Here is a 136,150-nt window from a genome sequence, read left to right on the forward strand (position 1 = left end):
CCCCCCCCCCCCCGCCCCGCTGTGGACCTGGCTTCAGCGTGCTAAAACATGTCACCGGTAAGCCTGGTGTCTGTCTCTCCTGGTGGTTGCATGGCTTCTCTACCCAGCTCCAAAGGAAAGCGCCTGGTTCTGTGTGGGCTGTAGGGCCTTCAGCCTCTCACTAAAGCGAGGTCCTCCAAATCCCCAAGCTGCTCGCCCCCGCCTGGGTTCTGGAGTTTCGGGCTTATGGTTCCAGACTGCTACCTAGGCCGCGCGCCCGACTTAGGGCACCGCCTGTCGGTTCCTCCGCGAGGTTAGCTACTGAGACAAGGAGTCGGTTTCCCAGAGCGGCCCGAGGGTGTCTCCGGCTGGGACGCGGGGTGAGGGCGTCACTTCCGGTCGGTAGCGGTCGGTGCGCTGGGTGGGGCTAGTGCGGCCCGGCCGGGAGGCGGCTCGTCTGCGGCGCTGAGGTGAGTATGGGCCGGGCGAGGGCGGTGGTGACCGCGAGGGCTCCCGGGCGCGGGCCGCCGGCCGTTCCCTGTAACCACAGAGATGCCCCGGCCCCCGCCCCGCGGTCGACAGTATCTCCCGCCCCGGCGTCCCTCGGGCCGGCCCCGTTCCCACTCTCGGAGCCCTCTCGAAATGCCCCGTTCCCCGCCTCGGGGTTTCCCGATGGGCCGCAAGCCCCGACCCGTGCCGTCCCCCAGCCGGGCGTCTGCTGTCCGCCGCTCTGGCCGGGCTGTTCCTTGCCGGGCCCCCGCCCCGCGCCGCCCCGCCCGAGGGTCCTCCTCCGCGGTATGATGGCTCGGGGGAACCCTGGGGTCTCTTCCCAGGTCGTCCCAAGGGGCTGCTTCTGGGGCCCTCCTGGCCCGCTGACTCGAGGCCCTTTCCCTTCCCGGCTCCTCTCCGCCGCGCGGACGGTCACCAGCTCTCCAGACTCACCGCAGCCCGCAGCGTGACCCGGGCCTTGCCCTCGCTTCTGGGTGCAGGTTGTACTCCCCGCCCTTCCGCGCCGCCGCGCCGCCCGGTTTCCCTCCGCACCCGGTCTCTGGCTTGGAGCGCTCGGTGCCCGGCAACGCCTGTGTCAGTCGTGCCCCCGCCCCGCGCGCCTCGCAGCTCCCGTGCTTCCTTTTGCCTTTAGCAGTTCCCGAAGGGCCGGTCCCACGGCGCCTGCCTCCCACCCTTTTTCGCTTCTGGGGCTCCACGGCCTTTCAGAGGCCAGACGTCTGTTTCTCTTCTCTAGAGGCCTTTATTCACGTCTGACACTGAAGACTTTTTAAATAAAAAGTGCACCTGTTTCTGTGCTTTGAAAGTACATTAAACACACACACACACACACACACCAACTTTTAAAAGGAACTTTGGGGGCGCCTCGGTGCCTCAGTGGGTTAAAGCCTCTGCCTTAGGCTTGGGTCATGATCCCAGGGTCCTGGGATCCAGTCCCAAATCCGGCCGCCTGCTCTGTGGGGCGCCTGCTTCCCCCCTCTACCGTCCTGTGGTCTCTGGCTGTCTATGTGTCTCGCAAATAAATCTTTAAAAAACCAAAACGGAATAAAAACGTGTGTGTGTGTGTGTGTGTGTGTGTGTTAAGTAATCTCTGTGGCCAGTGTCTGGCTGGAATTTACCATCACGAGGTCCAGAGTGACAGGATGTACCAACTGAGCTAGCCAGCCTCCCCACCCCACGTCTTTTTTTGTAATGTAGGTTCCATGCGAAAGTGGGACTTGCGCTCACCGCCAGAAGATCGAGACTCCTATATTTTACTGACTGAACCAGCCAGGCACCCCTCCCCCCCTTTTTTTTTAAAGAAAGCTGTTGAAGTGGAATTGCTCTTAGATGCAGGGTCCCCAGTCCCATTTGGTTCCCTAAAAAACCCTTACTTTTTTCTTTTTAAGATTTTATTTATTTATTCATTTGACAGAGAGAGACAGCTAGAGGGAACACAAGCAGGGGGGTGGGAGAGGGAGAAGCAGGCTTCCCGCTGAGCAGAGAGCCCAACTCGGGGCTCAATCCCAGGACCCTGAGATCACAACCTGAGCCAAAGGCAGAGGCTTAACCCACTGAGCCACCCACGTGCCCTTTTCAGATTTTTTAAAAAAGATTTTATTTATTAGAGGGGTGCCTGGGTGGTTCACTCGTGAAGCGTCTGTCTTCGGCTCAGGTCATGATCCTGGGGTCCTGGGATTGAGCCCTGCCTCCTTCTCCCTCTACCACTCCCCCTGCTTGTGTTCCCTCTCTTGCTGTATCTCTGTTAGATAAATAAATCTTTAAAAAAAATTAAAGATTTTTATTTGAGAGAGAGCACAAGCGGGGGTGGGGCAGAGGGAGAAGCAACCTCCCCTCACTGAGCAGGGATTCCTGTGTGGGACTCAATCCTAGGACCCCAGGATCATGACCTGAGCTGAAGGCAGTCATTTAACTGACTGAGCCACCCAGGCTCCCCTTTTCCAGATGTTTATTGGACTCTGATTTTTAAAAAAAAATTTTAAAGATTTTATTTACTTCTCAGGGAGCACAAGCAGGGGGAGTGACAGGCAGAGTGAGAAGAAGCCTCCCCACTGAGCAAGGAGCCTGATGTGGGCCTCGATCCTAGGACCCCAGGATCATGACCTGAGCTGAAGGCACACGGTTAACTGACTGAGTCACGCAGGTGTCCCTCATTATCTATGATTTCCCAAGTTGTCATGTGTTCATTTTTTTAAATAAATGGTCTTTTTTTTGTACTTTAAAACATTTTGTAGGTCTTTTTTTAAGTATTAAGTATGTTTGCAAGTATCTTTGATTCTACAGCTTGTTTTTTTAATGTGTCTTGTACAGAAATTTTTGGAGTAAAACAAGTGTTCCTTGATGTACTGTATTTTGCATGTTATTTTCTTACAATAGCCATACGTTTTGTTTTAAACATTTAGGTCTTCAGTGTTTTTAAAATATATTTTTGTGCCATCGAAGGCAGCAGTTGGATTTTACTTTCCTGTGGAAAATCCGTTGTGTCGGTACCATTTTGGTTAGCGCGCCGTTATGTCATTGATACGCGCACCAGTCTGTTCCTTGTTTTCTGTACTATGTTCAAAGCTCGCTTTTATTACCGTAGTCTTACAGTAAGTCTTGGTATGTGGTAGGGCATGCGTCTGCCTAACTTCAGTTCTCTTCTGGCCTGGCCTTAGTTAATCTTGGATCATTATTATGATATTGAGTCATTTTGGTCAGATTTCATGTTTATGTCCTGTTGCAATTTTGGTTATACAGAATTAATAGATTTACTTGGGGAGAACTGACATTTTGATGACATTGAGTCCTTCTTTTTATTACCACTCTCTATTTCTCCATAGCTCTTTTAGACATCCTTCAATAAAGTTCTACTGTTTTGCCCCCAGGGTCTTGGACCGCACTCTGACAACTGTTGCTGCTTGTATGGTATGTAGAATTATGTCCCCTTTTTTGTTCTTAATAGTATTTCTTTTTCCATTTCTTTTCTGCCTCCCTCCATTGGACTTGCCAGATGTTTGTGTGTCTTATTAGCAGTGTTGAGATTATGTTTTGTTTCTTTAAATCAAGTATTCTTTATTTTCTTTCATCTTTTCTTGAATTACTTTTATTAGTCTGTGTCTAATTTCTTTATTTTTTTTAGGATTTTATTTATTTGAGAAGGAGAATTGGAGAGAGAGAGAGAGCATGTGGGGGAGGGTAAGAGGGAGAAGTAGACATCCTGCTCAGCGGGGATCCCAATGGGAGACTTGATCCTGGGACTCTAGGATTATGACCTGAGCCGAAGGCAGTCGCTTAACCAGCTGAGCCACCCAGGCACCCCTGTATCTAATTTCTTTTTTTTCTTTTTAAAGATATTATTTATTTGAGAAAAAGCACATATGTGCGGGGAGAAGGGCAGAGGGAGAGGGAGAAGCAGACTCCCCGCTGAGCAGGGAGCCCGATGTGGGGCTCAAACTCAGGACTCTGGGATCGTGACCTGACCGGAAGGCAGATGCTTACCTCACTGAGCCCCCCAAGGCCCCTGAGGTGGTCCTTTTTAATCATATATTTCCAGCATAACACCAGTGGTCAGAGAATGTTTTGCCAAATGGTATCTCTTTGGAATTGTTGCCTGGTGTGTGGTGTTTTTTAATAGTTTTGAAGATATATCTTGGAATCTCTCTGTTTCAAGCAACTATTCCGTACTCGTTCCACTTGTGTCTGAGGGGGGCGCGCTGGGATCCGTCATTCCAGGGGGCTTTGCCGGTTGCTCTCTGCTCCTCCCATTAGCATCGGCTTTCCGTGTTCCAAGTGTCTTGGTGGACATACACTTGTCTGCAGTGACAGCTTCTGGGTGGGTTTCCCTTTTACTAATATGTGTTATTCATTTTCTTTTAAGATTTTATTTATTTATTTGACAGACAGAGATTACAAGCAGGCAAAGAGGCAGGCAGAGAGCGAGGTGTAGGCAGGTTCCCCGCTGAGCAGAGAGCCCGATGCGGGGCTCGATCCCAGGACCCCGAGATCATGACCTGAGCCGAAGGCAGAGGCTTAACCCCCTGAGCCCCCAGGCGCTTGTCTTATATTCAGCCTTTCTGTGTTACTTTGTTTTAGGTTATGCAGGTGCGTTTTGTGTGTATCTATTAGAGACTCTTGTGCTTCTAGTAGGTGAGTTTAATTCTATTTCTAACCATTATTCAGCCACTGAACTTGCTCCTACTAAGGTATTTCTTACCATCTATACTTTGATTTTGTTCTGTACCTTCTGTGATTTATTTTTTTAAACTTCTGTTTGTCCTTAACACTTAACAAGTTGACTTTATTCTTGCATATAAAGTGAATGAGTATTGCCATTTTCCTCCTGAATGAGACTGCTTGGTGTGTCAGAAAGGTTGAGGGGAACAGATGACCTGAGGAGTTACCCCTGCAGGTGTCCCTGCGGTGGGGGAGGGTCGGGCAGGGCAGCCCCAGGCAGGGAGCAGAGTCTGCCTAGGAGACCAGCTGCAGCCTGATGGGGATGAGTGTGGCCCTGAAGCTGCCCACAGGAGGGGCAGGCTGGGCCACCATGTGTTCCTCTCTCTTCCTTCAGCACCAGTGTGACTCACACTGGGAAGCCCAGGGTACCAGGTGATGGCGGCTTTGCACCTGTCTGCCCTGCCCCAGGTGAGCATCGAGTTTCCCTGAAATCTCCACAGAGGGTTTCCCTGCCTGCTCTGTCTTCGCGGACACTGTCAGGCATCTTGGTCTCGGGTACTGAGCAGAGGATGGGTGACCCTGGGACCCCCTCCGCCAGCCTTCGGAGTTACTGGCTTAGTGACCAGGGACTCAGGTCACTCCCCTGGCCTGTACTGGGGGATCATGCCTGTAGTCACCCCTGTGCTGCTATTCCTGGCATACTTCTGCTGTTCCAGCCTGGGCCTACACCTGGGCCTGCAGCAGCCCCTGTCATTCCAGGCTGAGATGACCTTTGAGGACGTGGCCGTGCTATTCTCCCGGGAGGAGTGGGGTCGTCTGGGCCCTGCTCAGAGGGGCCTCTATAGGGACGTGATGCTGGAGACCTACAGGAATCTGGTCTCCCTGGGTAAGTCCCCTCACTAGGCTGCTGGTCAGGGAACAGCCCTGGGCACTGATGATTCAGCAGGGGCTGGGCTGGGGACTTCTTCCTCTGGTCCTAGGCAGACCTGGTTTGTGCAGACGAGAGGCCAAGTGGGGCTGGGTCAGTGCTTCTCTCCTCTGAGCGCCCAGATAAGACTTGCCTCCCTGCCCCAGGCCCAAGACAGACTCCTCCATAGAGGGACTGCATATCTCCAGGTGGAAAGAGTCACCGGGCTCTTGTTCCCGGTACTTGGATCTCAGATCTCGTCTTCATGACCATCCCCAGTCCTCTAGAGTGTCCAGACTTCCCGTCACCCCACTTTGCCTGTGCTTCTCCTTGCCGCCCCAGTTGCAGATGAGACACACTCCGTACAGCCCTGCATGCTCAGCACCAACTCTAGGCCCCGTTTTCTTCCCAGGAGCTGGGCCTGCAGGTCCCAAGCCTGGGGTGATCACACAGTTGGAACGAGGGGATGAGCCGTGGGTCCTGGATGCACAGGGCGCCGAGGGGAAAGAGCGACTGAGAGTCAGTGTCTCAGGTGCGTGAGGGGGGCCGCTTCCCCAGCAGTGGCTGAACAAGCATTTGTTGGGATCCAAGGTACGTGCTGAGTGAGTTAGGTATTTAGAACTAGGTGCATCAGGGCAGCGTGGTGACCCTGGGAATGGCGTGTGCTGAAGTCCAGGTCCCCTCTGTCAGCTTGGGTGCCTCAGTGTGGAGATTCTTGAGTTGAGTCTTCTAGGAAGGTGAGAGGGGGCCTTGCTGGTTAGAGGAGAAGAGGGACCCCGTGGAGCCCTGCCCTTCAGAGCTCATGCCCTGTGAGGAGGGTCCCATGGGACCACAGTGATGCAGACCATTACTTCATTCTCCTTTTCTAAATTATCCACTTGGCAATTATAAACTGTTACAAGGAAGAGAGACTGTCTCCTCACGCACATGCCGGTGTGTTCTCTGGTGTGTCCGCTGTCCCCTCCCTGGTGCTCTGTTCCACACCCATAGACGAAGGCTGCTTCTTGACAGGAGTGCAGCGATCCCGTGTGTACTGCTGTTGTCTCCTTCTTCACTCAGTGAGTGTCCGTGTTTATACACGAGTCTCAGTCGCTACTTTGGCTGGAAGTGCCAGTGGGAAGGGTGCTCTCTGGTCATTGCTGTGGACAACTCTGATAAGCTTTATTTTGCACGACTTGATGATGTCCTAGGAAGCAACCACTGGCTGAAGAACTCTTATTTCTCTTTTGTAAATTTGTTTAATCAAATATCGATTCTTAGAGAACCAGGATAAATCCTGTTTATAACTCGGTGAATTTTTGTAAAAACCATCTTCCAAATCAAAATCCAGAACAATTCTATTTGCCTGGGAGTCCACTGGACCTCCCTCTGTCATTTCCCATTGCTCCTTACAGGGTCCTTCTCTCTGACATCGGGAGGCCACTCTGCCCCTTAGCTCTGTGTCTGGTGTCATTCGGGGCGTCTGAAGTTGTGAGGGCTCCCATGTTGTACAGAGTATGTTCTGTTTCATCGCTATACAGTGTTCTATCATATGATTGTACCACAGTTATTTTCCATTCTTGTTAGTATTTGGTTGTCCCCATTTTGGGATAGTTGTACATGTTTCTCTTTCTCACAGAGAATGCACTTCTGGTGGTACATTTCCGCAGGTGGAGTTGATGTGTGGCTGTCTGGTCAGGAAGTAAGAAATGGAGGCTTGAGGGTATAAGGAAGCATTCTGTATGGCATCTTGAGTTTAAGGGGCTGGTGATTAACAGGGTTGCCTCTCAGGCCTCTGACAAAAGCCCAAAGAATGGGTTCAGCCTGCTAGGGAGAGCTGAGGGTCTTGGTGTGTCCCTTGTCCGTGGTTGGCACAATGTTGGTCCTCTGCTGTTCTGAGGAAACAGCTGGTTTTCCTTCCATGGACTCTGGGTGGATTAGCTGTTGTTAGTGGCTTCATGCTCACTTCTTTGTCTGTCACATGTCCTCCATGACTTTCAGGGCCCCTCTGGTCTCCGTGGTGGTGCAGAGCTTCCATCTTCTGTCCTTTTCTCCTGAGGACCAGTATCCTACAGTCCCACTTAAGCAGAAGGCAGACAGACTTGGTCAGCTCTGGGTTGAAGTACTTGGACCGCTGCAAGATTGCAGCCTTGGGCAGAGTCTGTAAGCCTCTGAGCTACAGGCTGTCATCTCTGCAAGGTGTTGTGACTTTGGAGGTGACGGAATTGGTACTGAACAGGTAGTCCGCAGCATCTTCGTTTTTTTCCTTCTCAAGTCCGAACAGGTGGTCCTAAGATGTTTTGTTCATTGTTCCAGGTCCTGGGACCAGGACTGGATGCAAAGAGTTGTCTTCAGGGGAGATGCTTGATGGGGAAGAGTTGGATCAACTCCAGAAGGCTGTTCCCCAAGGACCTGATCCTGGAGAGACCCAGGCATGTGTCTGGGAGCCAGAGGAGAGCCTGGACAAGCTAGTAGAGCAGAGAGGCCTGAGGCCAGTCACACTGGCCAACGAGGAGAACATCCGGGAGTCTGGGGGAGTCCTCGGGTTTTGGTCAAACCCCTTCTCTGATCAGAGACCTCACAAATGTGATATATGTGAACAAAGTTTTGAACAGAGATCATACCTCAATAACCATAAACGTGTACACAGGTCAAAAAAGACAAATATAGTCCATGATTCTGGGGAATTCTTCAGTGCAAATTTAGTTGTTAGAGACGATCAGAAAGTTCCTCTTGGGAAAAAATTGCATTATTGTGGTTACTGTGGGAAAGCCTTCAGGTACAGTGCTAACCTTGTCAAACACCAGCGGCTTCATAGTGAAGAGAAGCCCTACAAGTGTGACGAGTGTGGGAAAGCTTTCAGTCAGAGCTGCGAGTTCATCAATCACCGAAGGATGCACTCTGGGGAGATCCCCTACCGATGCGGTGAGTGTGGGAAGACATTCAACCAGAGGCCCAACCTCATGAAACATCAGAGGATTCACACTGGGGAAAAGCCCTATAAGTGTGGTGATTGTGGGAAACACTTCAGCGCTTATTCTTCCCTTATTTATCACCAGAGAATCCACACTGGAGAGAAACCCTATAAGTGTAATGACTGTGGGAAAGCCTTCAGTGACGGCTCGATCCTTATCCGACATCGTCGGACCCACACCGGGGAGAAGCCATTTGAATGTAAAGAATGTGGCAAAGGTTTTACTCAAAGTTCTAACCTTATCCAACATCAAAGAATTCACACTGGGGAGAAACCCTATAAATGCAACGAATGTGAGAAAGCCTTCATCCAAAAAACCAAACTTGTCGAACATCAGAGAAGCCACACCGGCGAGAAGCCCTACGAATGTAATGACTGTGGCAAAGTGTTCAGCCAGAGCACACACCTTATCCAGCACCAGAGGATCCACACAGGAGAGAAGCCGTACAAGTGCAGTGAGTGTGGGAAGGCCTTCCACAACAGTTCCAGACTCATCCACCACCAAAGGTCGCACCACGGAGAGAAGCCATACAAATGCAGTGATTGCAAGAAGGCCTTTAGCCAGGGTACTTACCTTGTCCAGCACCGGAGGATCCACACGGGCGAGAAGCCCTACAAGTGCAGCAAGTGTGGGAAGGCCTTCCGGCACAGTTCCAACATGTGCCAGCACCAGAGGATCCACCTCCGCGAGGACTTCACACGCTGACTGCGGAGGAGGGCCCATGAGTTCTGCCGAGCGCGGCCACCGTACAACCCGACCCTTTATTTATTGTCCACACAGTGTTGTTACAGATGAGGGACGTTTCTAATTAAAAACAAACAAACAGTTTTCTTAAACCAAAAGCAGTGCATGTTCATTTTGGAGAAATTGAGAGAGGTAAGGAAAACATAGTTCTCCCCCACGTAGAGAGAGGATCTGCCACTGGTGATTTGGTATACGCTTCCTTTCACACATTGTTGAGAGCACACAGGCTCTCACCTTCGCTACTTCCTTAATCCTGGAGAACTCACACTGGGAAGAATTCTACACATTGACATATTTTTACATATTATAAGTTTAAAAGCTTAACAGTCATACTTTTCTGTGTCTTTATAATACGGTTGATAATTGCCATTTTTATTGTAAAATATATACAACATAAAATTTACTGTTTAACCATTTTTAGGTATGTAGTTCAGTGGCATTAAATACATTCACAGTGTTGTATAACCGTCACCACTGTCTTATTTGCAACAGAAAGTCTGTACCCACTAAACAATAACTCTCCTTTTCCCCTTTTTCTCACAGCCGCTGACAATCTCTGTTCTATTTTCTGTCTGTGAATTTGCCTATTTCTCGTAAGTGGAATAATACATTATCTCCCCTTTATAGCCGGCTTCTGTAACTTTGCACAATGTCCTTGAGGTTCATCCATTTTGTAGCCTGTATCAGGATGTCGTTCTTTTTTATGGCCGAAAAAAAATGACCTTGTTTGTAGACACCATGTTTTTTTGTTTTGTTTTGTCATGTTTTGTTTATCCACTCATCTGTTGATGGACACTTGGGTGTTTCTGCCTTTTGGCTGTTGTACTTACTGCTACTGTGAGTGGGTGTACAAGTATCTTTTTGGATCCTTTTTGGGGTCCAGGGAGAGAGTGCATGAGCAGTGCTTGGGGGGCTGGGGCAGAGGAAGGAGGAGAGAGAATCTTAAGCAGGCTCCACATCCAGTGCAGAGCCTGATGTGGGGCTCAATCTCACGACCCCAAGATCATGATCTGAGCTGAATTCAAGAGTTGCTTAACCAGCTGAGCCAGCAAGGCACCCCTTGGATCCTTTCAGTACTGCTGGGTCTAATTCTGGGAGTGAAATTGCTGGGTCAGGGTAACTCTTCATTTAACTTTTTGAGGAACGGGCAGACTTCCACAGTAGCTCTACAATTTTACATTCCCACCAGTGATGGATAGAGGGTTCTAATTTCCCTACATTCTTGCCAACACTTGTTATTTTCCTTTTTTAAAAAATATCTATTCTAATGCGTGTAAAGTGGTATATTGTGGTGGTTTTGGTTTGCATTTTCCCTGATAACTAATGATGCTGAGCATCTTTTCAGGCTTTTATAGACATTTGTATATCTTCTTTGGAGAAATGTCTGTCCAATTCTTTGGCCCATTTTTGAATTGGGTTCTTTTTTTTTTTTTTTTTTTTTTTTTAAGTGTTGAGGTGTAGAAGTTCTTTGTATATTTTGCATAGTAATCCCTTATCAGATATATGATTTTTGGATATTTACTCTCATTCTGTGAATTCTGTCTACTCTCTTGTTTATGTCCTTTGATGCACAAAAATTTTTCATTTTTATGAAGTTGAGTTTATTTTTTCTTTTGTTGCCTCTGCTTTGGGCATCATAACCAAGAGATCATTGCTAAATCTAAGGTTAGGAAGATTTGTCCCTATGTTTTTTCCTGAGTTTTATAGCTTTAGGTCTTAGGTTTTGGTCGTTGATCCATTTTAAGCTAATTTTTGTGTATTGTTATGAGGGTCGAACTTCTTTTGCATCCAATTTTCCCTACAACATTTTTTGAAAAGACTGTTTTCTCCATTGAATAGTATAGGCACACCTCAGAGACACTGTGTGTTCAGTTCCAGATCACTGTGATAAGCAGATATCTCAGTGAAGCAAGTCATTAATTTCTGGATTCTCTGTTCATAAAGAAGTTACATTTACAATACAGTATATTAAGTGTGCAGTAGCATTATGTCTAAGAAAACTGTACAAACCTTAATGTAAACACTTCATTTTTTTGAAGATTTTATTTATTTGAGAGAGAGAAAGTGCAAAAGCAGGGGGAGGGGCAGAGGGAGAAGCAGGGTCCCCGCTGAGCAGGGAGCCCGAAGTGGGGCTTGATCCCTGGGATCATGACCTGAGCCAAAGGCAGCTGATTAATCGACTGAGCCACCCTCTCACCCCCTAAACATTTTATTTCTAAAAAATGCTACCCATCGTCTAAGCTTTCAACAAGTCATAATCACTGATCACACAGACCTTTAGCAAATATAATAATGAAAAAGTTTGATATATTGAGAGAATTACCAAAATGTGACAGACACAAAGTGAGTAAGTGCTGTTGGGAAAATAGTGCCAATAGACTTGCTCAACATAGGGTCACCACACGTCTTCAGTTTGTAAGAGACACAGTAAAGCAAAGCACAATAAAAGGAGGTATGCCTGTATTGGCCCAGGCTGCCAAAAACATACAGACTGGGCGGCATAAAAAACAAATATATCAGAATAAATCTGTCTCTCATAGTTATGGAAACCAAGTCCAAGATCAAGGGTTAGGCTGATTCAGCCTTAGTGAGGGTTCTCTTAGCAGAAATACAGTTGCCATCTCACTGTGTCCTCACATGGTAGAGAAGATCTCAGACATCTTTTCCTTGCACAAGGGCACCAGCCCTATCAGATGAGGCCCTGCCTCTATGAGCTCAGTGAAACTTTATCACCTGTTAACAGTCCCTATCTCCAAATACAGGCACACTGGGTTAGACTTTCAACATAATGAATGGTGGGGTATGTGGGGGTGGGAAACAGTTCATAAATGGTCTTTGCACCTTTTTGTAAAAAGGTGCATATATAGATATCTATCTATCTATATATCAATCTATATATATATATAGATTGATATATAGATAGATATCTATATCTATATATGCAATAATATATATATATATACCATATATATAGGGGTTTCTTTCTGGGTTCTGTTCTATTCAACACCATGCTGTCATTTACTGTAGTTTTATAGGAAGTGTAGGAATCAGGGAGGGAGTCCTCCAACTTTGTTCTTTTTCAAGATTATTTTGGCTATTTGGGTTCCCTGTCTGGGATTCCATATGAATTTTAAGATGGTATTTTTCTATTTCTGCAAAATCACAGCTTTTGTTAGGGATTGCATTGGATCTGTAGATCAGTTAGGGTGGTGTTGTCATATTAATCCTGTCAAGTCTTCCGAAAGCATGGGACGTATTTTCATTTGTTTACATGTTCTTTTTTTGTTGTTTAATAGTGATCATTTCTGGTTTTCAGTGTACAAGTTCTTTGCCTCTTTGATTAAATTTATTCCTAAGTATTATATTTATTGTAATGCTATTGAGAATGGAATTGTTTTCTTAGTCTCTTTTTTTTGGATTATTTTTTATTTTAATTTTTAAAAAGATTTTATTTATTTATTTTAAAGATTTTATTTATTTATTTGACAGAGAGAAATGGCGAGATAGGGAACACAAGCAGGGGGAGCAGGAAAGGGAGAAGCCGGCTCCCTGCTCTGCGATCGATGGGGGGCTCAATCCCAGGATGCTGGGATCATGACCCGAGCCAAAGGCAGACATTTAACCCACTGAGCCACCCAATGCCCTGGATTGTTCATTATCAATGTGTAGAAATGCAACTAATTTTTATGTCTTGATTTTGTATATTGCTAGTTTGCTGAATTCATTTGTTTCTAAGATTTTGTTTTTTGTTTTGTTTTTGGTGTGTGCAGTCTTCAGGGTCTCCTAGTAGAATATCATGTCATCTGTGAACAGAGATAGTTTACTTCTTTTCCAGCTTGGGTGCCTTGTACTTATTTTCTTTGCCTAATTGCTCTGGCTAGAACTTCGAGTACTTTGTTGAATAGACGTAGCAAAAATGAGCATCGTTTACTTTTTCCTGATCTTAAAGCCTTCAGTCTTTACCATTATCTATTACATTAGGTTTTTCTATATAATTTTCATTATGCTGAGGAAATTTCCCTTTATTTCTGGTTTATGGAGTGCTTTTATCAAGAGACTGAAGTTGTTTTGTTTTTAAAGATTTTATTTATTTATTTGACAGAAAGACAAGCAGGGGGAGCAACAGGCAAAGGGAGAGGGGGACGCAAGCTTCCCGACAAGCGGGGAGCCCAACATGGGGCTTGATCCCAGCACCCTGGGATCACGACCTGATCCAAGGGCAGATGCTTAACTGACTGAGCCACCCAGATGCCCCTTAATGTATGCTTTTAAAGATGTAGGTTTCCTTTTTTGCACTGCTTTCACAACATCCTATAAGCTTTGGTATGTTGTTTTTGTTTCCATTTGTCATTCAGTATTTTCTACATTCCCTTTAATTTCTTCTTTGGCCCATTTATTTTTTAAGAACTTGGTTTAATTTTCCAGTTTTTCTCTGTAATTGATTTCTAGTTTTATTCTATGTGAATGGAAAAGATAATTTATGATTTTAATCTTTTAAAATATATTACAAGGGCACCTGAGTGGCTCAGTTGGCTAAGCGTCTCTGCCTTTGTATTTTTTATTTTTTAAGATTTTATTTATTTGAGAGTGAGAGGGAGTACAAGTGGAGAGGGGCAGAGGGAGAGGCAGGCTCCCCACTGAGCGGGGAGTCTGATATGGAGCTCGATCCCAGGACCCTGGGATCAGGACTTGAGCTGAAGGCAGATGCTTAACTGACTGAGCTACTCAGGTGCCACAAGTGTCTGACTCTTGGTTTTGGCTCAGGTCATGATCTCAGGGTCATGAGATTAAGCCCCACACTGGGCTCCACACTGGGCATGGAGCCTGCTTGAGATTCTCTCCCTCCCCCTCCCTCTGCCCTTTCCCTCCTGCTTGCTCTCTCTAAAAAATAAAATAGAATAAAATAAAATACATTATTACTTGCTTTTAGACTATATAGTATGATCTGGAAAATGCTCCGTGTGCATTTGAGAAGAGTGTGTGTTCTGCTGTTGGGCGGAATGTTCTATAGATACCCATTAGGCCTAATTGGTTTTAATGTCCTTCAGGTCCTCTTTCCTTATTGATTTCCTGTCTGGCTCTATCTATTATTTCAAGCAGAGTATTGAAGCCTCCTATCCTTATCGTAGAACTTTTTCTTCCCCTTTCAAATCTATCATCTTTGCTTTATTTTGGGACTCTATTGTTGGTGTGTATGTGTTTATATTTTCTTGCTATATTGAAGCTTTATCAATCTATAATTTCCTTCTTTCTCTCTAACCTTGTTTTGTTTCAGCTTGTCTCTTGTGTCATAATATTAGAGCCACTTCAACTCTCTTGTAGTTACTATGCATGAAAAACATTTTTTCATCCTTTCAGTCTCTTTGTTCCTTATATCTGAGGTGAGTCTCATACTGCATGGAGTTGGATCCTGATTATTTAAAATCCAACCTGTCAGTCTCTACCTTTAATAGGATAGCTTAATCCATTTATATTTTATATGATTACTGATGAAAGATTTACTTCTGTCTGTAAGGGCCTGCCCCTCCCAGAGGAACTTGCTTGTGGACCCCGGATGTAGGGGCGGGGCAGGCCGGGTGGAGACGTCCAATCAGTGGGGCGTGCGTATATCCAGTGGGGTGAATTGGGATTCAATTGGCCACCTGTGTGTGGGTGGGGCTCAACCACCCCCATAAAGGTTGGTCTGCGAGGCTGTGGGGAGCAGAAGAAGGCAGAAGAAGGAAGAAGAAGGAGAGTTGGTGGGAGCAGAAGGAGAGTCGTCGGAGAGAGAAGGAGAGCTGTTAGAGCTGTAGAAGCTGTAAGAGCTCTTGTCAGAGCTGTAAGAGCTGCCAGCGGCCCCGATGCCAGCAGCCCCGCCACCTGAACCACGGCCCTTGGCAGCGGCGCCACCACAGAGGAGGGGCCCCGAGCCGCAAGCAGCCTCGCCGCCCTGTGCCGCAGCCCCACCACAAGGGGCCTCACTGCCCTGAGTGGCCCCGCCGCCCAGAATCGTGGCTCGGGGTGAGGGGCCTTGCTGGAGCGGCGTCATTCCGGGGAGCGGCCTCGTCGTCCAGCGGCCTCATCCAGAGCGGCCTCTTCTGGGGTGCGGCCTCGTGGGTGAGCGGCCTCGTCTGGAGCGGTGGCCTCTTCTGGGGAGCAGCCCCCACTTGTCAGAGTTGCGTCATGGGGAGCAGAGTCTGTGTCATCGGGGTTGTCCTCCTTGTCATCGTTGCTGTCATCGCCTCTTTGTCGTCCAGAGCGGCCTCATCCGGAGCGGCCTTCTTGGGAGTGACCTTGTCGGGGTCATTGTCGTCGTCTCTTTGTAAGAAATGGCCCCTACCAGTCAGTTTGATTTTTGATGCTTGGCGTGAAATAAAGCTTTGTTTGATTTTCACTTTATATCAGTCTCGTTCCTTTGATCACGGACCCTAACACTGTCCTCTGTCTTAAGTCTTTTTTTGTTGTTGTTGTTCCTCAATTTCTCTGTTACTGCTTATTTTTTCTAATTGTGTATGTGTGTTTTGTAGTATACCATTCTAATTCCTTTCTTTTCTGTACATCTGTATATTTTTAGTTATTTTCCTTGTGGTTACTGTGGGGATTATATTAACATCTTAAGCTTATAACAACCTAATTTGAACAATACAGATGTAATTTTAATAGTATAAATATCCTGCTATTGTCACAGAGCACACCTTTATCTGTTTTATGTCTGCTAACACAGACCTATGATTATTGTTTTATGCATTTGAATATTAAATCATTTAGGGAGAATTACAAACCCTAACAAAAGTAAAGTAATACTACCTATTTAGTTACTTTTATTAGTGTTCTTTATTTTTGAATTATTTTTGGCTTTGAATCACTTTCATAACGTCCTTTCATTTCAGCTCGGGGGACTCCTTTCAGCATTTTCGTAGAGCAGGTCTGCTGATAATGGACTCTGTCAGCTTTTCTTTATATGAAAAGGTCTCACTTTGATTCTTGAAGGGTAGTTTTGCTGGATATTGAATTCTTGGTTGAAAATGTTTTTCCTTTCAAACTTATCAATGCGCCATCCTGCTACCTCGTGGCTTCCATGGTTTGTGAAAAGAAATCAGCCGCTAGTCCCGCTGAGGCCCCTTTGTGCATGTGGAATTGTTTCTCTGCTGCTGCTTTCATTTTTATTGTCGTTGGGTTTTGACAGTTTGACTACGATCTCACTGTGAATCTCTCTTTGTTCGTCCTGTTGGGAGTTTAGTGAGTTTCCCGGACAGGCGTATTCACGTCTCTTCAGATTTCAGATACTGGATAATTTCACTTGCCCTATCTCCAAGTTCATTAATCCTTTCTTCTGCTTGTTCAAATCTTTGAGCTGCTATAGTGAGTGTTTTTCATTTTAGTTATTGTACTTCCAGCTCCAGAATTTCTGTTTGGTTCCCTTTTTTTTTTTTTTTTAAAGATTTTATTTATTTATTTATTTGTCAGAGAGAGAGAGAGAGAGAGCACAGGCAGGCAGAGGCAGAGGGAGAAGCAGGCTCCCCGCCAAGCAAGGAGCCCGATGTGGGACTCGATCCCAGGATGCTGGGATCATGACCTGAGCCGAAGGCAGCTGCTTAACCAACTGAGCCACCCAGGCGTCCCGGTTCCCTTTTTTTTTTTTTTTATAAGTTTTGTCTCTTTATTAATATTTTCATTTTGTTTATATGTCATTTTCTTGATTTCCTTTAGTTTTTTGTCTGTGGCTTCTTTTTGGTTATTCAATATATTTAAGGCCATTAATGTAACAACTTTGACTAATAACTCCTGTGTCTCCAGGAATGGTTTCTTTTCCCTTTCCTTCTCCCCTTCCTTCCTTCCTTCCTTCCTTCCTTCCTTCGTTCCTTCCTTCCTTCTTCCTTCCTCCCTTTCAATTTTATTCATTTATTTGGTAGACAGAGAGAGCACAGCCAGGGGGAGCAGCAGGCAGAGGAAGAGGGAGAAGCAGACTCTTTGCTGAGCAGGGATCCTGATGCCGGGCTGGATCCTAGGACCCTCAAATCATAACCTGAGCCAAAGTCAGATTTTTAGACAGTTGAGCCACCCGGGCACCCCTCCAGGAATGGTCTCCATCAAGTTATTTTTACCCTGCTAATGGGCCATACTTTCCAATTTCTTTGTATATTTTGTAATATTTTTTGTTGAGAACTAGATGTTTTGAGTGTTATGTGTGGTGATTCTGGAATTCTAATTCTCCTACTCCTCAGAGATTGCTGAATCTTACTTGTCAATGGTTGGAGCCATCTGTGACTTTTTTCGGTTTTTCTAAGTTTGTATTCTTCAATGTGTGTGGTCTTTGAAGTTTGTGTTCCACTGTGTGGTCATCCAGCATCCTGAAGAAGATTTCGTTGAGTGTCTCCCAAAAAGAGAAGAAACAAGTATCTCTTTAATCCTCTGCCCCTCCCCAGAAACTATCAGTAGCTAAAATGATGGCAGATGAACCTGTGCTAGCATCACAGTGATCAAAAGTGGCAATGAACTGTCAAAACAGGCAAGCCTGATACATAGAGGACAAGGCCTGTATGCGACCTGGCTGCAGCAATGCCAGGAATGTAGGCTGCTGTCCACATGCTGCATGCCATGGGGTAGGGGATGGGCATGTAGGGGTGGAGCTAGACATGGAAGTTTGCTGAAATTTACTACCTTCTTCATCAAACTCACTCCTGGAAGCTGCAAGTAAGTGTTTGACTAGTTACAGTTCCCAAATAGTTCCCTCAGACAGCTCCTCCTGGCCAAGTAGCTGTTTGGCTGGAGGGATGGGTTCCTGCATGACATTACTCCATGACAACTGCCTTTGTGACAGCAACACAATTCTATCTAAGCCTATAAAATGGACATATGTTACAGTGACTAAATTTCAGGTCTTATTCTTTTTATTTATTTATATATTTTTAAAAAGTATTTATTTATTTATTTTGACAGATCACAAGTAGGCAGAGAGGCAGGCAGAGAGAGAGAGAGAGAGAGAGAGAGAAAGGAGGCAGCAGGCTCCCTGCCGAGCAGAGAGCCAGATGCGGGACTTGATCCCAGGACCCTGGGATCATGACCTGAGCCGAAGGCAGAGGTTTTAACCCACTGAGTCACCCAGGTGCCCTGGTGTCTTATTCTTTTTAAATGATGTCTTTAGAATATATTCTTAGGACCAGGATAATTTTTTTAAAAAAGGTTTTATTCAGGGGCGCCTGGGTGGCTCAGTGGGTTAAGCCTCTGCCTTTGGCTCAGGTCATGATCTCAGGGTCCTGGGATCGAGTCCCGCATTGGGCTCTCTGCTCGGCGGGGAGCCTGCTTCCTCCTCTCTCTCTCTCTCTCTCTCCCTGCTTGGTCTCTCTCTGTTAAATAAATAAATAAATAGAAATCTTAAAAAAAAAAGGTTTTATTCATTTGAAAGAGACAGAGCATAAGCAGAGGGAGAGGGAGAAGCAGTCTTCCCACTGAGCAGGGAGCTCAACATGGGGCTCGATCCCAGGGCCCGGGATCATGACCTGAGCTGAAGACCGACGCTTAACCAACTGAGCCATCCAGGTCCCCCAGGAACAGGAAAAAGTTTTTAAAGGACATTGATGTAAATGCTTTCCAGAGTGGTTGTACCCAGTATTGTACCCAAGAGATGATGTCACCAGCAATGAATCATTGGAAACATTCACCTTCCATGTCAGGATGCAAAGTTGAGTGGAGCACAGTCTGAGTCCCGCACAACCTCCCTGTACTGAGTCTTGTAATTTTCACCTCTGCTTGCTAATTAAAGGGGCATGACTCTGGCTGGTATTGCATTCGACTGGTTACTCGGGAAACTTGCATTTCTCTGTGTTGGTTTTAATGGGCGCCATCTTTCATATGCTCAGCCTTATCACTCACTGCTAATGGCCCTGATACTTTCTCGTTGGGCTGTTAGGGACTGCTGCTCTGGGGGTCCCTTCCTTCTATTGGCATGGGTGTCCCTACAGCCAGTGGCACTCCCAAGGGATTGTGGCCTTGAAAAGAGCCCTAAAGCCCCAGGTGAGAGGGCTAAGGGGCAGGGAGGTGTGGTGGGCAGTGCAGTCTGAAGAAGCATATGTAATGGAAATAACTGGGAAAAAATACGCTGGTGGTTTTCATGGTGCAAAACTAGAGAACATGGTTTTACAAGTTTTCTTGGCTGTTTGGTTTCGGCTAAAGAGGGCTGGCACCATCCATTGGTGACACATTTTACCAGGGGACAAGTGTCAAGCCCATCTAAGGATTGGGGTTCTCAACTGGACAGTCCGGGTGTCTGGTGGGTTAACTCCTTGCTGCTGTCCTCTTGCCGCCTCAGCTGAGCTGTCAGCCTGTGGTGACAGAGGGCCTTTGGGAGCCATGTCATCTCAGCCCACAGGAGACTGTTAGGAATTGTTAATAGTTGTGGGCAGTAACCAGTCAGGAGATGAACTACTGGTGTCAGAGGATCAGACAGCTGAGGCCTGTTAGGGCAGCCTTGAGTCAGCACCTTGAGTCAGCACCTCTGGGTAAAATATGACACAGCTTACCCCAAACCTCATGGTAAGGCCAGGTAAGGTCGTGCTCAGTGTGTGGTACCCATGCCCACATCTTTGTGGCTGCACAGTACACACCCCTGAAGCAGAGGGACCCAGGCAGAGCATCCAATCCGAGCCAGAGCGTCCCAGAGCTGGATCTCTCCATAAGGGCTGTCCCACTCCTGTCCTTAGGGGCTGGGCCAGTCTTCACATGCCCCCTGGGGTTGGTGTCCTCTAGGCTGTCCTAGAGTCCCTGCTGGAGGAGCTGTGTGGGCTTTCACGATGAGGAGGGAGTGGGTCCTTGCTCAGGGCCAACTCTGCCCTGCCTAGCCTGTTGCCTGCATGGGTTGTGTGACCATGGGCTGAGCTTCTTCAAGATCCCTTGGGGCTGGGGAACATTTCTATCTCCTTGTGGTGAGTGAGCAGCTGCCCTGGCCTGTTGTTCTCTGTATGGCTCCTGCCTCCCATGACAGCTGCACCTGTTCAGAGTTGTACTAACTTCCAGCACACAGACCACACGGTGAATGCTGGGCTGGTCTTCCTGTACGTTTCACTTCATTTTCCCAGCAGCTCTGGGATGTCAATGGTGATATTCTCATCTGTAGATCGGAAGCTGAGGCTGAGGAAGGTGATTGCACCAAGCTCATGGAGCAGTTGGAGGTGGGCCAAGAGAAGAGACACACTCTTCTCCACTTGTGCGAAAAGGATTATCCTGACTCCAGGGGAGGGATGGCCTTTGTCCCAGGTTCTGGGCAGCCGGAATGTCCTGCTGACAGTCTTTGTTTACTCAGCTGGAGCCGGGAGCTCTGCGGGAACAGCAGGGCAGGGGCTTTTGGCCGTGTGGGATCTACTGAGCCTGTGGAGAGGCTGGAGACTGGGTCAGTTATGAGGGTGGCCATCTGTGTCCGTGTCACCAAACCCCAAGAACTCTGAGGCTTCCCTTGTTGGCAGTACTCTGTGCACATGTCACATGTCAGAGGCAGGGCAGTAATGCCGTCCTTGACTCTACAGAAGGCCCCCGTTTTTTACTTTTCCTGGATTCTGCCCCCATGCAATCCCTTGTCTGATTTCATCTGTGGTATCCCTGTAATACACTGTAACCAGGTGTCTATCAGGTTTCAAGCAAGTTCGAGGAGTCCTAGCAGCAGATTACTGAACTTGGGATCCCCAAATTTGTGACTGGTGTCAGAGGGGAGGACAGTCTTGGGGCCCCTATGCCTCACCTGCTTTCTCAGCTCAGGGACTTTGATGCATGAAACCATGTGTTCCCCAAACTCACCCAGGCGGGGCAGCACTACTCCCACCCCCATCCCACAATCTTCTTCGGCCCTAGAGTAAGCCCGTCTCCTGCAAAGGACCCTCGTGGGCCTGTCCTCTGGGAGTGCTCATGCCTCCCTCAGGGCCATCTCTGGTCTGCCTGGCACCTCGGTCTGGGTCTTGCTGCACAGGTGTCTTTCTCCAGAGAAGCGATGGCTCCTCACATGTCCCGTACTTGACGCAGCTGGGCTGGACTGTACTACCAGCGACACCCGAAAGCACCTTCGTAGCTCTGTGTGTTGCTGGGTAACCTTTACTAATAGATCAGGAGGTGGAATGTTCTTGTCTGAAAGGGGCACACTTCAGCCTTTTCCAGGCTCTCCTCATTGGACTTCCCTTTACTGGGAACTGCCAGCGCATGTCCTCTGGCCACTGCTTTGTCGTAGATCCTTACGGCAGTTATTGATCTCCCTTCACCCACGAATAGGTGTTCTAGTCATTCCTTTTTTATTGGACAATGTCAGATCATACATAGTACACGGAAATAAAACTCTGGGTACTTTCTAACTTACAGAAAATTTGAGAACTAAGTGTCAAATTCTTGGTAGCAGTAAGGAAAAATAAGAGAAGGATGAAAATGCATAAGATGTAGACTTCTAAATAAAAATGAAAAGGTCCAAAATAAGCATGGAATGTTGCTGACCAGTCAGAGGTGGGCAGTAACGGCTGAGAAGGCTGTTAACAGGGTGAAGGGAGGGGCGCCTAGTGGCTCAGTGGGTTAAAGCCTCTGCCTTCGGCTCGGGTCATGATCCCCGGGTCCTGGGATCGAGTCCCGCATCGGGCTCTCTGCTCGGCGGGGAGCCTGCTTCCCCCCCACCCGGCCTCTGCCTGCCTCTGCCTGCTTGTGATTTCTGTCAAATAAATAAATAAAATCTTTAAAACAAACAAACAACAACCAAAAAACCAGGGTGAAGCGATCCCAAAGGTCATTTTAGTGCCTGATGCCACATCCAAAAACGCAGACTGCCCATATGTTCCAGCAGTTTCTGTGCTACGTCCTGATCCTTGGAGGGGCGAGTGACAAAAATGCATGGCCCAGGGATCCTCCCCAGGGAGAAGGGCACTGAGGCTCACCTCCCAGCTCCACAGACACCTGAGCCCGTGCACTCACCAACGAATGGGTCAGGGACAGGTCAGCAGGAAGAAAAGGCAGAGTGGTAGTAGGTACACTTCTTTTGAGAAGGTTGAAAAGCGAACTATGCATTTTGCAGATTTCCCTGGAAACCCTGTATTTGGTGCATTTAGCAATCCAGAATGACTTGTACCGTATCACGTACGTTGTCCTGCGGCACATGCGGCATTTTTCCAAACAAGTATTTCTGTACATTGTGTTTACCTGAACTCTTACTCTCGTCTTGACTAGACCGTGGCTACTTACTGTACCTCTCCGCAGGGTTAAGAATTGTGCCCCAAGCAGTGGTGGGCTCTGAGGGGCAGCCGCTGAGCCAGATGCCAGCTACAGACTCCGCCGGCCGGGGGTGGCAGCTTGCCCGAGGGCCAGTGACTTCGGCTACTATCTACACCTAACACCTGAGGACCTGAGGGATTTAGCCCCTCTGCCTCGCACCAGCCTGAACAGCATCTCCTTGGAGGTTCAGCCGTCGCGGAAGGAGCGTCTCAGCAAGTTCATCTTCTCTCTAGCATCTCCTTAGTGATCCCAAGTCCTGTCTGCTTGTTGCTTTAGCGCCTGTTGTCCCAGCTGCTCTGCTCTACACATCGGTGATGTCGACTCCTTTCAGGAGGAGCCCGTCTCCTCTCTGCAGTACACCTGCTGCCTCAGCTTCCAGAGTTTCACCTGTGACAATGGCTCCTCCCACCTGCTTCACAGATTTGGGAGAACGAATGTCTATGTGTGTCAGTGTACCTCTGCGGACCTAAGGGTCACAGTCCTTCATTTCTCCCGAGAAGCTGTTTTCAAGAGAGAGGAAAAAACTTAAAAATTATGAATAAACTAGAGATGTCTGGGTGGCTCAGTCCTTAGGCATCTGACTTTGGCTCGGGTCATGATCCCCGGGTCCCAGGATCATGCCCCGAATCGGGCTCCCTGCTCAGCGGGGAGCCTGTTTCTCCCTGTCCCCTTGCTTGTGTTCCCTCTCTCGCTGCCTCTGTCAGATAAATAAAATGTTTTTTAAAAATTGTGAAGGGGTGTCTGGGTGGCTCAGTGGGTTAAAGCCTCTGCTTTCGGCTCAGGTCATGATCCCAGGGTCCTGGGATCGAGCCCCGTATCAGGCTCTCTGCTCAGCGGGGAGCCTGCTTCTCCCCCTCTCTCTGCCTGCCTCTCTGCCTGTTTGTGATCTCTGTCAGATAAATAAAATCTTTTAAAAAATTATGAAAAAAAATTATGAATAAGGGCGCCTGGGTGGCTCAGTGGGTTAAGCTTCTGCTTTCGGCTCAGGTCATGATCTCAGGGTCCTGGGATCAAGCCCTGCATCGGGCTCTCTGCTCAGCGGGGAGCCTGCTTCCTCCTCTCTCTCTCTGCCTGCCTCTCTGCCTACTCGTGATCTCTGTCAAATAAATAAATAAAATCCTTAAAAAATTATGAATAAACAGATTCATTACAGTATATGAAAATGGATACTAGACACTTTTGCAATCAGGAGTAAAAAATAAAAAACCCTCAAATATAGGAATGGAAATTTCAGATAATAAAAAAGCAATTTGAATTTGATAATTTTAGGTTTTAAAAATATGTACCAAAGAACTGTCTTTTGAGTAACACAGTGGCTATGAGGTCTGGGCTCTGAGAGCAGAGCTCCCCTCCAACCCACACAGGGTCTGGAGGCCCCAGACATCCCAGATCTCCGGGGCATAAGGTCTGTAAGTCATAAGGCTAGGTTTTGAGGCAAAGATCCATTTCTGAGTCGAATTTTCACTTAGGACATTCCTTCTGATCTGGAATAAAGTTGACGCCAGCTGAAGCGTTTTCTGAGTTCACATCATTTCTCCCTAATTCACCCTTAGGCTGTTTCCTTTGTTCACACAAAACAAGTGGCTGCACACACGTAGGGTTTCCAGCCGCATTACACGGTGATGCCTGACAGCCATCTCTTCACCCAGCAGCACTGCAGTGGCCCAACAATAGTGCAAATATCCCAAACTTACGTGCAGTAGTTAGAGCAACTGTTGTCTCTAGAAAAGGCATGTCCTGCTGGAAGCGCGAACTTTACTCAGAGGCGGGAACGTGCTGCTGCGGCCCGAGCCTCAAGCTCGCCTGCCAGCGCGTGCACGGGCCACGTCGCCCCGGCCCGCACCCACGAGGGCCGCGACAGGCTCCCTTCGGCCCCTCCGCCCGCCGCGCCCCGGGCCGCTCCTCGGGGCTCCCCGGGGTGGAGCCGCCGGCAGCCCGTCCCGCGCGGGGGCCCGGGGGCTCAGAGCTTCGCGTGCACCTTCTGGTGCTGGATCAGGTGGCCGTGCTGGTTGAAGGCGCGGCCGCACTCGGCGCACTCGTAGGGCCGCTCGCCCGTGTGGATGCGCTGGTGCTGGATGAGCACCGAGTACTGGCTGAAGGCCTTGCCGCAGCGGCTGCACTCGTAGGGCCGCTCGCCCGTGTGCGTCCGCAGGTGCACGATCAGCGTGGCCTTGAGGCTGAAGGCCTTGCCGCACTGCGCGCAGCGGAACGGCCGCTCGCCCGTGTGGATGCGCTCGTGCTGCACCAGCGAGCGCCGCGCGCTGAACGCGTGCCCGCACTCGCCGCACACGTACGGCTTCTCGCCCGTGTGCACGCGCTGGTGCTGCGTCAGGTGCGAGTGCTGCACGAAGGCCTTGCCGCACGCGTAGCAGCCGTACGGCTTCTCCTCCGTGTGGATGCGCTCGTGGTTCATGAGCGTCGAGCGGTGGCTGAAGGCCTTGCCGCACTCGCCGCACTCGTACGGCTTCTCGCCCGTGTGCACGTTGTGGTGCTGGATGAGCACCGAGCGGTCGCTGAAGGCGCGGCCGCACTCGCTGCACGTGTAGGGCTTCTCGCCCGTGTGCACGCGCTGGTGCTGCAGGAGCGTGCGCTTGACGCTGAAGGCGCGGCCGCACTGCGCGCACTCGTGCGGCTTCTCGCCCGTGTGCACGCGCTGGTGGCTGCGCAGCACCGTGCTGTGGTTGAAGGCCTTGCCGCACAGCGGGCACACGTACGGCCGCTCTCCCGTGTGGATGCGCTGGTGCTGGATGAGGTGCGAGAGCTGCGTGAACGCCTTCCTGCACTCCAGACACTCGTGCGGCTTCTCGCCCGTGTGGATCTTGTGGTGTTGCGCCAGGTCCGAGCTCACGCGGAAGGCCTTCCCGCACTCGTTGCACTCGTAGGGCTTCTCGCCCGTGTGGATTCTCCGGTGCTTGCTGAGGACCGAGCTCTGGCTGAAGGCCTTGCCGCACACGCCGCACACGTAGGGCTTCTCCCCGGTGTGGGTTCGCTGGTGCTGCAGCAGATGGGAGCTGCGGCCGAAGCATTTCCCGCACTCGGTGCACTTGTAGGGCCTCTCCCCGCCGGGGACACCCTGCTGCGGGGGGGCAGGCACACTCCGCTTGGGGACCTGCGCTCCAGGCGGGCCGCCGGGGCTTGGGCTCACAGGGCAGCTCTGCTCGGCTCTGTAAGGTCTGTGATCAGGCTGGCCTGAGGGTGCTCCCCCCAGAACCGAGGATCCTTCCTCTGAAAGAAACGGCTTCAGACTCCAATCCCTCTTCGGGTTCTCTCCCTTGTTCTCATGCTCTGAAACAACAAACCCAAAGTAAAAGTTAACTGCCCACCTACTCAAAACAGCAGAGCACGTGTCCCTAGAGGTGGCCCCCAGGCTGTGGTCCCTGAATGCACACGGCCCGTGAGCTGCCGTCGGGGAGAAAACTCACAACTGTGTCCAGTAACTAAAAACGCGCCCAGGCGACAGGGCAGTTGGAGATAGGTGTGAAAGGACGAGGCACACAGTGGCAGGTGATAGGCCATTACTGCCCGAGTCCCACTCTCCCTGTGGTCTCTGTTTTCTAAGATTTTCTGTATTTGAGAGAGAACAAGCGGGGAGAGGGACAGAGGCAGACTCCCTGCTGAGCAGGGAGCCCGATGCGGAACCCGTGACTTCCGCGGGAGGCAAATGCTTAACCCACCGAGCCACTCAGGAGCCCCACCCTGGAGTCTTGACGTACAGAGCTTCCAGAAGCCATCATCAAACCGCAACCCCACCTGGGACCGCAGGCTCTTGTTGGGCAGACAGTGACACGAGGGCAGGTAGAGCTGGTAGACGTGCGTGTCCAACACACACAGGGCCCTAGGACTCATGCGTGGGGAAGTGTGACCTCCTCTCTGCAGAGAATGCACCGGAAAGCCCGAGGAGAGACACAATGGGAGTCTTGCCACATCCAGGCTGGAATGTGGCCTGCAGAGCAGCAGTGAGCACTGCAGAGAAGGCTCCGGTAGATGTTTTTAGTGCCAGGTTGGGGACTCTCTGCGGTGTGAGTGGGGGAGGACAGGGTGGCTTCCAAAATTTTCCCCCCCTTGGGGAGGTCTACGCCCAGTATGGATCTTGAACTCATGACCCTGAGATCAAAACCTGTGTACTCTAACGTCTGAGCCAGCCAGGCACCCCTGAGAACAAGTGTTTCACATCTTGGAGACCAAGCCATTGAGATGACAAGATGCCAGTCAGGGAAGGACCAAGTCTTCACAAGTGACCTTAGGGCTGTTGTGGGAGGACGAGACTGTGCTCATGGAGTGGTCCTTACCAAGGACCCCAAACAGGTGGCGCCGATACCATGTCAGGGCCAGAAGCAAGAGACTGACTGCAGGCCTGCGGCCAGGCCTCCTGTGGGCCCTCCAGTGACCAATCTTCGCCCTGCAGCCTAGGAGGCCACCTCCAAACACCCAGCCGCCACCCCCAGCTTCCCAAAGACCTTGACCAGAACAGCATTAAAAACGGGTGCACTCGAGGGTCATTCCGGAATGAGAAGCCTCTGGGCAGAGGACGGCTGAGAATTCTCGCAGACGCACTCAGGGTCTACACCAGGTGTCGAGGGGCCTGCAGCCCTGAGGGCAATGTAGACGCTGACCCAGCCATCTCGAGACCACGAGCTAAGACGGTGCCCAAATGGGCACAGGTGTGGGACTCCAGCTCCCCCTTCTTCGCTCCCCCCTTCTCTCCAGAACTTACTTCCCTGGTTCACGGGGCAAGACCTGGGTGTTCCCAGCTCAGAGAGCCATATGTGCTCTGCTCCCTCATGCTCAGAGGCCGTTCCCAGGATGGGGGCCCGTGGTGGTCCTTCACCTCCATCTGGTGGCGAGTACGTCTCGTTCTGTGGTTCTTTATTAGAAAGCGGAACAGCACCCAGTTGTTTTCCAACTGTGTCCTATCTAGACTAGGATACTGTCAAGTTCCCCACACCTTGCTGGTAACAGCATACTGAGATACAAGCTTCACTAATTAGTTCATGACTTGGTCCGGGAAGACAAATGCTACATAATGGGCCGTAATGCAGTTCTAGCTGGGGCTCAGAGAAAGATTTGGGCCAAGGTGGTCAATAAACAAAATATGCTTGTTTTGATCTGTGTTGCCTTTTGGCAGCTCGATTACCTTGGTGGGGGTGGGGGGCGGGGCGGGGGGGAAGACCTACCAAATGCTAATGCTTCTTGCAGAAGTTGGTGGCAGCCAGATGGAAGCAGACCCTCAGCAGAGGGTCATCTGAGAAGAGGCAGGAGTGGGAAGTTGGGAGACTCCCCTGAGTGAGGGGCTCCTATAGAGGCTGGAGTCCCACTCCAGGCTTGACGAACGGGCTCTCCGTACCCACCCCGAGATTCAGCTGCACTCTAGACACGGACACCGACCCCTCCACCTCCCAGTGCTCTCCAGGCTCAGGTGGGGGCTCTGCTAACCTTGCTATCTAGACGGCCCTCACATCCATGTCAGGAGTCCAACAGAGAACTTGGCTCCTTCCTCCCAGAATAAGCTCCAACTTCTCCTGGCTGGTGGGCTTCAGGATCCACATCTCTTTTTTGATTCCTTATCTTTCTCTTTCCCCATCAGTGTTCAAACCCCTAGTTCCTACCGTCAGACCAGCATGTGACAGCTTACCGTTTTTGGGTTTTTTTTTTTAAATCTTTTAATTTTTGAGAGAGAGAGGGAGAGAGAGGACAAGGAGCAAAGGGAGAGGGAGAGAGAGTCACAAGCAGACTCCATGCTGAGCCCAGAGCCTGATGCAGGGCTCGATCCCAAGACCCATGAGATTGTGACCTGAGCTGAAACCAAGAGTCAGATGCTTAACTGACTGCGGCCCCCAGGCGCCCTGGGACAGCTTACTGTCCCATGTCCATCTTGCCCAGCCCTGCCTGCTCATCAGTGACAGGGGAGGACTCCTCACCATGACCAACAGAAGCGCACAGTCTGACACAGAAAGTCAAGTGGATACACTGGCCAATCCAGTTACATTTCCCATGTCCCTTTTACTGTTAATATCACTACTATTATACAGTATGTAAAGCAATGTTACTATACTACTTATTATTAATTACATATTAACTGGAATGCCCCAGGAGGAAGAAAACCGGAAAGAGTATCACTACCTCCCTAACAGCAAGAAAAAGTAAGGTAATCTATAAAATCGTAACTTTCTCGAATCTATCACAGAGCTGAGGTCATGATGGCAACCAAGTGACCTGAACCTAAGGAGAGACAGGTGCCTGCACGGGAAGACACCTGCACTGAGGTGCCCGGATGGGAGGTAAGAGCAAGATGGAAGACAGGCCGCCACCCAAGCAAGGAAGAAGCCCTGGGCTAAAACAGTGAACTTCCAAAGAACCGCAGATGCAGGGCTCCTGACTATGGGCTTCTCCCCTGGGGGCAGGTCCAGAGGATGCCTCCTGCGGACCCACCTGAACCCTTCTCCTCCGCAAAGCAAACACTGCCATGTCCCTGCGCGACAGAAAACAAGCTTCTCATTTTCGGGCACAGATAAAAATTCCAATGGCTGGTAAGGGTAATACTCCTACTCCTGAGGGAGAGGCAGGAAATGATCAAGAGCCCAGCAGGGAGAAGTCCGCTTCAACTAAGGGAAGGGCTGTGACCCAGGGACACAACAGTGGCGCACCCTCTCGTTTGCCCCAGCCCCTGGCCCGAAGGCAAGCCGCGAGCAACCAGCCACTGCGTACTACTGCTTGGGTGGGGGCGAGAGCACGGAAGAAAACCCTCTCTCGTGGGCACACCTGGGAGACGGAGAGTCTCCCAGGAATCTCAGTGGTGTGCTGAAGGCCACTCTGGGAAGAACAGAGCCCAGCCCGAGCCCTGACTAGACTCAGGCTGTCACACTATCAGCCCAGCAGGTCAGGTTCTGTTTGCAGACAGACGACTCACCTCTATCTCTACTGTCCTAATTGATAGCTGACACTTGATAAAAAGTTAGGAGACACCCAAGAGAAAGAAGACACACACACAGAATCAGAGACCAAGTGATCAACGGAACTAGAATTAGAGATGACCTGTATGTTGGAACGATGTGAATGATCAGATGGGGGGTTTCAGCAGACAGACACTGTAAGAGTCCAGCTGGAAATGCTCGATGTAGAAAAACACAGCCACACAAGAACGCCTCTACTGTGCTCATCAGTGGACCCACCCCAGTGAGCTTGAAAATGGGCCAACAGAAATTATCCAGGAAGAAACAGAGGGCTGTTTTAATGGATTAAATGTTGTGTCCCCCACCCCCAATTTACATGTTGAAGCCCTAAGACCCCATGTGATATTTGGTTGGGCCTTTGGGGAGGTGATCAGGGCTATACAAGGTCACAAGGATGGGACCCCCATGATGGGGTTAGTGCCCAAAAAGAGAGACCAGGGAGCTTACTCACTTCCCACCTCCCCCGCCCCAGGCATGCACAGGCCCAGAAAGGGGCCATGTGAGCACCAAAAAGCTGCTGTCTGCCAGTCAGGAAGAAAGCCCTCAGCCAAACCCAACTGCGGTTTTGTCTCAGACTTCCAGCCCTCAGAGCTGTGAGAATAAAATTTCTGATGTTTAGTCACTGTCAATGGCCTTTTGTTACGGCGGCCTGAGCAGACCCATCCAGTGCATGGTTCTAAGTCTTATGCTACTGTGAAATGGCGTTAACATCGTCTGAAGGTACTGGGTGGCTAGAGACGTGTACTGTAAGCCCTAGAGCAGCCACTAAACATCGCGGTTCATGACCTCTTCCTTCTCCTTTAAAAAAAATTGTTACTTTTCATGATTCTATTTGATCTTTCTTGGCTTCTTAGTTGTAATACTTCTTTTGATTATGATGTAGTTCAGTGTAATTTTATCGTGTAGAGGCGCAGAGTCTCTTAGATCTGTGAGTTTATACTTTTCATCAAATTTGGAAAAATTTCAACAATCATTTCTTAGAATATTTTCTCTAAGCCCCTATCCCTGCTTTGCTGGCTTCAACTATACATTAGGCCATTTCAGACTGTCCCCCAGCTCACTGATACCCTGTAGTCTTTTTTTTTCTTCTGTTTCAGGACTTCCTAAATGACTTTGTTTTCACTAATCTTTTTTTTTTTAAAGATTTTATTTATTTGTCAGAGAGAGAGTGAGTGAGCACGGAAAGGGGGAGGGGAGAGGGAGAAGCAGATTCCCCAGTGAGCAGGGAGCCTGATGCGGGACTCGATCCCAGGATTCTGGGACCCTGACCTGACCTGAACACAGCCAACAGACTGAGCCACCCAGCTGTTCCTCACTCATCTTTTATTATGCAATGTCTAATCTGCCACTGATTTTACCCATTGAACTCTTCATCTCAGACACTGTTTTCATCTTTAGAAATCAGAAATGGGTCTTTCACAGATCTTCCATGCTCCTACTTAATATGCTCAGTATTCCCTCTAGACCTTGAACACATGGAATAAATTCTTATTTTAATATCCTTGTCTTCTATCACTGATGTCATTTTTGGTCAGTTTAATAGGACTGTTTTTTTCTTCTAATTATGGTTGTGTGTGTGTGTGTGTTTTTTAGATTTTATTTATTTGACAGAGAGAGATCACAAGTAGGCAGAGGCAGGCAGAGAGAGAGGGGAGGAAGCAGGCTCCCCGCTGAGCAGAGAGCCCAACGTGGGGCTCGATCCCAGGACCCTGAGACCATGACCCGAGCCGAAGGCAGAGGCTTTAACCCACTGAACCACCCAGGAGCCCATGGTTGTGTTTTCTTCCTTCTTTGGATGTCTGGTAACTTTTTATTTGATATCAGATGTTACAAATTTTACCTTGTTTGATGCTGGATATATTTTTTAAACGATTTTATTTATTTGGCAGAGAAGAGAAAGAGAGAGCACAAGCAGGAGTGGCAGAGGGAGAGGGAGCAGGCTCCCTGCTGAGCAGAGAGCCCAATATGGGGCTCTATCCCAGGACCCTGAGATCAGGACCTGAGCCAAGAGCAGACACTTAATGACTGAGCCACACAGGTGCCCTGGGGCTGGATATATATATATATATTTCTTTTTTTGGACAGAGAGAGAGAGATCACAAGCAGGCATTGAGAGGGGGGCAAGGGAAGCAGGCTCCCCACCAAGCAGAGAGCCCGACGTGGGGCTCGATCCCAGGACCCTGAGACCATGACCCAAGCCGAAGGCAGAGGCTCAACCCACTGAGCCACCCAGGCGCCCCTATCTCTTGAGCTTAGGGAGCCTGGGTGGGGCTGTTGGTTAAGCGTCTGACTCTTGGTTTTGGCTCAGGTCATGATCTCTGGGTCGTGAGATCGAGTCCCATGTTGGGCTCTCTGCTCAGTACGGAGTCTGAGTTTCTCTCTCCCTGCTCTTCCTCTAATAATTATTTTTTAAAAAGATTTTATTTATTTACTTCACAGAGAGACAGAACACAAGCAGGGGAGCAGCAGAGGGAGAGGGAGAAGCAGGCTTCCTGCTGAGCAGAGAGCCCAATGTAGGGCTCAATCCCAGGACCCTGGGATCATGACCTGAGCTGAAGGCAGACGCTTAGCAACTGAGCCACCCAGGCACCCCTAAAGTAAATAAATATTAAACAAAAAAAAAAAAAAAAAAAAAAAGGAAAGAAAAAAAGATTCTAGAGCTCAAGTATCCTTGGTTAAGTTACTTCAAAGTAGCACGTCCGGTCCTTGCCTTTCACCTTTGTCGGATCAGACCAGAGTAGTGCTCAGGGCACTTTCCCCCACTAGTTAGCTCTCTGATAACCCTGCGAGCTACAGGTTTCCCGCTCTCGCTGCTGGGAGCAGACAGCATTCCCAGCCTTGTGTGAGCGCTGGACACTCTAAGTACTAGCCTAGAGCACAGAGTTCTCTGCTCAGCGTATCACAAGGCTGAAATAAAGTGTTAGTCTGAATTCTTGTGTGGAGGCTCAGGCAATAAATGTACCTCAAAGCTCATTCTTACTGTTGTCAAAATTTAGCCCCTTGTAGCTATGGGACTAAGGTGGCTGTTTCTTTGCCACTCTCGGCTTCTAACTGCTAACTGCATTCCCTGCCATGTGGCCGTTTCACCTTCAAGGCAGCAATGATGCATCAAATCCTTCCCATTCCTGAATCTGACTTCTGTCTCTGACCTCCGGACCCATATTTAAAGGGCTTTCCATTACTTAAAAGCAAAAGCTTAATGTAACATAATCATAGGAGTAAAAGCCACGTTCACAATCCTGGGGATTATGCAGGTAGGGCACGGACACCATGGGCAGGGATCTGGGAGGCTCTGTGTGCCAAGAAAGAGAGGTCTGGTCTCTCTTCCCTTCTTATGAAGACATTAACCCTAACAAATCAAGGCCCTAGCCGTGTGATCTCACTCAACCTTAAGTACTTTTTTTTTTTTCTCAAGATTTTATTTTTTTACCTGACAGAGAGAGATCACAAGTAGGCAGAGAGGCAGGCAGAGAGAGAGAGAGGAGGAAGCAGGCTCCCCGCCGAGCAGAGAGCCCGATGCGGAGCTCGATCCCAGGACCCCGAGATCATGACCTGAGCTGAAGGCAGAGGCTTTAACCCACTGAGCCACTCGGGCGCCCCAACCTTAATTACTTCTATCAAGGGTTTGTCACCAATACATTCACACTGGGGTTTAGAGCTCCAACAGATGAATGGGAGAGGGGCACAAACGTTCATTCCATTATGAAGACCATCTTAAATCCTGACTACTGTAGCTGCTGCTCCTTCTAAAGAGGAGGCTCTTTCCTGGCACTGGACTGTTTCCTTGCTAGTGCTAATACTCGAGGGGTCTTCCTACAGATCTCCAGAGTTCTCTTTGTCAGATGGATGCTTCTGTGGGACTCCTAGCCTCCCTGGTGTCTCTGGTCTCCTGGCTATGTGTTCTCAAGTCTGGGAGACCACTGGGCTCTCCCAGTCTTCCTCTCCCCACACTGTGATCTCCAGGCTTTAAGCTGAGAGCAGTAGTAGGGATCAACCCTTTGTTTCTGGTCTCTCGGAGGTTAATTTCCTTCACTGACTGACATCCACTGAGAGAAAGACGCCCAACACCTTAAGAGCTGTGGTTTCACTGATCTTGTTGTTTTTAGGTTGTTTCAATTGAGGGGGTAACTCCCATCTCTGTTTACTCCCATTTTGGCTGAAGTAGAAGCCTTTGTATTTTGTTTTTTTAAATAGCTTTATCTTAGGAATTTGTATCTCTAACCAATAACTTAATTAGGCATATTTATGAGATTTTTATAATTTCATAGTACCTGGTCTTCTTCAATTTGCTTTCCTCTCCCAACACTATGTTCCTGATTCATCACATTGTTCCAAAGTAGTTTTTAAACCATTTTCACTATGATTTTTTTTTTTTATTAAAACACCAAAGTTTATTCATCTATCTATTTTACTGCTGGTGGACATTTGGGTCACTCCCAATTTTGCATGCCTCTATGAAGACTCTCATGTATGTTTCCCGGTGCTAACACACGAAAAGCCTCGCTGTGCATACCAGAGTGGAGCACTGACATAGGGACCTATATTTTCACCTTCATTAGAGAATGCCAAACGGGTTTCTAAAGGGAGTGTGCACAACATTTACACCCTCATTAGCTGCCTTACGGCTTCAACCAAACTCAACAGTCCCATTTTCCCCCCCATTTTTTTCATTCTGAAGGTGTAACATGGTGAATCAGAATGGTTTTGATTTCCATTTTATTGATGAATAATGAAGCCGAGCATGTTCTCACATTTACTGGCCCTTTGGCTTTCTCCTCTATCAGAACCTGTTCAAGTTGTGTGCCCACTTTTATTACGGATTATTTCTGTATTTTTTATTCTCTTCAGAACAATTATTGGGTGTATATAGTTATATATACTATATATGTATATATATACACTACTATATAACTATATATATACAGTTATATATACTAATACACACTATTATACTAATAGATTCTTCATTTAAAAAATCTGAGTTTACTGTCCTCTATCTGATAACATTTTTTATACATCTTATTTTTATTTTTAATTTATTGTTATTTATTTATTTAAAAGATTTTACTTATTTGACAAAGAGAGAGAGACACACAGTGAGAGAGGGAACACAAGCAGGGGGAGTGGGAGAGGGAGAAGCAGGCCTCCTGTGGAGCAGGGAGCCTAATGTGGGGTTTGATCCCAGGACCCTGGGATCATGACCTGAACTGAAGGCAGAGGTTAATGACTGAGCCACCCAAGCACCCCAATATACATCTTACTTTTAAAAGGTTATACTATGTGTTTTTTAAACAGGGAAACACACTTTAGTTGCTTTTTGACTTCTAAAGCCTCATCATCATAGCATAGAGCTAGTAAGCCAAAGAAACAATTGCCCATTTGCACTGAAAAGTACTGTTTCTACTGTTTGAAGTTTCCTGAATAGGTGGTTTCTTCCCTGACGCCAAAGTAACAAGATGACCTTAAAAAGTTAAAAAATAACTGTACGGGAGGTCACTCACTCAATGTTCCGCGTCCTCACCCCCGCGCATGACCGAACTTTCCTGCTCACAGACAGACTCAGGCTGCTGTCAGTGCCAGGCCGCCCTGTGGCCGCGTGGTGCGGGAGCCTCAGCAGAGCCCTCACGTCCAGAATGGCGGCTTCAGATTCAAGCACAGACTAGGGAAGAGTGTGTCACATGTGACAAGACAAAGGGAGAAAAACACTTCCACCGAAACAGATTTTTAATTCAGAAAACCCCTCCCCAAAGTTGGAACATACTCTGGTGAACGGTGAGCATGAATACCTGCGGGACTGTGTGGGTCAGAACGATGAGACACACACCTACCCCATGGACAGGGCGAACGGTCTTGTCGCATACGAGCTGTCGCGTGGTCATGCCTGTAGCTGTCTGCAAAAGGAAAAGGGAGCTGAAGGGAAACAAAACACTTCTCGAGAGTAGGACTCCCCATCTGCCGTCACAACGTAAGTGCAATTCATTGCGTTAAGCCTCTGCCAGAAGGGGCTGGACGTTACTCCTGCTGTCACCTGTCAGTGCCACGGCCACTGGGAACTGACTGACCCCAAGGGAAGGAGGGCCAGCTCATTTCACTCACCTGACCGGCCACTCCCCAGGCCCCGAGTCTCCTCAGCCCCTTGCCCGTCCAGGACCCATGGCTCTTCGCCTCGCTCCAGCTGAGAGATCACATTGGGCTTTGATCCTGGAAGTCCTGCCCATGGGAGGGAAGGCCTTTTGTCAACACAGTATCTGTGAACACCCGCACCCCACCCCACCCGAGTGACCTGCAGGCAGGACAGACAGGACTGCCATTCCTCTAGAGCCCCCACCACAGGGCCCCCACCCCTGGCCGAGCACACAGACACAGAAGAGACCTGGTGAGGGGCCATACCTAGCGATACCACGTTCCCGTAGGTCTCCATCATCACGTGTCGGTAGAGGCCCCGCTGAGCAGGGCCCAGGCGGTCCCATTCCTCCTGGGAGAGGAGCACGGCCACATCCTCAAAGGTCACCTTGGCCTGGAATGACAGGGGCTGCTGCAGGTTGGACTAAGTCTCCACATATGAGATGGAGTGGATGCAAGTGGAGATGCCCTTGGTAGGGGAAACACATGTGAACAGCTTGGCGGGGGAAGGGTGGGGGATGGGGGCGTATAACAGGAAGAGGCCACAGGATTCAGATGCAGTGACACTTAGGTGACCACCTGGAGCCCTGGGCATAGGAGGGCTGTGAGGGAACCCGGAGGTGCTGCTCAGGCCTCGAGGGCAGCTCACCTGGGGTGCTGCTGGCGGCGGCAGGAGCCTGGCCGCTGCCATGGCTGGACCGCCTGAGATTTCCGAGGAAGATGGAAGTCAGAGGAGCCTGTGGGGCTGAGGAAGAGGGAGTACATGAGGGGCCCAGCCTTGCCTTCACAGACCCTAGTTCTGGGAGTCCACCCCCCCCCCCCCCCCCCCACCAATTCTTACTCCACAATTCAGGAACAATGGTCCCTGGACTCTGTGAGCCCAGGAACAATCCCGCCTCAGATGCCTGGGGACACCTGTGTACCCCAAGGCTCTAGCCAGAAGGTTTTGTTCTCCAGACCCTGGGGTCCTCATGGTCAGCTGGGGAGCTAACAAGGACTCGGCGCCATCTGCTCAGGCCCACAGTCCACACAGAAGGGCTGATGCCAGGCCAGGCTGCCTCCAGAGATAATCTCCAGGGAAGACAGGCTGAGAACTCGTGGTGTTGCTTGAGGCCCGTACTCTTGGGGCAGCCCACCCCAGGTCCTTCGGGATTCACTTGACTGTGATTCCTGTGGCTTGTCGGTGCCTCAGGCTGCCCTGGTTGTGCCCTGGCTCTGCAGTGAGGCTGGCGCCGTCAGCCTGGTGGTGTCTCCACCAGGGACTGGCATTGGAGGCGTGACACATGGTTGATTCTGGTAGGTGAAGTCCAGAGTCACCCAGGGATTTGGTCTAAGCACTGTGGGGAGGCCTATGGGTGGGCAGGTTCTGGGGACGTAAAAGGACTAGTTTAGCTGAGGTGTCTGTCATATTCAAATTACTGGAAAAAATGGGGAGGGAGCGACCAAGAGCTCTCCTACTGGGGGGATGGGGCTCACATTATTTGGAGTGTCAAAGGGAGTCTCCAAGAGGGACACGGCCACCACGATCACCGTGACAAACAGGATGCCTCACACTGTGGGCTGCTTAAAGGGACGACTTGGGGGCAGGAAGTCAGGAAGCATCACAACCCATTTTCTTCACAGAATATAAAATGTATGTGTATGTTTGCACGGACAACTTCTGGGAATATACACACGGAATTCCCAACCGCAGCGGCCTCGAGGGACAGGAGAGGAGACTCGGGCGGAGAGAGGCTGGCCTCTCTCCATCTCTCTGTTCACCGAGAATGCCCATTCTCACCAAATCTGTGTGTCTGTGTCAATGCAACACAACTCTAATTAGGATCCCAATAGGGGTCTTAAAAGAGTGACACTAACCTTAAATTTATATGAACAGTAAATGCTGGAGAACAGGTAAGAATAAAATCTGAAAGAATGGGGGGGGGGGACTCACCAGGTCTCAGAACAACGATGAGAAAGTCACTGCCACCACCTGCTCTGCCCCCTGCCCTCTTGATGGTGGTTCCGACACCCACACCCTCTCAAGCGGCCCACAAACCTGCCACTGTTCATGGTCATTCATCTTCCCCAAGGCGTTGTCCGGCTGCCTCCCCATGAGTAGTCTCCACCCTCCACCCCCACCAAGGCGGCTCTGGTCAGGGGCTTCCATCACCTCCATGTGGCCAGCTCCTCGCCCACTGTTGGCAGCTGTGAGAGTCAGTCACCCGTCCTCCCGCAACTCAGTCCCCACCAGGTGTCCTGGACACTGCTCCCTCAATCCTCACCTGCATGAGACTCTGACCTTTCTGGATAATCCAGCCCTGGTCCCCTGGGACCCAGGTACAAGTAGGCCCCACTGCAACTGGGCCAGGATTCAACAAGAAACACCCATGGGAACACCATTCAGGACCTCCCCAGTGAGTGCTGGAGACAGGTACAGCTGACCCGAGGAGGCACTTGGCTTCTTTTTTTTTTTAAAGACTTATTTATTTGAGAAAGAGAGAGGGAGAGCACGCACAAGCAGGGGGAAGGAAGGAGCAAAAGAATCTTCAAGGAGACTCCCCACTGGGTGTGAAGCCCAACACAAGGCCTGATCTCATGACCTGAGTCAACACCAAGAGTCAGAAACTCAACAGAATGAGCCGTCCGAGCGCTCCTCCCCCCCCCCCCCTCCACAACCCCCTCCAACCTCCAAGCACAGCCAGAACGCGGCCCTGCTGCAGCAGGGCTGTTCCCCTGTGCACCCCCAACCCCACTGTGGGAACCGTGGCTGTTGCTGGCTTGAACCCCGCCTGGGCTTCCCTTCTGCTAGGGAGGCTCCTGACCTTTGGCTGGTTCTTGGCACATAATCCTCTCATCGAGGGCCTTCCTGACCCCCCAACCTTGAAGGCCTGTCTCCCAGTCCTGATTCTCCCTTTGTGTCCCAGAGCAGCCAGCAACCCAATGTTTGCTGATTAAGTGAATGAAATAAGAGCTATGAGCCCATACTTCACACTCTTTCTCAGGAAAGCCACTTGGCAGTATGTAGACGAATTGGATAGACCATTTCAGAGTGGGCACTCCCCTGGAATGGACACAGGCCCAAGGATGGTGCCACTGCCAAGCCACAGTCCTTCCACACACAGGTCACACACCCCCTGAGAAAGAGTTAAGCTGGGGGAGACAGCCAGTAGATATATGAGACCATGGGATGCAGAAAGTATGTCCATAATGTCCTCTTTCAGAAAGAATGCCTCCAGGGTCAAGAAGCGTGAGTGCTTTGTCCGCACCTATGAAACAGGGAGCCCACACCCCTCCTCTGCAGGCCTCAAGAGGCAGCAGGCTGCGAAGTCAGATGCTGCTGGGCTCATTCAGTTAGATTAACTCAAAAAACCAGGCTGTCAGTATGAGCGAGGCATGGAGGCGGGTGTACAAGGCAAAGGGCAAGATTCCCAGGGGTGGGTGGGGGGGAAGGGGACAGTCCTAGAAAAGCACTGAAACAAAGGCTCTCTACCCAGGATGATGTTCACACGTTACCAAGCCCAAGCATACACACCAGTATACTTGTTACTTTGGTTGAAGGTTTGTGTCCTTCCAATATGCATATGGTGAAATCCTAATGCCCAGCGGGGTAGTGTTAGGAGGTGAGGCCACTGGGAAATGCTTAGGTCATGAGGCTGGAGCCCTCACAATGGCATCAGTACAAGAACCTCACAGAGCTTCCTCACTCCTTTGGCTATGTAGGGACGCAACAAGAAGTCTGCAACCCGAAAAGGTCCTCCCCGACCACGGAGGCACCCTGCAGCCTGCAGAACTTGAGAACCGTCTGTTTTATAGGTTACCTAGTCTATGGTATTTTACTGGAGCAGCCCAAAGGAACTAAGACATATTCCTGTATTCCGATAAAGAAAAAGAACAAATACAAGAAGTGGTACTGACTAGTGTTGAACAAGTCTGTGATTGCACACAAAGATGTGCAAAACACTGTGGGTCCCAAAGCGGACAGCCGTTGGGCAGGTGAACAGAGCCATCCAGGGCCCAGAACTGGCACTTCCTGAGCCGCCCTCTCCTCCACCCCGACCCCCGTGATTCCGATGCCCACCTCCAGGCTTTGCTCTATGAAAAAACACAGGAGTTGTTCGTTTGTTTTTTAAACAAGGGGATGGAGGGGTGGGGGGCGGGGTGGGGAGAATCTTGGGCAGGCTCCACACTCAGCACGGAGCCCTCGATCTCACAACCCTGAGGTCATGACCTGAGGCAAAATCAAGAGTCAGAAACTTAACGGATGGAGCCACCCAGGCGCCCCAACGCAGGAGCTGAGACAGGAAGGGAGATTAGGTGGGCATGCCCAGTTCTGTTCAGATGGCCATGCCACCCCCAACACGGGGCCAAGTGCAAACCGCACCCCCTGGGGGGACCTGCACCAGGCCCAACCATCCATCAGCCAGTCATTCCTCAGATGCAGGAATTTCATTTTTGGAAATCTCAGGGAGCAGGGAGTAATGCAAACAAAACCAGAACAGATCACTGTTCTCAGCAGCACTGGACGCTTCACGGGAAAGAAGCCACACTGCAGAGAGAGATTCTGTGCCAAGCAGGCCCTGGCTCTCCTGATGGCGGAGCAGCCAGCAACTAAGGAAGGGACCGCGGAGGCGCAAAGAGTTTAGAACTTCATGTTTTATTATTTATGATTACTTTGTTTTGTAAGCTAAGTTTTAGGAACTTGTTGCCCTTACTGAATTCCTCCTGGGCTTGATGGAGAAGAACAAGCATGCCTATCTTCCAAAGACCTTGCCCACAGTGACAGGCCAGGCCAGGCACACCCCCAGTCCCTGGTCTGGGCTGGGCAGCTCCGAAGATCTTCCTCCTCTGTCCTCACTGTCCTCACCTACGGGCTTTCTTGCTGGAGTGAGTCCCGTGCCCTCCACCGGGGAAGCATCTTCAGGAGGGGCCTCTCTGAGCCACGTGTGAACGCAGAGCAGAACCCTGCAATCTTCCACAGCCAACGATCACGCGCCCAGACCCATAGCTTCCTACACACCAGCAAGACCTGGTCAGAAAATACATAGGATCACAAATGACACAAGAAACAAGCTTAAAATAAACTTATCTATAGAAATGAGATATAAATTCTCACTGTACCCACAAAACCGAGGTGCCCCGAGAGCCAAGTGGGCCTGGATGAAAAGGGGTGACACAGGAACCGGGCCGAGCAGGGCCAAATCCGTATATGCAAATGGAGAACAGACGAGGCAATTCAAACTGCTGAGGAAACAGCGTTCAGTAAATGGGGCTAGGACGAGCTAAATGCTTTAGGAAAAGTAGAATTGGGCCTGTGCATGAAGGTCAGCAGATCTCCCAGAAAGTAGAGGAAGGCAAAGAGATTAAAAAAAAAAAAAAAAAAAAACCCTAGAAAAAAATTAGATCTCATATCAAATACTACACATCTAATGAATCCCGGGCAAGCTAATGAATGAAAAGCAGAAATTTTACATCACGTTTTATAGAAAGAACTTGAATGCAAATACGTATTTCAGGTGGGAAGGGCCTTTTAAGCAAAATACCAAAAGCAGAAATATGGGGGCAGAGACTTCCAGATCTGCTGCATGAAAATCAAGACCTCATGCACATCAAAGCCACCAAATTCCAGAATGGACCCAAAATCACACACGAATTTAATGCACGACAAAGGTGGTTTTCCAAATCAATGGAAAGATGAATTATTCAATAGGTGGTGTTGGAAACAGCACAGAGAAAAAAACGACTCTGGATTCCTCTCACCCTGCACCAAAATAAATTCCAGATGGGTCCAACATTGCACAAGTACCGGAGAAAAACAAGGGTTTGTTTTAAAAATAATCTTGGCAAGGGGAAAGCCCTTTAAAACAACAAAGCTCAAAAGCCTTCGGAGTTAAATACTTTAACATTAAAAAGCTGAAATCGGGGGCGCCTGGGTGGCTCAGTGGGTTAAAGCCTCTGCCTTCGGCTCACGTCATGATCTCAGGGTCCTGGCATTGCATCGGGCTCTCCGCTCAGCAGGGAGCCTGCTTCCCTTCCCTCTCTGCCTGCTTCTCTGTCAAATAAAGATATAAAAAAATCAAAAAAAAAAAAAAAAAAAAAAAAAAGCTGAAATCTCTTCAAAAACCCCAGCCAGAACAAAACGCAGTAGCTGGAGTCAAACGTCAGTTTGCGGCGCACACAGAGCAGAGCAGGGACCGGCCGATCCCGGGGGCCACGAAGACACAAGAAGTTTCAACCCCACCCAGTCCCGGGGACGGAAACTCAAACACTCCGCGACGACGGTGCGGGGCGCGCGACCCAAGGCGCACCCTCCCCGCAGCCGCGGACGGCGGGTGCCACAGCCGGGTGGACCCGCAGCCCCGCTCACCGACGTTCTCCCGCAAGCTCGCGCTTCCCCAGACGCGCATCGTTTTGCATCACGACGTGGAGAACCGATGACCCACCGGGGAAGCACCAGCGAAGAGGCCGGAAGAGGCTGGTCTCGGCCACTCCGGAGTCACAGGGAAGCCAAGCGCGCGGACGAGAGACGGAGAATCACCGAGTGCTTTTGGGCCCAGAGACCCCGACGCCGCTCGGACGTGGAGCGACGACCGACCGCGAGGTGCGGAGGCGCTGCGGGAGCCGCGGGGCGGGCTTCTTACCTGGCCCTGGACTCCGGGAGCCCCGCGACACGCGGTCACGGACCGCCCTCCCCGCCCACGGGCTCGAGTCCTCCCCGCCGAATCCCTGCAGCTCCCGCGGGGCCCGCGGGGGAGGGGCCCGGGAGCGTGGCGGGGGGGGGCGGGGGAGTCTGAAGAGTCCCGCGGCCTGCGGGGGGAGCTCGGGGCGCGGCGAGGGCCCCGGGGCTCAGGTCGGGGCCCGGAAGCGTGGGGGGGGGCGGTGCTCGGGGCGCGGCCGGGGCCCAGGGGCTCGGGTGGGGGCCGCAGGGAAGGGCCCGTAAGCGTGGGGGGCCGGTGCTCGGGGCGCGGCGGGGGCCGAGGGCTGGGGGTCAGGGGAGGCCCGGGTGCGAGGCGCAGGCGGGCACTGGGGTGTGGCGGAAGGCGGGGGGCTGGGTCGCTCAGCGGGGTCCGCGGAGGCAGAGGAGGCCGCTGCGCGTCCGCCGGCGAAGGAACCGGCGCCCGCAGGGAATACCCTGTCCGCGAGGACGACCCGGCTCCGGCCTCCGCCAGTGCCCGCGCGAATCCGCCACTCACCTTCCACGCCGCAGCCTCACGCGCGAAGGGACGGGCGCCCGCAACGCACCCAGACAAAGGGGACGCCCCGCCTCGTCTGCGCATCCGCCAATCCCGGGGGGCCCCGCCTCCTAAGTCCCCGCCCACACCCCCGGGCCACCAATCCTGGCGTGCGACAGCCCCCAGCGCGGCCCTCGGCCCCGCCTTCCCCGCCGGCGCCATTTTCCTGACGGACAGCACTGCGGCGCGCTCCAGAGCCACCGAGAGCGGAGACCTCCTGCGCGCCTAGAGAGGCCACACGGCGCCCGGGCCTTGCGCGCACCGCACTGCCGGCGGTCCTGCAGCGGCTTGCCTTGCGTCGCTGCTGCTGTGGGTTTCAGGTGTCTGTCCCCACCGGTCCCCCGACCGCCTCAAGCGGGTGGCATTTCCCCCTCTGAAAGTGCCTTCTCGTTGCTGTGGCCTGGGACCCGGCTAGGGCCTGGCGGCGGTCGCGTGTGGCACTGAGGGCCCGCTCCGCCGCCTGCACTGGCGGTGACGGCCTTTCGCGGGGCGGGGTTGGAAGCCCGCGCCCGGGAGGGCGGTGAGCGGTCCCGCGAGGGCCACCCCGGAGAGGAGCCTCAGGCGGCCCGGACTGGGACGCCCGAGGGGCGCGGACGGGAGGGAGAGTGGGCCATGTCGCCTCTCCTGATGCGCGAACCCCGGGATTGGGCGCCCGGTGACCTCAGGCACACAGGGTGCGGGGGACGCCCCTAGCTTACTGCTGCTTTTTAGCTGCTTAGGATGGACGCTTCCGGCGGTACACGACGCTAGAGAAGGTAGTTTAGCACGTGTCCGTCCAACCGCTGAAGCCCTTACTGACCAGTCGCTTCGCCTGTGTCCCACGGAGCAGGTCGTTTTGAACTTCCAGGGCTGTCTGAGAGAGAAGGGCCCTTGAGAACGTAGCTGCAAAAGCACGATCACACCTAAATGTTCCATTATGCTTCACTGCCATCAAGTAGCCAGTGTCCAGAGCCTTCTGTCCGTCATGCTGTTTCTTACTTTTAATCAGTTCGTGTGAGTCGTGATTCAAACTGATGAGGGAGCTGAGGACAGGCCGAAGCGGACACCCCACAAACTGCCCGCCACCTTGGGATGTTCTCCCGGCTGCCCTGAAGGAAAAGCAGATGGCTAACTTGGAGAGATCACAGCCCGGCAAGGCTTAGTGACCTGCAAGCACAAAGCCTTTCTACCAACAGCCTAGTTTCCAGATACAATCAAATGTCCTTATAATCTACAGCCCCTTGACAGATACTTGAAGCAGGCAGTGTCAGGTTCCTCCAGGACGCTCCCAACTGCCTTACTGTTCACGCCTCCCTAGAGGGGAAAACACTCTTAACTTGACAATGGCTAGGACTCTGGTATCCTGTGAGTCTTCTTTAACATACAAAAATCCTTTTGAAACCTCCCTTTTCCATACCTCCCCCAAATTCCCAAGTATGTAATCAGCCACACCTCACAAACCCAGAGCGCATTTTTCTGCCCACAAGTCCTAGAACTACCCTTTTGCACCAGAGACGTCTCAAGCGTTCTTTCTTGGCCTTGGCTCTGGACTTCACCCCACCAAACTTCACCTATATTCCAAACCCCATCAAAACTAGGACATGGGGTGTTAGGAGAAGGCAGTTGGGGGAAATTGGAAGGGGAGGTGAACCACTAGAGACTATGGACTCTGAAAAACAATCTGAAGGGTTTGAAGAGGTGAGGGGGGTGGGAGGTTGGGGGAACCAGGTGGTGGGTATTAGAGAGGGCACGGACTGCATGGAGCACTGCGTGTGGTACAAAAACAATGAATACTGTTATGCTGAAAATAAATTTAAAAAAAAGATAAAAAAAACCCAAAAAACTAGCAATGCATTTGGTTGACAGACTTACATTTTCTTTTATTTTTTTAAACTAGAGTCTTATTTATTTTAATATTTTAAATTTACTGTAGTTAGCATATGTTATATTGGTTTCAGGTGTATGTAGAGTATGGTCTATGGTCGTGAACATTCCTATGCTAGGTATGGTAGCGAGCCAACAATTCTTACCTTACTCAGTCCTCAAGATACTCGTGCTCTCAATCCCCTTCACCTGTTTCACCAAACCCCCTCCCACCTACCAGTTTGTTTGCTGTAGTCAGTCAGCCTTTTGATTTGGCTTTTCTTTTTTTTTTCTTTGTTTTGTTTCTTAAATTTCACATGCGTGAAATCACATAGTACCTTCTCTGATTGACCTATCCCACTGTCCAGATCCATCCATGTTGTTGCACATGGCAAGATTTCATTCTTCTTTATGGTTGAATAGTATCCCATTGTAAATATTCTTTGTCAGTAGGTGGACACTTGGATGGCTTCCATATTTTAGCTATTATAAAAAGTGCTGCAATGAGCATAAGGGTTGAATATTGTAATCAGCTTCCTTCCGCTTTTTTTTTTTTAAAACCTCTTTGAAATTTATCAAATTCTGGTCATGCATCCTGTGGAGTTTCTCATTTTTGGGATTTTTGCCTTTGCATTCTTGTGGTGTCTTTCTGTCACTAGGAGTTCCTGTTAACTTAGAGGTGGAGACTAATTAGATTTTGCATTGGCACACAACACTTCCTAAGTGTGCATTATGCATTTCCTCTAACAGTTCTGCCTGCCTGTGTTTCATGAGGAGTTTGCAAGATGGCAGCATTCTGGTATTGGTAACCCGGCTGCATTTGTGGAAACAGTTCCAGAAAGACAAACTTAACCATGGTTGATGAAGTTTTGGAATATAAGTGAGGTTCAGTGGGGTGAGGTCTGGAGCTGATGACCAAGAAAGAATTCTTGAGATATCTTTGGTGCAAAATGGTGGTTTATTAAAGCATGGGGACAGGACCTGTGGGCAGGAAGAGCTGCTGCCCTAGGGTTGTGAGGGGTGGCTGACTATATACTATGGGGTTGGGGGAGGTAAGAAAAAGGGAGTTTCAAAAGAACTTTTATACACTAAAGAGGACCTACAAGATACCAGAGGCCTTGCAGCCTTGCCCATTGTCAGGCTAAGGTTGTTTTTCCCCTCTAGCAAGGTATTAACATAGGATGGGAGATTCCTGCAAGAAGGTCATGTGCATGCCCCCCAAACTACCAGTTGTTTGGGATCCATACAGGACAGCAAGTTGAATGCTTAATTATTGCCTTTATTTATTAGCTTTCAGAGTAATAAACTGGTTTTCTGTCATTCTTCAGAGGTGACCAAGTAGGTATGTTTCTTTCTATTATCATTTCAACTCAAAGACTTTAACATATTTGATGTATTTTAATCCATTACAGTTTTTAAAATTAAGAATCATTCCATCTTTGGGCCGTGGAAACCTCTTTAAGTTTACCCTGAGTCTTTTTAATGCATTGTAATCATTGATCACTTACTTGATTCCTAATAAGAAAAGATATTCCAAGTTCATCTCCCATCTCAAGAAACCCTAGTCCATCCCAGTGGGAAATGGCATTTGGAGCACACAACTGGGACTCTAGGAGTGCTTGTTGCCATCAGGTTGGTCATTATGTCTATGTCTTTTCAGAGGACAAAGCTAGGAAAAAAAAATATTAATGTAAAAAACATCATGAATTCACACTGATATTTCAAATTCAAATTTAGGGCCAGGTGGTTATTAACTTCTTTATAGTTGCATCTCTTTTTCTCTTGTGTTAAAAATCTTGGATCCTGAGGCGACTGGGTGGCTCAGTCAGTTAAACGGCTTCAGCTTAGGTCATGATCCCAGGGTCCTGGGATCGAGCCCCACATCCAGCTCCCTGCATGGCGGGAAGCCTGCTTCTCCCTCTCCCACTTCCCCTGCTGTGTTCCTTCTCTCATTGTGTCTCTCTGTCAAATAAATAAATAAAATCTTTTAAAAAAAAATCTTGGATCCTGATGAAACCAGAGAGGGAGAAAAACCATAAGACAGTCCTTTATTTATTTTTTTTGTAAAGATTTATTTATTTATTTGACAGGGAGAGAGAGAGAGATCACAAGTAGGCAGAGAGGCAGTCAGAGAGAGGGGGGAAGTAGGCTCCCTGCGGAGCAGAGAGCCCGATGCAGGGCTCGATCCCAGGACCCTGAGACCATGACCTGAGCTGAAGGCAGAAGCTTAACCCACTGAGCCACCCAGGTACCCCAAGAGAGTCCTTTAAAAAAAAAAAAAAATATATATATATATATAATTTATTTATTTGACAGAGAGAGAGAGAGCACAAGGAGAAGCAGACTCCTCACGGAGCAAGTGGGGCGTGATCCCAGCACTCTGGGACCATGACCTGAGGTAAAGGCAGATGCTTAACAACTGAGCCACGCAGGTGCCCCAAGAGAGTCTTAATCATAGGAAATGAACTGGGGTTGCTGGAGGGATGGGGTAACTGGGTGATGGACATTAAGGAAGGCATGTGATATAATGAGCACTGGGAATTGTGTAAGACTGATGAATCACAGGCCTGTACCTCTGAAACCAATAATATATTATAAGTTAATTAATTGAATTTAAATAAAAATGTTTAATAAAAATCTTGGATCCTGATTTTCTTAGCACAACCATTAACTTTATTATTTATATATAATTGTGTCAGAATAACAATGCCATTTTTACTAACAGTATGATTATTGAAAACAGTCTAACATTCTTCTGTGGTCTTTCTTTGGGGGGCTGTACCTCCTTTAGGGTATCGCTCTGCTTTAGAGGAAAGTACTTTGTTTCTGTGGAGTCGAGACTCTGTATTGGTTCCTTCCCTCCGTTTTGCTTTTGCTCTTTAGGGTGAACTTTTTCGTTTGTTTTTTTTTTAAGATTTTATTTTTAAGCAATCTCTATACCCAACTTGGGGCTCAAACCCACAATTCAGAGATCATACGATCCACTGACGGAGCCAGCCAGATGCCCCAGTTTTCAGGTTTTCATGTAACTTTGTTTTAGGATTACTACAAAAGAAAGTCCGTCCAGAGAAGTCCAGCGCCTCTCCCTGTCCCCACCAGCCTTTTACCTTCCTCTCCCTGTTGGCAACCATTTATTTAAAAAATGAACAGTAGCATCCTGTGCCTACTGTTCTGCATTTTGGCTTTTTTCACTTAACAGTATGCTGGAGACCTCTCACTAGCAGTGTCTAGGAATACTCCTTACTCCTTTTTGCAGGGGTGTACTCACTCCCCTCTAGTGTGTGGATTTGACAAGTTGCAATTACTGGACATGTGGGTTGTTTCCCATCTTTTGCTATGAAAAATAGTGCTACAGGGCACCTGGCTGGCTCAGTCAGTGAAGCGTCTATCTTTGGCTCAGGTCATGATCCTGCAGTCCTGGGCTCAAGTTCAGCATGGGGGGCGGGGGAAGGCCCTCTCAGCAGGGAGCCTACTTCTCCCTCTGACCCTCCCCCATCAAGTGTTCTCTCTCTCAAATAAATAAATAAATGAATAAGATCTTTAAAAAATAGTGCTACAGTGAATATTTTTGTGCAGGTCTCCACATAGTTTTGCCAGTTCAATTTTGAGATAGATTCCTACAAATTGTCTGGTGAGAGAGCATTTGTTTTGTTTTGTTTTAAATATTTTATTTATTATTTGAGAGAGAGAGAGAGTGTATGTGCGCCCAAGCAGGGGGGAGTGGCAGAGGGAGGGGGAGAAGTAGAGTCTCCACTGAGCTAGGAGCCTGCTGTGGGGCTCAGTCCAGGACGCAGGGATCATGACCTGAGCCGAAGGCAGAGCTTAACTGACTGAGGCCCCCAGGCGCCCCTTCAGTAGGCATTTGTAATTCATTTTTGATGGGTGTTGCCTATTTCCCTCCCATAGGGTTGCACCATCTTGCATTCCCACTGGTGATGTTTCCTTACAAACTCGTACACAAATATCTTGTTAAATATTTGGAATTTTGCCAATCTGAGAAGAAATGGCATTTCAGTGTGGTTTCCTTTTGCATCTTTGTGGGTGAAGTCAAGCGTCTTTTCATATATTTAAGCACCATTTTCACTTATTTGTCTGTGATTTGCTTCTTTTCCTAGTTGGTGGTCTCTTCTCTCTGGTTTTAGAAGTTCTATTATGTTAACCCTTTGTGATATACACTGCAGATATATATTTTATTTTATTTTTTATTTTTTTTTAAATATTTTATTTATTTATTTGGCAGAGAGAGAGAGAGAGGGAGCTATCACAAGCAGGCAGAGAGGCAGGCAGAGAAAGAGGGGAAGCCGGCTCCCTGATGAGCAGAGAGCCCAATGCAGGGCTTGATCCCAGGACCCCAAGATCATGACCTGAGCCAAAGGCAGAGGCTTAACCCACTGAGCCACCCAGGTGCCCCTCAATTGTTTAAGATTTAAAAATTACAAAGTAAGCCCTGTATAGTCTCTTTTGATGCAAATGTACAAGTTATGATAAGCAGTTGGATTACAGAGAAATGGTTACAAAGAATAGACTTAGGACTTCTGGGTGGCTCATAGGTTAATTGTCTACCTTTGGCTCCTGTCATGATCCTAGGGTACTGGGATCGAGCCCTGCATTGGACTCCTTGCTAAGCAGGGCGTCTATTTCTCCCTCTCCCTCTGCCTTATGCCCCCTTTAAAAAAAAAAGATTTATTTATTTGAGAGAGAGAGAACACACACACACAAGTCACAGAGGGGCAGATAGAGAGAATATCCCAGTAGACTTCCACTAAGCATGGAGCTGTGTGTGGGCCTTGATTCCATGACCCATGAGATCAGGACCTGAGCTGAAACCAGTCACTCAACCGACTGAGCCACCCAGGTGCCCCACATTTTTCTAATGCTTAATGATAGAGGGTTATTTCTTGTGTTTATTTGCCATATATTCTTTGGTTAAGTGTCCATTCAAATCTTAAGCCCATTTTCATTTGGGTCATTTGTCTTCTAATTGAGTTATAGGACTTCTTTGTAGGATGGGATACAGGTCATTTGTTGGATATATGTTTTGTAAATATTTTCCCTCAGGTTGTGCTTTGCCTTTTCATTTTATTTCATTTTGGGGAGCAAAAATTTAAAGTTTTGATGAAGTTCTATTCACTGATTTCATTCCTTGAAATGTCATACTCTTCTGTATCCTATTTAATAAATCTTGGCCAAAGTCAAGGTCACTAAGGTTTTTACTGTGTTCTTCTAGAAGTTTCTACTTTACATTTTGGTTGATGATATATATATATTTCAGTTCTTCCTACTCCCCCTTTTTTAGTTGGCTGATGATATCTTTTAACTTTTATATATGGTATGGTGTAAGGGTTTAGGTTCATTTTGTTGGTATAAGGTTATTCAATAATAGTCCAAGCATTGTTTGTTGAAAATAAAGCCCTAATTTTTTAAAAATTTATTTTTTACATTTCTTTTCAGTGTTCCAGAATTCATTGTTTATGCACTACAACCAGTGCTCCATGTAATACATGCCTCCTTAATACCCATCACCAGGCTCACCCAACCTCCTACCCCCCTCCCCTCCAAAACTCAGTTTGTTTCTCAGAGTCCACAGTCTCTCATGGTTTGTCTTCTCCTCCAATTTCCCCCAATTCCCTTCTCCTCTCCACCTCCCCATGTCCTCTGTGTTATTCCTTATGCTCCACAAATAAGCAAAACCATATGATAATTGACTCTCTCTGCTTGACTTATTTCACTCAGCATCATCTCTTCCAGTCCCGTCCATGTTGATACAAAAGTTGGGTATTCATCCTTTCTGATGGAGGCATAATTCTCCATAGTATATATGGACCATATTTTCTTTATCCATTCATCCCTTGAAGGGCATGTTGGTTCTTTCCACAGTTTGGCGACTGTGGCCATTGCTGCTATGAACATTGAGGTACATATGGCCCTTCTTTTCACTCCATCTGTATCTTTGGGGTAAATACCCAGTAGTGCAATTGCAGGGTCATAGGGTAGCTCTATATTTAATTTCTTAAGGAATCTCCACACAGTTTTCCAAAGTGGCTGCACCAACTTGCATTCCCACAAACAGTGTAAGAGGGTTCCCCTTTGTCCACATCCTCTCCAACACACGTTGTTTACTGTCTTGTTAATTTTGGCCATTCTAACTGGTATAAGGTGGTATCTCAATGTGGTTTTGATTTGAATCTCCCTGATGGCTACTGATGATGACCATTTTTTCATGTGTCTGTTAGCCATTTGTATGTCTTCTTTGGAGAAGTGTCTGTTCATATCTTCTGCCCATTTTTTGATGTGATTATCTGTTTTGTGAGTGTTGAGTTTGAGGAGTTCTTTATAGATCTTGGATATCAGCCCTTTGTCTGTATTGTCATTTGTGAATATCTTCTCCCATTCCATGGGCTGCCTCTTTGTTTTGTTGACTATTTCCTTTGCTGTGCAGAAATAAAGCCCTAATTTTAAAATAATCTTTTATACATTAACTTTATAAATGCTATCTGTAATATGAGTTGTAAATATTTCCCCCAGTTTGTCTTTTTACTTTGATTGTGTTTAATCATGCAAATATTGATATCTGTGTAGTCAAATTTATCACTGTTTTCTCTTATTGTTTCTTGATTCTGAGTCCTAGTACAATTTCCCTAACTTCTAGGTTCTACAGGAATTCATGTTTTCATCTACTACTTGTTTGGTTTTGTTTTTTTACATTTGAATCTCTTCATTTAGAATTTATTTTGCTATATGATATGAAGAATGGATCTACTTTTTTCCCCAAATGGCTATCTGGTTATCCCAATCCACATATTTTGAAGTTTATCCTTTCCCCCATAGTCTTTTTTTTTTTAGATTTTATTAATTTATTTGATAGAAAGTGTGAGAGAGCGAGAGAGTGCACAAGCAGGAGGGAGAGGGAGAAGTAGACTCGCTGCTGAGCAGGGAACCTGATGTGGGACTCAGTCCCAGAACTTCTGGGACCATGACCTGATCTGAAGGCAGACACTTAACCAACTAAGCCACCTAGGTGGCCCTCCCTCATAGTCTAGATTAGATGATTGGAGATGCCACCCTTTTCTTATATCAGATTTCCATATGGGAGTGGTCTTCTCAACTGATGTTCTAACACGTGGAAAGGCTGGGAGCCTAGCCCATGGGCAGAGAAGACATGCAGAATAAGCCACATGGGGTACCTGGGAGCCAGGCTGCCCTCATCCCTTCACGTTACTTCCAGGGAAGCCCAGTAGCCAGTAATGACTGTCTGGTTCTTGCCTGCCAAGCCCCAGGAGAATGGTCCAGTTAAGAATTTGCTGCTGTCAGGGCACCTGGGTGGCTCAGTGGGTAAATGCCTCTGCCTTCGGCTCGGGTCATGATCTCAGGGTCTTGGGATCGAGCCCCGTGTCGGGCTCTCTGCTCGGTGGAGAGCCTGCTTCCTCCTCTCTCTCTTTCTCTCTCTGCCTGCCTCTCTGTCTACATGTGATCTCTGTCTGTCAAATAAATAAATAAAATCTTAAAAAAAAAAAAAAGAATTTGCTGCTGTCATAGCTGCACTGGCATGGCCTGCATTGTACTCAGCCATCAGGGTCCTATTCTCCCTTCAGACCCAGGAGTTCCCTCCAAGCCATGGAGGCTTTAGGATTGGCACATATCCTGGCCCTGCTCTGCACATACCATGCTCCAGAGTTTCCCAGATTCACCTTATGTGGAGGAGTGCCTGTGGACATTGGGGGAAACTCTTTCTTCCCCCTCAGCAGTCTTTGACCCCAGAAGTTTCAGGACCTACTTTCGGGCATGAACCGTGGGGTTGTATGAGGGAGATGTCCTAGGACTCTACCAAGCAACACGAATCTTTTGGCACAGTTTGTACCAGGCCAGCTACCAGCTCTTAGGGCTGCTTCTCTGTTGTCCTTAAAGGAACTGGGGTTGTTGGTTGAAGATAGGAATAATGTCTGGGAGTGTAAATAAAGAGCAAGGAGAACATCCTCCCAATCTCCAGTTCCAGTGGTACATGGGGGAGGCAGGTTTCAGATGACCTGTGTGATCGGGGGCAACCAGGTTTTAGTTTAGGAAGTTGAGCGAACCCCTGGTTGGCTCAGTCAGTTAGGCGTCTGTCTTCAGCTCAGGTCACGATTCCAGGGTCCTGGGATCCAGTCCCTCATGAGACTCCCTGCTCAGTGGGGAGTCTGCTTCTTACTCTCCTGCCTCTCCCCTTGCTTGTGTGCTCTCTCTCAAATAAGTAAACAAATTCTTTAAAAAACCCAGGAAATTGAAGGGAACTTTCAGAGAAGTCACAACACAGATGAATTTGTTGATGTCCATAAACCAAAGAGCTGACTGGAAGGTATGGGGGCCAAAGAGTGCTTAATGTTTTTGTATTTTTTTTTTTCTTTCTTTCTTTCTGAAGGCATGGAAAGTTTTGTTACTTACCTAATGGAAGTCTCTGAGGAGAGTAGGGAAGGCCTCTCAGTGGTCTGAAATGGCTTGAGAGGAGAGCCCAGAAAGGGCTACTGATTTAAGGGCTTTATGTGGTCAGTGGGTATGGTGGGTGGGAGGATTGCCAAGCATAGGCGAAGTCTTGTGTGGTTTGAATCTTGTGCTGGTGTCAAAGGAGAGAGCACCCAGCCTTCTTATCAGCTTGTCCAGATGTGGGCATGGAGAATAAGGGGGATGAGGTTCCAAAGCTATCAGCAAGCATCATAAAATGGAACCAGACCACTCATTATAACTCACCTATGGTATTTGATGACTGAAACACACCATATTTAATTGAATTAGTGCTTGTTTAAATAAGCTATCCAGCACTCTTGCAACCTGCAGCAGGAAGCTAGCAAGGAAGATGAAAATCCCACCGAATCCTTCTTCTAGAGCTCAGCATTGTGTTTCTGAGAAATGACAAGAGTGCCTCAGCTACTAGAAGGGGCTGAGGGGGTCCTGGTGAGACCCTTGTACTGTGGTTTATGTATGGGTAGGAAGAACTATGACCTTGATTGGTATTTTGGGGACATTTACCTGTGAGGCAAGAGATTCTGAGAGTTCTTTGCCCTAAAGGGGGCAACTCTTAGGCAATGGCACAACAGTTCGTAAAGATGTGCAGATGGGGCCATTCATTAGCCAGACCATCCAGGGCTAAGATAATTGCCTGGAATGTGGCCAATTGTGCTGATGTTTGGATCTGGTTCTTTATTAGGGATGTCCTGATTAAGAAATGAGGAACAGAAGCTCCCCACTGAGCCCCATCACCTGTGATGATTGGCAGTGCTGCTTGTATAGTCTGTGAATCCCCACTGCTTTTCACTTAGTTCATCCCAAGAGGCTCCCCAGGTAGTCAAAGGGTCCGAGGAGGGCTGCCTTCCAATATCCTGGCATCTGGTAGGGACTGGGGACAGGGAGGCTGCCCCTTCTGCAGGCAGAATATACCAGAGAGCCCAGGTTTGGCTTTATACTGTACCAAGGTGGCCTTAGCAGTTGGAAGGCCTTCCAATAGCAGTGGTTGCTTTACAGGCTTAATTTGGGTTTGAATTAATCTCTTGGCTGTGCTGGGGGTGTTATTCCTTAGAACCCAGAGGATCATGATCCTTGTGATGGTGGCAGTATTCAAGGGTTCTAGTGACCATCTGCTCTCTGGAGTGTGGGCCTGACTTAGCATGTCACCTAATGCCTCCTTGCAAATGTGCTCCTTCTGAGTGGCCACCTAATGGACACAGATCTCACATAGGGTATGGTCTCTCCCCTGAGCTAGAATCAGCTGCAGCCTTGGTCTCAAGTGTACAGGTAGGTCTGGGATCAGACACACAACTCCAGGCCACTTTAAGCAGGGCTCCGATCCCACACATCAAGTAGTTATCACGTGATTTAAGACAGCTACATGTGTAACAAAGTCTCTGTTTGCAGTGCAGCATGCAGCACGTGTGGCATGGCTGAGTGCACACTGGTTTGCAGATGATGGCCAGGATAGTGAACCAAAGCAAGAGTGGGTAGAACCCTGGGGTGCCATTGTCTAGACATCCTGCTCACAGTGCCAACTCCAATCCTTACCATTCATTACCTGCAGGGGGATGCCCCACCACCCCAATTTGGTTCAGAGGTCAAGACTAACAATGCCACACATGCCACAGAGGCATGAGGTTTATTACTTGGATACCTGAGGTCAGCAGGGGAGGGATCCCAGGGCAGATCCAAATGGCTTGAGGGGCAATGGAAGGGCACTGGCCTGGAATTTTGCTTGTGGCTGGAAATGAGGTAGCAACACACCCATCACACCCCCTATCTGGCAGGGTTTGAATGGTTTGAAATCTGCTGGCACCAAGGCTTCTGAGACTTTGTTCCCCAAGAACATTTCCAAGGACATCATGAAAGTCAAAAGAAATTGGGAGTTGACAATTTGCTTTCCAGACATTCTCTTTGGAAACATGATATTCTAAAATTAAAATTCCTCAGGCTGCAGAGAGCAGGCCCCTAAAATTTTGGTCAATTTTGCCCAGTCACTGGGTAGGGAAAAGGGTCCCATGGAGTTTGACACTCACTCCTCCTTCCTGTGTCTAGACTCTGGCCTCCCACAGCTATGCCTCAGCCCCAGGGGATGTGCCAACAGTGTGGAGGCCAGGAAAAGGGGCAAAAGTTGTGGAGGGAGCAACACAGAGGACATGCTTGCCACTAGAGCCTCTTCACACAGCAATGACCTTGTTAAAAATGTCGCCAAAAGCCTGCAGCATTTCCCATTTCACCCAGCATAAAAGCCAAAGTCCTTGTCATGGCCATAAGGCCTTTCGTGATATGGCCCATTACCTCCCACCTCATCTGCTTTTCCCTCTGCTCACCCAGCTCCCAGCCATACTGACCTGTTTCGATTCTTGAACACTCTAGGCCTGCTTCTGCTCAGGGCCTCTGTACAGGCATGATGAGGAAAACTCTTGTTTTTCCGTTACTGCCCATTTTACTGTATGCTAACCCTACGCACACCCAGAGTGTGGACACTGGGATTGCAACTTGAGTTTAGTTAGTGATCTCCACCCTAAGCACCTTCATGACCTGGGATTGTGGACTGCACTTCTCCTGGGTCATTGTGCCCCCTTGCTTCTGGGATCTGTGTGTTATTAAATCTTGCAAATTTAATTTCTTCATGTGAGTGTACTGAAATTGTGTCTTCAATGAAAAAGACCCCAGGGTTTTCATTTCCCCAAAGTGGGAGCTTGGATGCTGAGGGAGCTACCTGGTGACCTGTGTGGGTGGCTTGTGTCTCCTCCTTCAGCAGGTCACATCTGCGAATTCCTAATTTACCACCCAATTCTGGCTTCCCAACAAAATCAGCTATTCTTGCTGTCACACCCCACCCACCATCTTCACTGGCCCTTCTCTCATTTGCTTCAAGTTATCACTCAAAGGACATCTTGGTCAGCTATTTAAAGCAGAACCCCTCAAAACACCCAGACCCCATTTCCTGCTTTCCTTTTGCCTCATGATAATCATAATCATCCAGGCATTTTCTCTACCCACTGGAATGTGAAGTCTTCAAGGACAGGCATTTTTCTGTCTGGTTTCCTATATCCCCAGCAAACGGCATGTAGTAAGCATCCCCCACGTATTTACTGGAAAAAAAGATGGAATCCAGGCTGGACAAGGGGGGAAAGTGAAGCCAGAGAGGGTTGCCTGAGCATGAGGAAGCATGAGGATGAACAGATGGAGGTCTCCATGGGGTGGAAAGATGAGCAAGTGACTTGGCGGGTTAGCAGAGGAACAGTGTCAGTAAAACTGCAAATGTGGCATTTCTTGTCTAGGGTGTTTCCTTAGGAAGGTGGGGCTGAAGTGGAGGGGAGGAGATGAGCAGTGATGCAGAGAAGGGTAGGCAGCCCACTGTAGCCCAAGCCTGACCTGTGCACCCTTGAACCAACTCTCCCACACTTCCCTCTTCAAATCTCTCCCTCATTTGCAACTGATGGCTCTGCTTCTACTTTCTTGAAAGCACAAAAGCCAGGCCCTTACCTTCCTACCCTAACTGCAAACCTGACTACATCTGCCTGTTATGCCTTTCCTCCTGCAAAAACACAGGAGGTGCCTCTCTGTCCACCTACCCTTGGATACCCCCAAGTTGGGATGGGCTTGCTGGCATCAAGGTCCTCTCTGGTGGCAGATGTGTTGCTTCTGGGACAACTCCCACTGCTCACTGAGAAGGGCACAGCTCTGGGGACTGTGGAGAGGTCAGTCCCCACCTACTGGGGCAGTCACAGGTGGTCCATAACTGGAGATGAGTGGGCGTGGGAGAAAAATGAGCCTGGGAGCTTGTGAGAACAGGAGGGACACGGAGAGGGCAGGCCTCTGTGGGGCCAATGGCCAGGATCATAAGGCATAGGGCCAGAGGGTGGGAAACATCTGCTTGCATAACTGCTCAGCAGCCCTGAGTTTGACTGTAAGAAAGCATGACCTCAGATCCTGCACAAAGGAAAGGCAGAAGGAATCTTGCATCTAGTGACTGCACAGGAGGGACAAGAAAGGGTGAGGAACTTGTAATGACTGCACACCACTTCTGGGGGAGGATGACTGTAATCAGACCAGAGAAACTCTTGACCTGATTTTATGTAAGCAGAATATCAATTATAACCATAGACAAAGAGTTCACTCTAATTACCAAAGAAAAGCATTCGTATGGTTATTTCAAACCAAATGTCAGTTTACTTTTTTGGTTCTGTTTGATTATAGTAATAAACTCTATTTGTGAATATGAAGCTTCTATCATCTTTCCTCTCCTAACAATTGTGGCAGTCTGATAACAAAATGTACAAGCAAAACAAACAAGAAACAAGAGGTCACAGGAAGCAGGAGTGCTGGCAGGGGAAGGAGGGTCTGGGCTTTGTGGACAGTGGGATGTGGGGGTAGAGGATAGCAAGTGCACCTGGCTTCAAGTCTGGGGGGAGGGTGAAGCTGGGACATGGGCAGAGGAGTTGGGAATGGAGCTGTTTCACTCCCTGGTGTGGATCAGCTGGTGTTTGACCAACTTGGACCGCTGGCTGAATGCTTTCCCACAAGCAGAGCAGTCATAGGGCTTCACACCAGTGTGGATCCTCTGGTGCTGGATGAGGACTGAACGCTGACTGAAGGCCTTCCCACACTCACTGCACTTATACGGCCTTTCACCAGTGTGGATTATCTGATGCTGAATAAGGTGTGAACTCTGGCTGAAGCCCTTACCACATTCGACACACGTGTATGGCTTCTCTCCAGTGTGAACTTTCTGGTGGTGTATAAGGTTTGAGCTTCGGTTGAAGGCTTTACCACACTGGTTACATTCATGGGGTTTCAATCCATTATGGATTCTCTGATGCTGAATCAGAGTTGAACTCTGGCTGAAGGTTTTTCCACATTCGGTACATTCGTAGGGTTTCTCTCCGGTGTGAACTCGCTGGTGAAGGATGAGGTTGGAGCTCCGACCAAATGTTTTTCCACATTCGCGACACTCATAGGGCTTGTCACCCGTGTGTACGCCCTGATGCTGAATGAGGGCTGAGCTGTGACTGAAGGCCTTCCCACAGATGCTACATTCATATGGCTTCTCCCCTGTGTGGATTATCTGGTGCTTTCTGAGCACCGAGCTGTAACTAAAGGCTTTTCCACACACATTACATACATGAGGCTTTTCTCCAGTGTGAATTCTCCGATGCTGAATGAGGCTCGAACTCTGACTGAAGGCCTTCCCGCAGTCACTGCACTTATAAGGTTTCTCTCCAGTGTGAACCCTGTGATGCTTAATGAGGTTGGAAACCCGGCTGAATGGTTTGCCACACTCATTACACTCATAAGGTCTCTCTCCAGTGTGAACCCTCTGATGCTTCCTCAGGTGTGAGCTCTGGCTGAATGCTTTCCCACACTCATTACACTGAAAAGGTTTCTCACCTGTGTGAATCCTGTGGTGCTTGATGAGATTTGAGCTCCGCCTAAAGGCCTTCCCACATTCGTTGCACACATACGGCTTCTCTCCAGAATGAATTCTTTGATGTTGGAGGAGGTTTGAGCTCCGCCGAAAAGCCTTCCCACATTCACTGCATTCATAGGGCTTCTCACTCATGTGAGACTTCTGGTGCTTTTTAAGGCTTGAGTTCTGGCTGAAGCCTCTTCCACAATCATTGCATACATAAGGCTTCTCTCCGCTGTGGTTAATCTGATGCCTAATGAGGTGTGAGTGCACACTGAAGGTTTTCCTGCACTCACTGCACTGGTAGGGTTTTTCACTCACATGAGACCTTTGATGATTTTTAAGAAGTGAGTTCTGGCTGAAGGATTTTCCACATTCACTGCATACGAAGGATTTCTGTCCAGTATGGGTTATCTGATGCTGAATAAGATCAGGGTTTCCCCTGAAGGTTTTCCCACAATCACTGCAAATGAGTGGGCTTTCGGCTATGTGAAGGCCCTCATGGCTACTTAAGTCCATACTGTGCTGGAAGCTGTGGCCACACATGTCATACAGATGTGGCCTCTCTTCTGTAGGAATTCCCTGAGACACTGTTGGGTTTGGGCTCAGACTGAGGCTTCTTACAAAGTCATCACAGCCCAGCTCTTTTTCTAAGGGGCTCCTAAGGAGCACTGCCACTGGTGTGAAGCCTCCCTCCTGGTAGAGTGACTGCACCTGTCTCTCACTGTCAGGAATTCCCCAATCTCCCTCCAGTACATCATCACAGAATTCTCCAAGCTCAGGTGCCTGGGAAAAATCACTGGTATAGTTTTCTGATATTTCTGCTTGTGATTCCAAATCCTCAGAAACTTCTTTCTTCTGAAGAAATTCTTTGCCCTTAGTGCTGGTGTCCCAATCTGAAATGACAAACAAAGTCACTTGGAAGGGAACAGGAAAATACAGATGACACATCAGGGAACCTGTGACCCACTGGGAGTGGCAGTCCCAAATCTCTCAAGGGGACAAGAAAGGGGGCTGGGAGGGCTCTGAGGGGATGAGGCAGCAGGGCCCTTCAAGCTACAAGACTGACGCTCACCCCCATGACCCACATCTCAGGAAATCACCTGCAGCTCCCTACTGCTTTAAGTACAACTCCAAATGCCCCTCAACGGCTCCTCCCTCTCCCACTGCAGGTCATCAGCAAGTCTACACCTTATGCTATACTGTTAGTCATCGTAACTCTTTTGTCTTTCCCACAGTGTTTCTTGGGGAAAATACCGATTTTTTTTTTAGCACCAACTAACGGCATTCAGACTTTGCTTCAGGAGTCACCAGTAGGGATAGGTGGGCTCTCTGCTGGCAGGTGCAGAAAGGGACTGTTCCTTTCAGAGAAGCAGGGTACTTCTGATTGCATGGCAGTGGGGACTTGCCTAAAACACCAGATTCTGTCCTGTTCAACAGAGGCGGCTTCAGAGACTGTGCACTGTCCTACCAAAGCAATCCTTACCCGCTAAACCCTGCAATTCTGACAGGTGGTAGCTGGACAACTTTGTGCCCTGGTACAATGGTAAAGCTGCCGTGCCCATCATTCTGGAGGCAGAAATGTGCACAAGGTTCCTCAGCCATCAGAAGGGCTCTGTAACCTCCCCCTCTTCTCTCCTCACATCTGAAGAACAAGGAAACCCTCACTCCCCTGGATCACCCAGCTGAACGCAGATCTTCAGTCTCTGTTTCAATCAAACACCCGGACCACTCTGTGGCTGTCTTTTTCTGCCTGGATTTGACTAGCTTACCTGGCCTTCCACCCTCCCCTGCTGCCCACAGACAGCCCCGTGACATCAGAGCACTCCAACATTCTCCCAGGCCCTTTCTGAGCTCACCTTCACCGCTGCTCCTGTTCTCAGAGCAGGATGGACACATTCACCTTAGGGTCTGCCCTGCTTGGAGCACTTCCTGGATGGTTCTCATGCTCCGTCACTTTTTTTTTTTTTAAAGATTTGTTTATTTTAGAGAGAAAGAGAGAGAATGAGCATGAGGGAGGGGGAGAGGGAGAAACTTAAGCAGACTCTGCATGGAGCTGGATCATGATCTGAGCCACAATTAAGAGTCAGATGCTTAACTGACTGTACTACCCTTCTTCACTTCTGCCTGATGTCCGTTCACACACAACTCACTGGAGACAATCTCTGATCATTGCCCCTCCATTGCTCCTCCCGTACTTCTGTATAGCCCTGATTGCTCCCGGACAGGGCCCCATATCCCAGGACTGGAGCAACCCCTCATCTGGCCAGTCAGTGGTGCTGAGTAGGTGGGTGGACACCCTTCCCCATACTTTGTTGGGCTCACTGCCCTCTGAATGGGCCCTCAGTTCAGGCTGACACTGTCTCACCCCATCTGGAAGTTCTAGGATCTAACAGCATTCTGTGTCCTTGCCTCATCTGGACACTTCTATTCCCTCTGGAGCCACCAGAATGACCTCAATGCACACCTGGCCTGGTTACACACTCAGCCTGTCTGCCTGCCATGCCCACACATCTGGAAGCCCCTGCACACTCCTTGCCCCCTGCATGGAGTTTGTGTCAGACTCTCTCCTATGAACTCAGCCACACAGGTGCTGTGCTTTACCCTTCTGCTGACCCTCAGACATGCCCATCATCACGTGCTGCACACGGGCTGACCATGTTCTTCTGAGTCTCAGAGCTCCCCAGGTCAGAAGCCCTGGACCTGGGGGTGTCTAGGAAATGTCCACATAAGGCTAGGCTCCTAGGAGTAATGGGGGGAGGGCTCACTGAGGGCTGCAGGGACAGGGAGGTTGCTAAGGGAAACAACAGTCTGCACAGGTTGGCCCAAAGCCCACTATGCCCCCCATAGCCCGCAGCAACTGACCCAGGGAGCCTCCCACCCGCCTCTGGCTGGATATGGAGTAGGGGCCAGAAGGGAACAACACATAAGAGTCAATGGAGCGTTCCCATAATTGGTCACATTATGGGATTGTTCAGAATGTATGGTATTGGTTATATGGTCTGCTTTGTTACAACCCTGGAAAAACCTCAAACCATTCTTTGCTTGCAGGCCGTTAAACAAAAAACCAACAAAACCCCCCAACCAATCCCTGGCTAGCTGAATCTGGCCTGTGGACCACAGTCTGCTGACCCTAAGATCACTAGTGTGGCTCAGGAGATGGTGGCAATGACTGGTTTTCGGCCCCACGCCACTGCTGACCTGGAACCTTTTTATTGAGACAGGAGTAAAAGAGTCCTGTGGGTGAGGATGGTGAGAGGTCACTTTAGATTTATTAAATCTGATGTAGTTCTCTGCAACTTTAGAACTGTTGGAACAATGATGAAAGTTTCTCTTTTCAAAGGAAATGTAAAACTGGAAATGTGGTTTCCCTTCTCTCTCTCTCTCTCTCTCTCTCACACACACACACACACAAAGTTGGGTTTAAGGGGAGGTGCCTGGCTGGCTTGGTCAGTGGAGCATGTGACTCTTGATCTTGGGGTTGTAGATTTGGGCCCCATGTTGCCCATGTTGGTGCAGAGATTACTTAAAAATAAAATCTTTTAAAAGAGCAAAAACTGGGTTTAAGGGCAAAGAAAGATTTGAAAACAAATGGAGTTTCTTGCACCATCCTTACTGCCCCCATGACTGATCCCCACTGCAGAAAAGAGAGGATTCTGAGTCCATCTAGAACACAACAAATCCCTTAGTATTTCCTGAGAGAAAGCAGTCATTACAGACCTTTATGATTAATGGCTTCTGTGTTTGTGGAAAACAGTTTAGGTAAGAACCCAGGTCAAAGCTGCTCAAGTGAGTGCCACGCGGGCCTGTGGTGCACTGGCTGCTGCAGATGGCACAGCAGTCATCCGACCTGGCACCTAACCCAGCCACCCGCAGCACAGACTCCCAAGTGTCAGCACAAACTCAGGTGGAAGCCCCACTAGTCTTCTGTCTCCTGAGTGGGTTTTCTTTTCACTTACTTTATTTACAGAGGCAAGATTTGTAAACATAAGATTGTTTAAAACATTTAAGTGGCATTTACTACATTCATAATGTTGTGCCATGACACCTCTATCTAGTTCCAAAACAGTGCCATCACTGCAAACTAGAGCCTCTTCACCCATCAGTTTGCATCTCTCCTCCTGGACTCTTGGCAATCCGCACTCTGCATTTATCTATTCCTGATATCTCATATAAACGGAATCCTATCACATGGAACTTTTAGGTGTGGTTCTTTCACTTTCACTAATATTTTTCCAAGTTCAGCCACACTGTAGCATCTATCACTGCTTCATGCCCCCCCTTTTTTGGTCTGAGTAATATTCCATTGTACGGATATACTGTATTTTCCACTAATGGACATCTAGGCTGTTTTCTTTGGGGCACTGTGAATAGTGCTTCTATGATCACGATGTATAGGTCCATGTTTGAGTATCTGTCTTCAACTCTTCATGTATTTATCTAGCATTGCTGGGTCCTATGGCAATGGTATGTTTAAACTTTTGAGGAACTGCCAAATTTTATTACACAGTAGCTGGACCACTTCACATTCCCACCAGCAATGTATGAGAGTTTCAATTTGTCTACACCCTTGAAAACACTTGTTATATATTGAAGCATTACAGCCACTTTAGTGGGTGTGAAGTGGTTATCTCCTTGTGGTTTTGATTTGCATTTCTCAAATGACTAATGAATTTAAGCATCTTTTTATGTACTTGTTGGCCATTTGCATATTTTCTTTCAAAAAGCATTTATTTAAGTCCTTTGGCCATCTTAAATTGGGTTGCCTTTTTATTGTTGGGTTTTAAGAGTTCTTTATATATTCTGAATGCTAGACTCTTACCAGAAATACAATTTGCTAAGATTTTTTCCCATTCTGTAGGATGTCTTTTTACTTTCTTGATAAAGTCCTTTGATACCCAAAAGTTTTTAACTGTGATAAAGTCCATCTTACCTATTTTTTCCTCTTATTCCTAATGCTTGTGGTGTCAGAACTAAGAATCCACTGCCAAACCCAATGTTATGAAAATTTATCCCTCTTTTAAGAGTTTTATGATTTTAGCTCTTTATTTAGGTTGTTGGGCCATTCTGAATTATTTTTTGTATATGGTGTGAAGTAGGGGTCCCACTTTATTCTTTTGCATGTGGATATCCACTTGTCCCGGCATCACCTGTTGAAAAATTATCTTTTCCTGCTGAATAGTCTTGACTTCAATTTGCAGATCAATTTGTCACAGATGTCTGGGTTTATTTCTAGACTCTCAATTCTATTCCATTGATCTGTATGTATAGCTTTATGTCAGTACCAAATTGTTTTGATTATTAAAACTTTGTAGTAATTTCTGAAACTGGTGATATGAGTTCTCTTGTTTTACCTTTTCAAGCTTGTTTTAACTGTTTGGGGCTTTTTGTAATTCTGTATCAATCTGAGGGCTTTTCAATTCCTGCAAAAATAGCTGTTGGAATTTTGATATGGTTTGTATTGAATTTGCAGATTGCTCTAGATAGCACAGACATTGTAACCCAATTAAGTTCAGTCCATGGACTCAATGTCTTTCTAACTATTTATGTATTTGTTAATTTCTTTTATCAAGGCTTTGTAATTCTCAGGAAACAAGTATTTCACTTCCTTGGTTAAATTTATTTGTAGGTTTTTTCTTTTTAAAAAGATTTTATTTATTTGAGAGAGAATGAGAGGGGAGATGGGGGTGGGACAAAGGTAAAGGGAGAAGCAGACATCCTGCTGATGAGGGAGCCTGACTTGGGGCTTGGTCCTAGGACCCTGAGATCATGACCGAAGGCAGACGCCTAACCAACTGAGCCACCCAGGTGCCCCTATTTTTCCTTTTGATGCTATTTAAATGAAGTTTTCTTAATTTCCTTTTCAGATTGGTCATTGTGATATATAGAAACAATTGATTTTGTGTCTTGACTTGTACCCTGAAACTTGGCTGAATTCATTTATTACCTCTTATACCTTTTTAGTGGATTCTATGGGATATTCTATATATGGGATCATGTCTTGTGCAAACAGAGATAATTTTCCATCTTCCTTCTCACTTTCAATGTCTTATTTCTTCTTCTTTCCTGAGTGCTCTGGTTAAACTTCCAGTACAATGTTGGACAGCAGTGGTAAGACGGGCATACTTTCCTCATCACTAGAGGAAAAGACTTTAATCTTTCACTATTGTGTATAATGCTAGCTGTGGGTTCTTCATGAATGCCCTTTATCATGTTAAGGAGGTTCCCTTGAGTTTTCCGTGTTTTTCTTTCTCTCTTTTTTTAAATCACAAAGGGTGTTTGTCAAATACTTTTCTGCATCAATTGCGGTGATTATCATTTTCCTCCTTCCATTATGTGGTAAATGACACAGGTTGGTTGATATGTTGAACTACCTTTGTATTCCTGGGTTACATCCATGGGGTACAATACTTCGTCCTTTTTTTTTTTTTTTTTTTTAAGATTTATTCATTTGACAGACAGAGATCACAAGTAGGCAGAGAGGCAGGCAGAGAAAGAGAGGGAAGCAGACTCCCCACTGAGCAGAGAACCCGACGCCGGGCTCGATACTAGGACCTTGAGAACATGACCTGAGCCTAAAGCAGAGGCTTAACCCACTGAGCCACCCAGGTGCCCCATAATACTTCATTCTTGAGTCACTTTGGTAATTTTTTTGTTTGTCTTTAGGAATTTCTCTTTCATGTAGCTTATCTAATCTGTCAGTACACAACTGTTAACAGTCTTCTCTTATACTCCTAAAGATAGGTAGTAATGTCCACTTCTCATTTTTGTTATTTGTGTCTTCAAAGGTTTGTCAATTTTTAAAAAATATTTTATTTGACAGAGAGAGAGAGAGAAAGAGAGATCACAAGTAGGCAGAGAGGCAGGCAGAGGGAGAGGGGGAAGCAGGCTCCCCCCTGAGCAGAGAGCCCAATGCAGGGCTCGATCCCAGGATCCCAAGATCATGACCTGAGCTGAAGGCAGAGGCTTAACCCACTGAGCCACCCAGGTGCCCCACTTTTTTTTTTTTTTTTTAAGATTTTATTTATTTAACAGAGAGAGACACAGCAAGAGAGGGAACACAATCAGGGAGAGTGGGAGAGGGAGAAGCAAGCTTCCCGCTGAGCAGGGAGCCCGATGTGGGGCTTGATCCCAGGACCCTGGGATCCTGACCTGAGCTGAAGGCAGAAGCCTAACAACTGAGCCACCTGAGCACCCCAGATCTTTCTTCCTTTTTAATGTATCCATTACAGCTATAAATTTACCTTCTGGCACTGCCCTCGTTGCGTATTTTGTCATTTGTCTGCAGGTGTTTTCTAATTATCCTTGTAATTTTTTCCTGACTCACGGATTAAGAATATATTGTTTTATTTCTACGTATTTGCAAAATTTTCAATTTTCCTGCTGTTATTGATTAGAGATAATAAGTTACATGATTTCAGCTGTTTTTATTATGAAGATTTGTTTTGTGGCTTAACATAAGGTCTATTTTGGAGAATGACTAGGTACACCTGAAAAGACTATGTGCTTCTTTGAGGAAGTGTATGTATGTACACACCTATGAGGTCTAATTGATTATTTACTGTTGTTCAAGTTCTCAATTTCATTACTGATCTTCTGTTGAGATGTTCTATCCGTTTTTAGAAGTGAGGTACTGAAGTCTCCAAGTATTACTGTATAACTATTTACTCCTCCCTTCAAATGTATATGTGTTCCATATATTTTGGGGTTCTCTTTTGGCATGTAGATGTTTGTAACTTATATCCTCTTGCTGAATTCTTTTACCCACATATAATGTACTTCTTTTCTCGTTACAGTTTTTAACCTCGTTTATTTTTTCTGGTGTTACAGTATAGTCACCCCAGCTCTTTTGGTTACTATTTATTTGCAGGTGGTATCTTTTATCACCTTTTACTTTAAACTTATTTGTGTCTTTGGATCTAAAGTAAGCCTCTGGAGACAGTATATAGTCGGATTGTGCTTTTTTACCCACTATGTTAATGTCTGCCTTTGGAGAGTTTAAACCTTTTATAATTAATTATTGGTAAGGAAGGATTTACTTCATTTTGCTACTAGTTTTTGGTATCTTTTACCTTTTTTGTCCCTCATTTACGTTAGTAATGTCTTCTTTTATGTTATTCTTTTGTAGTGTACCATCTTAATTTTCTTCTTTCTTCCTTTCATGGATATTTTAAAGATATTTTCTTAAAATATAAACGGGATTACAATTAACATCCTAATACCCTAAAACAATGTAATCTCATCCCTCCCATCTCATCTATTTTAGTTTTTATTCCCTCAGCTTTACTGAAATAGAATTGACATACATCATCGTGTAAGTTTAAGGTGTACAATGTAATGATTTGTACACTGATACATGTACACTGTGAAATGATTACCATCATAAGGTTAGTTAACACATTCATCACCTTATATAGTCTTTTCTTTTTTTTTTTTTTCAGTAATGTCTACACCCAACATGGAGCTCAACTCATGACCCCAAGACCAAGAATGGTATGTTCTACCAACTCAATCAGCGAGGTACCCCCTTCTTTTGATGGTAAGAACTTTTAAGTTCTACTTTCTCAGCAATTTTCAAACATATAGTATAGTATTGTTAACTCCAGTTACCACGCTATACATTAGAACCGCAGAATGAAACCACCGAGTTTGAACTGATAACAACTTAGCCAAGACAGCATAAAAAAACTCTGCTCTCACACACCTCTGTTCTCCACTTCATGTTGTCACAAATGTATCTTCATATGTTGTTTGTGACATAATTTTTAATTATTTTTATGAATTTGTCTTTTAAATCATTTAGGAAATAAAAAGCAGAGTTATAAACCAAAAACACAGTATTACTAGCTTTCACAGTTAACAATGCAGTTACCGTTACTAGGGATTTTTATTCGTTTATATGACTTTCAGTTCCTACCTAGTGTCCCTTCATCTTAACCTGTAGGACTTCCTTTAGCATTTCTAATAGGGCAGTAAAAATGGTAATAAATGTAAATAATGGTAATAAATGTCCTTAGGGGCACCTGGATCAGTCAGTTAATCATCTTCCTTTGCCTAAGGTCATGATCTCAGGCTCCCTGTTCAGCAGGGAGTCTGCTTCTCCCTCTCCCTCTGCCCCCACCCCGCTTGTGTACATGTTCTCCCTCTCTCTCAAATAAACAAAATCTTAAAAAAAGAAAAAAATCCTGAACTTTTATTTATCTCAAAATACCTGGGAATATCATTTTGATGGGTAATTTTGCCAGATAAAGAATTCTTGGCTGACAGTTTTTACTCTCTCAGCACTTTGTCATCCCACTGCCTTCTGGACTCTATGGGTTCTGATGAGAAACTGGCTGCTAATCAGGACCCTTATATGAGATGGGTTGCTTCTTTTTGTTTTCAAGAGTCTGTCTTTGACAATTTGATTATAATGAGTCTTGAGTGAATCTCTTTGAATTTATCCTAGTTGGAGTTGAGCTTTTTGTGTAGGGTATAGATTCATGTCTTTCATCAAATTTAAGATGTTTGGGCCATTGTTTCTTCAAATATTCTTTCTACCTCTTTCTTTCTCTCTCTTCTGTGTATCTTGGTTAGAGTGATGCTATCCCACAGGTCTGTTAAACCCTGTTCACTTTTCTTTAACCTTTATTCTTCCTGCTTCCGAGACAGAATAATTTCAATTGTTCTATCTTCAAATATGCCTGCTCAAAGCTGCTGTTGAATCCCTCTAGTGAATTCATTTCAATTATTACACCTTTCAACTCTAGAATTTGCGTATCGTTCTTTAAAAAAAAAAAAGATTTTATTAACTGAGAAAGAGAGAAAGCACAAGTTGGGGGTGAGGAAGGGAGAGGGAAAAAGACACCCCCCCCCCCCCCCCCCTGAGCAGGGAGCCTGATGTGGCACTCGATCCCAGGACTCCAAGATCATGGCCCGAGCTGAAGGCAGACGGTTAGTCAACTGAACCACCCGGGAGCCCTTGTTCTAGTTCAAATCTGTAATTATATAGTATAAATTATATAATTGTTTAAGTTTAAAATCTCTTAATATTCTCATTTTGTTTGTACAATGTTTTCCTGGTTTCTTTTAGCTCTTTGAGCACATTTAAGAAAGTTGGTTTACAGTCTATCAAATATCTGTGCTTTTTCAGGGACACTTTCTGCCAATTAATTTTTTCCCTTTGAATGGGCCAGCCCTTATTTTCCTTTTTCTTTGTATTCTTGGTAATTTTTTGTTAAAAACTGGACATTTAAATATTTATTGTGGTAACTCTGTAAATCAGTCTCTCCTCCTCCAGGCTTTGCTGTTATTAATTGTTGAATGCTACAATCATTTGTTCATTTAGTGAGTTTCCAATTAAGTTTTGCAAACTAAAGCTACTCTGTCACATGTAGTTACTGAGGTCTCTTTCTTTAGCTCGTATTCAGCTTGTGCTTTGACAGAGACTTCCCTGAATACTAACAGTAAAAGAAAAGTAATACACCTCTCCCAGTGTATGTGCTGGGGTACTCCTTTAACACTATATGTACCTACTGTAGCTTCCTGCTTTTACTGGCTTAGAGATGAGCCAGACAGGAAGCTATGATCTTCAGAGGTCTTTTCCGAGCATATATCCTGTCTGGGGCATGTATGCAGTTTTCTAAATCCCTTGATATACAAGGATGCTTTTGAATGTCCTCACTTCCCCAGCTTTCCGTCCTAGGCTTTAGGTGGCTGACTGTACTATTAACTGATGTCCCAGGTAGTTGTGGGGTTTTAGTTCCCCTACAATGTTTTTGAACCCAGGGCTTTTGCGCTCTAAGTTCTGAGTATGGCAAAACAGACAAGCACTTTGCATCAATCCTTTATCCAATCCCACACAGGTCAGGACAACGATAATTTTTGAGTAAGAACGTCTTTGCTGCCTTTGGAACCAGGGGCCATGACCCCACACTGGGAATAGAGGCCGCTCCCTTTAACTGCTATTGAGCCAGGGAGTGTTTGGGGCAAGAGCAGGTGAAAATGCCACACAGCTTTCCTGCCATTTTTAAGTGGCCTTTTCCTGATTTACCATTTACCTGGTTGTTGTAAACCTCTTTTCTAGATTTAGATTCTTGACAAAGTTGGTGCTGGTACTTTCTGCTTGATTTTTGTTTTGTTTTCTTTTGATGTTTATGTGGAGGACTGGGTATTTGGAGCTATGTGCTCCACCATTTCGTTCCACAGTGGCTTTTTAAATATGAGTTACCATCAGCCTGGTGGTTTTTTTTTTGTTTTTTTTTCATTTTTAATGGAATAGGGCCAGTCCTCCCTCACCATTCTCAGCCCAGCATACTGTTAACCATTTGGTTCACATTCTGCCTCTGCCTGGGGGCAGTCAGCAGGCCTCTCTCTCATAGCCCCTTCTTAGGACTTCACCATGTCTCTCACCTCCTAACACTCTCCTGCTCCAACATACCCAGCTTGCCTTGTACCACCTCTGCCTGCTGGGGGAGGTCATCAAGAGGACGTGACCACTGGATGACTCCTGAGCTGGATGCAGGTGAATGGAGGCTCCTCATCCTTTTCCCTTTCCTTGAACGTACATTCTGCTTGCCTTCCCTGCTCCCAGAAGCTGCCCAAGGACACAGCGCCGAGACAGTGATGTGATGCTGTGACCCTCTAGACAGCATGTGTGACAAACCCTGGGTTAAGGCCACATACCAACTTTTACGATGTGGCAGGTGGGTGCTGGGATCTATCACAGCTGCCTACGACGAGCCTCTTCAATAAGTTCCCCTGCTTATTAAACTGTCACGTACCAGCCTGGGTGGCCTGCCTTGTTCTTCAGTCTGTCTTTCCCTTCCATATATAGAGGCCAGTTTAAGTTACACCTGGGAAGTCCATGAGGTTTGCAAACCAACACTGCCATCAGCCCAACCTTCCCTGGACACAGAGTCTGACTGGGGTACACAGAGTCTGTGTGTATACAGACACAGAGTCTGCCCAGATGTCCTGAGGATGACCATAGGTCCCACGTAGTGAAGACTGTCCCCTTGTAAAATAGCCCCCATCAAATCCCAGTAAGGAAAACTAACAGTGAGTCACTATCCTAATCACTGCTGAGGGGTTCACAGAAAAGGCAGGCTAGTTGGGGGATCTTCAGGAAAGGCCTCTCTACAGTTGCAAACTGGATGGGACTGGCAAGGCAGTGTGAATGCAGCCAGAAGCGAGTAGGATCAAGGCCTGAATTAGGGCTGTATCCTAAATGCAGGGGACTACCACCAGCCTGGTAGTTGGGCTGCAGGGCTCAGCTGACAACCATCGTATCACACCCCTCTATGCCAGGTGGGGGAACATAGTGTCTTGCCCACACACTAAGAGAGCCTGGAGCCAGGCCAAATTCCTCTCTGATCTCTAGCCTTGGCCCTCAAGTCCATGGGACACCCCATCCCTAATGATGACATGGATGCCTCCTGGGGGTAAACAGAGGGTGACATGGCCAAAGTCCCTCCAGAATGAGGGCAACCAGTGGGGAACTTGCTCCCAGTACCTGGCTGCTGATGGTGAGGGGGGGTGGTTCCTGGCTCAGTGTAGCCAAAGCAGTGGGGATCACAGAGTGCCGATCCAGCGTGGGTCACAACAGGTGCGTCACTCACACAGGTCTGGGCTGCAGGGATCCAAGGGGATGGTCCAAGAACTGAGGGCTCCATTTCTGCCTTTTCAGATCGAGCTCTGAGGCTGGGCATGGCTGGGACCTGGAGACCAGCAAGGATACAGGTGAGTGTACAGAAGAGCTCGCTCTGGGGAGCCATACTCCCACCAGGCAGGGGTCTCTTCCATCCCCATAGCCTCAGACCTGATGCAGACCTGGTGCTAGGTCTCAGGGAAGGGGGAAGATGCTGACCTCAGGGCAGGGTGAGAACAGTGTCCTATGGGCACCCCTAGAAGGGCACCAGGCTGCCAGGATAGGAGAACAGCCCCATAGAGCCTGCACCCGCGGTGGGCCCACCCCTCATTCCTGACGTTCCTGAAGGTGGACCATCAGGTCCATTCAAGGCAGAGCAGCAACTCCAGGAGTTGGGCAGCAGGGGCAGCCTTGCTTCAGATGGGCACGTGACATCACCACTGTGTCCAGTTGTGCCCTCCTGGCAGCATCACAGTGAGGTCCCCACCATCCTAAGCTGTCTTCCCACTGCATCAGTGGCTCCCTCCCAGGCTCCTCCTCATCTCTCTCTTCACGTTGGTACACCAGGGCTCACTCTGAACCTACACCAGCTTCCTCAGTTAAGGAAGGCATCAATACCCTTGTCCTGTGAAGATTCCCAGGGCTCATTTCCTGGGCTCCTTGCCAGCTCTAAATGCTCCTTCTGAGGGGATACATGATACTGATACATGACAGCATCCCCATAAGAAGTAAATTAGTGATTTCCCCCACCCCTCCCACTGCCTTGCCTCTGCAAATGCCCTGCTCAGTGGCCCACCCCTATTGTGGCAATACCCTGTGGCTCCTTACTCACACTGCACCACTGACAGGTTCTCATCACCCTTCCGTCTTGCCAGGGTGGAGAAGACAAGTAAGGAAATGCTGGCAGAAGTGCACAGTGGACACTGCCTGCCTACTGGGTAACATGTAGTATAAGCCCAGACAGTTGTTCTGTTTTTTGTAATGCAAGTGCCTGAATTAAGCTCTGATGCTGAAGCACCTGCTGCAAACAGGCATCCATTTCAAAGACGGAATAAGTGCCAGCCACTGGCCTAGAAAAAGAGCCAGGCCGCCTCCCCTGACTGAGCCTCCTTTGTTTCTGAAATCTTGGTTGATTCTGATTACTGGCCACTTGATATTTTTCTCCTCCTGTGCTTTAAATTTCCACTCTTACGTTTTATTTTATTTTTTACAAGTATCTTACTTATTCATTTGAGAGAACAGAGCGTAAGTGCATCAGTGTGGGGGAGGGGCAGAGGGAGAGGGAGAAGCAAACTCACCACTGAGTGGGGAGCTTGACTTAGGGCTCAATCCCAGGACCCTGAGATCATGAACTGGGTCTGAAGTCAGATATTTAAGCAACTGCTAGGTGCCCCTCCACTCTCAGGTTTTAAATTCATCAATAAAGAAGGAGCCTACGAAACCCCAGGTCTCCGCCCTTGACCTCAATAAAAGCAGAAATCCAGGCCAGTGCACCTCTCTCTCCTTACCAGCAACCTCACTGTGTGGGCCCAGGTGTGTTAATTTGCAGGTCCTGTAAGTACTAAACCTTTATTTTTTGGAAAATTTCCTAATGGTTGTTGCTGAAGGGCATTTTGCAATCATAGTAAGAACCACACGCGTTAGTCCAACCAAATCATGGGTCTCTGACAGGCTGAGACCATCTGGAAACAGGCCGCAAGGAAGGAGCGGCACCCTGGGGCAGGCAGGCATTTAACCAGGCCCAGGGAAGGGGGCTTAGGCAATGCCTGGTTAAAAAGGTAGGACGTGAGGCAAAGGTACTCAGAGGCAGGGTCACTGGGGTACAGACTATCAGAGGCCACGGATGCCTGACAGTGAGGCACCGCCACGTTTCTGTATTAGGACAGACACAGGTGCTCAGAGGAACAGTACAGACAAGAGTCACAGCAGGGAGAGCACGGACTTAAGGTGCCGACCACGTAGCAGCGGAACGGAGCAGATGTTGCTTCTGTGGGGGGGACCGTCACTCTCCCTCTCCCAAGGGGAGTCTGTCATTTACAGTATTCATTCACTTTATTTTAAAATTCGTGAAATTATTACCCCTGTCACTGAATGGGGTGACATGGCTCAAAATTCAAAGGCAAAAAAGGACTTAAGGTGAAACACTCCCAGCCAGCTTCTCTGCTCCCCTTCCCAGTTGCTGACGTAGCCTTCCAGAACAATCTACGCTCGTTTTACATCTTGTTTTTCTCACCAGGTGTATGCGGGATCTTGCCCAGGGAGGGCACAGGCTGAAGCTGCGGGATACAGAATGCCCGCCAACACCCCTGTGCACATCCCGATCCCTGGAACCCTGGGTACGGTCCGCTGCCCAGCAAAGAGCCTTGCCGAGGGGATGATCTCACTACCCGAGCCCTTGGCGACTCCGGGACGCAAGGTCCCTGCGCAAGGGCTGGGGCCGCAGGGACTCAGGACAGTCAGCACGGAAGCGTGCACTTCAGTACGACGACCTCAAAGACCGGACTCTGCCAGCGGGCCTGGGAGCAAATTCTTGGGCTAAGAGCTCACCAGGGCGCTCAGCAGACGACCGGCAGCCCCAGCCCGCCGCCGGCACCGGAGAAATACTACGCATGGCTCATCTCTCAGCTCCACTAGCAGGGGGAAGAATGAATCCCTCCCCGGCCCGCGAGCCTCGTAGCCACCTGGACGTGACTGGGCCACCCGGGGCCTCCAGGCAGGGCGCCGGGCGCCGAGCGGCAAGCTCGCTTCTCACGCAGCCCGGTACAATCTGCCGTTCGCACCCAAGTCCCGGGGCCCCGCCTCCACCCCAACCGCCGGCGCCAGACAGCACTCACCGCGCACCTGCCCCGCCGCCCCGCGGTCCCGCGGCCGGGCTCCAGGGCGAGTCAGGCTCCGCCGTCCCGGGCACTCTCCCGACGGAGGCCCTCGCGCCCGCTCCGGAGGCGCCCTCCGAGGCCCCCTACCCCGCCCAGGCCGAGCAGCCCCCGCCCCTCTGCCCAGGACGTCCTGTCTAGACCGCCGAAGGCCGGCACCCGCCACGGGGGCATCGGCTTCCTGCCGCAGCGCCGTACGCAACGTGGAGGCTTCACCTCCGCGAACTCCTCCCCTCCAGGGGATCGCTCCGCGCCGCGCGCAACGCCCAGGACCACCGCGGCTCTCCCCCGACACGGGCCCCGGAAATCCCTCCCCCGACTTCCGGACCAGCGTCGCCGCTCTAGGCGGCGGAGGCCCGGCGACTTCGTGCTCTAGCGCCGCTCTAGCGGCGGCCTGAGCGCGTTGCGGCCTGGGCGCGAAAAGGCGGGCGTGAGAAGTGGCGGAGAACGAGGTCGGCCGCTGTGGTGGGACGTTGAGGCCGAGTTCCTGGAATCGGAGCCCACGGCAGCTTGGTGAAGTCAGGAGGGCACACGGGGGAGAACGGAGCCCCCAGTCAGTAAGTGATTCGGCGGACAGATGGACAAACTCAGGTTCCCTCCCAGATAACACGCGTTTCGTGGGCTGCTCACCGCGCGTGTGCGAAGCGGGTCCCGCACTTGGACGCGAAGGACACGAGCGTCTGGGGCGCCTGCGGAGCCTGCGGGGCTCAGTGGCTCAGGCCTCTGCCCGCCTCTCTGCCTGCTTGTGATGTGTGTCTGTCAAATAAATCAAAAATCTTAAAATAAAGATTCTCTTTAAAAAAAAGAATAAGAATGTTTTAAGATGCATTTGACAGGAAGATTATCAAAGTTAGAAATATGTAACAAAAATTGGCAAAAACCCCTTAAGTATTGGAATTTATGAATTGCTGTCTACATAACCTTTTAATAAAAACCGATAGTAGCTGGAAGATGACAGACTTAAAAGCAATGGAGAGCAAAACCCTTCATGCTCACACCTATGGAGCCCCGTAAAGAGCGTGAAATATATAAAATTCACTGAATATTTTTCAGAGAAAAATATATATTGTATTCATAAAATAAAGGAAAATTTCAACTTTTACCGTTTGCGGGCCCTGCATGGGCTCTCAGGGCAGCTGTCCTTTAACATTGATCAGAGTCATCAGAATGTCAAAGCATGGGCTCAGTTTCTGCTCCAAACACATTAGGTGTCTGTGAGCAAGGGGCAGGCGGGGCTGGGTCGGGAGAAATAGGTAGGGGCTGTGTGATCAGCCTTACCCAAAATCCCAGAAATGCTGAGGCATAAAGACAGCAGAGGGGAGGGATGTAATCAGACCACCTGGTTTGTCCTAATCATCGGAGAAGAGCTATTCAAAGAAGTTGTCATGGTGCTATCATGGTGACATCAAGAAGATTTAAACTCCCTGGCCAATTTTCTATAAAAGACCATAAAAACCCCCAGTGACAACCCGTTCGGGACCCCTCTCACTCTAGAGAGCTTGCTTTCTGTTCTCACCTTCACTTAATACACTGTGACTTCACCCCTCTGTGCAGGATTCATCCTTGACTCCTTGAGACAAGAACCCTGCAACCCCATAATACCTGCTTCATTCATAAATAAGGTAAAAGGGAGCATTCCAGACATAAAGAGAAGAGTAAAACAAAACCAAAAATCTCCCTGGTTCCCTTGAGGTTAAGATCCTACAGCTCTGCATGTACTAAAAGCTTAAGATAACACTATAACTCTCTGAAATGTCTTCTAAATTGTAAGTTCTTATGTAAAAAAAAAAAGTATATAACCCTGCACCAAATGTTCCTCTCCCATCCAGCACTCTTTGTTGTTTTTTGTTGTCATTTCATTTCTATTTTTTTATTTTTTAAGAATTTTATTTATTTGAAAGAGAGAGAGATTAAGAGAGAGAGAGCATGAGCAGGGTCAGAGGGTCAGAGGGAGAAGCAGACTCCCTGCCAAGCAGGGAGCCTGATGCAGGGTCCCAGGACTCCAGGATCATGATCTGAGCCGAAGGCAGTCGCCCAACCAGCTAAGCTGCCCAGGTGCCCCTGTTGTCATTGTTTTAAGTAGACCCCATGCCCCGTGTGGAAGAGAGTGTTCTCTTCTTTTTGAGTATTTTGTATTGGGGTGGCTGTCCGAACTTGGACTCAAACAAAACTCTCTTTAAGAGACTCTAAAAGTTGTATTAGTATTGCATCAATAGCATAAATATATTACCTTAAATACTTTTTCATTATTGAAGAAGACAAAAGGCTGATCTTCAGAAGTTAAGAAAAGGAAAAATACATTTCTTTGTACCAGCAATAATCAATAATATAATGTAAGAAAAAATGAAATGTACTCCATGACAGCAACAAAAACTAAAAAAACACTGGGTAATTAATTAAGAGCACTCAAGACTTCTGTGGAGAAGACTCTGAAACTCTAGTAAAGGACACAGAAGATGATCTTAGTAAATGGACAGATATTTCTTGCTTTTGAATTAGGCAACTTAATGTTTCTTTTTTAAAAAATATTTTATTTATTTATTTGACAGAAACACACTGAGAGAGGGAATACAAGCTAAATTTCCACCTCTATAAGGGACAGAGAGAAAGGACGGTAAGGGACAGACAGCAGGCTGTGTGCGTCTACGGTGAAAGAAAATAACACAAACCATGAAGCAACATGAGAAAATATTGGAGGGAAACATCTTTATAGATGCCCAACACAAGCTCTTATGAAAACACATTAAAAACCCACCATAATGTGCCCAAGGGAAAGAACATTTGTATAGAATATGGTAGATCACTTGTCCCATGTTCTGTCCAGCGTTCTTCTCAAATGGGCCTCAAGTTCTTGTTGGGAGCTGGAGGTGTAGGTTGGGTCAGGAAGTTGGTATCTTGTGGCCATAGGGAGTTTCTCAGTTCAGCAGCTGACTGTCTTGTATAGTGTCAGCGCAGTTATCTTTGTGCTTTTGTGTGTGTGTGACTGTTCAGATTGACTGAAAGATTATGTTTTTCATCAACCTTGTAATAAAAATATTTTATTCTAGACCAATTCATGAGATAGTGGCATTTTTACTATAATAAATTGATTAGAGGTCTGCCTGTTAGCACATAATAAACATCTAATCAATTTATTGAGAATAAATTATCTAATAAACTTAGAAAGAAAAGAAAGGGGGAAAAACTGAAACTAAGAATGGACCATAAAAACTTCTATAAATTGTTTTTCACATGACAAACTACATGCTGAAGCCTGAAATTTTATTTTATTTTATTTTTTAAATTTATTTTTAAAAAATATTTATTTATTTGACAGAGAGAGGGAGAGAGATCATAAGTAGGCAGACAGGCAGGCAGAGAGAGGGGAGAAGCAGGTTTCCCACTGAGCAGAGAGCCCGATGCAGGCCCGATCCCAGGACCCTGGGATCATGACCTGAGTGGAAGGTAGACGCTTAACCTACTGAGCCACCCAGGCGCCCATGAAGCCTGAAATTTTTAAAAAAATATTTATTTATTTGAGAGAGGGAGATAGCAAGAGAAAACACAAGCAGGGGTGGGGGAGAGGGAGAAGCAGACTCCCCACTGAGCAGGGAGCCCAATATGGGCCAATCCCAGGACCCTGGGACTACGACTTGAGCCAAAAGAAGATGCTTAACAGACCAAGCCACCCAGGTGCCCCTGAAGTCTGAAAATTTCTGTTAATGGTTGATTGCAACAACCAAAACAAAAAGCCATAAAACCAGATAAAAACAAAAATGAGGAAGAAATCAAGGAGAGTATAGCTAAAACTTGTTATGGATTGAATGTTTGTGTCCCTGCCCTCTAGATTCACATTTTGAAGCCCTCAACTTCAATGTGATAGTATTTGGAGGTGGGACCTATGGGAGGTGATTTGGGTTAGATGAGGTCATGAGGATGGGATCCTTATGATGGGATTAGTGCCTAAGAAGAGGAAGAGAGACCACAGTGCATTCTCTCTCTCTCTTTCTCTCTCTCCCTCCCTCTATCCCTTTCCCCCTCTCTCTCCCCCAGTCTCTTCCCTCCCTGCCACCCATGTGAAGACAATGAAGGTTGTCAGACTGCAAGCCAGGAAGAAAGCCCTTACCAGGGAACCAAATTAGCCAGCACCTTGACCTTGAACTTTCCAGCATCCAGACTGTGGGAAATAAATTCTGTTTTTTAAGCCAATCAGTCAATGGTGTCAAGTTATGGCAATTCAAGCTGACCAATAATGATTCTGGTACTGAATAGTGGGGTGATGAGTAACAAAAACCTAAAAATGTGGAATTGGGTTTAAAACTTGACAGTGAAAAGAGTTTTGCTAGAAATGTGGATGTTGAGGGTGGTTCTGGTGAGAACTCAGAAAGAAAATGGGAGAGATATAGAGAAAGATGCCATCTTCTTGGAGAATATATAAATAATCATGAATAGAATGTGAGTAGAAATATGAATGGTAGAGGCCATTTTGATGAGGCCTCACATGGAAACAAGGAACATGTTATTGGAAACTGGAGGAAGGGTGATTCTGGTTATAAAGTGGCAAAGAACTTGGCTAAATTGTGTTCATGATCTAGTCTTTGTGGAAGGTGGACTTGCGAACAATTAAATTGGATGTTTATTTAGCTGAGGAGATTTCTAAGCAAACTGTTGAAAGAGTGGCTTGATTCCTCCTGACGTCTTATAATAAAATGCAAAAAGAGAGAGATGAATTGAAGGAGGCATTGTTAAGCCAAAGGGAACCAGAACATAAAAAAATTGGAAAATTCCCAGCCTGTCCATACTGCACACAATTAGAAAGTGTGTTCAAAGGAGAACACCAGGAATGTGACTTGATAAAGAGATTATGAGCGGCGCATGGGTGGCTCAGTGGGTTAAAGCCTCTGCCTTTGGCTAAGGTCATGATCCCAGGGTCCTGGGATCGAGCCCCACATCGGACTCTCTGCTCAGTGGGGAGTCTGCTTCCTCCTCTCTCTCTCTGCCTGACTCTCTGCCTACTTGTGATCTCTGTCAAATAAATAAATAAAATCTTTAAAAAAGAGAGATTATGAGACACAAGCAAAAACATTGCCAATTTGCTTTGGATGGGGCAGAGATTGGACAAAATGAAGGAAGGCTGTCAGACTTCTAAGATTCTACAGGACTGAACCACAGAGCTATTTGGCTACAAATGTGCACTATTCTGCGAGACAAGGGAAGAATGAGCCTAAAGGTGGTACGGAGATCATCATGGCTGCCTTCTCAATTTTAAAGGGGGTGCTCATTGCCTCAGTTTCAGCCCTAACAGTGTCTGCCTGGAGCCTTGGAAAGTGCTCTGCAGAGCTTTCTGGAGCTTTCAGGATGCCACTCTGCTTGGCAGAGCCACAGAAGGGAGACTGCTGCCCTGGTGGATCTGGAAGGCAGAGCCTAAACCCCTAAGTGGTTTTTCTTGAGCTTTAGATCTAATGATATTTTTCCTGCTAGGTTTTCAATTTGCTTGGAACTTATCACCCCCTTCTTCCTTTCAATTCTCCTTTTTGGAATGGGAATGTCTATTCTATGCCTTTCCCACCATTGTCTTTTGGAAGTACATAGCTTATGTGGTTCTATAGGTTTCAGCTGTAGAAGAATTTTGCCTCAGAATAAGTCATATCTCAGGTCTTACTTGTTTCTGACACAGATGATATTTAGATGAGACTTTGGAATTAGTCTTCAGAGTTGATACTGGAATGAGTTAAGACTTTTGGGACTGTAGGGATGGAATGACTGTATTTTGCATGGAAGAAGGACAAGAATTTTGGCGGGCCACGGAGGGAATGCTATGGATTGAATGTTTGTGTCCCCTAAGTTCATATGTTGAAGCTCTGGCCCATGTGTGATAGTATTTGGAAGTGGGAACTTTGGAAGATGATTTGGTTACATGAGGTCATGAGAATGGGACTCCCATGATAGGACTAGTAATCTTATAAGAAGAAGAGGAGTATGCTCTGCTCTCTCTCTCTCTCTCTCTCTATCTCTATCTCCTCTCTCTCTCTGTCATGTGAGGACATGGTGAGAAGGCAGACATCTTCAAGTCAGGAAGAGGCCCTTAATCAAGAATCTGATCATGATGGCACCCTGATCTTGGACTTCCCAGCCTCTAGAACTGTGAGAGATAAGTGTCTGTTGTAAGTCACATAATCTATGGTATTTTGTTATGACAGCCAAGCTGACTAAGACACTAGTCAATTTTGCTTCAAATCTGCGTCTTATAGATTTGCCACATTTAACTACCTTTCACAGACTAGAAAATTTCATATGGCATAAGAGTCAGCACATCTGAGTTCACCAGATATCCTTTCCATATAAAGGATGTCAGTCTTCTCAAGTTGGGAGAGCCAATAAAATGATGAATATGTTTGGAAATGAACATCAAAATTGATAAACCTTTAGCTATATTGACCAAGAAAAGAAGAAAAGACTCAAACTATTAAAATTAGAAACAGAAATGGGGATATTACTTCCAATTCGACAGAAATAAAAAGGATTATAAGAGAGTGCTGTGAACAGTTGTATGTCACCAAACTGGATAACCTAGAGGAAATGGAAAAATTCTTAGAAACACACAACCCACTAAGACTGAATCATGAAGAAATAGAAAATGTGAATAGACATAAAATAGGAGATGGAAACACTAACAACAACAACAACAAACAACAACAACAACAACAGCAAAGAGCCCTGGACCTGATGGCTTTATTGGTGAATTCTGCCAAACATTTAAGGGAACATCAACACCGATTCTTCTTAGACCTTCCAATACATTGAAGAGGAGGGATCACATCTTAACTCATTCCATTAGGCCAGCATAGTCAATCTGGAAAGTCTACATATAGCATGATTCCAACTATAGGTCATTCTGAAAAAGGCAAAACTATGTAAACAGTAAGAAGTCGGTGGTTTCCAGGGATAGAAGGGGGAGGGATAAATAGGTAGAGCACAGATTTTTAGGGCAATTAAATACTTTATATGGTACCATAATGATGGATACATGTCATTACATGGTTGTACACATCCAAAGACTGTACGACAGCAAGAGTGAATCGAAATGTGAACTATGGCCTTTGCATGAGTATGATGTGTTCATGTAGGTCCATCAGTTGTAACAAATGTTCCAGTCTGGTGGGGATATTGGTACTGGAGGAGGGTGTGATGCGTGGGAGTTTGAGGATATATGGGAACTCTCTGTACCTTCACCTCAACTTTTCTATGAACCTAAAACTTCCCTAAAAAAACACAAACATCACTCAGGGAAAGGAAAACCAAGGCCCAACCCACAAAAGACATGGACTCTTGTCTTTGTCCATCCGTCCGTCCATCCCTTCCTTCCTTCCTTCTTCCCTTTCCCTCTTTCTTTCTAGTACACTCTACTCCCAGCATGGAGACCATCACAGGGTTTGAACTCATGACCCTGAGAACAAGACCTGAGCTGAGATCAAGAGTCAGATGTTTAACTTACTGAGCCACCCAGGCACCCTCCATTCTCACTTTTCTAAAGCAATTGCTGGTGCAGAGGATCATTCCCGTCAGGGATTCTCTGATGAAATGGGAACATTATCAACCTGTGAGAATGGGTTCACCACAGGGCACAGGGTCAGGTGAAGCCTAGGGCTTCTATCCAAAACTCACAGCCCATGTTCTTAGTGTGGTGGAGAGGTCCAGGGTAAAATCTGAATTGTGGGTGGACTCCTTAAGAGAGTTCAGGACCCCTAGTGGACAGGCTTCACACTGGTTCACCCTGCCATCTCAGGTGTCTGTGGGCCAAGCTTCTTCCTGAGTCAGGGTTACCTGGAGGCCAGCACTGAGCCGGAAAGACTGGCCACAAGTGATTCCATCTGTCCCTAGAAAGCAGAATCCATAGAATGCAGCTCAGATGTTGCCCCAGTTCTGACATCTGGGCCTCTTTTCAGCAGGGGACATGGAAATGTCAAGTGAGGACTAATGCACAAAATGCTCCGTCATCTGGGTTGGACAGAAAAGGATCAGTAGAAAGTGTTTTCATCACCTTTAAAATGAGTAATGTGGAAACATAGAGATCTTAACTAGGTTAATGTAGATAACCTCATGCTTGCTGCTTGATTAGAACGAGGTCAGCAAGAAACAGGCTCCAAACTCCCTCCTTGTTTTTTGTTTTTTGTTTTGTTTTGTTTTGTTTTTGGTCTTTCAGCAGGAACTCAGAGGCAGACAGAAGTGAGTAGGGGCTTTTAAAGGTGAGACTCTGCTGGCCAACCCTGGGCTCCCACAGATTTGACCTTTGTCTCCTTCTCCACCAGGCCCAGGTCACTCAAAATGGAGGATGCCAGTTCCTAGAGCCAGTCCTTCTCAGAAATCAGAGTTCCCTAAGGAGCTCATTGGGGGAAGAGAGACCTAGCTCTCTGCTTGCTCTGCGCTACCCTCTGTGGGGATAACACAGTGATGGAGCTGGGGAGAGTGACACGTAGTGGAAGAATTCTTGGATGTTTCAGAGGCAACATTTGGGGAACCTGGCTTTGGGTGAGTTGTTAAGGCCCTTAATTTTTCAGACTCCTCCTTTGAGAGGGCACTTAGCCCTACATGACCACTTGGGATATGCGTGTGGAATGACCCATCAGTCACAGACTAAGCCTTACTGCTGTGGCTATTGACCCTTTGACCTTGGAGACTAATTCCTGGGGGCACTCAGGGTTGGATTTTGAAGTACCCTATGCCCAAGAAGACATTCTGTTCAGGCTTCCACAGGGTCCTTTTGTTCCTCCCTTCAACACTACAATCTGTTCTCTTATTTCCCAGCTGTAAGACTCACTGGAGAGACCCTAAAGTGGCAGTGGACAGCCCTCCCCCTCCGAAGAGTCATTTGTGCCCTCTGTTACTCCAGAGCTCTTCTCTCTAGCTTCCCCATGGATTACCAGGGCCTGTGCAGCATATGGTTGACCTGGGAGCAAGAAGCCCGAGGAAAGGGAGGTGCCAGGAGCCATGAGGTGAGGGATAGAAGGACTATCAGAAATCAGGGATGTGGGGAAAGGGGATACTTGCCAGCCCTGTCTGGCCTGTTTGCCCCCTTCTCTCCAAGATGCTCTTCTCGCCTCTTGTCTCTCACAGGTAACTGTGCATGCTCCACTTTGAGAGTCAGAAGGTGGGAAGGTCTATTGGGTGGGGTCACTGCACACTCCTCATGGCTCCATTCTGAGGAGCCCCTTGCCCTTTAGCACCAGGAGTTTGGCTCCCTCAGGTGCCTGCAACATCACCACAGTCCCTCTCGAGGGCACCCAATTCTCAGTGTGGGGCCCTCAGTGTTCCTAGTTGCAACATCACACTCTCCTCAGCAGTTCCTCCTTTTGAGGGTTAGACTCCATTACTCCAGTGTCCCCACTGTGCCTCTGAGACTTCACTGCAGACACATGCACTCTACCTATTAGACCTCAGAGCCTGAGCTCTGTGATCTCATGCCTTCCTGTGGACTCTGCTTAGCTCACTTCCTTCTGCACCCTTCCTCTTGACCCTTACATAGTCTTGCTCCTGAATTGACCCTAGTCCTTTCAGCTTGGGGTGTTCGCAGAAGCTTGTCTGTGTTTGCCACATGTATGTGGTCATGCCCAGTGCAGCCCGGCTCCCGCCTCGGTTCCTCCTCCCCACAGGGCTTGGCATGCAGTTCCAGTGGATATCCTGGGTTTTAAATCCTGGGACACTTTTAGTCTTTATAAAGGACTTCTGTTGAATTTGATGCAGTTATCACCCCAGCCTTTAAGTTTCTCTTTTACTTCAATGTTACCAGGATCCTAATTTTAGTCAGATTCCACTAATGAGTTCCATCTCTCATTGATGGACTCCATTTCCTCTCTCTGCCCTCAATGATGCTTTTGCCCAGGCCCCAAACTTCTGCCAATCTAATGACTCCAACATGGCCCAGAGCACCATCAATTCCTCACCTCCTTTCACATCTATCCCCATACAAGAAAACACCAACTTTATCTTGGCTGATGTACTGAGACACTTACATAAGAAATGAGGGGTCGTCCTTGATCTTATTTCTTCCTCACTGTCTAAATCTGTCCAGTCACCTAGTCCTTCTACTTTTACCCCTTAAGCATTTCTGGCACTTGTGCCTTCTCTTGCATGCTTATCATGAATTCAGTCCCGTATCACCTTTATCTTGGTTAATTCCTAACCCTTTCAATCTTAAGTGACTTTATCTGCATTACCCCTTCACCTTGCTTATCCATTTCTCTACCATAGGTTCAGCTCCATATCACCTTCACCAGAATAGACACATTCTTCTTGTCCACTCCCACCAGTTAAATCCCATAAACCTTTATGTGCATCATCCCTACAACCTCCTCATTCTTTTCCCCACCAGCAGGCTCGTAACAGCCACTTCCCTGCCTCTTACCTTGGCTGGTTTAAACAACTCCATCCTGACTTGATACAGCTTAAATACTCTCAAAGCTTTCAATGCCCATTTTATAGCCAGTGCCCGGTCCTGGTCCCTAGGGGTCATGCATGGTGGGAAGTCTCAGCCTCAGCCTCTGCCTCTGCTTGCCTGAGACTCTGCACCCAGCATGAGAACTACCCCTGTGCTCACACTCACTTGTGCTCATGCCTGTCCTGGCCCCCTTCTCTCCCTTCCTCCTCACTGTTGACCAGTGCCCTAGGCCCACTGAGACTGGGTCCTCCCTCTCTTGCTCTTTACTTGGGGATGGAGGAGAGGGGGGATGACATTACTGCTCCAACAGCCACACATGGTATTCACCTCGAGAAATAAGGGAATTGGAGCTGTACATTCCCATGTGGGTCCTGAGGGAGGGCTGTGTTCTCAGAATGTTTTTTTTTTTGAGGAGTGGAAGGGGGTTGTTTTTAGCTATGAGTTTGTCCACTCAAGTGGTGTTCCCTTTATCTTGGTGGTTTGTAGGGACTTTTTGTGGATGTGTTCTTTCAATTTTTTTAAAAAATATTTTATTTATTTATTTATCAGAGAGGGAGGGAGAGGGAGGGAACACACAGGCAGGGGAAGTGGCAGGCAGAGGGAGAAGCAGGTTCCCTGCTGAGCAAGGACCCTGGGGTCATGACTTGAGCAAAGGCACATGCTTCACTGACTGAGCCCCCCCAGGTGCCCTGTGTGTTCTTTTGAAGAAATTTGGAACAGATGATCAAGACCAGAGAAACTGTGTTGGGGGAAATAGAGAGATCTTGGTCAAAGGGCATAACCTTGTAGTTACAAAATGAGTAAGTTTGGGCATCTAATGCACAGCGTGGTGATTATACTTAATAGCACTGCACGCTGTACTTGAAATTTGCTGACAATAGATGTTAAGTGTTCTTATCACACAAAGAAAGGCGTGGAAAACTGTGTTAGGTGATGGACTTGTTAATTAGCTTTATTGTGGTAACCATTTAGCAATGTATAAGTGTATTCAATCATCACATTGTATACCTTAAATATATACTATTTTTGTTAATTTACCCCAATAAACATGCAAGAAAAAAAGATCAGAGAAACTACCCTGGAAATGCAGGGAGGGCTTTGGGTGCAGTGCTCTAGGCAGACCTTTCTGCTGGGGAACTGGACAGCATCACGGATGTTTCTGTGTGGCAGGGAATCACCATCCCTAGAAAAAAGGATTCTTACCACCGCTAGTGGTCTCTCTCTCTCTCTCTCTTTTTAAAAAACATTTTTATTTATTTTTTATTTGAGAGAGAGATCACAAGTAGGCAGAGAGGCAGGCAGAGAGAGAGGGGGGGAAGCAGGCTCCCTGCTGAGCAGAGAGCCCAACACAGGGTTCGATTCCAGGACCCTGGGATCATGACCCGAGCCGAAGGCAGAGGCTTTAACCCACTGAGCCACCCAGGCGCCCCTAGCTAGGGGTCTCTTAAGGCCCCTTTTGTTCTAGGTTTCTGGAAAAATGGGATTGTGACTAATACAGAGAACTCTCCTGATCTCATTCCACAGTTAGAATGACAACCTTGAAGCCCAGGCAGGTGAGAAGAGGAAGTGGACTCAGGAGGAGCAAATGGGATAAATGAGCATCTGAAAGTGTGCGAATGGAACTCATGAGGCTCTCTGTTGTTTCCTGGGTCTTGGGGCTATTACAGCCAGGTTCTCTCTGGTTTGGCTCATCATGGATGCCCATAATGAGGACCAGCCAGCCTGCTGTGTTGGTGAGGAAGTCAGGGCAGGTTGCATGACATCCTGTTGTTTTATCCTCTTTCAGCTGCTGGGACCCACGTAAGTTGTCAGTCCTTCGAGCCTGGTGCTGTGGCCTGAAACCTGACCCCTAACCTCTTTGTAAGGGCATGGGCGGGGTGTAAGGGGTGAGAAATGAGTGACTTGAGATGTTTCCATGGTCAGTGTTTGCAACATGCAGTGACCACTGTTCTACTTGGACTTCTTAGGACACAGAAGCAAATAAAGTTCAGTCCTCACCCTCAAGCAGGCCCCATAGCTTTGAGGAGAAAACAATTGCTTCCATATAGGCACCCCAGCCTACAGGGCTTGGGGAACCAGGCCCTGCAGCTATTTGTCAAATTCTTCTGAGATAAGAGCTTCTAGGTATTTTTCTTTGGCCACAAGATGGGAAGGACACCTTACTTCTGTTCCATAACAAGCTACTGTATTTCATTTTTCCTCAGAGCATTCACCAGCCCAAATAACTTCTCTGCTTATCATCTCTCCGTGCTAGGATATATGCTCCATGAGGCCAGGAATTTCGTTTTATTCACTTCTCTGTCCCTAGCGTCTAGAACCATTCCCAGAATAGGTACTTACCAAATACATTTGTTGATTAAATGAATCCATGAATCAACTGTACTAGATCTCTTTAAGAAAGGAGAGAGTGCTATTTGGGAAAACATTATGTCACATTATACAGGTTATTAAATGTTGGGTTTCTGGGGCTGATAGGCACAGTGTAGTTTTTAATTAGTGCCCATGGCCTTGGCCAATGTCTGTGAGACTGAACTCACAAATGCAGGGCCGTTGTCTGACCCGATCATGAGAGGCAATCCAAACTTAAGAATTATTTCTCTCAGTAGTTTTTTGGCTACCATTTCTGCCATTTCATATTTGGTGGAAAAAGCCTCTACCCAGCCTGAAAAGGTATCCACAAAAATTAACATATACTTGTGTCTAATGGGTTCTGTTATTATTTCTACAGAATATTAGGCAAGATCATTTAAACAAGCTATTGTGTAACTTTTCTGAAGTTTACCTCAAGTTGTCTAGCTTAGGTAAACAAACATTTAAAGACAACAAAATCTAGAACTTAATATCCACAAAGGTGTGTTACTGAAACATAATTTAAAAAAAATAACCCTCATTTTCAGAGATAGTCAAATTAGGACTAATTTATTTGAAAAACAAGTCCAGTTTTAACAAACTTGGCCTAATTATTTACATAAGCTCAGCAAGAACAGTGAGTGATTATACAGATCTTTTAGAATCTGCTTTGCTGGAACTTTTTATAAGGAATCTCTAGGTTGAACTTTTTAGTAGCCTCTCCAGGCCAGAAGCCAAGCCACATACATGCCATCAGACATGCCTGCAGTACCTGTCAATTTGGGCGAATTTCTCTTCCTGAGGTCCCCAATATATCCTGAGGTACCGGCACCTGCCAGGAAGTGACATTCTTTACTTACCTGGTGAGGCTGTTGGAAACTGTAAACAAGGTATCAGGCCAACAGTTTCAACAGGCTTTATGGCTCTAGGTTTTATAAAGTCAACTTTAGTTCCTTAAAGCTGTCTGGTCATATCTGAGTCTTTTAAAAATATGACATTCCAGTCAAAGTCTTGGTAAAATAATCAGTATTTTCAATGGTGTCCTGTTACAAGAACAGATTCTTATTGAACTTATGCAAATTACCAATTGCCATGGAAGAAAGAATACTTACTGAGACCTTTTGAGTTTCAGAGGGTTTAGATAGAGAGAAAAGCTGAATGTCTTGATTTGTTTACAAATGAATATTTTTACATTTCTGTAAGTCACAGACATCTCAAGAAAAAGTTTCCGTAGTCTGGAAGAGCAAACATTAGAGAACCAGCAATGTTTGAAATGAGACAAAACATTAAGAGACATAACATAATAATTTTTTAGTTCATTTAGTCCCATGTTACTAATTCTGGTTTAGTTTGAATGCAGTTTTTACTTCTGGAAATTCTTACCCATTTCAGTTTTAGGATTTTTAACATATCAAGTGCCTGTATTTGTCCTGAAAGCTTTCTATATGAATTTTCTTTAAGATAAAATTCATTTTACAAGAGAATTAATTAAATATCAAGTGATGATCCTATCAAAACATTAAAACTTTAGAAAGTGTATAGAAACTCTAGAGTAGTTACAGCTGTTAGGGCCAATTTAATGTTAAAACCTATTTAACTATTAGGGCCTGCTTAGCCAGAGCAACTCCATATTGCTTAGGTAGCCATATTGTTGTTTACATATACCGACTTCATTCTGGGAATAAACACCCCCGTAGTTCCTGGTATGGTTCTGGGTATCGATTCCAGGAGTAAATGCCTTAACAATAGAAGCCACGTACCTTGGGTCTGTGGTTACGCCCTATAAAACCTGCCTGTGAGATCAGGAGAGGGTTGCTCTCTTCGGAGGCAGCCCTGGCCGGTCAGTCTGACTTCTAATGCTTGGCATAGAATAAGGCTTTGCATAACTTTCACTTTGTCTCAGTCTCGTTCCTTTGATAACGGACCCCAACAACAGCATTTACCCAATTGTAACTCAAGGTTTATAATTGATTTAGCAGTACTTTCTGAGTAACTTAGCATACCAAGGAAAAGCCTTATGAGTCAAAGAGATCTCATTTACAATTTAAATCTTGTCAACAATTGCTAAAATCTTAGAAAGTTTTAAAGTTCATGCCTAAATATGATTAGGGATGTTTAAGATCAGATAAAACAAAACATAGAAACTGGTTTTTCTGGGCAGGTAAAGAGAAAACCATTTACGTTTTTTTAAAAACAGCAGATCAATTAATTTAAGAAAACTCTGCCCTTTTTTCAACAGAGAGAAAGGAGACTTTTTATACCAGTGTCTTTTTAGTTTACATAATAGTTAACATTTACTTAAGTGGATCACCAATATAGATTTGCCATGACACAGGGCTTTCCTCTTTTTTCCTTAAATACTATGCCTCATTTGAACAGAAACATTTTATAGGAAAAGATTTATTAGTTTTTTTCCCCTCTTGTGAATAAATCCACCAAAACTGATCTAATATGGTCAAATTTTTAACATATTTTATTGTTTTCTTTTAAACCTATAAACCAAGGCAAATAAAAGTCACTTCCCCCAAGCCTTTTACGACTTACTACACACCCTCTTTTGCATTCAGGTTTTGTCCCAAGCCATTTTATTCCAAACAACAACCTCATTCAGGACAAAATTACCTTTTATCTTTTACCTTCAACAAAATACATTTTCATTCTTTAAATCTTTTTTATATATCTCCTACTTTCCTACATACAGGGTTGTTTTTCTTATTTCCACCAACCTTAGTTACAGTTAGCAGAATTTTGTACTCTTAGAAACATCTCCGTCTTTAGTGATGGCTAAATATAAACCAATTGTGAACTGTTACAACAGAATTTTTTAGATGGCAAATTTATGAATCAGTTAAGCACAAAACATGTTTACCAACAGACTTAACTCTTTTTAGTTTCTTTGCAGTAGGAAGTCAAAGGCACAAACCTACATCAAGTACTCAATGCTTTAGCATTTTATCCGATTTGGTTAAGACCTTGATGTTCAACAAATTTAATTTCATTTGTCATCCAACCAAAACTTTAAACTTTCAGGTTACCAAAGACTTTGAAAGCTACTTTAACAATTACCCATTAAAACTTTGAGACAGACAATTAACCATCAGTTCAGTCATCTCTTTGCTAACAGATTTTAACAAATAACATGAGCTTATTTGACCTTCAGTAAACTTTGATTGAAGTTTCATGTTTAGTGCTGTAACTTAAAAGACATGTCTATCTTAATTGAACTAACAAACTTAGCTTAGTTCAAATACTGATTTACGTTCCATCTGGGCCCACTCCACTTCAAATGTTTACTTGAGACATGGATGGGAAGATCTGGAGTGGGGGGGGGTGTTAGGTCCAGGGGGCGCTCTTCTTGTTCCTTGATAGTGAAGAGAGAAGGAGCCGGGGGTGCATGAAGCACCGAGGATGGTCTAGAGGCCAGTTATGCAGGCTGCACCCAAGTTGGTGCAGAAACAGAAAGGGGAGACAAAAGAACAAAGTGCTGCCAGAAGGCAGAGAAAGGGTTCCCAGTTTTAGAGAGTTTTCCTGGGTAAGCCTTGTCACATGACTGGGTGGTTTTACCTTGAAAATCCTTGAAATGCTGGAGAACAAGACTTATGGGTGTCACAGGTCCCTTACTCCCCGCTTGTCCCATTTCTTCAAACACAACAAACAATACAACAGACAACAAAAAGACATGACAAAGACAACCGCAGACCCAGAAGACCTTCCTTGACCAGATATCAAGTCTAAGGGTGTGCAAGATATAATCCCAACTCAAAAACACAACCGGCCGCTGGTGGGGATTTTCTCAGTCCCCTGACCGCCTAGGGGAACTTGAACCCCCTGGCGATTTGCCAGTGGAGGGATGGAGCATCCCCACATCTACTCCAGCCCTGGGGATCAATACTGTGCCCAGTTTCTCCCCAGTGGGCCAAATCTCTGGAGCTCCACAAACATACAGACAGAACAGGATCTCTTAGAATGTGATCTCAAGATCTTACCTCCGGAGGCTTTTCCCAGAAATTATGATGCTGGCTCAGTTCTCGTTGTTTGATCCCGGACAAGTCCCCAAAATGTTGGGGCCCATTATCAAAGGAATGAGACTGAGACAAAGTGAAAGTTATGCAAAGCTTTATTCCATGCCAAGCATCAGAAGTCAGGCTGACCGGCCAGGGCTGCCTCCGAAGAGAGCAACGACTCCCAATTTTACAGGCTTAAGAATTGATTGACTGGTCAGGGTTGCCTCTAAAGAGAGTGACCCCTCCCAGCCTCACAGACTAACTTTTATAGAGCAAAGGCCATATGGTTAAGCCTGGCCACAGACAGGTGGCCAATGAGATTGTAACATACACAGAAAGTTGCATAGTCATGTTAGGCCACACGCAGGTGGCTAATTGAATTATAGTTTACCCTATAGTAGCTGTTTGAACTAGCCTATCACTCTGGTAAGAATTGGCGCCCAAGTTTGGCCCCCAAAAGGTGGGGTTTACATTCTTTGGTGGTTAGGGAGATAGTATGTATGCTTTTTACTGATTGGATGTCTTCATCTGGCCTGACTCATCCTTGTATTCTGAGCTCTGTTATTAGGAACTGGCCGACTATATTTTACTGGTTTCCCGGACTTGCTTCTAAGTAAGTTTTTCTCGGGGGAGGGTTAATTTAAGTTTACTGCACAAACAACAAAATGGCCGTTTAACCGAGATGGAGTCACTCTGGCTAAGTAGGCCCTTACATTACACATAAATCTCTCTGCAGTAGTTCTGTTATGCCCTCTTTTACATTGAAAACCAGGCCAGTGAGAAGAAACCCAGATTGTAACTCAATCCATCCCTCTCCTAAGGCAATATGCTCTTTCTGTTCTTGATACCCCAACCAGAGTGGGTCTGCAGTGTGCCCACTGCATCCTGAGTAGCACACTGGTCATTCTGCATACTTGGTTCTAACTAATCCCCAAATAGCCCCACATGGATTGTTATTTCTTTTCCCATTTTGCATATACGCAAACTCACTCAGAGAAGTTAGTCTTCCCAGAGTAATGTACCTACAGGTAGGGAGGTGGGGTCATCTCTGGGCCTCTTTAGTCCAAGGATTCCTATCGTAACACCCTGAGAACTCATATGGCGATTCTGTCAAGTGAAGTGTGTCTACTCTGTGTACACATTCTTGATGGGGTGGATTCTGGGTCCCAGTGATCTCACTGTGATGGTATTGAGTTAAAAATCCATTTGCCACTTGACTCCATAAGCTCCTACTCTGGTAAACAACAGCAATATCTTGAACAAATGTCAATTCAGAGTCAGAACCCAGTAACCCCTACCCTAGGCTAATCAGCCTCAGACTACCGGGACAAGCCTGTACTCCAACCAAGTCAGGGTCACAGACCCATTACCAAAAGAGTGGCAAACCTGAGATCTGTGGGGTGTCCCAATAAACAATGGAAAACGGAGTTGTTATAGGACTTCAGGGAAGGGTGGATTTGGGGTGAAATCCATGTGGAGCTGTGCTTCGATGGGTGGGCAGTAAAGCTGGGCTGTGAGTAGTAGGTCAGCCTTAGGTCTGGACTGTGAAGTCGACCCGGGTTCCTATTTCCTTGAAAACCGCAAAATTTAGGTGTGGAATGCAGTGTTCAAAACACCTTATCTGGTTCTAGTTGTAAATCAATGTTGCATCTCTGTATCAAGGTGATTTATATCTGCCAGGAAAGAGTGCCTATTTAATTTTTGATAATTTATAACACATTTCTGTTAGTCTGTGATGTTGGGGAGCGAAGTGTCTCAGTAAGAAAACAGAATACATCTTTCGGAAGGTATTTTCTCCTCTAACCTTTGAAGCTGGTTTTATCCGTGATTCCAGCCCTGTGAATAGTTTAATAGATTTTTTTCCCTTGCTGGTCTAATTTTTACTTTCTCTTCTCTGTAAGTGTGGATATTTCCTGTCTTTCAACGTGGTTACCCCATAACTGGCCACATTCCCTTTGGGGAAGTAAAGATATAGTTTAAAATTGGGGGAGAGCATCAGGGTCTTTCTTTCCTCAAGGGAATCTAGCCTTTTCTCCTTTCATGAGGCTCGGGTCTTTTCACCAAATTTGTGGTGTGTGTGTTTTTTTTTTACATACAGACTTTAGTAGGCTATTTCAGTCTCAGAGACACCATTATTCAGGATAAGTGCTGTGATTACTGCTCTGGCCCTGGGCCTGCTAAGGTGACACACTTCCATGTCTTTGTAAGGGTCATGAGCTACTGTCTGGTTTCCATCCAACCCCAGTGAGTTGTGGAACCCATTTACATGACAGCCCTCCCACTGCCATTCCTAGTTTATAGGAAGTAGCCCTGCAGCATCTCCCAGGGAGGTTGGTGCACCCTTGCCAATGCAATTCTCAAGCTTGGGTGACCCTCTTGGGGTGAGGGAAAGTAGCCTGGGGTAGATGAACAGGGCATCAGTCAGCACTGCCAGTCACTACAGAATGAATCTCTCTTCCATAAGGCTTTTTTCCACCTACTGAAGAAACCGAAATGTCCTTCTCTTCTCAATTGTAGCTAATTTACTTGGTATAGAAGCTGGGGGTCCCAAGTGGATGACCGCTCTGTGCTAACCCGCAAGTGTAGCAAAGAGAGGGTCTGCACCATCAGGGGACAGTGTGGCTCCCAACCAGTATTAATGTCATCCCCAAGCTAAAGAAGAAATTGGGTAACAGAGAAACTTATGACTGGAATCAAGAACATTAACAACTATGTAAATAAAATGGAATACAATTTGGATGAAGTACTTAACTGAAAACTAAAACAATGAAAAACTCATCACAGGAATTAGAATGATGTTTTAGCCATACAAGCTGAAATAGAGGATTAGGATAAATGTTGGGATTTTTAGTTAAGTAAACACCTCCACTGTATGTAAAGATGAAATTAAAAAGAAAAAAAACCCAGGACACCTGGGTGACTCAGTTGGTTAAGTGACTGCTTTCGTTCGGGTCAGGTCATGATCCTGGAGTCCTGGGATCGAGTCCCGCATTGGGCACCCAGATCCACAGGGAGTCTGCTTCTCCCTCTGATCTTCTCCCCTCTCATGCTCTCACTCTCTCAAATAAATAAATATATCTTAAAAAAAAAAAAAAAAAGAAACCCAAATATTTTTCCTGATTTGGCATTCTAAGATCGCATGCAGTCCTGAAGAAGACACTGCCACAGTTTCTTAGTCCTTCTCTCTCTTAAAAGGATACCAGAGATCCTTGGAGCAAACACAGTTTTTCTTTTCTTCCTTCTTAAAGGTCCCTTTTCTAGAAGTTGTAACGTCCCTGAGAGGCCTGGAGAACCTGGTAAGGAGGAGCTTCTGACAAAACTAAAACTAAAGTTTTGGTCACCTCAGGAAAAGATGGACATTCCCTGCCTTTCATGTGGGACATGCTGTTGAGTGATGATTAGTGAAGTCATAAGCCAGAGGCTCCTACCTTTGGACTGTTTTCTCATTTTCCTTCCCTGATAAAACACCTAAAAACCCCCACATGGCAAACCATGTTTAAGTAAAGTGTACTATTTCCCATTTGGAATCAGTCAGCTGGGCCAGCCTTGGGGTTGCAAGCTCCCTCCTAGCACTGCCTTCAGTCTTGCGTGCAGCAGGACTCAAGAGGTACTGACAGCCTGGGTGGTAGAGCCGCACAGAGCCAGCACTGTCCCCGAGCAGCTTCTCTGTGTTCCAGCCCCACTGTGAAACAGGGTAAGTAAAAGTACCTACTTCACTGAAATTCTGTGAAGCTTAAATGAGAAAACCCGTGCAAAGCCTCAATCACAATGCCTGGTACATGCTAAGGTACAAAAAGAAGAAAAAAAAAAAAAGTCAAGATTACTGTTTGGCCAATAACCCTTATTATTAAATTCACTCCAGTTTTTATGTTATTTTATTATTTAAGTCAAAGCTATCTGTGGTGAAATGTGCTTAGGAGGGTTATCACCAAGATGCAGATTTCCTAATCAGCTTTTCAACATTTTTTTTAAATTTTTTTTTTTTTTTTTTTTTTTTAAAGATTTTATTTATTTGACAGACAGAGATCACAAGTAGGCAGAGAGGCAGGCAGAGAGAGAGGAGGAAGCAGGCTCCCCACTGAGCAGAGAGCCCGATGTGGGGCTCGATCCCAGGACTCTGGGATCATGACCTGAGCCGAAGGCAGAGGCTTTAACCCACTGAGCCACCCAGGCGCCCCGCTTTTCAACATTTTAAGCCCAGACCACTACTATTATATGGACAACCTGGAAAGTAAGACCTGAAATACAGGTCATGTCAACATAAGGAGAAAAGATCAGTCAAATTCTAATAAAGTTCCTTTGATAAACAGGAAAACTGGAATAATTTTATTAGAGAAAAGGACACTATAAAGGAATAAAATGGCCAATCATTAAGTAATTCATTGCTCTTACCTTTTCTTCTTTCTTACCCTGATTCTTATATACAAAGCATCACTCCATTATAGCTTATCCCAAATATTAATCAGCCAATCCCTTCTGAGAGGTTTGTACATGTGGCATCCAGCTTGTTCATCAGACTTAAGCTACTTTCAGCTGCCAGATTTTAGCTTCTAGAACTGTCTCTCACAGACTGCTGTTGCTGAATTGTTCATATGTACAACCTATTTCAGCTCATTTTGATGCTAATCTTTCTTCCATCAAAATGTAGGAGAAAGTGCTAAAGACGTTTCTGGAGAATGGGGTTCTGAGGATGCTGAAGTGAGCCACCCATGAGTGAACCGGGGCAGAAGCACCACAGGCAAGGACAGCAACTCTGAAAACTGGGTTTAGGAAGACAGAACTCCCAGGATCTACTTCATCTCAAACATCAAGAACTAAAGGATGCTGAGACACTGGTGACCAACATCATTCCAGGGGACAAAAGGTACCTTTAAAGCACGCAGACAACCTGCACAATTATCTATCTACTAAAAGCTGCTCAGTGGCTCTGCCTTACCTGGAGTCCTGCCCTCTGGCAGCAGAAGGACCTGCCACTCCTCACCAGGGTCTGTTCAGTGCCAGGCTGCCCAGTGAAAGGGAATAGCTGTGACCACTCCCATTCTCTCCTCAAAAAACTGATATGGAATATACCAAACTTGGTTTTGAGAACAAAAACTGTAAGTCATATCCCATGCTATGGTGTGTCTACTTTATGCTTATTTTCCTCCCAATTCACAGCAGTTTGACTTTCCAAATTAACTTGTAGGAAAACTTGTTTTACATGTGTCATTTGACTTCCTAGCAGGATCTCAAAGTCTGTATCTACACACACGCCTCACCTCCTTAACAAATTTTGTTCATGCTCCTAGTTTCTTCCTGTTTGGATTACCTGATGCTGAAAAGGGATAATACTTTTGAAGTTAAAGGGACATCCCTCACAATAACACAAAAACTTTTTGAAGAGGTCCAAACCAACAAGGAAATCCCAACCTGGTTCTTTCCAGATTTAAAGTGTAATGGTCCCAGTTACTCTCCTTGAACTTGAAATAGATGAAGATGAGGAAGGAAAAGCAAGTGGCTGCATGAAATACCTCACTGCACCCTAAGGTCTGGAGCCATGAAAACACTTAAATAAGTGTACCCAGATGGGGCTCGTTTCAAGTACTCAAGCACAGGGAACCCTCTGTGGGAGGAAAGGCACGTGACCTTGGAATTTCTACCACATAATCCGGCAACCTGTCTTCAGTTAGCACTGCACTGGGACATTGTTAAACACTCAAGAGATGAATCTCTGAAACAGAAGCTTTCACATCAGTATACTATTCCTGATGTACAACAGTGAAGACTTTATCGAATAAAGCAGTTATTCTCCACTGTGAACTTTATGGTGCTGAATGAAAGCTGCCTGTGCACTAGAGGTCCCCACATTTAATACACTCATAGGCCTGCTCTCCAGTGTGAATTTTCTCATGACTAGTAAGAGTTTTTCTCTGACTAAAAGTTTTCCCACATTCATTACACACATAAGGGCGCTTTCCACTGTGAACTCTCTGATGTCGAATAAGGTGAGAGCTTTGTCGGAAGGACTTTCCACATTCAGTGCATCTGTAAGGTTTTTCTCCTGTGTGAATTCTCTTGTGCTGGATAAGGGATAAGCGTGCACTGAAGGCTTTCTCACAGTCATTGCACATGTAGGGCTTCTCTCCAGTGTGAATCCTCTGATGCTGAATAAACTGTGAATGCTGACTGAAGGCCTTGCCACACTTCTCGCATTCATAAGGCTTCTCCCCAGTATGAATTCTGTGATGCTGCACGAGAGAGGAGCGGACGTTGAAGGCCTTCCCACAGTCACTGCACTCATAGGGATTCTCTCCAGTGTGAATCCTTCGATGGCGGACGAGGTGTGCACTCTGGCTGAAGGCTTTCCCGCAGTCACCACACTCATAGGGTTTCTCTCCATTGTGTGTTCTCTCATGCTTAATTAGGGTGGATATCTGCCCAAAGGTTTTCCCACACTTGTTACATTCATAGGGTTTCTCCCCAGTGTGACTCCTCTGGTGCTGAATGAGGTGTGAGCCCTGGCTAAAGGCCTTCCCACATTTGTGACACTCATAGGGCTTCTCACCATTATGGACTCTCTGATGTTGAACAAGGGAAGAGAGCACACTGAAGGCTTTATCACACTCATTACATTCATAGGGCTTCTCACCATTGTGTGTCCTTTGATGATGAATAAGATTAAAACTCTGGCTGAAAGCTTTTCCACACTCATTACACTCATAGGGCTTCTCTCCAGTGTGAATTCGCTGATGCTGAATAAGATGTCCCTTCTGACTGAAGGTTTTCCCACACTCACTGCATCTGTAAGGTTTTTCTCCAGTGTGAATTCTCTGATGCTGGATGAGGGACAGGCGAGCACTGAATGATTTTCCACACTCATTGCAGACATAAGGCTTCTCTCCGGTATGAATTCTCTTGTGCTGAATGACTTGGGAGCGCTGACTGAAGGATTTTCCACATTCGTTACACTTATAGGGTTTCTCTCCAGTGTGAATTCTCTGATGAACAGTAAGGGTTCGGTTCAAACTAAAGGATTTCCCACATTCATTGCATTCATAGGGTTTTTCTCCTGTGTGAGTTCTCTGATGTTGAATGAGAGATAATCGTGCACTGAAGGCTTTGCCGCATTCAGTACAGTTATAAGGTTTCTCTCCAGAATGAGTTCGCTCATGCTGAAGGAGGTGAGAGTGTCTACTGAAAGCCTTCCCACATTCCTTACACTTGTATGGTTTCTCTCCACTATGAATTCTCTGATGATGAATCAGGTTAGAGCTATGACTAAAGGCTTTTCCACACTGATGACACTCATGAGGTTTCTGCCCAGTGTGAATTTTAAGATGTTGACTGTAAGATGAACGTGCACTGAAAGCTTTCCCACATTCACTGCACTCATAAGGTCTTTCTCCAGTGTGAGTGTTATGGTGCTGAATGAAATAGGAATGAGCCCTGAAAGATTTGCCACACTCAGCACAGGTATGGCGCTTCTCTCCACAGTGAACTCTCTGATGTTGGCTTAGGACCGAGCAGTGCTGAGAAATTTTTCCACACCCGCCACACTCACAGGGCTTCTCTCCAGCATGACTTCTCTGATGCTGAGAAAGAGTTCTACTCAGGCTGAAAGGTTTTCCATACTCATTATACTCAAAGGACTCTTCTGGATTGTTAACCCTCTGATTCTCACTAAGAACTGAACTCTGCCTGGGCACTTTCACACACACATCTGTCTGACGGGCTCTTTCTTCTGGGGACAAACACTGGTGATTAGTGAGGTCCTGGCTTTGCTGATAGTCATCCATACATGGCACATTCTGGTGGAGACTCTTCCTTCTAGATGCTCTATGAAATCCAAACGGGTTTGGGTCTGCAGTGCAGTTTACCTCCACAGAACTGGATTTCTGGCCTTCCCTTCTAATAGGGGTTTTCATATGTGTCAATGTCACTGGCCCAGAACTGTTCTTCTGGGAGAAGGATTTCTTAAGCCCTTCCTCTGCAGATTTTCTCCAGCAGTTCTTTAATTTTCCCTCAGTTTTACTCATCTCTTCAAAATCAGGTTCCTTGGAAATATTCTTTACATGTTCTTCTGATTTTGCTCTCTGGGACCCCACTGCTTTGGAAATTTCCTGTCTTGGAGTCAATCCCTTCTTTCCTGTCCGAGACTCAAAACCTGAAAGAATAGGACAAATGAGTTGCTCATATTTTACCGTGGGAGAAAGAATTAGAGAATAAATAGGAATAGTTACACGAAACAACTATCTCCTAGGAGCATACTGGATTTCCTGAATGCAGAACCAAAAAACCATCTCACTGGGATTGAGAAGAGGAAAGAGGGGAAGAGAAGTATGTTATCAAAGCAAGGAAGGCTGGTGTGGGAAGGAAGGAAGGAAGGAAGGAAGGAAGGAAGGAAGGAAGGAAGGAAGGAGAGAAGCCCAAGGTCAAAGGTTTATGTCTGGGCTAACTAGGGACAGATGGAGCAGGAACAGTGAGAGATGACCTGAGGAAAAGAGCTTTCAGAAAGGTGACTAGAGTGTTAAGAAGACGACTGCTCATGTCACTGCTCCTACTTTGCAAACAAGGTGTCTTCCTCTAGCCTACTTATAATAGGTATTCAAATATTTGTTTAAAAACAAATGAATGAGGGGTGCCCGGGTGGCTCAGTTGGTGAAGTGTCTGACTCTTGATTTTGACTTATGTCACGATCTTGGGGTCATGAGATCAAGCCCTGTGTTGGGCTCTAGGCTCAGCACAGAGTCTGCCTCTTTTCCTCTGCCCCTCCCCCCCGAAATAAATGAATACATCCTTTTTCTTCTTTTTAAAGATTTTTTGTTTATTAATATGACGGAGAGAGACGCACAGAGAGAGGAAACACAAGCAGGGGGAGTGGGAGAGGAAGAAGCAGGCTTCCTGCTGAGCAGGGAGCCCAATGCAGGGCTCAGTTCCAGGACCCCGGGATCATGACCTGAGCTGAAGGGAGAGGCTTAATGACTGAGCCCCCCAGATGCCCCTAAATGAGTATCTTTAAAAAAATAAATGAATGATAAATGGCTTATAATGAATAAAAGGTATACAGATTAACGGATATTGGGAAAAAAGGTCTGGACAATTTGGCTTCACAGAAGCAAATCAGGGTAAACAGAGAAAACAGATAGGAAGAGGTAAGCTACTCATCCAAACAGCAGGTGCAGCACGGGCAGAACAGCTAAACGTGGCAATGACCCACAGCACACATTCCCAGTGAGTAAATTACCTGAATATTTGCAAAACCTGTGATACAGATGAATTCTGAAATCCAATGAAAGGAAATTTACTAAAAACAAAACAAAAAAAAAACAAACAAAACCACTGAATCATGTGAACACAAGGACTGTCAAAGGGCACCCAGGTCAGAACAGTGCGGGGAGCCCTGCTGTGAGACGCCACGGAAGCACCGTGGGGCCTCTCTTCTGTCAACTGCTTATCACTAGAGCTGTAACAGGCTGTGACTCTCAGACCGTTCAGCCGACAAGGAAACGGAGCTGAAAACGTTGAATAGATGGATGTAAAATTGGGCTACGTCATTTTAACAGACTTCAGTGACCAACTCACAGTACTTCCAAGGGATTTACTTTACTATTTTTTACTATTTTTGATAAAGGCACAAAAGCAATACTAGTGGAGAAGGGATGGTTTTTTGCAACAATTGTTGCTGGAACTGGACATCACTTGTAAAAAATTTAACTGGATTCAATAACCCATACCAGACACAAAAACTAACTCAATATGAATCACAGACCCAAATACCTAAAATTTCTAAGTTATAAAATTTTCTTCTATAAGAAAACCTTTTGAATTTAGCAGTTTTCTCAGAAGTGACACCGAAAGCACAACCCACAAGAGTGAACTGACGAGATGCTGTTCATCAGAATTTAGTGACATGTCTCCTCTTCCAAGACACAGGAAGAGAGTAGAGATGAGGCCCCCAGAGAAAACCTATGCACAGCATCTATCTGATAAAGGGTCTGTGTCTAGAACAGCTCTATATCCAGAAAGCAACTCTGTAAAACTTCAGACAAGAACAAAAACGGAGTTAAAAAATAAGCAAAGATATGAACAGACACTTCGCCACTGAAAATACACAGAAGGAAAACAAGACACTCTGAATCTTTAACTATCAGAGAAATCAAAAGTGCAACCACAATGTGACCCCAGTACACATTCATCAGAGCAGCTAAAATTTAAAAAGAGACTGAGTACACCAAGTGATTAGGGTGCAGGGGAAACGGAACTCGCATCCATTGCTGGTGGAATGTCAAATGGTACAACCAGTTTGGAAAACATTCTGGCAGTTTCCTAAAAGTTAAGTATACACCAGCACGTAATCTGGCCATGCTATTACTAGGTATTTATCCAAGAGAAAAGGAACGTATGGTCCTACAAGGATATGTACACAAATGTTCACAGCAGCTTTATCTGTACGAAGCCCAAATTGGAAACAACCCAAATGTCTGTTAACGGACTTGATAAATTGTGGCATAGCCATACAAAGAAAATAATAACCAAAATAAATAAATGAGTTATTGATACACAACACAGATGAGTATCAAAAGAATTACATGGAGTCAAAAGATGCCAGACCAAAAAAGGGTACATGTTCTATGATTCCAATTACATAAAACTCTAGAAAATGTAATTCATATTGACAGCAAGCAGACTAGTAACTGCTTCATGACAGGGATGGGAAGGGGTAAGAGGGAGGAATTGCCGAGACAGCAGAAAACGTTGGGGGGTAATGGGCATGTCTGCTATTTTGACTATAATGAATGTTTCACACATACAATACATAGCGCAGAAATGTTACCAAACTGCACATCTTAGATATGCATAACATATTATACACTTAATATACCTTAATAAAACTGTTTCTAAGAGGGGAAAAAGAATGCATGTGGTGTGGAGCTGGTATGCCAGAGTCTAACCGAGCTCTGTTCCTGACCAGTTGTGTGATCTCAGGCCAGCAACCGCATCTCTCTGTGCCTCCGTTTCTTGGGTACCGACTTTGTGAGGATACTGGCAGACTGCTAAGTTCGTTGTGTCAGCAAAGCACTGGGCATGCCCTGAGCACAGATTCCCGGCATCGTTAGTGGCTGTGGTAGCTGAAGACGCTGCTCCACTTACTAGTTACATGCCCATACCCTTTGCTACACAGGAAGAAACCCTAGCTCATGTTTTTCTCCAAGGCCCCGAATCAGCCTGGGAACTCTGAGCAACAGCAGAGTAAGTCTGGGCAGAGGGCATGTCTCTGGATGGCCTTCCTAAGCAGCCAAGGCAGAGCTGGCCAGCAAGGCCTGAGAAAGACTGGGTGACACAGAAGCAGTTGAGAGGCAGCCAGCTGCCAGAGACATACCTGAGCTCTTTTCTGGGATTGAAAGAACATTTTGTAGGGTTAGGGAAACATGAACTCATTTATGGGTATAGATCAGAAAGAAAAGAGAGGTGAGAATGGAGCAGAGGGAGAGCAAGGCTCTGGCGTGACAAAAGATGTGGTCCAGAGCTCACAGAGAAGGGCCTGGCAAAGTGGCAGCACCTGCCAGCAGGGGCAGGAGAGCACGGCGGCATTCCTGGAGACTCACTTTCACTCCCATGACTCCAGATCCAGCCTTCCTCAATTCTCGGTGAGTATGGGGCCCATGGCTCTTCCCCCTTCTCCAGCCTGGAGATGACATCAGGTTTGGAACCTTGAAGTCCTGCTCCAGAGAAAGGAAGCAAGGCTGACAATTCACCCAAGTCCAGGGTAAGATGGCCCCATGGGCAGCACCTGTGTCCTATTCATGACCTCCCTTGCCACCTGTCTGTAAACCAAGGAGACAGATGCAGGCCTCTTCCCCTGCTGAAGAAAAGTAAACCCAGCTCTTCTGGGGGCCAAGGATAAGGGAAAGAGTTGGGGCCTGAACACATCATGCTAGAAGACTCTAATAATAGAGTCTTGGTGTTGACTTCCATGAGGACTAAAGGGAAGCAGCACGTTTTGGTGTAAGGGAGGGCTTGAAAACCAAATGGATTCAAATCCTAGATCTGCCCCTGACTACCTGTGTGAACTTAAGGTTATAATATGAGGCACCTGGGTGGCTCCGTGGGTTAAGTATCTGCCTTCGGGTCAGGTCATGATACTGGGGTTCTGGGATTAAGCCCTGCATTGGGCTCTCCGCTCAGTGTAGAGTCTGTTTCTCCTTCTGTGCTTACCGTCTCTCTCTCTCTCAAATACACAAATAAAACCTCTTTTTTAAAAAAATTTCCTTTTAAACGATTTTATTTATTTATTTGACAGAGAGAGAGAGAGAGAGATCACAAGTAGGCAGAGAGGCCGGCAGAGAGAGAGGTGGGGAAGCAGGCTCCCTGCTGAGCAGAGAGCCTGATGTGGGGCTTGATCCCAGGACCCTGAGATCATAAATAAATCTCTTAAAAAAAAAAAAAAGTTATGATATGTTAGCCTCAGAGTCAACTATAAACTATTTAACCCAACACCAACCTTGAAGATGCATTGTGATTGACTCTGAATGTGAAAATACTTAGGGTTTAATGAATGATATTCTCCTTCCATATTTCCTACAAGGAAACTGGGGGAGTCTGTGGTACAGACTCTGTGCAGACCAGGCTTGCCTGAAACCACGGTCAGAAATGCCTTGTGTTTGGGCCTGGAGGAGAGATGCCTCTGAGCCTTGAGTCTAACCCTAGTGCTGTTCACGAGCACGGAACCCAGAGCTGAACTTCAGAAGGAGCCTTACCCAGTGAGATCAGGTTTCTGTAGGTCTCCAGCATCACATCACTGTAGAGGCCCCTCTGAGCAGGGCCCAGACAGCCCCACTCCTCCCGGGAAAGGAACACAGCCACTTCCTCAAAAGAAACCAAAACCTGGAATGATAATATCTTGTTGCAACTCCAGGGTCAGGCCCAGGGTGGCTCATGATAGGCAAAACCCCTTTGAATGCATGTACCAGACTGCTGTCCTCACAAGACTGGGTTCTTTGAGACCAGCACCATTTTGACTTGTCTCTGTCTGCCCAACCCCTACCCTCTACCATGCCTAGTGCAGGGACTGAGAAGATAGTGTGCAGCACATTTAAGGGACTGGAACTCAGGGACTGAGAACACTGGTGAAGACAGCTCCTCATTGAGAGAACCATGGAGAGACTTTAGCCAAGAAAGGGCTCAGGTATCTCCAAGAGGACCACTCACCTGAGGCCCAGGAGGAAGGAGATCTTTGACGGCCATCGCTGCATCTCTTAGCTTGTCCCCAGGAGGCGGGCAAAACTGTAGGGAGAGGGAAGGCTGTAATGGAGCGTGACCAGTCTGCTTTTCACAGCAACACTGAGACTGCCGTGCCTAGATCTCAAGAGGTCTATGGCAGCAGAGACCAAGTCTGTGGCTGCCAGAAAGCCCTGGGATGGGCAGAGGAACTAAATACCCAGTGGTCTCTGAGACTATTTCCTTCTCCACCCCAAGGCTTCCCCAGCAGCCCCTGGTACAACAGTATCCTAAGGCCACCATATGATGGCCCCAGCAGTGCACTTGGCCAGGGCAGACAATAGGCTGCATCTCAGGACCACCTTGAGGGTCCTGGAAAGTGGGCAAACAGCTGAGGACAAGCAGACCAGGCACCTACCCTAAGGCGGTGTGCAAGCAAATAGGGCGGTTGACAAACAAAAGCCTGTGTCAGGTGACGATAAGGGACAGAAAGAATGAACAGCATGAGGGCAGCAGCTGGTGGTAGGAGATATTTTACACAGGCTGGCTAGGAAAGGCAACTTTGATAAAGCAACACCAAAGCAGAGGTCTAGATGGAGCGAGGGCAGGCACTGTGTGGATGTTAGGGGAGATCAATTCCAGGAAGGGGAATGCACAAGGGCAAACGGTGTGAGGCAATGGCCCACTTGATGTGTTCAAGTAAGGGCAAGGAGACCAGAGGGGCTGAAGTGGAGTAGGGGAGGGCAAGAGAGAGGAGGGAGGGGTGCCTCATAGGCTACAGGGCATGGGCTTTTACTGTGAATGAGTTGGGAAGTATCCTGAAGATCTGGGCAGTGCTACGACCTGCCAGGTGGCCTCTCCAGCTGCTGCTCTGAGAAGAGACTAGGGTGGAGCTGGGGAGTGTAAGGATGTAAACAGGAACACCAGTTGGAAGGCTCCAGCAGCAATCCACTAGAGATGACAGTATCTTGGACCAGAGTGGTGGGAGCAGGTGGTAAGGGATCAGATTCTAGATGCATTTCAGAGGTATCGTCAACAGCATTTGCTGATAAATTAGATCTGGGATGAGAAACCAAGGTTTGCCCCAGGATACTGCGATGATGACACTTCATTCACTCTGAAGGATAAAACTTACATCTAAGGATAAACAATCAAAAGCCGTTTTGGTACATGTTGTATTTCAGATTTACAAGGGGAGAATGAGAGTTTTTGGATTTACAGGTCCAAAACTCAAAAGAGAAAGGCTGACGCGGGCCGGTGTACTGGGAACTGGCGGTGCGCACACGATCTAGAACCGACACGGGCCATGCCTCCCGGAAACCCGTCCCGAACAGCCTCCGATACAAAGCCGACTCCCACCTCCAAGGCCCCCAGCCTGGCCAAGGAAGCGCGTACCGCGAGCGCGCCTCCACACGGACCGGGAGGCCGGTACCACCGCGGCTGGAGGCGCGGGCTCCCCCCATCCCGGACACACCACCCGCTGGTGCAAACTCGGGGACGTGACCTGAGTCTCCACACGGACTTAAAAATGAGACTTACCCCGAGGGACTGTTTCGAGAATTTAATGAAGAAAATGTACAAGGTGCTCCGCGTAGTGTCGGCAAAGCACAGACACGGAGAACGTGTGGACCCGCAGTGACAACCCCTGCGGCACTGCTTCGCGAGCACCCGCCGAGCGGCACCTCCCGCCGGTCCCCAGCAGCCGAGGCCTCTTCCCCGCCGCGCTCACAACCGCAGCCTCGGTCCCCCTCCGCCTCTGCCGCGTGCACCGCACTGGCCTGTCTCCGACGCAGCCCCTGAGCACGCCCAGCTTCGCCCCTCGCTGAGGCCCTCCCCGTCCGCGCGGCCGCCCCGCCTCGGCGGCCTCAGCGGCCTCCCCGGACCCCCGGCCGCGAGCTCTGCGCGGGGGCCTCCTCCGCTCCCCCGCCCGCCTCTCACCGCACACTCCACGCCGCCTCCGCGCCCCCCGCACCGGTGCCGACTCACGTCGGGCGGTTTCGCGGCTGGGGCGGAGGTGCTGCTCGCAGACTACCCACCGCCAGAGCGCGAGCGGCCGAACGGGAAGTGCCCGCACTGCACTTCCGCCGCGCCCTCCAGCTCGCCACCAATCGGATGCCCGCTTCCGGCAGCCGCTCTAGCCGCCCGGAAGAGCCTATGCTCCCGGCCAGTTCCGGGTCGTGGTCCCAACCCCTGTGAGGAATGGCCGGAGTTCCTCAGTGAGGCGGGACCGACGCTCAGTCGGAGATGCCCAAAGAAAGGAGAAGGAGTGAATGGAGGCGAGACAAGGCCTTTTGTTTTTCCTCCTCGTAATGAAAAGATCCGTGTTTGACAGAGTAAGAGTAGCAGGAGTGCGTCGGGTCACTCGAGCGCGCACATGGGTAACGCGGGCGGCGGCGGCGGGGTGAGGCGCGGGCGCCGGAGTCGGCGGGACTCGGTTGCAGGCTCCTCTGGCGCCGGTGAGGCCGGGCGGTGCCGCTTGGCCGCGGGCTCCGATCGGCTGTGCGCGGCACGAGGGAGTTTTCAGAGTGTGAAGAAGACGCGAGATAGGGAACCCCTGAGGTAAACCGAACGCTCAGTGGAACCGGAGAAGGTGGAGGCGGGGACGATCTTCCTTCCGCACCCGTTCGTTCGTTAAAGTGGGCTCCGCGCCCGCCGTGGGGCTGGAACGCACCACCGGACTCCCGAACCGGCAGGCGCCCGGGGAAAGATTTCTTGTTTAAAGACGCAGACGCAGTGAATAAAGAACAGCCGCAACGCGGCGGGTACTGGTCCGCGCTCTCCTCAGCCCGCGTGGAGCAGTCGCCTACATAAACCCATGCCGTAGGACGCAGCTTCGCAGATTTAAAACGGCGGAGCCGCCGTGAAATTCAGCCGCACACCAGTGAAGAGACGTAGCCGGGTGATCCCCGGTATCTGGGGGTGAAACAACACATGTAATAAACACTTGGTCAAAAGAACGTCTCAAGGAAATTTAAAGACGTTTTTAAGTAGAGGTCAAAAGCCAATTTACCCAAATTGGTGGATAGCAACAGATTTCAAAGTGTGTAAGGGACGGCAGAGGACGCAGAACAGCCAGGCGGTACCGAAGAACCCCGGGTCCCAGTCAGCGCTGGTTCTACCCAAGTTTAACGCACGGTGTAAAGCTGCAGGAATCAAGACTGTCTGGTATTGGCGGAGAAGGAGACAAGTAGATGAGGGAACGGAGTGCAGAGCCCAGAAAGAGGCGCCTGCAATGCGGTCCGCCGATCTGTGATACCGGAGAAAAGGCTGTTAAAGGAGAAAAGATAATCTTTTCAACATACTGTGCTGGAACGATTGGACGTGCACATCAAAGAAAATGTTCAGACACAGATGGTATGCTTTCAACAAAAACTAGCTCAGAGCGGATCTTAGAGCTAACTAGGTGTTCAGTTTGTGTTCAGTAACACCTAGGAAGACTCAAGTTTTAATTGAAGTGACCTTGAAATAAAAATCAGACGGGCTGGCTGAGAAATGGTTGTAATTTAGCAGGGAGCCGGGAACTCGTCCCCAGGCGGCTCCTGCTCTGTTCTAGCTGTAGCATTGGTCATCTTTCCGTGGAACTCTGTTTTCTTTTGCTGCAGAAGGGTGTTAGATCTGGTCCCAGGCATGCTCATTGCCGGTGGAATGTCACTGCTTCTAGGTCATGTCAGCTGACACGGCAGGGAGCTACGTGTGTGCACTGATCTACTATATACACACGTGTCCATATTTCTGTACACATCTGTCTGTATATTAAGCTAAACCTGACATTTCCAAATCTAAGCCATTGCTGCGTGGATCATTCTAGTCTTTGTCCCTTGCTTGTCCGTGATCTCCCAGGTCAACAGTAACAAATCTGGCTCTTATCTTCTGTCCCCCATTTATTTAGTTGTTCAATTCCAGTATCTTTGTGCAGTGGACTCCCACTTTCTATGGATCCCATTCTGTTTTTCTGGATTTCTGTCTTGTCTTACTATAGTACTTCCTCCTACAAAAGAATCAGTGATTTCAGAAAAGGCTTACTGTGCCTGAGAATACATTTATTGCACCATAACTTTTTTTTTTTTTTTTTTTTAATACGGGCTTGAGCTTATGACCCTGAGATCAAGACCTGAGTTGAGATCAAGAGTCTCATGCTGGGGCGCCTGGGTGGCTCAGTGGGTTAAGCCTCTGCCTTCGGCTCGGGTCATGATCCCAGGGTCCTGGGATCAAGCCCCGAAGCGGGCTCTCTGCTCAGCGGGGAGCCTGCTTCCTCCTCTCTCTCTGCCTGCCTCTCTGCCTACTCGTAATCTCTGTCAAATAATAAAAAAAAAGAGTCAGATGCTTAACCAACTGAACCACCCAGGTGTCCCCTCCATCACTTTTTTTTAAGTAGAGTTTTTAGGGGTGCCTGGGTGGCTCTGTTGGTTAAGTGACTGCCTTCAGCTTAGGTCATGATCCCAGGGTCCTGGGATTGAGCCCTGCATAAGACTATCTGCTCAGAGGGGTTCTGTTTCTCCCTCTCTCTCTCTTCCTCTCCCCTGCTTCTTCTCTTCCTCTCTCTCTCTCTCTCCCTGCCTCAAATAAATAAATAAAACAAACAAACCCCTCCCTGCTGTTCATTTTAAGTTTACAACAAAATTAAGCAAAAGGTAGGGAGATTTCCCATGTATCCCTTGCTCCTACACATGAACAGCCTTCCCTACTATCAAATTCCCACACTAGTCAAATATTTTCATTTATTTATTTATTATTTTGATAAATTTTTAAAGATTTTATTTATTTATTTGACAGAGATGACAGGTAGGCAGAGAGGCAGACAGAGAGAGAGGAAGGGGAGCAGTCTCCCTGCTGAGCAGAGAGCCCAATGCGGGGCTTGATCCCAGGACCCTAGGATCACAACCTGAGGCGAAGGCAGAGGCTTTAATCCACTGAGCCACCCAGGGGCCCCTCCCCCCCCTTTTAAAAAGATTTTATTTATTTGAGAGAGAGAGAGAGAGCACGAATAGGGGTTGAGGTAGTTGGAGAAGGAGAGGCAGACTTCCCCACTGAGCAGAGAGCCTGATGTGGGGCTCAATCTCAGGACCCTGGGATCATGACCTAAGTTGAAGGCAGACACTTAACTGACTGAGCCACCCAGGTGCCCCTGAGCCTTGGTTTCTATTAAGAGAAAAATTCCTTTCTTACAGAATTGTTTAAATTAAATGAGACAAGTATATTAAGTTTGTAGTAAAAATTCCATTGTAGTGAAATAAAAAAGTTCAGTTTCCTCTTCTCCATTATTAAGGAGAGTTTGAAATGGGCTGTCTTCTTTTGGGATCCCTGATTTTATACTTTCTTCCTCTTTGAGCTTCTTTGATAACCAGCCTAAACACTCCAGTTCCAGGACTCCTTCAAAGGTCCAGCATGAAATCCATACCCAATGTCAGCTGATTTGTAGCATCACCATTGTTTTATCTGGGATTCTTGGTTGTGTGGAAATATTGAAGTTGGGAGACTTGCAGAATCAAGGGAGATAGTGTAGGTAACAAGGATGCTTTGGAGGAATGGGGAAGCAGGCCCCACATAGTCAGAATTGTTTGCTCTGCCAAGTGAAATTTCTACCAGTGTTCACTCTGCCTTTCTCTGATTCACATACATAGGTCACATATGTTCTCCCTGACTGGACTGTGGCAGGGAGACAAGCAGCTTCCCAAAAGGAAACCTTGAATTAATGTCCCTCCAAGAATACACACAGTGGGGCAGAGGCTGTAACCCCAAAAGAAACTGGATGCTACTAAGGAGGGGGCAGGTGTCGGAGAGCCAAAAAAACCAGCAAATGCCAACCATGATAGGCACATTTATCCAAGTACTGTGCCAAGTTCTTCACATAATCTCCCTCAATTCTTGCAACAAACCCATGAAGGCAGGTGCAACTACTCCCCCCATTTCACAGATAAAGAACTTGAAGATAGGAGAGGTTAATTACCCTCTTTAAAATTACACAGTAAATATTGGAGCTGAAATTTGAATGCAGACATTCCCGCCTTCACAGTAGTGCTCTTGACCACTGCACCGTACTCCTTTCCTGCTTTCCCACTGAGAAGAGACACAAGTTGGTTATTTCTTTGTAACTAAATACTCTTGACGCCCGGTGTGAGCTTGTCCCCTGAACTGTTAAAATCATGGTTTCTCTAGAAGTCTCTGTCTCTAACAACATGCCTTTGTAAACCTAGAGACTGGTACTCATGCAGGGTGTTCTGTGTGCTCAAGATATATCATTTACTTTCCCATGAGCAGGAATCCCAGGTTCTGACCTGATCATCTCAGCTTACTAACAAAAACATGGACTGTAAATAAAAATCATGTCTAATTTGGGAGGTTTAAAAACCAAATGGAAATAAAGTCGGGATAAGAATAGCAGATGAGGGACGCCTGGGTGGCTCAGTTGGTTAAGAGACTACCTTCGGCTCGGGTCATGATCCTGGAGTCCTGGGATCGAGTCCTGCATCAGGCTCCCAGCTCCACAGGGAGTCTGCTTCTCCCTCTGACCTTCCCCTTGCTCATGCTCTCTCTCACTGTCTCTCTCTCAAATAAATAAAATATTAAAAACAAAAAAAGAATAGCTGATGAGTCAGGAATGGGTGAATAGAACTGGAGTATTCAAAGGTCTTTGTGTCATTCAGGAGGAATATTGACATACCTCAGACTTTTATACATTTAGAAAGCATGTTAAAATTTCAAGATTTCAAGATTAACCATAAGAGAATAGAAATAGTGTAGTTTCCAAGCTTGTAGAGAGGGAGACATTGAAAGAAAGAAATCCTAATCAATTCAAAGATGAGAAATATCTTCTCCAACACCAGCTGGAGTCCTAAAATTCACCTAAATTTTGTCACTACCAGAGGTAGAGCTGACCACACAGGCTAAGAGCTCACCCACAAGACTGCCCACACTTCAGATGCCAGTCACAAGCATCAAGTGCCAAAGAATACTCACACTTCTGTGTAGCTGAGATATCCAATCAGGGGTTCCCACAACCCCTGTCCCAAATTCAACAACTTGCTAGAAGGACTTTACAGAACCCAGGGTAATACTAATTAAGGATTGCAGTTTATTGTAAAAGATACCAATCAGCAGCCAGATGAGGAGGTAAGTAGGGTAAGTCTGATAGGGTCCCAAGCCCAGAAGCCTCTGTCTCTCGGGAGTTGGGGTGCCCCACCTACCGGCACATGGGTGTGTTCACTAACCCGAAAGCTCCACAAACCACCTCCTTTAGGGGTTTTCATGGAGGTTTCACTATGTAGGCATGGTTGTGTTCATTGATGATTCTCTCAATCTCTAGCCCCTCTCCCCTTCCTGGAGGTTGGGAGATGGGGCTGCAAGGTAGAAGCTCCGGTGAAGGCTTAGTGTTTCTGCTGACCAGCCTTCATCTTGAAGCTATGCAGGGAGCCACGATGCTTATTATCCTTATCACCGAGGACATTTCAAGGGTTTTAGGAGCTCTGTGCCATGGACCAGGAAAAAAATCAAATATTTTTCTTACTATATCATATTTTTTAGATGATTGTGTTCCACTTTGACTCCTAATAGCAATTAAGCAATAACATATGCAAAATTAATTACAAAAATTCTGAAAGGTCTTTAGAGACAAAGGTTTGAAACCTTATTGAGAAATATAGAGAATACCTAAATAAATGAGAGGTATAGCAGGTTCATGTTAGAGTCATGATTATTTAATATGGAGAGTCAATTCTAACCAAAATCCTCTATAGAATTAATTCTAACAAAAGCCAAAGGAGTTTTTAATGGAAACTGATAAGCCAATTTGAAAATGTATATGGAAAAACAAAGGTCCAAGAATAGTTGAGGTGCCCTTGAAGTAAAGAACAGGGTGAGGGGATGTACTCTACCTGTATTAGACTTACTGTATACTTATTTTGTGATATATATTTTAAAATTTAAATTCAACTTAATTAACTTATAGTGTATTATTAGTTTCAGAGGTAGAATTTAGTGATTCATCATTTGCATACAACAACCAGTGCTTTTTCCATCACATGCCCTTCTTAATGCCCACCACCCAGTTACTACATCCCCCCACCCACCTTCCCTCCAGCAACCTTGTTTGTTTCCGATAGTTAAGAGTCTCTTATGGTTTGTCTCCCTCTGTTTTTGTCTTATTTTCCTTTCCCTTCCCCTGTGTTCATCTGTTTTGTTTCTTAAATTCCACATACACATGAAATCATATATTTGTCTTTCTCTGTCTTATTTTACTTAGCATCATACCCTCTAGTTCCACCCATGTTGTTGCAAATGTCAAGATTTCATTCTTTTAATGGCTGAGTAGTATCCCATTGTATGTATATACTACATCTTCTTTATCCATTCATCTGTCAATGGACATCTGGGTTCTTTCCATAGTTTGGCTCTTGTGGACATGGTTGTTATAAACACGGGTACATGTGCCCTATGAATCACTATGTTTGTATCCTTTTTTAAAAAAATATTTTATTTATTTGATAGAGACAGATAGTGACAGAGATAGTAAGAGTGAGCACAAGTAGGGAGAGCGGCAGGCTGAGGGAGAGGGGGAAGCAGGCTCACTGCTGAGCAGAGAGCTCAATGCGGGGCTCAATCCCAGGACCCTGGGATCATGACCCAAGCTGAAGGCGGATTCTTAAAGGACTGAGCCACCCAGGTGCCCTATGTTTGTATGCTTTGGATAAATACCTAATAGTGCAATTGCTGGGTTGTAGGGTAGCTCTATTTTTAACTTTTTGAGGAAACTCCATACAGTCTTCTCAAGTGGCTGCACCAGTTTGTATTCCCATCAGTGCTAAGAGGGTTCCCCTTTCTTCACATTCTCGCCAACATCTGTTGTTTCCTGAGTTGTTAATCTTAGCCATTCTGACCCATGTGAGGTGGTATATCATTGTGGTTCTGATTTGTAGTTCCCTGATGCCAAGTGATATGAGCATTTTTCCATGTGTCTGTCGGTCATTTGTATGTCTTTTTTGGAGAAATGTCTTTTCATGTCTTCTGCCCTTTTCTTGACTGGATTATTTGGTTTTTGGTTGTTGAGTTTGATAAGTTTTTTTTTTAATAGATTTTGGATACTAACCCTTTATCTGATAAGACACTTGTAAATATATTCTCCCATTCCATAGGTTGTCTTTTAGTTTTGTTGACTGTTTCCTTTCCTGTGCAAAAGTTTTTATCCTGATGAAGTCCCAGTAGTTCATTTTTGCCTTTCTTTTCCTTGCCTTTGAAGACACGTCTAGCAAGAAGTTGCTGCAGCTGAGGTCAAAGAGATTCTACTTGTGTTCTCCTCTAGGATTTTGATGGGTTCCTTCTTCACATTTAGGTTTTCATCTATTTTGAATTTATTTTGGGGTATGGAGTAAGAAAGTGGCCCAGTTTCATTCTTCTGCATGTGGCTGTCCAATTTTCCCAGCACCATTTGTTGAAGAGACTGTCTTTTTTCCATTGGACAGTCTTTTCTGCTTTGTTGAAGATTAGTTGACCATAGAGTTGAGGGTCCCTTTCTGGGTTCTCTATTCCGTTCCATTGATCTATGTGTCTGTCTGTGTTTGTTTGTTTGTTTTAGCCAGTACTATTCTGTTTTGATGATTACAGTTTTGCAATACAGTTTGAAGTCCAGAATTGTGATTCCTCCCACTTTGGTTTTTCTTTTTCAATGTTCCTTTGGCTATTCAGGGTATTTTCTGGTTCCATACAAATTTTGGTGTTGTTTGTTCCAGCTCCATGAAAAATGTTGATGGCATTTTGATAAGGATAAATGTATATTGCTCTAGGTAGCATAGACATTTTAGCAATATTTGTTATCCCAATCCATGAGCTTGGAATGTTTTCCCATTTCTTTGTGTCTACCTCAATTTCTTTCATAAATGTTCTATAGTTTTCAGAGTATAGATCCTTTACCTCGTTGGTTAGGTTTATTCCTAGGACCTTGTGGTTTTTCGTACAATTGTAAATGGGATTGGTTGTTGGAATTATCTTTCTTCCACCTCATTATTATGTATAGAAATATGACTGACTTCTGTGCATTGATTTTATATCCTGCATCTTTGCTGAATTCCTGTATAAGTCCTATTAATTTTTTGGTAGAGTCTTTTGGGTTTTCTATGTAGAGAATCATGTCATCTGTGAAGAGTGGGAGCTTGACTTCTTCTCTGTTGATTTGCATGCCTTTTGTTTCTTTTTGTTGTCTGACTGCTGAGGCTGGGACTTCCAGTACTCTGTTGAACAGTGGAGAGAGTGCAGTCCCTGTATATCAGACTTACTATAAAGACTGGCACTTAAGCAGAGTGGACTTAGTGTGGGGATATTCAAAATGCCTAATGGAACACAGTGTAGAGCTCTAAAATTTCAGAGCCCCATGCACATGTAGAAATGAACTTTAAACAAAGGTGCATGGCAGACTTGAATTTCACAAATGGTGTTAGAAAAGTTGATTATTCATATTTTAAAAAACAAAACTGACTCCTACTTTATAAAAGACAGAAAAATGACTTCCAGGCAAAAAATTTGAATGATCTTGGGTTAACAAAGGTTCTTAAGACACAAAAAGGGAAAATAAAAAGATTGATACATTTATCAATGTTCAAAATAAGAATTTCTTTTCATCAAAGTATACTATGATGAAAGTGAAAAAAACATACAACTCAGCTTTTTCACTCCTAGATATATATCTTAGAGAAATACCTGAACATAGGTGACATACAAGAATATGCCCAGTGCATTGTTTATAATAGCAAAAAAAAAGTGGAAGAAACAAATGTTTATTGTTAGGTTTCCTTATACGGTAGAATATTATCACCAGTGAAGACCGTGAACTACAATGGCACACAGTAACATGTGTAACCCTCACAAACTTACTGAGAAAAAGAAGCTTAAGAACACATATAGGGTGATTTAATGTATGTAAAATTCAAAACATGCAAAACTAAACAGTATTGTTTAGAGATACATATTTATGTTATTTCTTAGAAAGGTTTTATTTATTTATTTGTCCGAGAGAGCACAAGCAGGGGGAGTGGTAGGCAGAGGGAGAAGTGGGTTCCCTGTTGAGCAAGAAGCCTGGTGCGGGACTCAATCCCAGGACCCTGGGATCATGACCTGAGCCAAAGGCAGCGGCTTAACTGACTGAGCCACCCAGGTATCCCCATATTTATGTTAATGTACACACACGGAAGTCTTGAATTACATTGATAATGTTCTGTTTCTTCAACTAGGTGCTAATGACATCAATTTTTGATTTTTACCTTCAAATATATTTATTTGTACAGTTAATCTTCATTACTGTGGATTCCATATTTGCAAATTCACCTGGTTGCTAAAATTTACTTGTAACCCCCAAAACCTCCCCTCATGCTTTCACAGTCTTTCATGGAGATGCGCGGAGTAATGAAAATTCTGGGTGATTCCACTGCCATGTTCCCAGCTAATGCTGAACCGGCAACACTGCTCTCATACTCTACATCAGTGTCCTTTTTATAGTGCATTCAATGTTACACTTTTTTGCATTCTTTTTCTTTTTGTGGTGGTTTTGCTGTTTAAAATGGCTCTCAAGCATAGTGCTGGGGTGCTGTCTAGTGTTCCTAAGGTGTGCTGTGCCTTACAGAGAAAATACATATGCTACATAAGCTTCAGTCAGGTACTAGTCCTCATGCTGTTGGCCATGATGTCAATGTTAATAAATCAACAACGTATATTAGATGTGTATGTTAATATATATTAAATAGAGAAACACAATAAGGTGATGTATCAAGTGGTTGATGAAAATATTGTGACTGGAGGCTCCCAAGAACCCAACTCTACTTCCCCTAGGAGCAATGGTTCAGTATTCACAAATTCACTGTTCTCAGTTACTTTATATAGAACTACCTGGAATGATAAGAAGTGACTGCATATGAATATTGATATTTACAGGTATGAAATTTGTAACATATTTTCTAGAGATGCTAGGGGAGTAGGCAGAGGAAAGATGGTTTTAGTGGAGACTAGTGGAGAATTATCTATTTAAGAATAGGGAGTAGCTGGGCACCTGGGTGGCTCAGTGGGTTAAAGCCTCTGCCTTCGGCTGGGGTCATGGTCTCAGGGTCCTGAGATTGAGCCCTGCATCGGGCTCTCTGCTCAGCGGGGAGCCTGCTTCCTCCTCTCTCCCTGCCTCCATCTCTGACTACTTGTAATCTCTATCAAATAAATAAACAAAATATTAAAAAAAAAAAGAATAGGGAGTAGCCATGGTGATGGAGACTGCCATGTTAGGAGTGGTTTCTGGGGTGGTTGTGGGGGTGAGAAGCCAGGGAGAGGAAGCTGAGGACTTGTACTTACTTTTATGAGTCCTTTTTACATGCCAGGGTGGGAGGCAGTGGAGAGATGTGAAGAAGTCTGGGTCCTCTATGCCTTCCTCTCTAAAGTTCTTCAGGGACCTGCTGCCTGGGTCTGGGGGTTTGAACAGGTGCTAGTACTGCCAGGGAAGGAAAATGAGGTGTCTGTGCAGGGCAGAGGGTAGTGGGGTTGCAGGGGCCTGTAAGGAGAAACTCAGAAGGCTGGGAGCTCAGTGGGACCAGAGCAGAGTAAGGTCTGGAAATTGTTGCTTCTGTGTGATTTGTCGGGCTTGTGCTGACTGGAAGATCAGGCAAGGAGCTGCCCATGTCAGCTAAGAATTCTGGGCTTCATGATGGAGGAAACAGAAGATTCCTAGGCAAGAGAGTAATACAGTCTTTGTTTTACAAAGCTCACTCCCACCACAGGATGTACAAGGGAGAGGAAGTGCAGAAATCAGCAAGGCCTGCATTGAGGTTGCTCAGGGCAGAGATGGTGTGCATGGGGAGGGGCAGAGACCAGTTAGGAGATAAACTGATAGGACTGCATGGCTGATTGCACATAGGGCTGTGGAAGAGGGCAGTCTGGTGTGAGGCTTGTGCTCAGACACAGATGTTTGGGCTAAGAAGGCTTTCTCGTAGAAGCAGTTCTGGGCCAAGTCTCTCAGGTTGATTCCCGGCCAAACAAGGCAGGAAAAAGCCCTTTTGGATCTGGAACCCACTCACCACCAAAACCTCCATCTGCCGGGACTAAAACACATCCTAACTGTGGTAGTTTAAAAATACGTCTAAAAGGTTTTGATATTCCTCCCTTCAAGAGGGGTCACCAGAGACCCTAACTTAGAACCAAACAGCTGTCCTGTTGCTCGATTCCTGATCCTCAGAAACCGTACCAGATGTTTACTGTTGTCGATCTGCTAAGTTTTGTGACAACTTGCTATGCTGCAATAAAAGCACACCAGCTATCTGTGATGACCAACTGTCTCCCCTTTGAGACCTCCCAGCACAGGCAGGCAACACTTCCCACCCATGGTCTCAGGAAACGACACTTTCTATCCCAATTTCTGAATCATCAGACAGCACTCAGACTCCCATCCTCCTGGAGCCCCTCATTCTTGCGGAGGTCCGCTGACGCCTGTGACCGGGGGCAGGGAGGAGGCACCCTGGTCTGTAGTGCAATATGGCAGGAGGACTGTTCTGGGCAGATTGTGGAATGGGGCTCCCTCTGCCCTCTCCCCTGCGGCGCTCACATCCAGCCACCAGCAAGTGTGCAGGCTCTTCCCCTCTGTTTCTGACCCCCTCCCCCAATATTCCCAGCCTCACCCGCCCCCCAGCCGTCTGGCCCTAACCCTAATCCCAAGACAGCAGAGGGATCTTTCAAACACATCTGAGTGGGACCACAATGATAGGTCCCCCAATAATGGGTCCGTGATCAAAGGAGTGAGACTGATACAAAGCAAAGGTCAAGCAAAGCTTTATTTCACGCCAAGCATCAAGAATCAAACCCACCGGTCGCGGGGGGGGGGGGGGGGGGGGGTCTCTTACAAAGAGGCAATCCCTCCCAGCCTCACAGACTAACTTTTATAGAGCACAGGCCATGTGGTTGGGCCGGGCCACACGCAGGCGGCCAATGAGATTGTAACACACAGAGAAAGCCGCAGTCATGCTAGGTCACACACGGGTAGCCAATTGAATTACAACTTACCCTATAGTAGATGTTTGCACTGGCCTATCACGTTGGTCAGAACTGGCGCCCAAAAGGCAGGGCCCACTCTCCTTGGCAGCTAGGGAGACAGTATGCGCCCCCACTGATGTCTCCACCTGGCCTGACCCGCCCTTGTATCTGGGACTGGTTTCCCGGACTTGCTTTTAAGTCCATTCCTCTGGGAGGGGCAGGGTCAGTCTCAGTTTCCTGCATAAACAACAAAAGGGCTCCCTCTGGCTAAGCAGGCCCTTGCGCACATCACTCTGTGGACGAACGTCTCTTCCCCAGCGCTCACCATCACGGCGGACAGCGGGCTACCCCACGGCGCCCGCAGGACCGCATCTCGCCCAAGTCTCCGACCTCGCCTTGCACCGCCACCCCTGCCCCCCGCGTCCTTCCCGCCCCCAACCGGTCGCCCCGGCCTGGCACCAGAGGTCTTTGCTGACCACTCGCCATCCCGTTTCGGCTGCTATTCCCGGCGCTTCTGTGACGGCTTTTCTCTCCCCACTAGGGGAGCTTCCAGAGCGTTCCCTTGTTTAGGGCGTCGTCCTCCCGTCCAGAGCGGTGCCTGCCACCGGGTAGCGCCCGACCTCTCCAACGGGTCTCTGCGGCCAGGGCCTTGGCCCCGCCCACCGCAGCATCGGCCTCGCCCACTGAAGCCTGGGCCCTCCGCCCCCGCCCACCGCGCGTCCAGGCCCGGCGGAATTCGGCGCCGCGGACGCGTTTCCGGAGGAGGGCATTCGGCGTCGGACCTCCGGCCCTACGTATTTCCGGCGGCAACGGCGGCGCATGGCGGTGAGATGTGCGGAGAGACCGCGGGGGTGCCAGGGTCCTGGGCCATCGGCGGTCCCCCACGACCCTTGTGCTGTCCCCCTTTGTTCAGGCCCTAGGACAGCCGGCTCGGGAGAAGTCAGCGGCCGAAAGCCCACGCACCGCCTGCGCGCCCCGCAGCCCCCGGCCGCCTGGGTCGCTCCCCGACGGCCCGCGTCCTTCCGCCGTCAGGTCGCAGCCGGCGGGTCTCCGCCTAGGGCGCTCCGCCTGCAGCGACGCCGCCCCCGGGGCGCACCCCGAACGCCATGGAGGCGCCGCAGCCTCCAAGAAGCAGACGAAGAAGAAAACTCGGAATGGGGCGTCTGTGGCGAACGGAGGCAGGAAGGTCTCTGAGGAGCCGGTCTCCGAGGAGGCGCCCGTCAGCGCGGAGGCTCAGGCAAGGGCGGCGAACCCCGATGCGTCCGGGCGCGCGCGCTCTCGGAGTTGCGGCGCTAAGGCTGCGCGGGGAAGGGGACGGGAGGGCGGCGCGGGGTGGGGCTGGCGGCCGCGGGGTCCTGCTGCCGCGTCATAGGCGCGTCCCCCATTTATCGCAGGCGGAGCAGCTGGCCCGGGAACTGGCGTGGTGCGTGGACCAGCTGGAGTTGGGCCTCAAGATGCAGAGACCGAGTCCGAGTCAGAGTGAGGGGCTTTTCTGTAGAGCCGGGGGCGGGAGCCGTGGTCGTGCCGCTGCGGGCGGTGCCACGGGATGCGGCTGTTCGCCGCAGGACCGCGGGAGGTGAGGGTAGAGGTTCCTGGTCATTTGTTTTTTTGATCCTCAGAAGAGCAGGCCATTGGGGCAATCCGGACCCTGCGCAGCGAAAGAACCCCCCTGCCCCGGAAGAGGCAGCTGATGCGCTCCTTGTTTGGGGACTACAGGGCTCAGATGGAAGCCGAGCGGCGTGAGGCCCTTCGGGTTCTCAGAACCGGTGAGGAGCAGGAAAGTGCGCACCGTCAAATAAATGACGCCTTTTAAGAAACGTGCAGGGGGTAGGGAGGAAGAGCCCAGGGAGTGACCGGAGGAAACCCAGAGTAACAGGGCTGGCGCGGGTGGGCAGGGGAGGACACCGACTCCCGGAGGCCTGGGAGAGCAGGCACAGGGAAGGCTGGGGCTGTTTCAGACAGCGCGAGCGCTCGGTGGGGAGGGCAGGGGGAGAGCGTCTCAGCAGGCTCCCGGCGCGGAGCCCTGTGCTGATGGGAGACTGGATCTCCTGACCCTCAGATCATGACCTGAGCTGAAATCAACCCAGCTGACTGAGCCACCCGGTGCCCCTGTGTCTAAGTGGAGTTTGAGATAACACCGTCCCTACAATTTTGAGGAATGAATAGTTTTCTATCCCAGGGGATTAGAGTTGAATGGACACAGGTGAGGTTAGCTGTTAGGACCGTTCTGAGACTGTCTGTCTGCTCCCCTACAGCAGCCCGTGCAGCGCAGGTGCAGCCTGTTGGTGAGGCCACCAGAAAGAAGAACGCAAGGGTCTGCAGGCCTCGCCAGGCAGGGGTAGCCAAGGCCACCCTGGACACGCCTGATGAAGAGTTTAGGTTTAATTTTTTTTAGCCTGTCTTCCATCCCAGAACAGTTCCCCTGCCCAGGTAGTGTGGGGTTTGTCTGGAGTACAGAGCTTTTCCAGGAATGCTCTGTGACGTGGGGTTGGTCTGTCCATGGCTGCTCAGTGGGATCTGGTGCCCTGGCTGTGGGACAGCTGTGAGACCAGCCTGTCGGGTACTGTCACGTAAGCACAACAGCCATTTGTAGGTTTTCAGATGAAATGTCCTTCCTGCCAGAGGAAGGAGGTCCGTTTAGAAAAGCTTCTACAGTAACCTGGAGTGAGTGTTCAGCACGTTGTAGAATGTTTCACTCAGTGTTTAGGTTGAGATTAAGCAGCTGTTTGTAGCGAGGAGCGTGGAGGAAGCTGTGTAACTGCATCGTGGTGCTTGCTTATGAAAGAGTGTCCTGTCAAATGGTGTAGTGCTTTATGTCATACTGTCACATTGCACTAATAAAACCATTTTTTGTAAAAATGGATTAGTGAATTCATGGGCTAACTATGTGTGTTACATGAGTACAGACGAGGTGTCTGGCATGGCTGGGTTCCAGGCTCACCATAGTGCTTGTCCTTTGTATCATTCCTGGGCATGCGTCATCCTCAGGGAGCCAGTGTGGCTCCCAGAAGTCCAGGCTTTGTTCTTAGGAGCAGAGAGCTTCTTGTCCTCAGTCCTGGCTAAAGACCAGGGTTGAGCATCAGTACATGACCTCTCCAGACCTTGGCTGCTCCAAGTTCTCGTCCCAGGACCTCTGTTGCTTTGAATTGGGTGGCTTAGTCCTCCTCAGTGGTTGTGGTGCCATCTTTGCTGGTGTCTCCCAAGCTTGCATCCCAGACTAGATAAGATGCCTGGAGCCCAGCTGCCTACCCATCATTTCTACTTTGATGTTTCACGGGTACTTCCGACTTGACAAGTCTAAACATTTGATCTCCCTTCGTCTTCTGCTTTTGAGTGAATGGTCCTGCTGCCCACCTAGTTGATGAAGCCAAAAACCTGTGTCATCCTTTCTTGCTTTCCTTCTTCTACACAAGTGTTCAATACTTTAGCTGGAATGTGAGTTCTGTCTTCAAACTAAATCTCTAATCTTTTGTGCTTTCTCTTCATTGTTTGGCATTCTAATCCTGGCCCTGGCTCTTGCCCTGGTTGCCGTGTGAGCCTCCGGGAGTTAGTGTCAATACATGCCTCTTGCCTCTTGTATGTTCAGTGCAGCCAATGGTCCTCCATGTATATTGGGTCCTATTTTTCTGACCTAGTGACTTCATTGTACCCATGATACAATGTGAAGGCTGGTGGACAAGGTGCCACTTAGGGCCTGTGCACATTTTAGCCTCCTGACCACCCCTCTGAAGTGGTCCCCCTTTCTTGTTCCCACTGTGCTGGCTTCTTGTCTGCTCCTGAGATAACTCCATTCTGCCTCAAGGCTTCAGTCCTGATATGATGTTCACTAAAAGTCCACTTGTAGCAGGGCTGGGACTCTGGGGAACATGGTGTGTGGAGACTGGGAAACCGGCATCATCTGAAGAGGGGAGGGCACTATTTAGCCTCTGGGCCATCAACTCTGCTTTCCCTCTTAGGTCATTTTTCTACTGAGGATGCCCCTTCAGCATGTACCCAGCTGTGTTCCTGGTGGTGTTTCATCCATGGCTTGCATGTTAGGCACCCACAGCTAAGTCAGACCCCTGACTGTGGCCGCAGTTCACCTGTCTATAAATAGGGTGGGTGTGGGTGGTGCTAGGTGAGGTTAACTGGAGGCCCAGACCTACCTGCGCCCTCTCAGGCCTCGGTGTTCTGGTCTGTGTCACAGGCCTGCTGTGTGGGGTCTCAACACCAGCTCCCTGGCTCTGCAGCTCATGTTTGGTTCTCCTAGTGGCCTTCCTGTGGCTACAGCCATATGTCTGGATGATGATCATTTGTTCTACGCACTTTTTTTTTTCTTATCCCTAAAGATTTTATTTATTTAATTTGACAGAGAGAGACACAGAGGAAGAGGGAACACAAGCCCAGTTAGTGGGAGAGGGAGAAGCAGGCTCCCTGCTGAGTAGGGAGCTTGATGTGGGGCTCCATCCCAGGATGCTGGGATCATGACCTGAGCCGAAGGCAGAGGCTTAATGATTGAGCCACCCAGGTGCCCCTATGCACTTTGTAAAAAAGGCTTTATTTATTTGACAGGGCACAGGCAAGGGGAGGGGCAGAGGGAGAGGGAGAAGCAGATCTCCTGCTGAGCAGGGAGTCCCACTGGATCTCGGGACCCTGGGATCATGCCCAAGCCAAACATAGATGCTCCACTGATGGAGCCACCCAGGCGCTCCTGTTCTACAAACTTTTATCAGCACTTGCTTGGTTCCCCATGGCGTGTTCTAACGACTGTGTTTTCAGCAGCTGGGGGTTCCCCCCTAATTTTCCTGAAAAATGGAGGTGTATCACCTACCTTCTGGGTGCTTGGATAGGATACACCCACATCCCCCAAGGTTTTGGAAGCCCCTTTAATGCCCACATGCAACTGCACATGCCACAGGTATCGGATCCCAGGAAGGTCCCAGCCTAGTTTGCCTCCTTGCTGTGGCTCTGTGGGAGTCACCAAAAGCTGGGCCCCCTGGCCTGAAACTCAGGTCCTGCCCTTCCAGTCCTTGGCTCAGCTGTTCCCCCCACCTCTGGTCAGTGGGCATCCCACATGGGGAGCTTCAGAAACAGGTGACACTCAGCCAGTTCCCTGTTGTTTTACTTAGAAAGGGAGGCAAACCATGAGAGACTCTTGGCTCTGGGAAACAAACTGAGGGTTATGGAAAGGGAGGTGGTGGGGGGATGGGGTAACCAGGTAGTGGACATTAAGGAGGACGCATGTGGTCATGAGTACTTGGTGTTGTATGCAGCTAATGAATCGCTGAACATTACATCAAAAACTAATGATGTATTATATGTTTGGTAATTAAAGAAAAAAGAAAGGAATGCTAGTTTCTTACAATTCTGGATAATGAATCCCAGAGGAGTAAGATATAAAGCTGTAAACTAACCTTTAGGAATGCTGGGAAAAAACTAGAAAAACCCGTTTGATCCTGGACGGTGAGAAAGACTTGTAATTGAGGAAAATAGGAAAGTGAAATAAATGGTGACAGAATAGTGGTTCACGAAATAGATTGTAAAATGAGATTACTGCACATCTGGTAAGGGGAGATTTGCAGAATTTTGTAAAAGATTGTATATCTTGACTCAGTGTATATCTGTGTCGGTGAAGCCCGGAGACCTTCCTAGCCAGATGAAATTTACCTGCCTCAGGGAATGCCAGGATTAGAGGCTTTGTGACATTGATCCATACCTCACTTTCCTTCCAGGTGTGTTGAACCTGAAAGCCATGACCACAATGATGGTTTTGGTCGAAATAATGGAAAGGCCTGTGGTAAACACACGAAATTTGGACTGCCAGAGGATGCAGGTAGCCGTGTTGGGGGCCAGTGAAGAGTAGAGCAGAGGAGGCACTGGGTGCGGGAGATGAGGAGGATGGAGCTGTGGGATTGGTTGTTGACCTCCACTCAGAGCTTCACAACCGCCCCACCCCCCAGTCAAAAACCAGAAAGATCACAGCTTTTGTTGGGGGGGTTGTTGGCATTCTCTCTTCCTGTTTGCATAGTGATCGTCTGCACACTTTACGCAGTGGTATGTATGCATCGATGAGAAAGCAGAGATGTAGTGTGTCAGGTTTGGTAATTCTTACACATTCCCACTAACAAGACACAGTCACGTTGGAACGTGGACATATTTCTCCACACAGCTTAGGGAAGGTCCTTCATGCATAATTTTGGGTTTACGTTGCCTGTTCCCTGATAATTTTATGGGAAAAAATATTTCCTTTATTCCTCTTCAGTGTACAAGGGAGGTATTTTGTCTTTCATGGGGAAATTATAGTAGATTCTTACGACTTGCAAATATTTCTCCTGGTTGTGTCTTTGGTATGCCTTCTGACATTAATTGGTTTTTGGAAAATCCCTTGTAACTGAACACTGACGATCTGTGCGAATTGTTGATTTTATTAGGTTCAGCAATGGTATTGTGGTTCTGTGGAAAATTGTGCTGGTATTTGTAGAAGTGCATACTGAAATATTTAGGTGTGCAGTGTTGTTTGTAATTTATTATATTTTACAATACAAAAATGTAAAGCAAATATGGGTAATTATTAAATCTGATGTGTATGTGGCATTCATCACACCATTCTTTCCACTATATTTGAAAAATTTCCTTTTGGGGCACCTGGGTGGCGCAGTGGTTAAAGCCTCTGCCTTTGGCTCAGGTCATGATCTCAGGGTCCTGGGATTGAGCCCCACATCGGGCTCCCTGTGAGCCTGCTTCCCCCTCTCTCTCTGCCTACTTGTGATCTTTGTCTGTCAAATAAATAAAATCTTAAAAAAAAAGAAATTTCCTTTTATGTCAAAAAAGAAGAAAAGCCAAATCACCAGTGGCAGATCCTCCTAAGTTTAAAATACGTTTACCTTTACTTTCACTGGGTCAGTATTCATTAATTTCTTATTCCCCAAGTGAATTTCTACTGTAAGTTTAAACAATATAAGTCCTAATAAGAAAACTATTTTGTCAACTTTAGTTAGGAAATTCTGCCATAAGATGGCAGTTTCCCCTCAATTTATTCCCAACAGCAGTGTGGTATTGTCCTCGTCCCATTGTTGTCTCTGAACAATGCCATTGATAGGGATTTTGGGGTGGCACCAACTTCCTGTACATTTTGGAGGCCAATTCTGTAGTGTGATTTGGACATTGTCCTGGAGGCTTACCAAGCCTTAAACCTGTTTATCTAACCCTCTTGACGCTTCTCTGAGCTTCCAATCACTTGATACACAGAACAGACATGTTTGAAAACTGTAATTTAAAGAATCCACAGCTTCTCTTAGGTCTTGGCATATTTTCCAGTAGCTAGACAGCTCCTAGGTCTCTTCCTCCTGTTGAGTCTTCCCATTTCTGAGACCTCAGTGCCCTGCAAAACAGTTTTGGTAGCCTCATTGGGTTTGCTAAATCAGCGAGGCAAATTTTGTTCAAGTGCAATAACATTTTCCAGATGGGAAGTGAATGAGTAGGAATTAGCCAGGCAAGATAGGTGGTGAGGAGATTCCAAGGCAAATGGGTAGTTTACTGATTACATAGTGGAATGACTAAGTTTCAGCAATGGAATTAATAAATGTATTAACTAAATGTATGAATAAATGATGGCTGAATAATGAAACCCTGCCTGTAGTTACATGACTCTCCCCTGGGAGACTGGGAGGGAGAAGGTATAGGAGAGAGATGCTGCTGCAGGTGCCTGACTGGTTGGACACCTGCCCCTGTGAACTAGCAGAGCTTTCATTAAAGGCAGGCTTCAGAGAGATTTTCTTGAGTCCTGGGACCCAGTTCTGTCTGCATACAGAGTAGGGAGTCCGAGCAATAATAAGAGCTATTTTGCTGTAGATTTGAGGGATATTCACAGTAGTTACAATATCTAATAGTGAACAGATTTAATGTTTTTTCGGCTAAAGATTTGTAGCTTTTTAGAGTACCTGCAAGAGTCACCATCACTTTATATTTTGAGAGAGTAGTTAATGAAATCAGATCCTGTGTTTGGGAAGATTAGTAAAGAAGAAAAATCGTGGGGTCCCTGGGTGGCTCACTGGATTAAGCATCTGATTTCAGTTCAGGTCATGATGTTGGGGTTCTAGGGTTAAGCCCTGGATTGTACTCCATGCTCAGTGGGGGGTCGGCCCCTGCTCCCTGGTGTGCACGCTCTCTCTCTCTCAAATAATAAAAAGTCTTTAAAAAAAGAAAAACAGGGGCTCCTGGGTGGCTCAGTGGGTTAAGCCTCTGCCTTTGGCTCAGGTCATGATCTCAGGGTCCTGGGATCGAGCCCCGCATCGGGCTCTCTACTCAGCAGGGAGCCGGCTCCCCCCACCCCCACCGCCTGACTCTGCCTGCTGTGATCTCTGTCTGTCAAATAAATAAAAAAAAAACAACAAAAAAAAAACACCTCAATGCCGAGCAATAGGTAAATGTCATAATTAACACTTGAAATGTCATATGAAGTTCATGAACCCTGTATTACCTTGCTAAATTCCCTAGGCTCATGCTACCACTACAGAGTATTTCAGGTTTCAGTGCTTACGTTTAAGTAATTGATAAAAAGTCCTAGTCTATTAGGACATGATCTGTAATATATGTATTTGAATACAGCTTCTTTGAGATCGTGTTTAATTATTAATGAATAACTATAATTATACAGATAACTTACTATGTTGGTATTTCAGAATGTTCAAGCGAGGGAGCATGATTATTTTTATGTCAGAGCTCTGTTCTGAGATCTGTGCAAAAATACATCCAACAGTAGATTTTTTTTTAAAATATTTTATTTATTTATTTGACAGAGAGATCACAAGTAGGCAGAGCAGCAGGCAGAGAGAGAGGGGGAAGCAGGCTCCCCGCGGAGCAGAGAGCCCGATGCGGGGCTTGATCCCAGGACCCTGAGATCATGACCCGAGCCTGAAGGCAGCGGCTTAACCCACTGAGCCACCCAGGCGCCCCCAACAGTAGATTTGTAATTAATCTCAGTGACCCAGTGGCCCACTCTGTCTTCTGGGTGGCTCCATGATTCCGTGGGGACTGAGGACAAAGTGTTCCTCTTCCACTGAAAATTCTAATCCAACAGGAAAGTTCCCATAGTTTAGAATGATATATTATGCCCTGGATTTTCCATTATTATTCCAGAAAACGTCCTCCCCAGCACTATTAATTTGGATGTTCCTCAAGTGCAGGTGTGCTGAAGAGAGGTCTCATGGTGTAAGGAAGGTTAGGTCTGACTGAAAAATATAAAACAATTACAGTGAGAACCATAGTGAAGTATTTTTGATGCAAACTACATTCAAGAACACATCAATCCCTAATCCTCAATTTTAAAAAGACGGGAATATTTATACTGTGCACACAAAATTCTGTTAAGGATCATTCATGATATGCAACAGTTGGAAAAATAAACTATGTATTTAAAAACAGTCATACCTGTGTTCATATCCATATATTTGTGATAAGCAGTGGGAATACCACTTACCCCTTGAGCTTGAAGCCCAGAGGCCTTGATCATTCTCCATATAATGAGAATTGAGGAGGATCTTAGTTCACATTTTGTACTCACTCTGTGATCATGGGTTCCAGACTCAACCTCCTAGTGTTACATTTTTCTCTAATATGGGATGCAGTAAAAATTACAAAGTGTTTGAGAACTTACTGATATAAATTATCAAATCCATCAGTAGTGGCTTGGAGAAATGAGAGACCCAGAGAACTGTCATCTCCTTTCCACTTAGCCAAAGATAATGTCGGTGTGATTGGAAAATAAAACATGCTAGAGGGCAGGTCAGGGTCCAGTTTAGGGTTTAGGGTAAAGTCAGGGTTGGAGGTAGGGGAAGGGTCAGGGCCTTGGTTGGTGTTGGGGATCAAGGTCTAGGGTCAGGGTCATGGGTTGGGTCCAGGGGCAGGCTTGGGACCAGGTTCAGGGTCTGGCTCAGAGTCCGTGTCAGTGTCAGGGCCTGGGTCAGGGTCTGGGTCAGGGTTTGGTTTTAGTGTAATGGCCCTATTGCCTATCCTCTATCTCATCTCTGACTCTCTGGGCCTCTAGGATGGACAGGAAACACCCATGATCACATACGCATTAGGGATTGAGCTGGGCTATAGGTTTTTTGCCCCTCAGTGTTGGACTGTAATAGATATCTGCCCGGTCACTGTTTCAAATTCAACTCAACCCCAGTTGAGGGTTTTGGAAGGCCTCAAGATTGTGCACAGTCCTTCCATCCTCCCATCTGGGAGGGGTTCTGCCTGGGCAGCCTAAGTTTCCAGCGAAGGCCTGACCCTTGGGGGCATACAGTAGATTCTGTGACTTTTTTTTTTTTTAAAGATTTTATTTATATATTTATTTGATACATAGAGATTACAAGTAGGCAGAGAGGCAGGCAGATGGGGAGCGGGAAGGAGGCTCCCCGCTGAGCAGAGAGCCTGACGCAGGGCTCCATCTCAGGACCCTGAGATCATGACCTGAGCCTAAGGCAGAGGCATAAACCACTGAGCCACCTAGGCGCCCCAGATGCACGTGACTTTATACAGGACTGGGTGCAGTGGCTTACCAGCTACGAGAAAGCCTACCATGGGCAGACTTCTTGTGGGCCGGTGGTGCTCTCCTGGCACCATCTGGATCCTTCGTCCTAGCTGAGTGATCAGAAATAGATAGTCAGGTCTCAGATCGGACAGCCCTTGGCCTCCAACCATCCAGGCAGGCATCTGTGGTCCTGCTCAGGCCAGCCTGGGTCTTGACAACCCTTGTGGCCAATTACTGGTCAGTTTAATGGTTCATGGGCCACACAGACAGCCTCTCGGGATGTCTCCGTTCATTCTCATTCAGCCTCTGTGGTGGAGACAAACGCCTGCTCCCTCACAGCCTCTTACTCTCCAAACATTGAATGTGGCCCTGGCCACAACAGCCATACAGCAGACCGGCTCTGCAAGCGTTTGGCCTCCCAGTTTTAGTGTGAGCTTTGACATGCACACTCATTAAGAATCAAGAATACAGGAACAACTGTGTTCCCAGCGGGCAGTTTCTCACTGAGACTGCATGTTCTTGGAGAGCCATGTGCATGATCCAAGGACTGTGACCTTTAGAAAGCATGCCAAGTGTGGATTTTGGGGCTGTGGAATAATCCTTGAGCCTCCCACCGATTCACTGAGCAATAATATCATCTACCTCCCATCCAAAGAGTTCCAGAGTTTAGATCCCACATTCCCCCACCTTGAAGGTGGGTGTATGATCCAAGTCTAGCCAACACCATGCTCCATCTTCTAAGTGCTCAGATGGCTTCAAGGATAAGAATGTGTCCCAAGACCAAAGACTTAAAGCTGTGACTTTCCTTGGGACTCAAGGGAAGGAGAAATGCTTCCCAGTAGACTAGATGATGAGTGGGTATCAGCCCAGAGTTGCTAGAGGCCCCAGATGCAGTGAGAGAGACTGTGCCTGTGAATGTTCAGAATGTTCAGAACACTTAGCAGGATGGCGGGTTGGAGAGGGTCCAGGTCACACTGTGAGAGTGTGAGCCCCTGGCACTTCTAGGTCCAAACCCACTCTTAATTTGCCTCCTGCAAGTAATAATTTATTTCTACCATTTAAAAATATTAATTTCTTTTACTTCAGTAAGCATGTCCAGTCCCTTGCCATCCAGAAAGTGCTAGGTGACACATCAAGATCAACAATCCCTGAGACTCCCTGTGCATGGTGTCCTCACTGGGTTGTGCGTGGCTGGGGAGGGGAAGACAGTGGTGGGGGTGGGCAAGTCTCAGGGCAGCTCCAGAGCAGTGAGGGGAGAGCCAGCAGGAGAAAGAGTCCCTGGATGGCTGATTGGTCTGCTTGTTGTTTTTTCCTTATTTTAGGGTCCATTTTGTTAATGTTATTTTACTAAAAAATCATTTATTTCCTCTAAGCTTCCAGTCTGATGGAATAGATTTCTCTTATTTGACCTTTAATTTCTACTCTCTTTCTATTTTTCTTCAGAATTGTCATAATTAATGAACAAATGTTGATATATTATTTACTACAGTCCTTCCTTTTTCAGGTTCCCTCTGTTCTACCTTTCCTGGCTCCAGCATTCTGGGCAGGACGCCACATGACATGTGGTCATCACGTCTCTTTAGGCTCTCCTTGGCAGGGATGGTCTCTCAGACTTGTCTTGTTTCAATGACCTTGACCATGTTGAGGAGGACTGGTCAGGGATTTTGTACATAGACGTGCATTGGGATTTAGTTATTTTTCTCATGATTAGACTGGGGTTGTAGGTTTCGAGGAAGCAGATCACAGAGTTAAAGTGCTCTGTCATCACTGTACAACAAGAGAACACTTGTCACTGTCCATGTTAACGTTGGTCACCTGGCTGAGGCAGTGTTGGTCAGGGTTCTCCGCCATGACGTTACCCTTTCCCGTGTGTGTATGGTGTGTCTTCCTGAGCAGGAAGACGCTGTGTGGAGCCCACAAGCTTCAGAAGCCACCTCTTTGATGGGTGGCTAAGTGTCTATATCTATTATTTGGAATTCTGTTAGGACAGGTCTGTTCAATCCCAATTGTAAAGACCTATTTAATCTGTTAATAAAGAATGCAGCTGAGTGATTTAAAAGATCACCTTGGCTTTATTGAACTGTTCTTGAATTGCGTAGCATCCCATCTAGCAAATAGAAAGGACCTTCTTTGAGCTGCATGGAAGGAAAGGCTTTTAAAAGCAGACAGGGGATTGTATGACAGTATTTATATACTTCCCCTTTTATACCCCTAGCCTGTCTAAATTATAAACGTGCTTCTAGGCCCAGCACACGTACTACCTCTCCATACAGTTGTGTTTAATCATTCCAGCAATGGTGAATGCTCCTTTCTTGAAAACATTTGTAATCTTGTATTTTTTCACAATAGGTAATACAATGTGAAGTACCAGAGTAGCAGTGTGAAAGAATAAATGCAGCTGCTTCGGTTTATTTATAAGAATTATAGAGACTATTCAGATAGGAGAGTAAGAGAAGGGTAGTTGCTTCCTGAGTTGAGAGGGACTTGGGGACCATCGTGATAAATAAATGGTTCTCCAAGATGTTTATTTTGCTAGTCCTCAGTTTCTTCATATGCATAACAAGGGAGTTAAAATGTACAGTCTATAAAATACTTTGTTGCTTTTTCATCTTACAAAGGTGTGATTAAGTTATAGGGAAATTCTGTATTACATGGAGGAAGTCAAGGATTGGTACTGTGCTGGAGTATTCTGGGGGATTGTGAGTGCTAAATCATTTCGGGTTTAAAAGAACAGGATGGGAAATCTGTCTGTCTTGAAGACATGGCCTTAAAAATCATTTCTATTCAGAAGCTGAAAATAGATAATACAATGCATACTTTCCCCCTTTATCTTGCCTGGTGGGGGGGATTCCTGATAATGTTTCTAGTTAACAAGTCAAATAAAACACAATAACTAATTCTTAAAAAAAAAAAAAAGCACACAAGGAATTGAAAAAAGAAAATCATTATTAAAGAATGCATTGTTTTAGGCCAGGTCGGCCTCTTAAGGGGAACAGAAGGGGCCATTCAGTACATTTTCCAGGTTGACTGCTTAAAATTTACATGGAGATGGGGTTATGTGAAACAGCAGTTGTGTTAGGTAGTAAGTTGTTGTTTGCTGACCTGGGTCTCTTAACATAAGTGACTCCATTTTGGGCCTGTGATTTCTTTTTTTACAAATCATTCATTTTTCCAGTGCTTTCCACTGGCTCCTGTTTTCTGTTGACATCATTTCATCTTTGTGGGTTTTTTCTTGGTACTTCCTTAGTTTCTGATACTTTAAGGGTAACCTTGCTCCTACATTTACTGTCTCAGTCCTAGTGTCAGCAATTTCTTCAAAGAGCTCTGGCTCCTTCTGTTAGAGAATGATATTAAAGTCTTATCTGTGGGAGCGCCTGGGGGGCTCAGCGGGTTAAAGCCTCTGCCTTCGGCTCAGGTTATGATCCCAGGGTCCTGGGTTCAAGTCCCACATCGGGCTTTCTGCTCTGCAGGGAGCCTGCTTCCCCCTCTCTCTCTGCCTGCCTCTCTGCGTACTTGTGATCTCTGTCAAATAAATAAATAAAATCTTTAAAAAAAAAAGTCTTATCTGTGGAAATTGAATGTGTTCAGTGAACAATGCAAGACAACATATGCCTGTATTCCAGCCTATGTAAACACACCTAATTAAAGATTTCTGTGTGGTACTGTCTGTATCCATATTAAGCCAAAGACGAGTTCATGCTGATGTCTCCAACCTGGTCATATTGTGATCTTCTCCCTTTGCTGGTCTGTAACTTTCTACTCCACCAGTGACAAACTGGCTTTCACCACCTGCCATGTATTTAATTCATTGCTCCGTTCCAGATCACAGATAGGGTTTTAAGATCTGTTCTATCTGTTCGCTACCACCGTAATGGGAGACTTTGTGAAGTAGAGTCCACTGTGTACATACAGCACATTTTTCCATTAGTCTATGTTAGGTCCGTAATTAAAGGAGCAAGACTAATACAAAGCGAAGGTCAAGCAAAGCTTTATTTCGCACCAAGCATCGAGAATCAAACTGACTGGCCGGGGTCACCTCTTATAGAGAGGGCGACCCCTCCCTGCCTTGCCAACTAACTTTTTTAAAGGGCAAAGGCCATGTGGTTGGGCCTGGCCACACATAGGCGGCCAATGAGGTAACACACAGAGAAAGTTGCATAGTCATGCTAGGTCACATGCTAGGTGACCAATTGAATTACAATTTACCCTATAGTAGATAATTGACCTAGCCTATCACCTTGGTCAGAACTGGCACCCAAAAGGTGGGGCCCACACTCCTTGGTAGCTAGGGAGACAGTATGCGTTCCCCACTGATTGGATGTCTCCACCTGGCCTGACCCGCCCTTGTATTTGCGTTTTGTTACCTGGGACTGGTTTCCCGGACTTGCTTTTAAGTGAGTCCCCTGGGAGAGGGCAGGGTCAGTTTAAGTTTTACTGCATAAACAACAAAATGACTGTTTAATCCAAGATGGAATGAATTGCTCTGGCTAAATAGGCCCTCACATTCTACAGACTCCGCTCATTTCTGAAGTTAATTTGGGTCAGCATCTTTTGCCATAGAACCTGCAGAGAGTGTTTTTTCAGACATTTCCAGTACAGTTAGATCACTTGTCATATTCTGTATTCCACTAAAATGGCAGAAGAAATTCTGCTCATGTCAAGGTTCTACCAATTGGACTAGGAATTACATTGACCCCACAAAGTTTAATCGTGTACACATGATTAAATGACTAAGGCAGGCAGGTTTTATACTTTGTGGACAAAGAGAAAATTCCTGTGAGGAATTCAGAGAAGAAAGAAAACCTTAGGAGCTTCAATTTGTAAGGAGTTCTAAACAGTTTGAACTGGGGTAGTGAACTGGGGTGGTAAATTAGTCTAAAGTAACAAGGGTTGTTTATGCAGCCTTCTGGGCTGTAAATTTGCCATCTGGTGATTAGGTGGTCTTTTCATCTCCTGGTACAGGGAGATCTGCACGTGGAGATTGATATCCTGCTTCTAGGGGGACAGAGGAGGGTCTGAGTGTCCCCCTTACAAGGCTGTCTCGTAAGTAATTATTTAAAGTGATTGGTATGCTGAAGTGGCACATTTGGGGCAGCCCTTTGGTCCAAACTCCCCACATCCTAAATGTGATATTCCCACGTTCTAACAACTTAAGTAGATTATGATTTACTCTGTGGGATGTGAAGATGTTTGGGTTTTGACAAATGCACAGTGGCAGGTATCCAGCACTAAAATATCATGGCATACTTCAAGCTTCCCATACCATGATCCTTTTGTCACCCTGTAGTTTTTTCTTTTCCAGTATGTCCTATAAATGGGGTCATGCAGTGTGTATCCTTTTCAGACTTGATTCTTTCACTTAGGGAAATACATGTAAGATTCACCCATGTCTTTGTATGGGGTGATGGTTGATTCCTTTTTTTGCTGAATAGATAAACAGGAGAAAAAGAGAAGTTTAATACCATGCATACGTTCTGTACTCATGGAAGATAACCAGGAAAACGGAGTAACTCCCTAAAATGGCCCAGCCATCATCCTAAATGCCATTTTCAGCTAAAGACACAAAGATTTTGGGTGGTGGAAAGGCCAGTTAAAGGACAGTACCAAGCCAAGCACAGGAAAGAAAGTTATGGTCGTTATGCATATTTATGTCTGTGCCTTCTCCTTTGGTACAAGTGTGTTGAGTTTTAGTCATTCTTCTGTTCCTGGTACAGGAAGCTCCTTATAAATGAAGCTTTCCTTTATCTGTGTACATTTCATTCACCAAATGACAACCTCTGCTCAGTTTTCAGAGATGCTCCTGTGTCTGCTGGTTCTTAAAATTAATCAGCCCCAAATAATCCTTGTGCCAAAGAGGCATATTTGGGGTGGCATGTTCTGCTTCCTTCACGTGGATGCACTCTGATTTGCTTATGGATTCATCTATTGAAGTATCTCTTGATTTTTGTCAGATTTTAACCATTAGACATAGAGTTGCTGTGTATAACTGCATGCGAGTTTTTGTTTGGAGATAGTTTTTCAGTGCAGTTGTCTAAATACCAGAAGCACGATTGTTGGATCCTAACTGTGAAGATTTAGCTTTGGAAAAAAACCTGCCAAACTGTCTTCCAAAGCAGTGGTAGGTGCATTCCCCCAGAGTGAAGGACAGTTGCTGTCATTTCTCACATTCCAGCAATTGGTATCCTTGTTTTTTGTAGGTGAGCATTTCTAATAGGTGTGCAGTGCTGTCTCACTGTTTGTGGAGCATGTTTCATATGCTCATTTATTATCTATATGTCTTTTTTGTCCAGGCATCTTTCAGATACTTATCCATGATCAATTGTGTTATTTCCTTTTTGTTGAATTCTGAGAGCTTTTTGGTATATTTTGAATACAAATCCCTTATCATATATGTGTTTTGCGAATATTTTCCCCCAGCGTGTGACTTGTCTTTTAGTTTTCTGAGCAAGATCTTTTTCAGAGTTAGAAGTTTTAATTTTAAGAAGTTCATGTTATCAATTTTTTTCTTTTGTGGATTGGCCTCTGGTATTGTGCGTTAAAACTCCCCACCAAACCCAAGGTCATGTAGATTTTCCTTTATGTTTTCTTTTTGATATTTTGGTAGTTTTGTATTTTAAATTTATTTTCAATTTCGAATGAATTTTGGTATAAGTTGTTAAGTTTATATCTGCATTTCTTTTAATTACATATAGTTTCCAGATAATTGTTCCTATTTCTGGAGGTGTCAGGGGATATTGGGCTTGATTTCAGTGTGAATTTCCAAAATTTAATGGATTCAGCTGGGCCCCCGGAGGGGACGGGGGTCTCCACTGAACAGAGCACTGCAGCCTGCACTGCCCCCACCGCCCGCAGGGGGCGCCAGAGCCCAGCTCCTAGACGCCAGGGGGAGCGGTATGCGCGGTCCCTTCCGCCGGGAGCGCGGCCTCCTCAGGACCCGCTGTGGAGGCCGTGGGGCCGCGTGCACGCTGACGGGAGTCCGGCCTCCTCAGGACCCGCGGTGGCAGAAGGCGGTGAGCAGGAGCTGCCGCAACCGGGACTGCTGAGGGGGCGCGTGCTCGCAGGGCCCCGCGGGGGAAGGGTGTGCTGGGTACACCTGCTTCCCTGGCTTCGTGTGGGCTGACGTGGGGTCCCCGGTGGTGCTGTGCGTGGGGCTGTCGGGTCTCCCCTTTCCGGGCTCCGATTCGGTTCCTGGGGCGCCTCCGGCAGTCTGCAGTCAGGGCGCAGCCACCTTCCCCCTGCTCGTGCTCCCCCCGCCTCAGCCCTGCGGGGTCGTTCCCTCCGCCACACCCTCTGGACCCGGCGGGCTCGGCCTCCCTCCCGAGTCCGATGTCGTCTCTGCTTCTGAGACGTGGTGCCGCGGGGGTGTCGGGAAGCGCCGCGTCCTCTGCGGGGACCTCGGATCTGCGGGACCCTGTCGCCGCCGCACAGAGACGCGTCAGCAGACCCTCCGCTGTCGCTTCCGAACCACGTCTGCCGCGTCGCACGGGCTGCTTCGGGCCGTTTGACCCCAAACAGGGACACTGTCCCGCGGAACCCCCACGGGACCCCAGGTGAGGAAACCCGGACGGCGCCCGCAGTGGCCCCCCGACCGCAGGCCCCCGTCAGCGGCCGCGCCCGCCGCACCGTCCGCGCGTCTTCTCCGGTCCCGACCCGTTTTCTCCCTCCGGAGCCGCTCGCGAGACTCCCCGGCGAGCGCGACCCTGACGGGTTTCCGGAGCGCAGA

At 47.1% G+C, this 136,150-nt stretch overlaps 5 protein-coding genes and 1 long non-coding RNA gene across 14 annotated transcripts; 3 read left to right on the forward strand and 3 right to left on the reverse strand.

Annotated features, from left to right (window-relative positions):
* The first annotated feature begins 389 nt into the window (after positions 1 to 389).
* LOC116861641 lies at positions 390 to 2,534 on the forward strand. Its single transcript, XR_004381516.1, has 3 exons — positions 390 to 449; positions 813 to 968; positions 2,489 to 2,534. It is a non-coding gene; the product is annotated as an uncharacterized LOC116861641 (long non-coding RNA).
* A 78-nt stretch (positions 2,535 to 2,612) lies between these two features.
* ZNF34 (zinc finger protein 34) lies at positions 2,613 to 9,243 on the forward strand. Of its 4 annotated transcripts, XM_032848382.1 has the most exons (6): positions 2,613 to 2,629; positions 3,354 to 3,393; positions 5,036 to 5,109; positions 5,401 to 5,527; positions 5,961 to 6,080; positions 7,844 to 9,243. In XM_032848382.1, the coding sequence occupies exons 3-6, from the start codon at positions 5,077 to 5,079 to the stop codon at positions 9,205 to 9,207; spliced, it is 1,644 nt and encodes a 547-aa protein (XP_032704273.1). In that variant the 5' UTR covers positions 2,613 to 2,629; positions 3,354 to 3,393; positions 5,036 to 5,076; the 3' UTR covers positions 9,208 to 9,243. The 4 variants fall into 4 exon arrangements, with proteins under 4 accessions (XP_032704273.1, XP_032704275.1, XP_032704274.1 ...); XM_032848384.1 differs by lacking the exons at positions 2,613 to 2,629; positions 3,354 to 3,393 and adding an exon at positions 4,585 to 4,614; XM_032848383.1 differs by lacking the exons at positions 2,613 to 2,629; positions 3,354 to 3,393 and adding an exon at positions 4,672 to 4,876.
* A 15,069-nt stretch (positions 9,244 to 24,312) lies between these two features.
* Positions 24,313 to 42,783, reverse strand: ZNF250 (zinc finger protein 250). 3 transcript variants are annotated; one of them, XM_032848379.1, is made up of 6 exons: positions 42,704 to 42,783; positions 36,181 to 36,276; positions 35,799 to 35,925; positions 35,505 to 35,618; positions 35,237 to 35,299; positions 24,313 to 25,743 (listed from the first exon to the last, which is right to left on the reverse strand). In XM_032848379.1, the coding sequence occupies exons 2-6, from the start codon at positions 36,220 to 36,222 to the stop codon at positions 24,419 to 24,421; spliced, it is 1,671 nt and encodes a 556-aa protein (XP_032704270.1). In that variant the 5' UTR covers positions 36,223 to 36,276; positions 42,704 to 42,783; the 3' UTR covers positions 24,313 to 24,418. The 3 variants fall into 3 exon arrangements, with proteins under 3 accessions (XP_032704270.1, XP_032704268.1, XP_032704269.1); XM_032848377.1 differs by having other exon boundaries at positions 35,799 to 35,940; XM_032848378.1 differs by lacking the exon at positions 42,704 to 42,783 and adding an exon at positions 40,378 to 40,572 and having other exon boundaries at positions 35,799 to 35,940.
* A 14,344-nt stretch (positions 42,784 to 57,127) lies between these two features.
* Positions 57,128 to 74,212, reverse strand: ZNF16 (zinc finger protein 16). 4 transcript variants are annotated; one of them, XM_032848376.1, is made up of 3 exons: positions 74,196 to 74,212; positions 70,972 to 71,176; positions 57,128 to 59,374 (listed from the first exon to the last, which is right to left on the reverse strand). In XM_032848376.1, exons 2-3 carry the CDS (start codon positions 71,165 to 71,167, stop codon positions 57,528 to 57,530), a joined length of 2,043 nt encoding a protein of 680 aa, XP_032704267.1. In that variant the 5' UTR covers positions 71,168 to 71,176; positions 74,196 to 74,212; the 3' UTR covers positions 57,128 to 57,527. The 4 variants fall into 4 exon arrangements, with proteins under 4 accessions (XP_032704267.1, XP_032704266.1, XP_032704265.1 ...); XM_032848375.1 differs by lacking the exon at positions 74,196 to 74,212 and adding an exon at positions 73,948 to 74,065; XM_032848374.1 differs by lacking the exon at positions 74,196 to 74,212 and adding an exon at positions 73,941 to 74,065.
* Positions 74,213 to 96,496: 22,284 nt separating this feature from the next.
* Positions 96,497 to 104,573, reverse strand: LOC116861642 (zinc finger protein 252-like). Its single transcript, XM_032848386.1, has 4 exons — positions 103,935 to 104,573; positions 103,484 to 103,610; positions 102,332 to 102,445; positions 96,497 to 98,889 (listed from the first exon to the last, which is right to left on the reverse strand). Exons 1-4 carry the CDS (start codon positions 103,968 to 103,970, stop codon positions 96,578 to 96,580), a joined length of 2,589 nt encoding a protein of 862 aa, XP_032704277.1. The 5' UTR covers positions 103,971 to 104,573; the 3' UTR covers positions 96,497 to 96,577.
* A 14,141-nt stretch (positions 104,574 to 118,714) lies between these two features.
* CUNH8orf33 (chromosome unknown C8orf33 homolog) lies at positions 118,715 to 120,792 on the forward strand. The gene is made up of 5 exons (XM_032848387.1): positions 118,715 to 118,754; positions 118,843 to 119,166; positions 119,324 to 119,408; positions 119,549 to 119,695; positions 120,185 to 120,792. Exons 1-5 carry the CDS (start codon positions 118,749 to 118,751, stop codon positions 120,322 to 120,324), a joined length of 702 nt encoding a protein of 233 aa, XP_032704278.1. The 5' UTR covers positions 118,715 to 118,748; the 3' UTR covers positions 120,325 to 120,792.
* The last annotated feature ends 15,358 nt before the right edge of the window (positions 120,793 to 136,150 follow it).

Source organism: Lontra canadensis, unplaced genomic scaffold, assembly GCF_010015895.1.
Source record: "Lontra canadensis isolate GAN:19392208 unplaced genomic scaffold, GSC_riverotter_1.0 scaffold201, whole genome shotgun sequence".
Classification (NCBI taxonomy): Eukaryota; Metazoa; Chordata; class Mammalia; order Carnivora; family Mustelidae; genus Lontra; species Lontra canadensis.

Bases quoted from the DNA above. Each gene is read 5' to 3' on its own strand.
- ZNF34 (XM_032848382.1), top strand. From the start codon at position 5,077: ATGGCGGCTTTGCACCTGTCTGCCCTGCCCCAG. The intron at 5,110-5,400 runs GTGAGCATCGAG...CTGTCATTCCAG, and splicing joins ACCTGTCTGCCCTGCCCCAG to GCTGAGATGACCTTTGAGGA. The intron at 5,528-5,960 runs GTAAGTCCCCTC...TTTTCTTCCCAG, and splicing joins CAGGAATCTGGTCTCCCTGG to GAGCTGGGCCTGCAGGTCCC.
- ZNF250 (XM_032848377.1), bottom strand. From the start codon at position 36,222: ATGGCAGCGGCCAGGCTCCTGCCGCCGCCAGCAGCACCCCAG. The intron at 35,619-35,798 runs GTATGGCCCCTC...TCCCATGGGCAG, and splicing joins CGGGAACGTGGTATCGCTAG to GACTTCCAGGATCAAAGCCC. The intron at 35,300-35,504 runs GTGAGTGAAATG...TTCCTTTTGCAG, and splicing joins CCTGGGGAGTGGCCGGTCAG to ACAGCTACAGGCATGACCAC.
- ZNF16 (XM_032848373.1), bottom strand. From the start codon at position 73,209: ATGTCACCCCATTCAGTGACAGGG. The intron at 71,177-73,185 runs GTAATAATTTCA...GCTGGTCTCCAG, and splicing joins CACCCCATTCAGTGACAGGG to GTCCCAGCCATGCCCAGCCT. The intron at 59,375-70,971 runs GTACTGGGAGCA...TTGTCATTTCAG, and splicing joins CCCTCACCATCAGCAGCCAG to ATTGGGACACCAGCACTAAG.
- LOC116861642 (XM_032848386.1), bottom strand. From the start codon at position 103,970: ATGGCCGTCAAAGATCTCCTTCCTCCTGGGCCTCAG. The intron at 103,611-103,934 runs GTGAGTGGTCCT...TTATCATTCCAG, and splicing joins TCCTTCCTCCTGGGCCTCAG to GTTTTGGTTTCTTTTGAGGA. The intron at 102,446-103,483 runs GTAAGGCTCCTT...TCTCTGGAGCAG, and splicing joins CAGAAACCTGATCTCACTGG to GACTTCAAGGTTCCAAACCT.
- CUNH8orf33 (XM_032848387.1), top strand. The intron at 119,167-119,323 runs GCAAGGGCGGCG...CATTTATCGCAG, and splicing joins CCGTCAGCGCGGAGGCTCAG to GCGGAGCAGCTGGCCCGGGA. The intron at 119,696-120,184 runs GTGAGGAGCAGG...GCTCCCCTACAG, and splicing joins CCTTCGGGTTCTCAGAACCG to CAGCCCGTGCAGCGCAGGTG.